This window comes from Lonchura striata, chromosome 7 (genome assembly GCF_050655825.1).
Source record: "Lonchura striata isolate lonStrDom1 chromosome 7, ASM5065582v1, whole genome shotgun sequence".
In the NCBI taxonomy this organism is placed as follows: Eukaryota; Metazoa; Chordata; class Aves; order Passeriformes; family Estrildidae; genus Lonchura; species Lonchura striata.
In genome coordinates, this window is record NC_140709.1 from 32,165,699 (window position 1) to 32,309,877 (window position 144,179).

Consider the following 144,179-nt stretch of genomic DNA (forward strand, 5'->3'; position numbering starts at 1 on the left):
TCACATACTTTTGGATCAAAACCATATTCATATTGGTAGGCTGATTCTAAAATGTTTATTTTTCTGTTCTGTCCTTGTAAGCAAAGAGTATGTGGATGAGAAACACAGAGGTATCAGTGTGGGTGCCCAACTGTCTGCATTTTACCTCATTACTTGGTGATCCCATGTAGCTGCACTGAATGATGACTCTAAATGTTCACAATTAGCATCACAGGTGGAAGGAAATCTGCCATAAATAATCTCCTAACAATATCAGAGCCTGTAATTTTCCAGCTATAAACAGAATTGCTCCCATTTGGTGTGTGCTGTGATGAAGAGGAGCAGGAGACAAGCATTTAGTAGTTCAGATGTTCCCTCCCACTCAGAGAGCACAGTGGGAATGATGGATCACCTCTAGTGCCATTAGCTCTGCCTGGAGTAGCAAGCTAATGCAAGGTAAATTAGAGGGCCTGGGTTTGATCCAGAAATGGACCAAAAGGCATAAGGCAGCACTTAGGAATCTCTGCTGAAGGCTGCACTCCACAGAATGTAGGGATGGAGCACCACATCCCCCAGCATACCCATCAGATGTTCAGGTCTCTTTTCTTAATAACCCACAAACATCCTTATGTAATTAACAAAGCACTCAAATGGAGGTGTGGTTTCCCAGAGAAGTGAAATCTTTATTTCTTCTTTGCTTCATCGTTGCTTCCCAGTGCTCCTGGCATTTCAGAAGCCATGTGGTCAGTAATCAGTGTGTATTATATCTAAATGGGATCTTTAAGGCCATCAGCTATTAAGTCTGTAATGCTTTCTTATTTTCTCAGCCTTTTGTATGATCTTGGCACCACAGACCCCAGATTTTTCAAAGGCATCCTGTAAAATGCCTGTCTGCAATTGCTCCACTGATGCTGGGGGCACTGATTATTGAGTAAGGGTGAATTCTTTTCCAGTGCTCAGAAGCCTGTAAGACTAAATGTGTGACATGTAATAAAACTGTGGATTTGGGCCTTCCTTCAGATTCACTTCTGGTGGAAGTTCAAGTATCCAGTTCAGTAGCCTGCCCTAGTCTAGATGCTTTTAAAACAAAAACTTGATTCCTCATGAGATAGATTTTTACATTATGTCACTTTTTGACATCTGTGTCAAAACCACACGTTTTGAAATGTCTGTGTTTTATTTTGGACTGTTTTCATGTTGTTCCTTGTTTTCTTTTAGCTACTTTCATTGTGTTTTGTTTCCATTACATTTAAGCTGGAATATTTATACTGTACAACTTTCCCATGTCATTTTTGACCGTATTATTGTTACATTTATTCTTTCTTTCATTCTTTTTTCTTGACTGTGATTTTTCCCTCAGCTTTTTTTCTTGTTCTTTGACACTGATCTTTTTATTTTGCCCTCTCCTCCTCCTTTCCCCCACATTGATTTCTGTGTTCCTTCTTCTATTGCCCTTTGTGCAATATATCAGATACACATATGCATCTGCTCCTGTTGCTTATTCCATTTTATCTGCTAGATCATCACAGAGTAATTAATAAGATGCCAAAGAGTCTGGCAATTCAAAGAACAAAAGCACAAGCAGACTATTAAGCACAACCTCTTGCAATAATTTGCAAGATAAATGTCTTAGTTTGAGTCTAAAGTTTCAAAAAATATTTTTCCAAGAGTATTTGTGGTAGTAAAATGTTTCTTAAATGAAACTTACTTCTCCCCCATAACTTCTGCTATAGATATCTTCCAAGGAAAACCAGCAATTCCTTTGATTAAGTGCTCCTATCTAATTAATTTTGCTATTTTCCTGTGCTCAGTTTTGTCCTCTTCAGAGTGGCACTTCATCCTTCATAATGCTGCCCTAAGCATTTCTGAGAGATGGAGAAGAGTTATAAATAACAATCCATAAACCTTTCACCAGGGAGTCTAAGCATACATCATAAACAGCGCGGTAATTCGGCTTTCAGGAAAGATACTAAATTGTGTAATCACTATTAAAGACTGTGCACTCAATAAGTAAATGGCTTCAAGTTTATGGGAGGAAATATCTCATGAAGATGTGGATAGAGCTCTCCTCTCAGTAGGGAACTCAAGCATATGCACAAAGCACATGCTTGCATTTTTTATTTCTATATCTTTCATAACAAAATGTCAAATCACAGAGGTACTGCTTACTTTTAAGATTAGGACTAAAATAGGCCACAGTGTGTACTTTTATGCCATTATAACAAGCAGATTCAAAATCAGTTGTAAAGTTAATTTTAATGCTGTAGTATTCAAACACAGCTGGTGTTCCTGTACTCAGCCATTTCCATAAATGGATTTCACTCTTCTTCAGTAATAAGCCTTTTGATGTGCTGCGATTTTAGAGTTGGGAAGCATATAGAAAGAAAAATCAATTGATATTAGCATTCCAGGCTTTTCTGAAGTCTCTTTTGGCCCACCAAACAGCTTCTACTGATCCTGTATGAGCAGCCATCCTGTGGAATGTGATTTCCTGAGTGTCCCTCAAGGTCTACAGGTCCCCAAGGTGGCTGGTGAGGAGGTGACTGCATAGCTTTACACACAGTCAGGGGCCACTGCTCTGCATTGCTCCTACCATTTGTGTACCAGCAGTTGCCTCCTTTCTCTCCCTTTGTTTCCCAGCTCTTGGGCATGGTTCTTTTGGTTTTCATGCTGCTGCTTTCTGTTCTTTGTGGTGGTCCACAAGGTGGGTGTGGGCAACCTTGCAAAGCCCATCTGAGCTGCTGTCAAGTTTGCTGACGTGCCACCAGAGTTTATAGCACCACATACAGCAACTTCTTTTCATGCTGCCTCATTCAGACTAGCAAACTGCCTTTGTGGAGTGAGAGGAAGGGAAAAATAAAGCCCTGTGGAAAAGCAAAACAGAATTAATGAGCAAATTAATAAGAAAAATTAATTAACAGGAATTAGCGATCAAACGTGACTATGATATTTCTCCGATAGTAAGAGGAAAGTGACAAACATTAAACATATGATCCAAAATTTTACATCAATATATTTAGATTGTGTCTTCTGTCATAGTGCTTTTGTTCATCAGTCATTCTAGGTGTTTTGTCGGGGTTTTCTTTTTGTGTTTTTTTTTTTTTTTGTTGTTGGCTATTAGTATGATGTATGTAAAATGATTACTTCCTGCAAAAAGGAGCACACAGAGAAGGTAAAAACTGTGACTTATTAGCTGGATATGAGCAAACAGGTCTCAGAGACCAGGATGCTTTGGGCCTTTTTCACAACTTTCCTGCTCGTAGGAAAGTGGGAGCAGTGGTTTGCACTATACAGCTTTTTTCTCCTTCCCCACCACTTCACTGAAATCAGCCTTCCTCTTCCAGCCCTGTGCTCCTCCTTGCTGACACAACCAGCTGTCTCTAATTCCTATGCCAATAACATATGCTGGGGTGTTTTTTTTTTGTGGTTAAATGTGCCCTAGAATTAAGGTGAGAAAGTCCAACTCACTTTCTTGGTAGTGATGGGCAGGTGCATTCTTGAACATGCTTGAGCACCTCAGTAAAGAGCACCACAGCACATTTCTGGACACTGTTAAATTTTAGTGCTGCCAAACTGAAACAACTGCCATAGATAAGTGAAATGAGCAGGAGTGGTTTGGGTGGGTAAGGATGGAGATACCTTGAAAACAGTTGGGATGAAGTAAAAAATACTAACAGCAAAAGGCACAACTAAATGACAGACTATAATGGAATAGAATAGAATGGAAATGAGCATCAAAACTAGAACTGGAAATGTGGCTGTAGTCAAGCATAAAGCAATCTTCTCTTGAAGACTGTGGTTGTGTTTATAATAAAATATACATGAAGACTTGATTTCTTTTCTAATAAGATAACATAAAATTATTTCAGTGTGTTCAATATACTAAAAATGTCTCAGACAATTTACTGTCTTCTTTCTGAGAGTATAAGAGAATAATTTACAGTAAACAGTATTAACTTTTGCTCATTCAGGTAGCTGGATTACATGATCAATCTGCCACCTTGTTCAATGTTTCAGCAGACAGGTGTGTTTGTCAAGTGTTGCTGCCAAAGAGTATCTGTGCTTTAGATCATAACCATTCTCAGGCTTGCTGTGGGTACCTTTGTGTTAAGTGGTGCAGATGTAGTGCCAGTCATTTAACAGCTCTGGTGTGTTGTCAGTGACAGAACAGGTCCAGGGCTGTCTGTCCTGGTGATTTAACAGCTCACCTGTGCTTGGTGCAGCACTTCTGGCCCGTTGATCTGGTGTGTGTATCTCCATTTCCATGATAGTATTGGCCTTACTTGACAGAAAGGAGAGGGAATGCTGATTCTTGTTGTCTCTCCAGTTTGTCTTTTCACACTGCAGTGCAGTATTTAAGTGATTGATCTGTGCAGAACATTGCTGATATGCTCCAGCCAGTTCACTTGATGTTTCCTCTTGGGTTTGATTGGCAAGGCAGAGAAATCCTGGCTGCCCAGGGGCCCATAGATGGAGGAAGCAACTCTATATGCAAATGAATACATTCAAATGTCCCTTTTCCTATGCTTTGTTACATTTTTCTCTTGCCTCCCCACCTTCAGAATTTCACTCTGTGCATTAAAAAAGCAAACAAAATAAAACTGAGTCTCTGAAAGGCATTAGGTTTCTGTGTGTGTCAGTGATACAGCATATGCATGGATGTTTTCTCTAATAATGACTTCAGGAAGTTGCATGTGCCCTGGGCTGTGTTTATCTTTCCCACCACCTGTTTACTGGCGGAGCTGGGTGAGTGTGGGTGCCCCCAGATCTCTGTGGGAATGGGGCACACGAGCTCTGCACAAGCCCTGTTGCCACAGGGGTCGTGGAACCTTACTAAGGGGAATACAACCCAAAATTTAGTAAAACAAGTCTGTATCCCCTGCTGGCAGTCAGGAGACAAGTAACCAGTAGGACTCAAGGTAGACCCCTGTAGGAATAAGGAACTCTATTCCTTCAGGGCAGAATTATGATCCTATATATTTTGGGAAATTCAATCCATGAGCCTGATTTTGCAGTATTTTATCATAAACAGTTTTGGGAAAACTAATTAATCTCTGCAAGGATGATTGGGGGGCTCCTGAGATATATATATATTCTTTCCACATGCTGTTGCCTGGAGATAATATTCAGGGACTGTCTTGCTGAACAGATATGGATGGGTATTTTGGGGTATCAGCTTATTTCTGGCTTTGATTTTTTGGGAATTATTTATCTTGGTAAATAGAATACTGGTGCAAGAGATTTAGGTCTGACTTTTCTGGCTCTACTTCTTTTTCAAAACAACGAAAGAAATAACTTGAGGGAAATATAGTAAATATGTCCTTTTCTAAAATTTTACATTGAAAGATAATTTTATGTTTTCTGAAGCTGCATTCAGTATAAAGATTGATAAGATTGATAAAGGTGCAATTAAATCAACACTTAGCCATCTATGAATTAATGAACTAAATGAATAAAACTATATGGACTGTTTTGATTATTTACCTTTTCTATTTATTTCTGTGGTATTTATTAAAATCTACAATATAATGGCCTGTTATGAAATAAGCAGTATTGCTGTAAAGATTTTAATCTCTCTTTTGACCACTGAAGGTCTGAGCCTTTTCATTGCTGTGTGATAGGATGTGTGTTCACATTAAAGATTGCAAATAATCACGATATCTATAATTATCCTTTTTGTTTTTTTTCTGAATTTTTGTGGTTTGGGGGGTTTTGCATCAATTTAAGGGGAAATTATTTCCACTGTGTTGGATATATAGATTTACAGCTGAGTATTGATGAGTAAAATGAAAAAAATAATCCAGAAGAATTTACTGGTTTTTTTCCATATTTTTTATGTTTTGGTAACAGCAAGTCTCGGGTTCAAAACATCACACAGGACACAGAGAAGGAAAAGGCAGTGAGGGTGCTTGATCCAAAAGCTGTAGAAGCAACAAACATTGAGTCAAGCACAGCATGACAACCTTGGCATGTTTCTCTCCTCTAAGGTACTAATCCTTGCTTGTCTGGATCTTGTTTAACAAGTGTTTGTCTGGGAAGGACAAAACCTGAAGTAGTCCTGGGTGGATGGGAGGGAAGCTCCCAGAGACTGAACATCAGGACATTCATGCTGGAGACAGAGGGAAGGGTTTATAGCTTAAAAAAAAAAAAAAAGGGAATTAACTGTAGTCAGTATGAGAGTTGCTGCTTGCATTTTGGACTTGAAAGAACGGTGCTGCACCCAACAATCTGTTGTTTTTAACTACTCTGTCGAGCCTAATAGATTTTAATGCTCCTTTTAAACCTTGCATCCTTAAACCTCCCAAGTTAAGCAATGGTAATGCTTTTCTTTTAAAGGCAGTTTTACATAAATATTTTGTACTTCTTTTAACACAGAATTAAGAAAGGCCTTACAACCAAAAGGATATGAAAAGATGTAGGAAAGTATTTTGAAATGTAATAAATGTGTGTAATTTCTTGCACTTAGATTTTTAAAAAGATGGGGGAGAAATAGAAGTGAGAGGTCATGAGTTTTCCAGCATGTAAAGCTGGTGACCATGACCTGGGGGAAAATATGCATAATAATAATAATTAGCTGGTTAACTAATATGCTATCTTTGAATTGTTCAAGATGGTTCGATGATTCATATACTCATTAAAAGACATTCAAAATGTAGGTGAAAGGGCAAATGATTTCTGTAAATAGGAATTAATACGCACAAAAAAATAACTGATGTAGAGAATTTAACTGCTCTGGTTCCTTGGAAATTTATTCTATAACTAGTGATAGTTTTCTTAAATCACTGAACTTTTAAAATAGTAGTAAAATGATATTTCAATATCTTTTTGCTTATTTAATTATGTATTGATATATCACCATTGGTCTTTGGGTATTAAAACCTTGAGTAACTTTCAGATAATATCAGGTGGGGGCTGGTAAGGAGCCATAAATATCTTTATATGCCTTTTCTCTAAAGGTTAACATTTTTATTAGTAAGAACATAACCTGCAATTCCATAGGCATTAATAGCTGTGGCATTGGAAGACATATGCCAGTCCAGTACTGTCCTGCCTAGCAGGATTTTCTCTGCTGTGAATCTGCATAATTAGATGCATGACATCTACTCAGTAAGGTTAAGCGAAATGAGTTTTCAGTCTTGTTAGCACCTATCAGGGTTATTGTTGAAGGTTATCTTTAGTGTTTTGTGGGATTAATAGATGTGGTCTTAGTTCCTGGAAAAGTTATTAAGACTTAAAAAAAAAAAAATCATCCAAGATCAGCAACTGTACTGTTACTCTTTCTCCAGGTACTCCACTTAATGAACTTTAAACTGAGTTTTCAACACATGTAGTTTGGCTCTGAGTCTCTGAAATTAGGTCTTTGCATTATTTTTTTTGTGTATTGCAAATCTGGCATGATCCACACACCCTTCTTCACAGATCTCTCCAGATATTGCTTTTCAGTGCCTTGGAGAAATCATTGAACAACTCTGTCCTCTCTTTTTGTTCAGATTGTCTTGTCTTAGTTCACAGGGGTGCTCTAGAAGCTTGTTTATGTGTCATGGAACAGCAGGATCACAAGGCCCGTGGTAAATGAAGGCAGTGGCCATGTGGGAAAGCATTTTCTGCATATCAGTTATCTCTGTGTAACCAAGTAATGTGGAAGCTGACAATCCACCATGGGTGGGCTCCTGTTCTTGTGTCTGGTCCAGGGCTGCATCTGGTGAAGAGCAAGCGCAGCCAGAGCTCCTGAGGGGCTGCAGGAGAGGCCGGAGAACACAGCCCAGCCCTGTTCTCACCAGGCAGGGAGAGCCTCGCGATGCCCCAGGGATGGAGCACGGCTGCCATGTGGTCCAAACCCAGCCCAGCTTCTGTCCTATCCATGGGCATGTCCATGCTGTGGCCAGCAGCTCATGTCCAAAGACCACCGGGTGCTGCCTTCTGGGCAAGGGAGTGGACAGGCACGAGCAGAGAATTTCCCTGGTGAAGCTGGGAGGAACCTGGGGAAGTGCAGAAGATTGGGATAACGCTGGCATGAGAGAAGCCATTCTGTGTCTCTGATGACGGTGCCAGCAGTGTGAAGGAAGAGCCAAGAGAAGCGCTGAAAGCAGACACATCCTGCCGCTTTCTGCTGTTCCATGGACACGGAACACACTTGTTCCTAAAGCTCCAGAAGACTTGATGCAGGAACAAAAACTGTTCCTATTTCTGAAAATATAACCAGCTAATGTATTCTCATTAGATCAAAATCTGGACGAGGGAAGGTAAAGATGGATTAATTAGATTTATTCTAGTGGAATTTGTCTCTGCCTATAGCCAGGCAATTGGAACTACAGGATCTTTCAAATGCTTCCCAACACAAACTTCTGGAGGAATTCTGTGATTCCCAGAGCTGAGAGCAAAACTACAATTCTACTCAAGTTCTCAACAGCTGAGCAAACATCACAGCATCAAAGGTGTTTTAGGACTCCAGCTTAGCCTTATATAGTCACCATACCAACTTACCAATCTCAAAGTCAGCATCTTTATTGTCAGTGCAGACTCTGGAATTGGTGCAAGTTCCTTATCCCAACATTAGGTAGCCCAAAGGTAGCAGAACAGGTAGGCTTTGGCCAGAAAGAGCCAGAGGAGCTCGCTCTTTCTGGAGAAGACCACCTATTTAAACTGCAAAAGGGTAGATTTGGGTTAGATGCTCTTGGAAGCACCTCCCAGGACTCTCCACTGTTCATGGAGCACTTTTCATGCCTGCTCTGAACAGTCTTTGGAAAATAGAGCACGACCTGGCTCTGGCTCTGGTACCAGCAAACCCCAAACAGGAGGAGAAAGAAGCAGCAGCTCTTTTGCAGCCATGCCCAAGAGAGGCTGGAAGGGTATCCTTGCTCTGGTCTCCCTCAGTTGGGTTTCTGGCTGTGTATGAGGCAGGAGCTGCGATTCCTCAGCTGTGGGGACCAGAAGTGCAGCCAGGATGCCAGCACTGCCTGACAGTGCTCCATACAGTGGGACAGTTGTGTGTCAGCCCCCTGAACTGCTGCTTCATTGGCTTCATTTTTAGAACACCCAAAGCTCACTGTAAATCAGGGTGCTCTCTGGTTCTGCCTCTTCCTCTCCCTACGTAGGGAAGGACCACTGCTATGCTTTCTTGAATAACTTCCAGTATTCCGAGCTCCTTTGCCCTCAGTGGATGCTTGCCACGGAATCCCTCACAGCCGGATTCAGAAAATACTGGAATTGACTCTTCTAAAATCCAGGGTCTTCGACTGCTGACCTTCAGTGTGCTCAGCAAGACCCTTAGGTCCACAATGTTGTGAAACCAGACCTTCAGGGCAGGGACCTTTCCAGCATGATCTGCCTCGTGCACAAAATGCAGCACCAAAAAGAATGGCAGAAAAGCCCTGGCCTGTGTGCTCCAGGGCTCAGGTTTTGCTCCACTTCAGCTCCACAAAGATACAAATAAGGTGAAGTTGCAATGTTTATTAATGGCAATCAAAGCAGAGGGATAAGCTTGGGAGAAGGAGAAGGGAACAAGCAGGGTCTGAGGGCTGCAGGGAGGGACCAGTAAAGAGGGAAGAAGGCAAGCTCAGGTGTGCCCAGCATCAGCTGTGCCTGGAGCTCCACCTGTTCTCTTCTAATCTCTAGGGGATGTGTCCTCTTTCATGGAATCTGCTGCTGTCCTGGTTGTCTCAATCCAGAAGATGAACCTAGTGATGCAGCTCTTTCATCTAACATGACTTGGACTATCTGGTTTGTGTTGGAGGGGCTGTCATCCGTGCGAAGGGCTTGAAGGGCTGAAACAAGCAGACCCACGGTCAGAGTGAGGAATGGCCCTGACAGGACCAGCCCACCCAGCTCTTGCCATGGCCTGGAGGAAGCAGGACACGACGAGGATCAGCTGGAAGGTGCTGGCCACAAATCTCCGGCAGACCTCCGAAAGGGCTCTGTGCTCTCCCCGTGGTGCCCCTCATCCACACAAGGAGCACAGCCATCCGCAGCTGGGGCAGGGATGGCGGCTTCCCCTGGCAGCTCCTACTGCCAGCCCGCTGGCCGGACTCACCCTCGCAGATGAGCTGCAGCTCTTCTGGCTGCCCCCTGATGAGCAGCGTGGCGATCCCTGGGAACACAGAGCCTGTCACGGCCCCTGGCCCTGGTGCTGCTGCAATGGGGAAGGGAGGGACCGAGCCCCCTTTGTCACCCACCGATAGCCCTGACGGCCGCCTCTCGCAGGGGCTCCTGCGGGCTCTCCAGGTAGGGCAGGGCCTGGCGCAGGTGCTCGGCCGCTCGGCTCCTGTCCTCTGCCAGCTGAGAGAGCGGCAGGGCACGGAGGGAAGGGTTGCTGTGGGCCCTGCCCCTCGGCCGGGCGCTCCCGGGGGCAGGCGGCTCCTCCAGCCTGGGGCTGGGGCTGCCGGGCTGTCCTTACCAAGTGCTCGCCAAAGCTCCACAGCTCATCCGTCTGCAGCAGCCGCTGGAGACCCTTCCTCTTCAGGAAGGTCACTGCAGACAGCAGCGCTTCCCGAGAGGCCTGCGGAGCGGCAGAGCCCGGAGGTGGCACCGCAGCCCCGGGCACAGGACCCGCGTCCCGGTGCCAAGGCCAGGAGCGGCTGGAGCCACGAGGAGGAGCCAGGGTGTGCGAGCCAGCTGAGCCCCCTGCCATGGGGACACCGGCGCCCAGGAGCCCTCACCTGTGCCACACGCTGGTTCTCATCATGGCAATGGAAAAAGAGCGGGAGCAGGCTCTGTCTCACAAGCATCTTCAGGGGCTGCTTTCCCTTTTCCTCTACCGATTCCATCACATCTTGATAGAGGCGAATGGAGAGCTGCTGCACATGGCTGTTGTCCTGTTGGAAAGGAAAAAACCTCAGCACTGGATTCTCTGGGCCCTTCTGTGCACAGGCCCGAAAATCCACAGGGCACTGCACTTCTGGGCAGCCCCCAGTGGCCAAGGCTGGGGGCACAGAGCCTTACATGGTCAAAGAGGGGCCGGAGCGCCTCAGCCAATTTTGGGGCTGTAGAGCTGGATGTTTGGATATCTTTGTTCAGGAGTAGATTTGTGAACACTGAGAGACTCCTCTTGACCACCTCTGTGTCTTCATTCCTCAGTAGCTCCACGAGGCGTTTGGACAGGCTGCATATTTTTTTGGCCTATGTGGAACACAAGGTTGTGCTGTGAATCCATGGAAAGCTGCACCACCAACACCGCTCCAGCGGTGCAACCCCACCTGCCTGCCATGGAGCCCAGAGGCCAAAGGCCTGTCCCGAAGCACTCGGGCAGCTGAACAGCGACCCTGGAGAGCTGGGAGCAGCTGCCACAGCTCCCCAAGCCCAAGGGGCTGCTTTCCCCAGCCCCACGCTGCCAGCACAGCTCCAGCTGCTGCCTCCTTCTCACCATCGAGGGGTCCTGGCTGAGCACCACGAGGCCTTTGAGTGCCAGGAGACACCTCTCCATGGACTCGCTCTGCAGGTGCTTTGTCATGATCTCCAGTATTAAGTTACCCCATTCACTCAAGTCCAGGCAGTCCAGGACCTGGAAGGCACAGAGCAGTGACAGGAGTGCCCAGCTGGCAGGAGCTCAGAACCGCACAGGCTGAGCCAAGGCAGCAGCACAGGGCACGGGCACCGTCCCAGGCAGCTGCGGCTGCGAGAGGGCAGAGGGGTGGGAGGCAGCTGAGCCAGGCAGCGCTGGCCATCGGGCTCACCTCCACCAGGAATGCCAGGGCAGCAAGATCCCAGCATGGCTCCTCCCTGCTGAGCCACCCGAGCAGGCGCAAGGCAGTGCCGGAACAGAAGGGTCGGCTGACACGGCGCATCTCCCTGGGGGAGAGATAAAGGCACCATTGCTCCTGAGCTGAGTGGCCAAAGCCCTCCCAGGGATGACTCACAGAGGTCTGGTCTTCTCCCGAGCACCCCACGGGTGCTTTGGGAGGTAGCTGCTCCAGGGCATCCTCCTCTCCCAGCCTTTTCCAGTCTGCTCATCCCTCTCTTGGGACAAGGCCCTGCTGCCCAGGACCACGGGGAGCGCGTGGGGTGCTCTGGGCACAAAGGAGAGGGGTGGTGGGGAGAATGAGGTCTCACCTGGCCAGCAGACCCACTGCATAGTGGTGGGTGTCGGCACAGAGCAGCGTGTCCCAGGCACACCTGCGTTCCACTGCCATCAGTAAATCCAGACAACGCAGGTGGTGCAGCAGTGCCTTCACAGTGTTCACTACAAATCTGTATGCAGAGCAAAGGCCCAGGTCATGCTGGGACCCCAGGCTGCAGCCCAGGGGATGTGGGAGTGACCGGAGGACTGGGAAGTGGCACCTGTTGATATTGGTGGGAAGGCGATTTTCCTCCTGACATCTTTTCCATAAAGCATTTATGTCCTCTGATACCTGCTCTGTACTGAGGTAAACTTGGAAGAGCAGAGCCACAAAGAGATTGGGGAAATATTCCACAAATGGCTCTGGGCACCAGGGCAGGCGGAGAATCTCCCAAAGCACCCTGGTTGCCTGCAAAGGATAAACCATTTAGAGACAGCACTCAGTGCCAAGTGGCAAGGCCTGAGCATACGAGGGAGAGGCCAGGGGAGACACAGGGGGAGCATCTGGCTAGTGCCCCTGAACCTGCCCCTAAGCCAGGCATCAGCCCAGGGCCTGAGGCAGGGAGAGGCATTGCAGTGGGGGAGAGGATGGAGAGGCACTGGAGAAGCAACCTGTGTGCAAGCAAAGGCCAGTTACAGAAACTCACAGCCAGGGAAAACACGTCCTCAGTGTCCCCATCAGAGGTGTACATTTTCTGCAGTGGCCAGCCCTCCATCACACAAAGCAGTGTTGGCAGCACCTTTTTCAGTGTTGTTCCTGATGAGGCTATGTTCTTCCACATGATTGCAGCACCTCTGCAGGAGCAGAGCTGTGTGTCAGGAGGGTCTCAGCCAGAGCACTGTGGCCTGGGCAGCCACAAGGGCCCAGATGACAGAGCCACAGTGCCCTGAGGGGTAGGGAGGGAGCATGTCAGGAGGCTTATGGGCTGACAAGCCAGGGCTGGCACATGGAGTGTCCAGTGGCTTCTGGAACTCTCTGCCTGTCCAGCAGACCCCATTGGACTGGCGGTACAGGGTGATGGGGCCTGGTTAGACCTGAGCCCTCGAGGCAGGTGGGCCCTGTACCTGTCACACGATGGGGCACAGCGCAGGAGGGTCACTGCAACATCAGTGGGGTGTGCCTCAGTCAGCCTCAGGATGTCCATGAGCAGCCACTCGTCTGGAGGCCCATTGGACGCAAGCCTCTGGTGCATGTTCCTAACAAAGCCTGGCACCTGCAGAAGGCGTGGGGAGACTCGAAGAGCTGCCACAGCAGCAGCTTCCCCTGAGCAGTGCTTCCCTTCCCACCACATTGGGCTGGGCCTCAAAGGCTGAGAAGGCCCAGTGGAACTGGCTTGAGCACCACCCAATTCCTGGGGACACCCAGCCCTAGCCACAAGCTGCTTACTTGACTTGGACTGGAGACGACTCTGTCCCCAAAAAGATCCAGGCTGGGAGCAGGAGATATGCTCTGAGTGGCTGTGGGGCCCGGCTCTGCTGCAGCCTTGGGAAACACGCTGATCCTCTCTCGGCACCACGTGCCTCTGAGGTCCATAAACATCTGCAAAAGAAGGAACAATAGGGAAGAGAGGGATGAACCATTGGGTGCTCCAACGGTGATGCTCAGCTGGCAAGGTGGGGATGGCTCTCAGTACCTGGCATACAGAGTGCCACCAGCTATGGGTAGAGTCCGTGCCTTGTGTCTGGTCCCTCCCTGCATCTGGCAAAGAGAAAGGAATGCCAGAGCTGAAGAGGTGCAGGAGAGGCCAGAGAACTCAGCCCAGCCCTGCGGTCTCCGGGCAGGGACAGCCCTGGGATGCCCCAGGCTACCAGGGAGTCCTGCCCCAGCCCCTCTTCTGTCCTTTCCATGGGCATGTGGGATGGGATGGGATGGGATGGGATGGGATGGGATGGGATGGGATGGGATGGGATGGGATGGGATGGGATGGGATGGGATGGGATGGGATGGGATGGGATGGGATGGGATGGGATGGAGCAGGGCAAACCTGGCTGCAGGCACCAGCCGTGTGGCCCAGCTCTGGCACTCACCCTTCTCCAGCAGCTGGAACTGTGGCAAGTCATTATGCTGCTGTGGTAGGGCAGCACTAGGGCATTTTTCCACCTTCTTGGGTAGGCTATGAGGTGCCTCTGCCATGTCAGTGTCTGGATTTATGGCTAGTTGCAGGAAAGGCACCTTGAAAAGGCTGCAGGCCCGCAGCTGCTGCAGCCGTGCCTTGAAGGCACCTACAACAGAGAAGGCTGGGGAAGGCTACAGAACAGTGAGTCCTGCAGTCTCTCCTCAAGGCCTCCTACCACAGTGACAGGGGACATTTTTTAAAGGCTCTGGGTCAGCACGTCCCACAGACTGTCCTTGAGGGCATCTGCAAAAGAGAAACCTTGGAAATACTCTGGATTGCCAAGTCCCACAGTCTGGCCTCAAGGTCACCTGCACAGAAAACTTCTTGAAAAAGCTCCAGGTCAGCAAGAAAGGAGTCGGCTGTGTGGGGGCTCCTCACAGCACTGCCCTGTCCCGTCCTGTCCCGTTGTGCGCTCCGAGCACTGTGGCGTGGCCGTGTCACCGCCAGCACCTATGTCAGGACGTGTCACAAAGGGTCCTAGGACACACCTCCACGTGTCATGGGGACACGCCCACCCCACCCAACCTGCCCCAGCTTGCAAGGAACACCTTCCCCCAAGTGGTGAAGACCCCACCCAAGTGTTGAAGTTCTGACACTTTAGGAAAGGCCCAAACAACAAGCAGCTGCTCCTCTGCTCTGCCTGCTCAGGGCCACAGGAGCCCCCACAGCTGCCAACAGAGCCAAAGCAGGAAAGGCACCTGGAGCTTGTCCAGAAGCTGCCACGGCCTCTTTGGGACCAGTTCCAGTGCTGGGTGGCCCTCATACATGCCAGGGGTGTGACGCAGACACGGGACGTGTGGCCCAGAGCACAAATGCTGCTCTGACTCCTGGCAAGCGCTGACATGAGCAGGTGTGGCAGAGTCCCTGCTAAAGGAGACCAGCCACCCCCCAAGCCCTGCCAATGCTGGTGCCTGTCTCCTGCCACGGAGACCTGGCCCTGGGGGACTTCTGTGCCAGAGGACATCCAAAGCCAACATGCCTTGGTGTCTGTGTGATCCTTTCTGAAGGAGGCTGCAGGCAGGAGCACCTGGAGCAGCACTTGGTAGCCACACTTGGTGTCTGTCAGAAGCTGTTGCTCTTACCTAGAATTATTTTTGCTTGGAAGTGATAATCTGCAGCACAAAACCACCATCCACTGTTGACTTCCAGAGGACAAGTACAGAAATACTGTCAAGTTTCCTTGTGTCCTTCTGTTTTTCTTGCTTTCTGGGAAAAAACATCAGCCCAGCACCTGATGCCCAGTGCTCCGTTTGCTGCCTGTCAGGCTGTGGCCAGCAGCTCATGACCAAAGACCACCGGGTGCTGCCTTCTGGGCAAGGGAGTGGACAGGCACAAGCAGAGAATTTCCCTGGTGAAGCTGGGAGGAACCTGGGGAAGTGCAGAAGATTGGGATAATGCTGGCATGAGAGAAGCCATTTTGTGTCTCTGATGGGATTGGCTGGGATGCGAAATCTGTTGGGAAATATAGGATGGGCTAAGGGGAACAGAGCCTGAAGAGGGGAAAATATAAAAAAATCTTCTATGGGAAGGTTTGAAACATAAAACTGCTCAAACTGAGTCCCCCAGTTAATACATAGAATGGAATTCTGTGAGTTGGCAGAGAAGTGTTTCTGAGAAAAGGTACATAGCAAAATGTATTCTCAACTTACGACAGGAGGAATGGAAGGAAAACATGAGTGTACCACTTGATAGAAAACAAGGCTTGTGGGCAGAATTCAAAGAAGGTCACTGAAAGGGAAACAGTATATGTTCTCTCAAAAAAGATATAAATGCCCATAGAGGGTAGAAATAACAGCCAGTTTTACTCCCTGTGGGATAATGGCTTTATTGGAGAATATCAGTATTATTAGAGAAGATTACATGGACAATGTTAATTAGATGATTCAGAAGTGAGTAGCCAAATGAACCATTGTCCCAAAGCTAGAGGACAGAAACCAGGTTTCTCTGCAGAATATAGCACAATGTGATTTTGAAAAGGTAAGGGACAGAGTTTTGTTTCTGTGTTGCTGGAAAATAATAGAGAAAGATACAGTTATTTATACTGATGGAGCTTCCAAGATGCAAACAAAAATATCACCATAAATAATATCTGCTGAGTGTTAAAACTGTAGCGATTTCTAGAACTGCTAGTATGGAAAACCCACATCAGGTCAGGTGAAATGGACATGTGACTTTACACCCCAAACCAAACCAACCCAAAAAGTCTTCTGCTGCACCCACAGATGTATCACAATCTACTGTGGTGCACCCACAGATGTATCACAATTTACTGTGGTGCATTGAGAGAAATATAAAGATATATTACATTCTGTAGCACTCATTTCATAAAAAGCATCTCTTGCTGTATCCAGTAAAGAAGAAACATGGCAATTGTGCAATCTCCTGAGAAATTGCTGTCTTGCTTGTAAGGGAAGCCTTCTATTATAGAGGCACTTCTAAAATAAGAAGGCACTGTGAAGAAAAAGAGTTCAAAATATATGAGGGTAAATTTGTTCTTGTCAAAAATATGGCATGTAAGTAGAAACATGACAAGCAAAAGTCCTGATGCTTCTGACTGTCCAGGAACATCCCCTTAGGCACAGACACAGCACTGGGTCATATCTGGAGGGAATCCCTTTCGGATTCCTGGTGGGAGTGATGGATGCTAGAGGAGCTGGCAATTTGTTTGCCTTCACCCTGTGTGTTCTGTGTTAAGGCCATGTCCCAGGAGAAGGATGAAGGGCACAACTGCTCACATGCCATGGTCTGGCTGTGCCATGTCTGGGCTTCACTGAGCCTTGGGCTGCGAGAGGGGCAAGAGGCTAACTTGGAGAGAGCTGGGCACAGTGGGAAAAAGATCAAGATGGGAAGGCAGGAGACTTCAGAGATGGTCAGGGGATAATATTATGCTAGCCAGCCTCAGAAGTGAAGACATCATGTCTTGTACATCCACAGAAATAATTTCTTGGGCTGCTAAGCTCAGACAGTCTGAAAGTAATTGAAGTACAAAGGAAAGTCTGAGGAAAAACTCCTACCCTTTATAGGCACAGTAGCTGTAAGATTTTTGTTTTTGAGCTGTATTCTGTTTCCCCCTGAGAGAAATAAGCTTTCTCTACGTGCAGTTACATGCTGTAGTTGGCTATTTTTGTGTTCAATAAAAATCTTACTGCAGCACTTGCAAGCAGGGGTTGCCTCAAAGAAGCAGCAGGCAGGGAATGACACCCTTCCACAGCAAATGCATGGCTGAGGGTCAGCCCTTCCCTCTGCTGCTGGACTTGGAGTTTGCAAATGCTAGCTTGGAAACCAACAGGGTTTGTTACTTTGGTTATTGTTGCAGAGTTCAAGTGTCACTTTATGTCTTTGTTTTGGGAAGCCAAAACTTTACGAAATGGTGGCATGAAGGTTATGTGTGTGTGGTTTCAGAAAATGGAATAGTTTAATGTACATATAATTTCCAGCTAGGATCTCAGCAAAAAGTCAAAACCTGGCAAGAGAAATGAAGACCTTGAATTCACTGATAACCTTTCTAATATTTGATCTCTAATTTATTTTGTGAATCAAGATCATTAGACTCCTCAAAGTTGTCCAAGATGCGCTTCTTGTCAGACAAATGATCCTGTTGCTCCTAATTGTTAGCAGGCAGATGGCAGGTGATCAAGATTTCATTATCAAAACACCAGTTTTCTTTTGAGGTGAATAGATGACCATCTGTTCCTAACATTGTACCTAAGGGAACCTACAACTCTGGCTTGGATGATTCCAAAATATAATAAGAACCTTCTCTTTATTAATATACATATGACAGGGGTAGGATACAAACCATGAAAAGGCTGCTGAATTTTTAATTTATAAGAGTGCTATATATTTCAGTTGTGAATTTTGAAACCTTTCATTACTTTGGAGGAAACTTCAATTTCCTTGTCACAAAGTTCTGTCTGATAATGAAATGAGCGCATTTAATTTAAGTACCTGAAGTACAAATTTCTGCAGCTTACAGGTGTGTGGTAGAGTTTGGTCTTTGGAAGTTTGGGAAATGAAATGCATTTCGTATTTTATTTATTTTTTAAATAGCTGAAGAATATGCAATTAAATCCACCTGTGATAATTATGCCTTTTAAAACAAACTGTCAGTAAGTCTAACTAGAGAGGAAAAAAAGTCTGTGGTATTGCTTCCCATGAGTTTTGTGACCTTCAGCAGAGGTGCAGAGGAAACGAGCATTCCCTCTGCTGACCAGACAAGCAACTCTCAGCCATTATAAATTCTGTTAAGCAGCAGCTACTTAGATAATCAATATGCATATGCAAATGGATCATAATTTTGGCATCTCTTGAATGGTAGAAGTGACACTGGGAGCATGGCAGGGAGTTGCAGTTAAGGAATTAAGACAGAAAACCTCTGTAGAAACTCCATTACCTTCTATTCTCTCATACTAATGAAGTTACAAGGAAATAATGCTGAACAGAAGAAAATGGAGAGAAATTTCAATAGCGTTTGTATTTTTAAATTGAAAATATTATTGGAGTAATTAAAAGTTGTGTTTGGTTTCCCTTATCTAATAATTCAATTTGTGTAAAATCTTTTAAGTGTCATGTGGTTTTGTGCTTCTCAATGTTTTTCTTACTTCCAGTTAAAGTTTTTACCTCTTTTAGTATATGCAAATTAGTTTAAAAAAACCTCCAAATACTAAACCAAATAACCAAATCCCCCATATATTTCTGAAATAGTGACAAAATGTCTATGCAAAAAAGCAGTGCAATTTGTGCTACCTATCTATGAGCTGGACTAGTGAAAATATAATAATAATAATAGCTTACATAGTTTAGAATAAAATGCATCTGCAGCTGGCTCTACAAATCATAGTAAGATGGAAACCTTAAGGCAAGAATTATTTAGAAACCTGAAATAAAATCATGTATCTGTAGTCAGCCACTTAACTGACTTTATAATGACTTCCACATATGCAGGTGGTTAGGAATTGACAGCAAGTAATAGTTATATGGTTGTCTTGGTGATAGAACCAGGGTTTGTGTACCAAAATTCTTTACAGCTATGGTATTTTAAAAAACTGGAGGGTATTGAAAAGCTATTTCCTATAGAATATTTGAAATTCCCATGTCTGTCTTCTAAAAAAAAAATTACTTTATGGGTCAAATAAATATTAGTGGCAAGATAACAAGCTCTTTATTTTGATTAATGTTCCTTGATGTGAATCCTAAATCACTAGGTCAGAGTAAAATGAGAAAGTAATGTAACTCAGGTTTGCTAAGTCCACTTGCTTAGTTAGTCTGTGTGATGTTGATAAAGTGGATGTGACTGTTAATGTTTCGTTTGTGATTTTCTCATTTTCAGTGTTCTCACTGAGCTTTGTTGGTGATTGTTGCCTCAGGCAGTGCCTGGGAAAATGGTACTTCAGTGGGATGCAGAAAACATATGCCAGACTGGTTTTGCCTTTCTTCTGCAGAGTTATTCTCTTGACACGTGACACAGGCAGAACAACTGGGTTCATTTTATGTTGTGCACAGCAATTAGAATCTAAACACAGAGTGCATTCAGTCAGGAAAGAATAATATTTATTAATCTTATGCTGAGGCTGGGTGCAGCTTGCAAACAGAGAGCCATGAATGGCTTCTAATCTACTGTGTTTGTAGCTGTTTAGCAGCGTTTAGCAGTGAACCCTTGCTCGCCAAAATCTGCCAACACTGCCATCCCTTGTGTTGCCATCAACAGAAGCTGTGTGTGTGAGTCCTCAAGGACTGACTGGCACCTGAGATAGGGGATGTATGTGCTGGTTTGAAGCACTGCTTGCAGCCATGTGTCATTTCATCCCAAAATCCATCCCCAGCTGCTGAAGGTGCTCCTGGCTCGCTGGGCTCTTTGGTTCCATGTTCTGTGTGCTGCAAAAGGAGCAGAACTCGCTGAGCTCAGCAGAGAAGGAGAAACAAGAAACAATTTTCAAATGATTCATTAGTAAATGTTTCCTTGTGTAAGCATCTCAGAGTGTCTTGACAGTAGAACTGACAAGCAGTTTATCTGCAAAAGAGCGATTGTCATCAGCTTTGCCAGGTGGAGTGAGCTAAAAATGACAGTTCCCTCAGCTGCCAGTGCCAGATATTGTTATTCAGTAGGAAATTAGTTTAAAAATGCAGATGAAATTCTGCCTTTGCCAGCTTTAAAACAAATCATATACAATATTAACTCACAAGAGACAGAAATAATTCATTTGAAATCTATTTTGCATTTCTGTATTGAACTTCATACATCTTCTTATCAAAGGTTGCCTCGCTGTCTAATAAGTCAGCTAATTTTGAAAGAAAGGCTGAGCTTCAGGTGAATTACAATGATCAAGGGCTTTAGAGTGCTTTAAGGCTTTCCTGAGCAATAAGATTGTAACCGAAAGCTTGAATAATACTCTAAAACTCAGGAAGTTCACAATTTCAGTGACACATTAGATGCTGTTAGCACATTATATGAAGTACGTGATGTGTGTTAGGAACTGCCCTCCTACATGAGGCCATGGCAATGTCTAGATTTCTGGCAATGAAAATCTTATTATATTTCTATCTGATAAGCATAGCCATTTTTTTTTGTTGATAATACTAGTTGGCTCATTGTTCTAGATTAAATCTAAATTTTTTTAGATCAGTTTTACCCAAGTTGTGATAAAGCTCTAAATATTTTTCTTAGATCCTAGTTTTATAAAATGTTCAAATTTTCTGGTTTTTGTAAATATGTGGAATAGAAGCAATTGTATTGAGACAACCTGGTTTAGAGATTTGTAATAATTACTCAAAAGACTGATGAACTAGAAAAGCCAAATTCTCCCTGTGAGTGGAGTCATCACTAGGTGTCACTGGGAATTTGACACAGAACAATGGAAGAGCCAGAGAGAATGGAAATAGTCATTTTTCTTTTTACTGGACAATAGTCCAACTATTTGGAAATAATGCAGGAAAACCTCTAGTTTAGGTTTCCCTGAAATTTTTGGAGCAAGAGATATGTATCAAGCTAAGTAATTTGCTTTAAGTTCCTGAAACCCCACACAAAAGGAAATCTCACAAATCATAGACACCTGGTTCACATCTGTTTGTCAAGATCCCTTTGCATCCTTTTAGTCATGCATTTGGCATTCAGATTTCTCAGTATTTCTTCACTTACTAGGCTAAAAACGGTTTGCTTCTTTTCAAAAAACCCTGAATTTCAGGCAGACTTCTGTACTTTCAAGTACAAATTTTTCAATTCCTTTAAATCTGATACTATTGATAAACAGCACTGGCAAGTACTTCTTTGCTTCTGGTATCTCAGTTTGGCCAGTGACTTCACCTGAGAATCTGTTTATTCTAGGAGTTTTTTTAATGTAATTTGTCATTTCCTGTATAAATACAGAAAATATTTAGATTAAAACCCATCCTTTCTTTTTTTACCATGACACTGCTGTATAATTTGATTTTTAGATTGCCATATTCTGTATATGAGGAATACTTCTAAATATGACTTTATAATTAAAAAATAGATTGCAGCTGGGATAAAGTTACCTATTAAGCTATTAGAGTTGTGAGTAGTATATACTGGAAGAGTTTGTAACTTTATTTCATTAAAAAAGAGCCCATCACATCTGCATGGGCTAGAATTAAGAGATATTGCTCCCTACAGGAATTACTCAAATGGGAAACTAGCACAATTTAGAATTATCCTAGAAATGAATAACTTAGGGACTAATACCCTAGATGTAATTAGTATGATCATAAATTAAAATATTCTAGCTCCTCAGATGTAAAAAGGCAAAAGTATTAGTGGAAATGCATATTCAAGGTATGCAATAATCCCTATCCTTGTGTACAGCTTGGATGTAACAAGACCAGAAGCAATGGATGGATATCACCCCTTAAGGTTTCTTTGTGATTTGTAATTTTATGGTCTATGGACTTGGGAAGAAATGGAAAAAGGCATTTAGTGGACTATTGGAGAAATTTTTAAATTATATTTTACTTTTTCAAGTTTCTTTTGGCAAAGATATTGTCAAGTACTCTGTTAAACATTTGAAACAAGTAAATAATTTAGATGATCAGCAACTCAGAAGAAACTTTTTTAAGTTGCCTTGCAGAATTTAGTTTTGGTTTTCTTGCAGAGAACCTTTAATTCTTGGAAACTGAACTGGTTAAGAGGGGCTCAAGTGTTTTGGCCATTTCAATATCCTTGACAGCTTTTAAATATGCCTTTTTTCTTTTTAATAATACTGATTTTTTTTTATTCTTGCTGCAAAATCAATAACATAAATCTGAAATGCATTAACAGTATCAATTTAACGATGAACTTAATAAAGCATTCTAAATTGAAATGCAAATATGTAAATATTTGAAGGAAATACAGATTTTTGTGGTCTCTGTTAAAAAGAAAAGGCATTTTTGGGTTGGAAGGGCTGCTTGGCTGCATCCATGGATTGTAAAGTCTAAAATTGCTGAAAAATGACCAAATAGCTTTGAGTTCTTTATAAATATTGAACTTCTTATTTTAGCTGGATTTTCTGCTCACTGAAGTGTATATTTTATTTTTGCTTTCCATGGTTTTCATTTGGTACATTTTATGAAAATTATCTTGAAATAACTGGCTACCTTCCATGTGGATAAGGTAAAACTGCTTATAGGTAAGAGTGTTTTTTTTTTGTTGCTGGTGTCCATTAACACCTCCAGAAATATCATGTAATGGATTCTGCAACAGCGCAGAATCAACAAGGAAAATAAAACCCAGTGAAATGTTTATAATCTTATTTTTGAAAAGCAACCATAAAATTTCAATCTATGTATTGCAGTTTTCCCTGAGTTATAGCTAATTTGCTGAAATCTGCTTTCTAGTGTTTCCCAGATGATAATTATTATTCACACACACACCCCTTTCATTCCTTTAATTCAAAAGAGACACTGATCGGATACCAAAATATTGGAAATAAGATATTTTATGTAATACCTCAATATGAAGGATTTAAATGTACCTTAGCAAAAATATCTAACAACCTCTTAGGTCTTTTTTGCAGCCATTTTTTAGTCTGTTAAATGGTGTTACATAGCTCTGATTTTATTTTTTATGAATTAATTTTAATTTTCAAGAAACCTTTCCACTGTAAAAGGAAATGACAGCTGCTTCTGCCCATGTCCTGCAGAAATTGGGATGTACTTAATGAGATGTACTCCGAGTGCTAAATGCAAAACATTAGTGTCTCAAGATGCAGGGCACTCTAGTGCTGTGGCTCAGGGGCTGCAAAGGGGGAGCTCTCCATGGCCATGGGGATACCTGGGATGTGGGAATGTTTTCACCTGAGTGTGGCTCCTGTTCCCACTCTGCAGTGCCTGGTGCCCAGGACAGGACTGGAGCCCTCTCCAGGGGCAGCTGCTCCTGTTCTCCTCCTGCTCTGCTGCAGCTTCAAGGCAGAAGGGATGTGAACGCAAACCCCAGTAAGGAAAGAGACAGCAGAGCTGCTGTGGTGCATTTCTTTCCTTCTGTATCTTGCTCTGCTCATTCTCTTTTGCTGTATTTGGCACATGGAGCACATTATCAGGCCAGGCATGATTGCACCAGGTACTGGTTGGGGAATAGCAGTTGCTGTTGCAAACGTCCAACATCTGTTCCTGGCCCTTCCAGGGATGGAGGATCCCAGGTGTGTAGCACCATTATTTGCTCTGCAGTGTCATTTCTTACTGCCTGAACACCAGGGAAGGGCTCTGTTTTCCTTTTACAATTTCAAAGCCAGTCAATATTTTAAAACATTATTGAGAGTTATTTTGATCTTTTTGCAAATGGAAATATTTTTTTCCATTAGCATTTCTGAAAATTATAACAAAATCCAGCACTTCTCCCTCAGGCTGAAGGACCCTTAGTGCAAGTGATTTAAAATCTACCTTCCATTGGTAACTTTTGGATGAACTGAAGCAATATAATCAATAGTTTCTTCTCACTGTGAACCACTGAGGGTAAATTTTCCAAGCCGAATGTGAGATTTGGGTGCATGTGTATAATTCCAGGTACAGGTGGTGCTGTGGCAGAAATTGTGCTAAAGAGTGCTTTGTCTGCTGCTTCCTGTAAAAATTGCATCACTTAAAACTGATACTCTTTTCTTTCTAGCCATGCTCTCACACCCAAGGTCATGACCTCAAAAAATTACTAAATGAAGCCTTTAGGTGCTACACATACCCACTGAAGTCAGCCAAGCTGCCCAAATGTGGAATTTGATCCTAAACATGAAAGAGGACACATCTTCCCCCTTGTGTTTTGTGTCTCCTTGCCCACAGAGCGTTGCTGTTGAGTACTCACAGCGACAGTAACAGCACCAGGCAGCAACATCTACACTGGATTTGGAAGAACAGGTTTTAAAAATTACTTTTGTGAATTGCCCTGAACCAATGTTTCAGGGCAATTCAAGAGGGAATTGGCCTGGGTGATGGAGACCCTGTGCATGCAGTGTCCAGCCTGAGTTTTGAAGTCTCTTGGTGATTTCTTTTAGAGATCCCATGTGTCTCTGATAGTGCCACTGGAATTTGCTGGGGAATTGGGTGCTCTTCACCTGCTTTCAAGGTGATCTTCTAAAGTGCTCTTCCAGGGCAAGCACTGTAGTCCAAATCCAGTGTTCCATGTTAATATGGGTAGAATAAATCTATTCTTCTTTAAGTGAATGAGGAAAAGAACCTGTTTTATGATTCTAAGCTCTTTTTCCATCTCACTCTTATGGGATCCACATGTCTGCCTGAAACAAACCTTAGTATTGGGTTTATTTAATTATGAGAGGCCATCTTCTCCTGTTCTGTTTGGACCATCAAAGCCCATCTATAAAGATAAAGAAAAATGTCCTGATGAGCATGAAGTAAAAACCGAGTATCTAGGGAAAGATTTTTAGATTAATTTATTTGTTATTACTCCATAAAAAATATGTATTTAGTGTTCATTCTTTTCTGTTTTTTTTTTTTTGTTTTTGTAAGGTGTTTTGAAAGTGTTATCCATGATAAATAAAATATTAACATTCTCTTTTTCCTCTTTGTTGAAATATTTATAGGTAATCTTACTCTTAGTGAATTTCAATTAAAATTTAATTATCTTTGTGCAACCAAGGCAACCATATTGATTAACATAGCAGGCTGGCATCTTAGTATTTTACTCTAATAAAATCAGTGTCTTTACAGCAATCCACTTAGCATTGTCTGTATTTTGTTATCTATTAAATTGTAAATGTGAGTCTTGTTGAAGTGACAGTGCAGAGCAGTTAAAGTGAGCAGCCAACTGAGGGTAACACTGCTGATTTCTGTCAGTTCCAGAAGAAATCTGAAGCAGTTTAGCTATTGTAATTCCTTTGGCTTCAGAGCCTTGGACCCTGGGGTTCTGTGTGGTACATCTGTAGGTTGTGGAGTATGAGACATTACAATAATTGCAGTGGTTGTTAAAACCAGTTCTAAATTGGATCTGAGAAATGTTCAATAAGCCTGTAAAGCAATGCTGGGTCAGCTTTTGGCTCTGTAGCTCGTAGCTGTGGCCACCAGTCCCTGGGAACTGGAGGACTCCTGGAGACTAAGGATTCCTGCAACTGATCCAGATCTTGTGTGCAGAAATGGTTTCCTTAACTCACTGCATTTATTGACTAGATATGCTTTCCCTTCTTCATGAGAGATGCACACACACAAATATTGTAACCTTTCCTCAGATGTACCCTGCCATAGCGTGACTTTGGACAAAGCACTTTAGTACATGCCTAGCTAACCACAGCAGTTATTCCCATTTGTGGGAATCCAGAGCTTCCCTCTGGCTGCCCTGGGACCCTGGCAGGGGTCAGGAACCCCCCTGGACAGAGCCCCCAGAGACACTGGCTGTGATCTCTGCCCATGGAAAAGAGTTTGCAATCTTACAGCATGAATTACCAGCTCTGAGTGTTTGATATGAGTAATAATTAAGTGTGACACGGGTGCAAAAGTAAAATTTTAGGATTCTAGATTAGGGGTCCAAAGGGACAAGATGGAGGAAATTGGGTGTGCCTTGTCCTTTTTCTCCTTCTTCATGCCTTCCATGTTTCACTGTGGTGTTGGCATTGTTCTGTTGGTTCAGGCTGGGGACACACTGTCCAACGTAGGTGACAGATATTGGCACGTTATTGTAAATCCAGCCCAGGGAGTTTCTGGTATTTAATGTTTGTAACATCCCACTGGGGGCAGAGCCCCACACGCTGCCCTGCAGGACAGAGCTGGGCAGGGCAGCAGAACATGTTAGAGATAAACAGAATAAACAACCCTGAAACCAGCACAGACCAATTATGGCTTCTGCTTTGGCAGCGGGGCAGAAAGACAGAGACTTTCTACAATCTCAGGATCATCAATGCCTCAGATTCTGACACCCATTAGCATCAGTGGCTCTGCTAATAAAAATAAAGTTAGACAACAGCTTATGTACCTCTCAAGGCTGAGTATAAGATTTTTTTAGTGTAACCTGCTCTATGTCCTACAGTGTGCTGCAACTTCATTCATAGGAGATAATGTGCTGAAAGAATTGCAATAGCTGCTGTTTGCTATGGGTGCCAGGGGCATTCCTAGAGCACAGGAAGAGGTTGCATTGTTCCATGCCAACAGTAAGTAATTCTGTCTGTTTTTAAATGGAGAAATGTCCCTACCCCGTGACTACTTGCATATGCATAATTGCTTCTAATTTCTAGTTGGTAAAATGGCATTTAATGAATACTTTAGCTACAGAAATCAAAGATAATCCATTTTAATTTGGAAGTATTACTGGAATGCTAATTTATCATCTACTCTATGTGAGCAAATAATCATTTCTTATCTTATGAAACCTTTATGAGAAAATACTGGAGGATTTAAACAAGAGCAGAAAAATTTCTTGTGCCTCACGGAGAGGAAACTTCAGTATTTTTTCTTGAGCTCTTAAATCTTCAGTCGAATAGCTTTGAGAGCAAGTAAACAGCATTTTATTTCACGTTGCCTGGAAAATGTGGAGTTGAATTATTTTCCATTACTTGGAAAGTTTTAACCAGAACTCAACGCAGAAAAAAGCTGAGCAGCTTTCATCCATCCTTTCTCATAAAAAAAAACTCTGACTAACAACAAAAACATACAAACAAAAGCAAAAAAAACCCCAAAAAAGTCCCCACACCCCAAAAAAACAACAAAACAAATGCATCTCAAAAAAATTTAACTTTTTAATAGAATTGGATATATTTGCAACTATTTTCCTCAGGAAAAAAGCCAAATAAATTTGCATTTTAATTTTTTTAATCATGCATCATCAAAACCCCTATTTCATCTTTTAAATAGACTTGGGTTACTATTTAATTTCATTGATGCCCATGAGAACGCATACAACTGAAGGATGTTCTCACATGTGGCTTACTTGAAGGCTTGTCCTAGAAACAAAATTTTAGATAGGTTTGTGTAGATTATAGGCCAAATACAGTAACATTGAAAACGGTAGTATCATCAATTAACTTGGATAGGAACCTTTGGAGCACGGAAAAAAAATAGGAGTTAAAATAAAACCTCTCACCAAAATATGCCTGTGGTTCATCAGATTTGGAGTGGCTGGAATCCAGTGTAATAGGGAAAAGGACTCTCTGGAGGAAATAAACAATAATTTGATTGCAGTAACTGCTATAATGTTAAGTGAAATGAGAATTAAACCCAGTAAATTGCATATATATCTTGAACTTGATTTCCTTGCTGTTTTATTCATATATATTTAATAATTTAAAATTAATCTTAATTTAATATCACTTCAGCTCAAACATTAGTTGAGAATTTTAAGTTCCTCCCTGTACAGGACAATGACCATGGTAAAGATATTTTAGGTGTCTGTTCAAAAGTTGCTTTTCTCAGCAGGGTGAGACTTGGATGATTTTAGACTTGTCAGATGTGCTTTGGAAAATGTCATGTTTTATTTTAAGATATCAGCATTAATAATTCTTGAGTTCCACTCAGAAATGAATGTAGGAGAGGGAAGCTAAAATTTGCTATTTGTCCAGAAACAGATCTCTGTCAGGTTTGGATGGAAATCTGGAGTTCCTGCAGCAGACCCTGCTGGGCCTTACCAATTCCAGAGGTATGTCAGCTTACGTCTTTTCAGGGAAATTTTTCTCTAGCAACATGAGAGGGGCAAAAGGACCATTATTTCTTGAAAAAATGCTCTTCAATTCACATAGTCATTTTTTCTCTTCTCAATATTATCTCTTAATGCCTTAATTCTCCTGTCTCCATTGGGCCACCATCTTAAAGCATTTCCAAGAGAGCCAGCTGAGTGAGTAACTGTATGTTTAATTTCCCAGATCAAATGTTTGATTTGCAATTAGTGTTTAGTTTCTCAGCTCAAATGCAGCATGCAATCAAGCAGGAGTTCTGTAACTGTAAAACTGCTTGCTCAGAGAAGGGGGACCCACAAATTCTGCATAACCATGGAATTCTGAATATGCTTTCTGTAAGAGTCCCACTGTGCTGAGCTGAAATAGATGCCTCTGTGGAAGAGAAAAGGCTAAGGAAACCCTTCAGCCACACTAATGGGAAGTCACTGCTTAGCAGGCAAGCTTTTGATTCTTCTACAGCTGCCACTCTTACCAGCAGAGAGGGCAGAGGGGACAATGTTCCCAGCAGAACCTCAGTGCTTGTTCTGTGTCACTGAGTTAAGTGGTTTGGCCTTTGTGCCTGCCACGGCTTCTCTGGCAAAATGTAATGGTTATAGGATTGGGCTCAGTATTAATAATATTGCAATGATGTGCTTATGGAAAGCATTGTGCTTAAAGACTGGAAAACTGAGGAAATATTTCGAATCTTTGGCTTGTGGCTACAGAGGATGGATCTAGCAGTTCCTCCTTTGTTGGAGCCCTGGATGCTGAGAATTTTAGACTTTCTGTGCTGAAAGGCACAGACCCACAACAGAACACTGCATTTGACCTGAGGCTGTGGAGAAGACCTAAATAATTGATTGACAGTACTGGGATTACTGGGTATGTAGTTGGTCAGAAGTGTGCAATATCACAGGGTGGAAAATTTAGAGTTTGGGGGTTTAGAATATAAAAATAAATATGAAGCAAAATGGAGGTTTTAGGGCAGAGGCAGGTTGTTCTTTTTCACCTTCTTCTTCCTTCTTCTTCCTTCTTCTTCATGGGTTTGGGTGATGTTTTGTAATTGGACAGAAAAGTCCACATTGCGGGTCTCGAGGGATCAGTTATTGGGTTAAAGGGAAAATAATCTGGATGTCATTTCTTAATTGGATAGTTATGTTTTAAAAGACCTTATAACAAGAGATAGTCGGTCATTTTATACCTTGCTAATGAAAAACTGCAGAACTCATGGCTGTGAGGCTGTTTCACTGCTAAGAAACAATAAACACCGGGGTCTGAACATGAAACACCATCTCAAGTGCCTTCAATCCCAACCTCAAGGAACCAATACTCCTTGAAAGAAACATATGCAAAATCATTTCATTGTGCCTTGTAGTGGATGACAGGTCTGCACAGAATGAGCTGTCAAGGGCAGTAACTTCATAGAGTGCTCTGAACTGCTTGCAATTACCTGACCGTATTCTACCATTAATTACATTCTCAGGTCACTGCAGTGCAGAAAGAAATGAAAATAAGAAAAACCAGAATGAAATATTAAGCTTTCTTAATGTAACTTTTTTTTGTATGAAATCTATACTTCTGCAGAAATAATATTGGAAATAAACAAGTGGTTACTGGGACCTCCACATATTTCCTACAAATAAAAACACAACTAGTGTTGCAGCTCTACACGGGTTCAAGTTGTAAAATGTAAAACATGGAGACTTAGCAAAAGACACAAAAAATTTTTTATGTACCTTGTCCTGGCCTTTTGCAAGATAATTGCCATGGTATGCAGAGCATGTGGCGCAAGTTCTGTGGCCATAGCAGTGGGGTTTCTCAGAGCTGTTTCATTTCAGCAGTGCTTCACTTGCTTTTCCACTGGCTCTCTAAGACAAACAATGAAACACTAAAAGTTGCAGTGTTTACCACAGCTGAACAAACCTTTGTGGAGTTGCTGAAGATAGAAATGAAAGCAGGCTGTTTACTGGAAAGGAAAAATTCAGACATGTACTCTAGGTGCTGCTTTCCCTTTCCTTAAACAGAACCTGAAATCACACAGTCCCTTCCATCTTGATGGACCACTTGAGCTTATTTTCACTGACTTCTCTTTTGCTCTGTCCTCTGAAATCATAAGATTGAAGGAGCACTAAGCAGTGGATTTTTGAACCACCTATTTATTTACTTCAGAATTAAAATGATCCCGAGACCCTTTTTGAAGTCTTGGAAAGTTAGCTGAATGTATCACAAAGAATTATGTTCCCCTTCTGTTTATCTTTTTTTTTTTGAAATCTATCAAAAAGGACAAGTGGATTATACCTGAATGGGCTTGTAGCAGAAACGTGAAAATGCTGTGGCCTCTTTGACTTCACTCCAGATGTTTGGGTCTCCAGATATTTTAAAGAGGATCAAAGGAAATTCAGTGAATGAGGAGATCATCCCCTGCTGATTTTAATTAACAATCCTTTTGCTCTTTATTCTTGAAAGCCTCTTGAAATTTTCATAACTTTTGCTTTGTATACAACAGATGGTGGAATAAATAATTTGGTGTTTTGATTTGGTTTTTTTTAATTGTGTAGAAGTCTAGTTCAACATTTCTATGTATTTCCTTAGCAACTGCTGTAACAAATACATGCAATATTGGAGGGTTTGCTACCATTCTCTTGTTGGTTTAGAGAACTTCTCCACTGCCTAATACATGAAATCATATTTCTGCCCACATATATCTAAAAACAGATTTAATAAAACACATCAAATTTACTGATCTGACCTCCTCATTTGCACATTTGTTTTTATTTTTCTGAGGGTGTTAATTCTTCAGTGCCATCTTTCCTGATATATGTACAATACCTCTGAAGTTTAGACCTTCACAGTGGTTGATTAATTTTAAAATTCTGCCTTTCTCTTGACAACTACAAAAATAAATCCCCCTTTTTTTTTAGTTCCTTTTGCCATCAATAACATTTCTTTTTCTATCCCTTTTTTCCCCCTAGAAAATCTACAATATATAGTCTTGTTTGCTCTTGGATGCCAAATGCACAGCTTTGTTTTAGGTTTCTATCTTTTCATATGGCATTGTTAGGTTTTTCTTTTCCCCACCTTAACATTAAAGGAATCTTCAACTTGTTTTTAAATATTGTTTGTGATGTTTTTAATTGTTTCTAAGTTTTTTCATTGTTGTATTACTTCATTCTATTCACCAACTAGTGCTTTATTTCAGTAACTTGGCTTTTTGGCACCCTGGTCCTTGCATTTCTCCTTGCAATTCTGCAGGGGAGCATGGATATAATTCCAGTAGTATCTAGTTTCTCCTTAATTTACTGTTGAAGACACCACTTCTAATGAACAAATCAGTTTTTTTCAGTTTTTGCTTTTCACCTCAAATGTGTACATTCTGTGATGTAATCTTTTCCTCACTTCCACCCCCCCAATTATTCAAGATATCCCACATTTAAACATCATCTACATAGCCTTTTTTTTTTTTTAGATGTCCTGCTGTTTTCTTCCATTTCTTAAATAGACACTTTCTTTAATTGTACAAATTCAACTCTAATATGATTGTCTTACCAAAAAAAACTATTAGTAGGTCTGTGGTTCTCTGTGCAAATTATTTTTTGTTATTTTATCCTGGAGATTGAGGTTGTTCCCTACTTGATCGTTTATAGGCATATTTCTGATATGAACATGTAATAGAAAAATAAATAGGAAATAACTGCTTCATCCACCAAGGTTGACTACTGCTTATTATTCCTTTGAGAGCCTTTAAATTGCCTTGTTCAATTTCCTTTGAAAATAAATCCCCATAATAAAATTACTGTATATAAAAAAGATGTGAGAGTACATGTTGCTTCCAGGTAAACACAATGTTTGAGCTTTGTAGACCATGTGAAGGTGATTTAGGTTTTCAAGTGATGGAAGGTTTAAGAAAACAACTTATTTTTAAGAAAACAATTTATTTTCTTTAGGTGATGTCTTGATATCAAAGTTGCACTTCTCAGTGCAAAAGAATATTGATGTGCTTCTTTTTAGGCCAAATGGCAAGAAAGGTATTTTAATCTTCTGAGCATTCTGAGTTAAATGACACTATTTTTCATATAAAAAATTGATAAATAGTTCCTTGAATAATATTTTCTAATTTCTAACAGGAGTTTGGGACTATGCTCTGCACTGTGCATTAAGTCAAGCTAATTTAGTTATTATTAAAGAAATATTTATATTTACTTTGTGACTAATTTTATATAAAGGCAGTTACCCAAAAAAAGCCCCAAAACATGATCAAATAAGTGAAAGGGAACTGTGGTGGAAGGACTTGCCTTAGTTCAGGTGGATTTTTATATTCTCCAAATAATTGCAGTCTGCTAAGGAGCTGTCAATCTGAACACAGGATGAACATAGAATTAGGAATATGTTCTTGTTTCCTCCCTGCTGAAGGTGCACATTTTCTTGATTTCTGTGCTCAGACTGAAGAATAATTATTCAGTTTGGAAGAAGAAAGCTTCACAGCACAAAGATAAGTGTGAAGCTGTGGAAGCCATGACTCATTAGGAGAATCACCTCGGTTGGACTCTGCTTGCAAGCCAACCTGGTGATGGATTTGGGGATAAAGAGAAGTCAGGCCAATGTCTGGTGGAAAAAGGGGACTTTCAATCTAAAGATGTGTTAAAGTAAAATTTTAATTAACAATAAAGGATTCTAGTGAAGGTGTTTAAATGAAATTCCCAGCCCTTCTTAGAATGTTGATTTTGCAGCCAAAAAGCCAGGAGGAAGGCATTTATTAGGCACCTACTTAAATAGGAATAGGCCAAGACAGAATGGTTCATGGGGAAAGGTGAGTTATTCAGATTTTTTTTTCTTTTTTTTTTTTTTTAGAAATCCTTATTGGCTTTGGTATTCAGTGTTATTTCTTCTGAAAATGGTTTTCCTTTCCTCTCCTGTCAGGGGAGATCCCAGAGCCAGCCACTAAGATCAATAGGCAAACAAATCTAAATGGCTCTAAAGAAGCCAGGTAATAAGCTGCCAGTTTACTTTGGAGAAGTGAGCCTGCAATCTTTAGTTAAATCCACTAGACTGCATCAGTGGACATTTGTCCAAACCCCAATGTTTGTGCAGACCTCTCAAAAGGTGCATAAACAAGCTCTGGCACACTTTGTGTCTTCATTTAGTCCATCACAGCTTCAAGCACCTAATATCTAATTAGCATATGCAGTTTCTACAGCTGTAGTGGCCTTAATACCTCCTGTCAGCTGGGCAAGTTTTAAATTAACTAATTGAGGGACATTTCAGTGACTTGAAGAAAAATCAGATTATTAAGTACTGGCCAAAAGAGTGAAAAAAATGTGGTTTCTTTTCCCACTGAAAGCAGAATCACTGCATGTGTGGAAACTGCCAGCTCATAAGTAAGCTGGAGCTCTCTGTTGCCTTTTCTGGTCATATCCAGCAAAGAAGCACATGGAACTCTTTCTCTTTTTTTAAAAAAAAATATTACTCTGTATCACTGTTAATCAAATTGCATTCTGAATTTGAGAGCATATAAAAGGACTTGAGAAAAATAAAAAAAAAATACCCCAACAGTGTGTTTGAGGATTTTTTCCCTGTAATATCCCAGGTAATGCAAGATCTCAAGTTTTCCCTGTCTTTCTTCTTTTGAAAAATGCAGTTTTGGAATGCAGCTTTCTATCCAGTAAAAGCTTTATTGTATTTAAATCCTTCAGTGCCATCAGCAGTTTCCCATCATGCCATCTGTCTATTACCTGGAATTAGGGGGACAAGTACAGCGTTGCTTTTTGTAATAGCTTTTCTCTGCTATATTTGGTCACTGAAGAGTGTTGAACGATGATCAATAACCTATTTCATGTTTAGAAAATTTATGTGGAAACATCAAGTCTTTTAATAGAAATGTACTCAATCTTATAAATAATTTAAAAATAATAGCAGTATAGGGAAAATAGCATTTAAACCTGAACTGAGCCACCTCCAATTGATAAAAATGGTGATTAATTATTTGAGAAAGGTAGCTATTTCTAATGCACTTTTCAGCAGTAAGAGCCAATAAATGTATATACTGCATAAAGAAAATATATTGAAGTATTTCATTAGGTATTCCAAGACCATTCAGGTCTCAAAAAAGACTTCAGAAATCAAGAAAATATATGATTGCTTCAGTTGTAGCAATGGCCCCCAGTTCTGCTAAGCTATAAATTTGCTTTTATTTTTTTCTGGTTTTGACAACAGATAATTTATTCAAGCTTGTGAATATTTTAAATGTTAGAGGGAGACTGTGTAAGATGGCAAATGGATAATACACCATATGTCTCAGGTTGGGAGGACCTCTGTGCATGTTCAGCAATCCCTCAGACATTCCAGCTGGTTACTGTCACATGCTCTAATGGAGGCAGCTCCAGACATTGTCCTTCCCAAGGGAAGTTGAGATTAAATGCCAGTGTGAAGAAAAGACATCGATTACAGTGCTTCAAAGCACCTCGGCCACAGGGGAGTGCTGAGAGCCACCACAACTGCTGGGCAGCACTTGATTTCAGACGTGGAGTCACTTACATGAGCTCACATTTATTATTCATATTCCCACTGAACATCTGTGCCAGCAGAAGTTCCAGGGTGCTGTTTCACTTTGATGTCATAAGAATATTCCTAATTGAAAACAAAAAAATTACAGACCCTTTACACTGTGCTGGGCATAGCCATGTTGGCCCTTCTTATGATGACCAGCTAAAAATGATTTTTTGCTAGAAAGTAGTGAAATGCATTTTTGGAAATCAATTAAATCTGCACCTTGTGCTTTGTTTTAGTCCTGTGATAGCCATAAAATTCATACAGTGGAAAAGCAAATTTAAGTTTGTTGTTGCTTCTGTCTGCACTTCATATTTGCAAGTTTTGTCCAAATATTCTGTTTATTTGCAAGTTTTGTCCAAATATTTGGTTTTGCCTAGCAACCTTCAGTGAGGTGGAAGTGTTGCCTGAGTGACAGGAGACAAGGAATGAGATGTTCTTGCTCACCACTGTAATGGGATTCATGTGTTTTGATGGATTTTTAGTCAAGCATTTTTAATATTTCCCCATGAAATTGAAGTAGATCAACGCACAGACACCCTGCCCTTTCAGTGGACATTTGAGAAGGGGTTTGAGGATTTCCATCTTGCCAAAGATAACCTGGATACCCCCACACCTGTTACTCTGGAAAATGAGACTGGCTGAGCAGTTGTCAGAAGTTGCAGGTGTTGCTGGGACACACAGAGAGGTGACATTTGTTACTATCAAGTTAATATCTCTGGGATGTTCTCTGCCCAGTTTTTATATCACTTTTTTTGACACTCTCGAGGGGTAAAAAATTTGTTGTCAGTTCAGGATGGAGAATGACTTTAGAAGTGCAGGCTTGAATCCTGAATCACTGTAGTGCTGTTTAATTATGGTGATCAGGATTGAGTGAGGGAAGGCATTCCTGGTGTAGTCAGATGTGTCCATTTCCCTTAGATGTGTACATCTATTTTTAATGCAACTTTGTGCATTAAATTGGGATAGAAATATATAACATTTTCTATACTTTTGTGTTCTGGCTCAGTGACAGGGATTATTGGGTGGAAAGCCTCTTTTAAAAAAGAGGGCAATACATATCTTTTAGGAAGTGCAGTGCATCTAATCAGAAATTCTCATAATCCCTTTCAGGCTCGGAGATCTTCATGCTCCATTGTCTCTCCCATATGGCTCAGTGGGAGATGGATGTGCCACGGCTGAGGGAGAGCACAGTGAGTGCTGCTCACAGCCCTGCCAGCGAGAGCTAACAATGAGCTGCAGAGGATGCTCACCCGACTTTCAAATCAGAGATTCTCTCCTCCTTGCTGATGATGCTTGGAAAAACGTTTGCCTCAAGGTTTTTTTCAAGCCCAGAGGCCTGATCTTCAATTGTTCCTCATGTCAATTTTTGGCCCTTATTACAAGCAGGAGATGCAGTGGCTCCATTAGTCATACCAAGTGGGGTAGTGAAATTTTTTGCATGAGTTTTATGGTTCAAGTTACAGCAGTACTAAAAAGATCCTTGCTGTTGGTTCTTTGAGCTTTAGTGGCAATTTTGAGGCAAAGATGAACTAGGAATTGAGTAGCAGGCTGCAAGCAGAGAGTTATATCAGAGCTCCCTTCTGCTGAGTTTGCCTCGCTTCACGTCTCTAGGAGCTGCTTGTTTCAAACTTGCTGATCCTGTTGCCTCATAAAAGCACCATGTGAAATCCAGTGGTTCCTTGTTTGGCCTTGCAGGAGGATTATGTGCCATATGGGACTAGAGCAGCAATTTATAACCTGACACCAGTTCACATTCTTCCTGCAATCCCAGCAGTGCACCGTGTCCAGGATCCTGGTTCCAGCTTGAAAAATTGCTGCCAGGGAAAATAAGTAGGAGTGATGGATAGCTCTTATATTTATAGCCAAGATTATTTATTCTTGTATAAGTCCAGGGTATCATATTCCTCCTTATCCTTGCTTGTGAGGGAATGCAAATATATTGATTACATGTCACCTTTAGATAAGGTTTGGATTCCAGATTTGTCACTGTAATTTCCATTAATCAGTGAAGATGACAAGCCATGCCTGTTCTCAGGAACAGCCAGCACATGGTCTGTGTAGACATGGGGCAGATTGAGGGCAAAGAAATTTGGCAATGACTCCTTCTATTAATATGTGATCAATTCTTTTGTGTTATATGATGTACTTTTCTATTTAGTATTATTTCTCATGTTATGATTTGAATTGATGTGCTTTATTAATGTACTAAAAATGTACTCAAGCTAGGGCAATCTTTGTCATTCATATTCAGTACCTTTCTTTATAACCATTTGCACTTTTTTCACTGTGCAATACTTCTCCAGTTCAGAATACTTCACTGTTCAAAAATTCTCATTTTCTGTCCTGTAAGTCAGCATCTTCCTGCAACACATTAGTTCCTGTTTTTCTAGGTATTTCAGGTTTATAAAGGGTGCCTTGCATTATATTGATACATTAAATTAGTCATTCTTTCCCTATTCTGACAGGAACTATTGCCTTGTTTGCCTTTTGTTTTGTTACTCTACACTAAAGTGATCATTTCAGTATTTTCACATTTACCTCCAAATCAACTTCCTGATAATTATATTTAATTTGAAATGACTATCAGATGCTTGCTTCATCGCAAAGAGTTTTTCTTCCTCCATTTAACTTTTACTCCATCTTTGGAGCTCTATTTATCTGTATCTATTTATCTCTGCTGTGATTTAGCCAGGCAATTTAAAAGCATTTACACTGATGCAAATGGGACTTAGAGATGTTTCCTGTTATTGAATTGAGGTAGCGTGGATCTAGGAATAATTTAGCAGGTGAGCAGTAGTGGTGCAAGGGTGGAGATTTAGCCCAGGGATCCTGACTGGGAACTGAGTTCTACTGATTGTATAACTGATTTACAAGGCAGACAATGCTGGCTGGAAGAGATGGGAGCCTTGATTAGAAACTTACAGATTTGTGTCCGATGAGAAGGTGCTGCCAAACACTGACCTTGCATGAGGACAGCCCAAGAGAAACATGAGAGATGCTTGTTGGGTATCCAGAGAGGAAGGCAGGTGACACACACCTTAGAGTAGCACAGTATTAACCCCCTACACCAAGAACTGAGAGTTTTTCCTTGCCAGACCTCTGAAACTCCGACCACATCAGAGTCACTTTGGGCTGCATCGAGGTCAACACAGCAGAGATTTCATCTTTCACTCTGGTTGCAATTTTCTTCTTTCATTTTGCCAGCTCTCTCATCCAGTTTCTCTTGCTTTCATCTAAGAAGACATATTCATACAGCCCTCTTTGTGGCAGAAGAGTTATAGCTATGTGCTTTTTGTGTTGGGATAAACATTTTTCTGCAAATTGTTAAGAAACAGGATTGTTTCTTGACAAGTCAAACTGCAGTTCCTTCACAGTTCTTCAAATCAAAGGAGGCAGCCTTTAAAAGAAATTGCTAAGTATGTCTTTAAAGGCATCTGAAAGGCATTAACCTGGTAAAAAAATAAAAAATGGATACAGGTAAAATGTGCTGTATGATAGCTGATATTACAAAAGGAATAGTAATAACATTTGAAGCAGAACAGGTAAATCAATCACTACTTTAGTGAAGCAGCTCTTCTTGAAGTTTCCTTTTTTATAAGTGTATACATATATATTTAGAAACTAGTGCTTTGAGAGGAAAAAAGGATTTATCCTTCTGGATACCTTCAATAAATGTGTGAATGAGTATTTAGGGGAAAAAAGGTGTACAGTTGGAGTTATGCAATGTGGTGCATATGCAGATTCCTCCATCTGGCCCAACAGACACACTGCTTTGTCCTTCAGAAGAAAAGGAAATTTTCTCCAGCATTGTTACAATTTTATTGATAGTAGGAAGGGATGTCTCTGTCCTGCTTTAGGCAAGGAGTTTGGTTTGTGAAATTAAACTCCCATTATCTCACATTTATACTGGTTCTGCTGTTTCTTCACAGAAACAAAAGAGAAATAAGGGCTTGCCCCTTTGTTACATAATCCAGTTCATCTCCCCTGACACGTTGGCATATTTCCTCCTTACAGCTCATCTATTTCTTTAGCATTTTAGTTGTGTTCAACAGCTTATTGAATGTGTCAAAATGTTTTGATGTATGCCTTCTCAAGTAGCAAAGCCACATCCTCCCATGTTATTTATGCTGCATAGCAGGGATGGAAAGCTTGACATACATTTAAATGTCCACATTTCTATTTCTGCAGCATTTATCACTTTGTTCAAACATTTGTTCTTGTTTTGTGCTCTCTCGTCATTGAATTTCATTTTTTGTCAATTTGAAGCATGGTGTAAAACACTAAAGTGGAAGACGTAAAAGGGCATGGGATAAGCAAACAAGAGTTTCCCTTCCCTTGTAATTTGCAAATATCTCATTCTTCAAAGAAAGATGAGATAAAAATAAGATTTTATTTTTTTGGTAGTGGTGGGGGGGTCACAGAGGTGAATTTTGTGAGAAGGTGCTGGAAGCTTCCACCGTGTCTGACAGAGCCAATCCCTGATTGCTCCAAAGATGGACCTGCTGCTGGCCAAGGCTTGGCCAGTGAGAGAGATGGGAAAGCCTCTGGGATAACATATTTGAGAAGAAAATCAAAACAAAGTGGGGCACAGTTGTTCTCCTAGCCAGAGAAGAGGAGGAGGTGAGAACATGTGAGGAAAACAGCCTGGAGACACCAAGGTCAGTGGAGAGGAGGGGCAGGAGCTGCTCCAGGGGCCAGAGCTGAGATTCCTCTGCAGGTTGTGGTGAGAGCATGGTGAGGCAGCTGTGCCCCTGCAGCCCCCGGGGATCCACAGGGATGCAGAGATCCATGAACAGCCCCTGGGGATCCACAGGGATGCAGAGATCCATGAACAGCCCCTGGGGATCCACAGGGATGCAGAGATCCATGAACAGCCCCTGGGCATCCACAGGGATGCAGAGATCCATGAACAGCCCCTGGGCATCCACAGGGATGCAGAGAACCATGAACAGCCCCTGGGATCCACAGGGATGCAGAGATCCATGAGCAGCCCCTGGGCATCCACAGGGATGCAGAGATCCATGAAAAGCCCCTGGGATCCACAGGGATGCAGAGATCCATGAACAGCCCCTGGGGAGGTGCCCAGGCTGGAGCAGGAGGGTGCTTGGAGGAGCCTGTGCTCCAGGGGCAGATCCCTGGAGGATGCTCTGCTCCAGGGGCAGATCCCTGGGGGAAGCTCTGCTCCAGGGGCAGATCCCTGTGCTCCAGGGGCAGATCCCTGGGGGAGGCTCTGCTCCAGGGGCAGATCCCTGGAGGATGCTCTGCTCCAGGGCAGATTCCCAGTGCAGAGAGGGGCCTAGCTCCCAGGCTGGAGCAGCCTGGCCCTGCAGGTCTGCAGCCCTGGCAGGGGGACCCAGGCCCAGCAGTCTGGGCAGCGCTGTCTGCCCTGGGGGCACTCACACTGCAGCAGCTCTGGCAGCTCTGCTGCTCAGCAGGGAGATTCCATCCACGCTGGGGAACTCACGGGGAGCTGTGTCCCGTGGGAGGGACCCCAGGGTCTCACAGGGGAAGGGCTCCTCTCCCAGAGCAGCAGGAGAAAGCCTCAGGTGACAAACTGACCAAACCCCCACACCTGCCTCCCTGAGTTGTAGGGGGGAAGGACAGAGGGGCTGAGACTTTAGGTTCAGCTCCACAAGGTCTGTGGTGGGAACCATAAACATTTTCTCAATGCACTTTATAAGGGCAGGAGCTCTCTGTACTTACCAGATCAGATCCTGAGCTGCTTTCATCTCTCCTTGCTCTGCTGCCTTCAAATGAAACATGACAGTTTAACAAGTTAGAATTCAGCAAGTGCTCTGCATTAATTTGATGCTCATGGTGTTGTTTCCTGTCACAAGTGAGGTTGCTGTACCCCACTTGCATTTACAAAGGATTTTGTTTTTGTATGAAATGAATTTTGCAAATGTTAGCTCTCAGCTCCAAATAAATACCTCAGGCTAATTTATTATGTATGTACTAGCATTATATTTATAAATCAAAGCTTAATTTTCTTGAGGTCTAAATAATGGGTTGAGAGACTGGTAGGAAAAAGCCACAAAGCTTGTATAACCAAGTATGTTACCTACTTAATTTACATGTTTTTTTTCCCCTAAGTACATTTTTTACTTGAATACATATTAATAAAATTTAAAACATACTATAATGGTGAACATGGACAATATCAATAACATATTTTTATTATATAGAAATCACATTAAATAACTGTATACTTCCCTAAAGATTTTTCATGTAACTTACTAGGAGGAAAAGACAAATGCTATGAAAGATAAGTCTGAAGGTGGTAAAATGCCATGTAACTCACAGGATTGACTGTAAAACCAAGACTAGCATTACAAAATTTATTTAAAACATAGAGAAAATTAATACAAACCAATAAAAAGCTAACAAGGAACCCTAATACATTTAGCCTATCTGTCCTCCACGTAGAAACACTGATTCAGCATTTTATTTTATCATGAAAATGATGGAACTGTGAATCTGGCTGAAGTGTAGCTACATATGGGAGCAGCAGCACATCCTTAAAAAGCGAGTTGTTTGGTACAAGGGCTCTTGAGTAGGAGCATCTGTGTGCAGTGCAGAGCAGAACCCCTGGGTTCCCTCCTGGGTGGCAGGAGTGCTAAACCACTGCAGCTCTCAGCCAGGGAACCTGGGGCAACGTTCCACACATGGCCATTTAATTTGGCATCAACTCAGAAAATTCAATCCTAGGAAGTTTATCAAACCCAGTCTGTGTGTGTCCTCACTTCCTGCTTTTCCCCTATTTTTATTTATTCAGACTGAGAGCTGTGTGTGCTCAAACACAGCACCTACATTTTCACTATTATCTGTGATGGTTTCTGAAAAAAATAGAAAGTAGACATCTTATTACTCTGCCAGTTCTCACTGCTTTCTTCCCTTGAGAATAGTTTTTGTACTTAGCTAAATTGTGTATATTTGCTAAAGATATACATGTATATAACACAGTGACAAAGGTCAGAAAGCCTCCAATTCCTGTATGCATACACTTTATGCATGCACATGTGGATAATTTAAAAGTTTTTTAATAGTATGTGTGAATTCTTTTTGAGATATTTATATGTAGGTTAATAAATTCAATACCTGCATACCTCTCAAATTGGACATCCCATAAACAGTTGGGTTTTTTTTCACTTTCATCCACTAGTATTCATTTCTTCTTGGTGGAAAGGGATTATTGGAACTTTTTTTAAAGGAAACACTCATTCCAGAGTGTTCTTCTCCAAAACTTGTCTCTAAACTGGGACAAGCTCTGCTTTCTCTACATCCCTATATTTTTATCAAGGAAATAAGAACTTGTACATAATTTTAAAATATTTTCCTCAAGGAAGTAAGAATTTGTGCATATTTCTAAAATAATTCAGTCTGCATTGCTTGTTTTATATTACACTACTTGAGTGTACTTCTATCAATTTAGGAATTGCAAATGTTCATTAAGTAATTTCTCCAGTCAGAGGGACTGGTTTTGAAATTTATAGCAAGCTATGCTCCACAGAATCAAAAATCAACCATCCTGGTATGATTCTCACTTCTTCTGGCTCTTGCCATATACTAAAAACTTAAATCTTCCCCATTTTGTAGAAAGAGAACTTCCTTTCTGTTCTCAGTAAAATTCCCTAAATAATCTATATTTTCATTAATTTATGACTTTGGGTTTTTTAATTAGTACTATTTAGGAAGAGTAGACTGAAAACCTGAAAGACTATATTATTCTTGCATTATCATACCAGCATAAACATTATAAACAATAATTTAAGCCATGAGAAAAAAAAATAATTTAAATGTATAACAAATTGATGTAGTATTTAAATATATTGTCATACATATAGCAATGCATTTATGAAACCTATAAAATTTTGACTATTAAAAATTCTTCAAAAATTATAAAACAATAAAAGGCAATTTTGAAACAACCTCAAAAGTAACTGTATTTTGAACACAACACAAAAACCAAGATTTGCTTCTCATCTAAAATACATTTCTAAGGTAACTCATTCTGCTGAGTTGAACCCTATTTGCACCATTAAACGACAGATTTTCGTCTTTTTTTTGGTATGTTAGCCATGCTTTAGAATGTGTGAAAAATATGTGAAAAATCATTCTTTATACCTAGCACCTAGAGGTTAACCACTTTGAGCATTCTGACCTGGATTTTAAAGAGGAAAAGAAAGGGAAGTCACCTTTAATGCTAACAACATCATTGCCTCATTAAAAATTAATACATTACTGGATTCTAATAGAAGAATTTATCATGGGAAAGTGTCTGCTTCTGGTGAAATTTATAAATTGTGCTATTAAGATGAATAGTACTTATTCAAATTACTCTTAAATATTTAAAATATAGTATCATGAAATTCTTGTCTAAGTTCCTCTGGCTTGTTTTTGTTCAGGGCTCAGGTCTGGTGTTGTAGTAGGTGAGGGGAGAATTTGGGAGTTCAAGTGTGAATAAAATGATGGAAAGTCACATTCTGAGTGAGTCCAAACTTCACAAAGTCCTTACAGTTGTATATAATGTCAGATTAACAGATAATTCGGTTTGTTTTTCATAATATAAATAATAATTGATGGAGCTTACCACGTAGAAGTGTATTAAAAATGCATTGGGAGTGGCAGAAATAATTATAGGCTCATTTTCTCATTGTTATCATTGAAGATTTATTAGCATTTTAATTTTTATTCCTGTGTTTTGTGATGTTTACAGCTCAGGTGTAAAATGTTACCTGATTATGGCAACTTTTGCAGCAGGAGGTTTCTCACATATGTCCTTGTGTTGTCTCTCTGTAGAGAGCTGTGTGTCACCTACACAGTGACTCACCCAGCTGATCCTGGAATTTTGGGTTACATTAGAATATTTGTATTGTTCTTCCAGAAAAAAAAAAACCAAAACTGAATGGAGAAGGAGGAGATGTAAAAGGTAATTTTCTTATTTTCAAGACTTAAGTTCCATTTTTCTGCTACACTTTGTTAAGTAACAATAAACAGCATGTGTTTCAGGGCTCTTTGAGTCTTATTTAGATGGCCTCTCCAGGGTTAATTTCATATCTCTTGTATAATAAATGATGTGCATAATGGAAATAAAATAATTCTGATAGCAGTAAGTGACCTTTGGAGGACTTTGGGGAAGTAAAAACTGATAAAAGTATAGATTGAGTAAATAAAAGCTCTTCCAAGTGCAGGAGAGTTGTCTCTTGTAAGAGCTGAAATCTGGAGCCACAGTAAATTGTTTGAAATTTGTTGAAATGCTTACGGTCTTCAAAGTCCAGGATCTTACCCCAAGACTTCAGCAGAAGTGCTGATGCCTCAGGTTTGAGCTTTCATATTTTTCAGATTCTGAGCTGCTTTAGTGTGCACTTCTGAGCTTCACATTAGGGGATGGTGAGCTCTCTTCAGAGAAGAGAACAATTCCTGCTCTAGCTGGGGACCAAGGACAAATGATCCAAATCTCAGACCCAAGAGCACAAACCATGTGGGCTGAAGAGAGAAAAACAAGAGGGATGGGAGTTCATAATAACCTAAAGCTGTAATTGCACAATTAACTCCAATATGCAAATGGAGCAGAACTTATAAAAGTGAGAGACCCTGTGACCAGTTGTCTATTTTGTGACCATTTTGGTTCAGCTTGGGTGTAGCCCTGGCTGGGCTCTTGTGCTGCCCAAGGTGGATCCATTGAGGCCTTTTAAGAAATCCTTACTTTATTCTTTAACTCCATCCAGCCTCTGTTCTAGGTCAGCATCCACAAGGCATCACAGGAACAGGAGGAATTAGTGCATCATTGACTGCCAAGATGCACTATTGATCCTTCTGTGGCTTCCAGTCAGCTGCCAGCATTCAAGAAGGCAGATGGCACCACTGCCATCATCTCCCAAGTGCCTAAAGCTGCTCTGCACTCAAGGGAACACTTCCCAAGAATTGACTCAGATCCTCACCCTCCAAACAGTCCAGGACACAGAAGGATTGTCAGAGGCTGTTCAAGTCCTGCACTGTGCAAAACCCCCCACCCTGCTTCCATCCCTCCCTAAACTGATCAGTTCCTTGCCATCATTCTGCTGTCACATATTTCAGAACTTCTGTGTTTGACCTGGAGCCTCTCACCTAATCACCTTGTTCCCACTTGTGTTTCAGCTTTTAAACTGTAGGAAACAAGCCACATTCCAAAAATTGTCTAAATGGGGAAATGTCCTTACAACTCACAGAAGTGATGATAAATCCATCAGTCATGGGATCACCTGCATGCTTAATCTCCTTCTACACACTTTGAAGAAAAGTACAAAGGGAGTACAGGTAATGTGATTTCACAGACTGAAAGGTCAATAGCTTTCATACAAGGCCTGTAGCAAAATACTGTATTGTATTTGCCCCTAAAGATTCTCTTTTCCTTGTATTATATTCAACATTCACAAAGGCCCTAAAGTAATTTTTTCAAAAATAGGTATTTCTATTTCAAAAGTAATATTTTACTAAAAACGTAGGCAAGTCCCAAAATATTAAGTTTCCTATTATTCTCCCCCAATTTTTCTTTTGTTTAGCACTTAGGCCTTAACTTGGGTCTAAAAGGCTGCAGGCTCCAATTAAATAGGAAGCCTGTAACAACAGGAGCTTCCCATCAGCAGATGACAATAAAGACTGCAGAAGAAAGATTTTATTGCTGCCTGATCACTGCAATGACAACACAGAAATAGGGCAATTGCCACTTGCTGTTTTTCCTTTTTTTCTAAGGAAGTTTCTTATATAAAGAGTAACTATACAGTTCATCCTTTATGACTTATTCTTTAGGCAAAGAGAAAAGACTGCCAAGTGAAAATCATAAAATAAACTCCCCCTCAGCAGAGCAGCTTTTTTCTTTTATTTCTTTTTCTTCCCTCAAATTTTAATCCCTTGGAATGCTGGGCTAGTCATCACCTCCCAAGGGAATGTGTCTTTACTGGTTATTTCTCAAAACATTCAATTCTGCCCCTTCTTCACCCCAAAATTAAAGTCTTCTGCAAATGTAATACTTTCCAGAAGGAAGCAACTTCTGGGACTACTGTAAAGAATTCCAGAGCTGTCAATGGAGTGACCAGAGAACACAGAGGCAAATGAAAATATATTGGAATAAATCATAACACAAGGAAATAAGAATAACTGTATTATTACATAGAAAATGCCGACCTGCATTTTCAGAGCTGCACCACAGGGTTATAATAAATGCAGCAATGGGCTGCTTCCTTCATAGGAATCTCAGCATTTCAAGGTATGATAAAGGAATAGAACTATTGCCAGGAGCTAAGCTGAGAAAATAGAACCTCAGTCCTTGAGAAGAACAGAAAGGTCCCCTGAAAGTATTCTGGAGCATGCTGTATATAAAATGGATGGATATCTTTCAATACATACATTTATTGCCTAGAGTCTTCACTGGGAGCACCCCAAAGATGTAGCCATCTATTAAAAGAGCCAAAACAAATACTGCACCTTGTAACCTCCCTTACTGCCTTCTCAAGTAAAAAGAATTTGCTAAAACACGCTTGGTGCACTTTAACTAATTTCTTTAACTAAGAAATCCTCTTCTCCAAACAAAACTGAAAGAACATTAAATTGTGCCAGAGAGACGATATCAAAGAACCTCACAAACACAAAATACACCATATGCCTCACTGTAAAGGGAGAGTGTCTGTGAACAAGCTCATCAGTTTTGTGAGGCACGTGCCAAAACCCTGAAAGAAATTGCTGCAGTTCCCTGTTGGAAGCTGAGAGTTATTGACCAAACCAGACTTGGAGACCTTCCATCTTGTTAAAGGTGCTAATGATTCATGTATGCAATTTTTGAAGAAAGAAATGGTCTTCAGCAGTGAGTTTGATTTTTCTGTCAAGAAGTCAAACTGCACTTGAAGTTGTGCAGTGCTGTTATCTTAGTGAGCGTGCTGAGACACTTCAGAGAAAAATTATAATTTGATATAGTCCCTAAACAATTTGCCTTCAAAACAGACAGATACATATGAAGTTTCTGCCTCCTGTACACCCCACTTTTTAGACCAAGTACTTTCATTAATGCGCTCACCATCACTGTGCCACAACACTACAAGAACCTATAAAAAAGCACTTGCAAAGTTTAACATCATCAAAGTTTAACAATACCAAAAGCCTTCCCAAACAGGTAGGCAAGGGATCACTTGTGTCAGGTGATCCTGTTTTTATGCATTTTTTATGCAAAGCCATGGAAAAATTGTGCTGCAGTATGTTTGCCTGTCATATTTCCTGTCATGTTGGAAAAATAAGTAGCTTGGAAATGTGTTTTCTGTTTGTTTACAGACGTTTCCATTAGACCCAGGGAAAGCAGAGAGGGAGATGGTTGTGTCTCATGTAGGAAAACGCAGTTGTTAAGCAGACACAGGAGGATAAGAACCTTTTACCTCTGCATGTATTATGACCCTACACTTTAAAAATATTTTCCTCATTTTCATTCATTTTCTGGAGTTTCTAATTAAGGGTCACCAATCAATAAATCTTTCAAAAAGACATACTCAAAGTGGAGAAGAGGAAAAAGGAGAATTGAGTATATTACTGGGTGGAGGAAGGGGAAGAGTGAGAAGCTAAAACCTCACCTCTCTGGGCTAGGATCCAGAATATGTGGATAATCTCAGATAGGTCTCTGGTTTCCAACACTACAGCTGAAAATTCTGCTAGTATCCTGTCCAGAATCACAATCCTGACAGCACACAGTAAAACCTAACGTGAGCAGTAATCATTCTCAGGGACAATGGAGCAGTCAGATCACTTTAGTCAAGACAAAGTAGTCTCAAAGTGTAACATTTTGTTCTAAAGAAGAACTACTTTTCAATAAATAGTTACACATAGTATGCCTTGTGAATTGCAGAAACATGAAAAAAAAATCAAGAAAGATAAATCAGGTTTGCTGTGAAAATTCCTCTTGCAAATCTGGTGGGTAGTTGGTCTAGGCAAACTCTATTTAGAAAACAAAATGCATGGAAGGACATGCTTTGATCTCAGATCCCCCAACTGGGCATAAATAAAATATGTAAATCATTGCCACAAAGAGAATACGCAGCAAGTTAATCCTGCTCAAAGATCATAAATGTGTAGTAAAAGGAAAATATATTCCTCAAAGAAAGATTTTCTAAATTAACTTTGACAGTAAGCCAAAGTTTAAATCAGGAAGTATTTAATCATGTATTGGACATGCTGCATTTTTCCTGGGCTTTTTCTTTCTCTTTTTTAAACCATACTTCATCATGTAGCTGTGTCCCAGACAGAATAACAGGCTTTTTCATGGTAAAGACACAGAAAATTGCAGAATTATGTTTGATGCAAGTCCTACACTGCAACGTTCCAAAAACCTCTTTACTCCACTTAGCCAACCCACCAGATTTATTAGTTCAACATCTGTCCCATAAAACTTCCTTCAAACCTGAAATGACATTATCACATTGTAAATTCACCAATACAGACTAAGAACAAAACATTGGAATTATATGAAACCCTGGTGCTGTGAAAAAATTGCTACAGCAAGAGGCAATGATGCTTCAACCTGACCTTCCCAAAATGGTTTGCTACTGTTACAAACCCCCAGCATTCAAACTCCTGGCAGAATTTTTAATTAATCCAGGTACATAGTAGTTTTCCAAAGGAAATGCTGGAGGCACAGCCAGAACACCATCAAACCTAAACTGGGTACTCTCAGTGTACACACACACTCTGAGCAAAAACAGTTGCAGAACAATTGCAAATAGCAGAAGTTTTCCTAATTAAAACAAACAAACAAAAATTAAAAGCATTTGAGTGGGGAAAAATTTCTAAATTATTCTGACTTCTTGGTACCTTTCATGATAAATGGCACATGTGGGCTTATTTTTTAGCCATAGCTCTGCTAAGCAAATAGGGAGAAGTTTGTTTTAAATTCATACATTTAAGTGAAAAATACAGCACTGCTTTGGACTTCTTCATAGGCAAGAATCATAGCAAGATTTCCTTTAAGTCCAAGACAGCCTTCTGTAGGTTTTTGGAAGGGAATTTCCAGCCAGATGAATGAGAGATCCACAAAAGAAATCACACAATCTAATTAATTCCCTGCTGGCAGAGGCTCCAACATCTCCATGGCTCAAGCCACTTACCCAGGGAAGCCCCAGCACTCACAGAGTCACTGAGCTGGGAAAAGAGCTCCAAGAGCATGGAGCCCAGCCAGTCCCCCAGCACTGCCGTGTTCACTGCTAAAAAATATCCCCACAGCAACATCCACACGGTTTTGAGCACTTCCAGGGATGGTGATGCCTTATTTCAAACATTGCTGCACCCAGCTCTACACCAGCAATTTGTTAAATGCCAGCAGCACAGAGTAGGGGTTAATCCCAGCTGCTAATTACTGCCCAAATGAGCTCTGTCACACCCAGTCACTTGTGGAGACCAAACTTCCACCTGGTGCAGCACAAACCTCTCAGATCTGGGGCTGCTCCCTCTGATTTCTTCCAAAGATGAGTAGGACTTGTACACCCTGATGCTTAAGAATGCATAAACCACAGGCATTGAATTAAAGTCAGAAAGAAAGAGAGGAAGAGAAAATAGGAGAGGAAAAGAGGAAGAGAAAATAAGAGAGGGGAGAAGAGAAGAGAAGAGAAGAGAAGAGAAGAGAAGAGAAGAGAAGAGAAGAGAAGAGAAGAGAAGAGAAGAGAAGAGAAGAGAAGAGAGAGAAGAGGAAAAACTGGAGGATGCTGTGGACATCCCAACACTCTCCATCTCCTGCTCCTTGGGGCTCTCCTCCCTTGTTTGGGAAAGACAGGAGAGACTGCAGAGGCTGCAGCAGGTGGAACAACCAGATCAAAGCTGGGAAAAGCTGAAGTCCCTCTTTCTTTGGCAGTGCCTGTTCCTCTCACTGCTCCAGCTTCCCCTGGAGCCCAGGAGCAAACACCCTGCTCTCCTCAGGACACTTGCTGAGCTCCCTCCTGTCTGCCTTTGCAGGCCTTTCCATCCATCCTGCTTCACATAAACACCCAGGGAAGGAGACAAGAAGACAAAAGGATAAGAAAAGTCATGAGCTTCTTTTCAGTAGGAAAGGAGTGAACTGAGTCACACTGCTATCCTTCACAGAAATACAATCCTTCTGGGGAAACTCCTCTGTTAAGAGGCTTCATCCAGGGAAACAAAATACTTCCAATAAGCCTTGAAGTGATGTTTGTTAATTCTAGTCAGGTGGAAGCAGAGAATCCATGGAACTGTCCTGTGTGAGGCTTTGGGGCTTGAGGGATTCCTGAACACCACACATTATCTGCAATGAAACTTAGAAAAGCCCCTCAAAGTAGAACTCAAAATCCTCAGAAAACAAGGAAAGCACCTCATGGAGGTCATCTGGAATAAGGGGATTCCCTATGCCAAATAAGACACCTGTAAAGGACCTAAATTCCGAAACTAATAACCTGCTGTTCTAAAAGATTCCACTTAATCAGGCAAAGCATCTCATCTGTGAGGAATATCTTTGGATGAGTACAGGAGCTCCTGAAGTCTGCTGAGTTCAGGAGAAAGAGAACACAGCATCCAGGTTTGCTTTTAGCATTTTTCAAGAAGGAAAAGTCACGCAGCAGAACCAGACAAATACGTGCAGCGCCTAAGAATGAACACAGATGAAAATTCTGTTCTCAAGAAATAATGTAACTAGGAAAAATTTTAATACAACAATGCATCCACTTAGAGCACAAGTTTGAAGAGATAATTGATGTTTTTGTTTCAATAGACAAGGAAGAAGCAACTAAGACCCTTCACAATAGTGAAGGATTTAGGCAAATATTTATCAAATCTACTTTACTAAAGTTGCCATAATTCTAAATGTTACAAGTCAAGATTAAGCCATATTTCAAAAAGAATAATTTATACTAAAGATACATTTCTAAAGCATATTCACACAGGAAACATGCTTGGAAGCGTGGCATATTAAAATGGGAAAGCCTCACTTTAACACACCTGAGTCCATCTAGGCAGCTGCAGTAATAGGGGAACAAACAATAGGGAAGTGCTTTTTTCTTTTTTTTACACCAGGACTCACAAAGTTGGAGCACAGAACTTTTCTGTGTTTTGATGGTAGGACAAAAAAGTGAGCTCAATATTTGAGTAGCAGAGATGGCTCTGCCATTCCTACCAGGAGATACAAAGCACCATGTTGCTTTATAAAAGGCCAATGCTACGGGCCACAAATTGCCCCGAGAGTGGGAGTGGGTTTATACAGACATTGTTCTTTTGGTGAATACCCTTCAGCTCCTCTCAGAGAGATGAAAAGATCTTTTCATCTGCCAGGAGCTGGTTTTGAACAAAAGGGGCTTTCCTATGCACTGAAATACAGGCAAAAATAGTTAACAATTTAAATGTGGGACTGCTGGGCAAGGCAAAGAAACAAGAAACAAGGATCCATAAGCAACTTTGCCTATCCAGTATTCTTCTCATTTCCACAGAATTAAACCAAATTCTGCCTAGTCCTTTTCCACCCCTGGGAGACTCATTCCATCATCCCCTAATTTCCTCTTGCAAACCATCCAGAGTGATCTTTCCCTGACTGTGCTCAGTGAATCCCCAAGGAAAGGACAAATACCCTCCACTGCTCCTCCCCATGAGTTTTCTCTGCTCCAGCCACCTCTTAGCAGAACTCAGGGTACAACAGGGACACGTGAGTGAAATCATCCTTTAGTTAGCTGAAACTTAAATAAAAAACCTGACACAGAAACTCAGTGGGGGCTGATGGTAATAGAGACACAGACCTAAAATAGGCATAATTCTAGTTTGCTAGAAGAGGATATGATTTGTAAACTGAATATATATCTGGGAGAGATTTGGAGCTGGCAGGCACACCCTCTAGACCATTACATTAAAATAGATGAAATTAGGTCCAGACTGATTTAAAGACAACATAACTGCCCAGTCTCACATGAAATATAGATGTATAGATTATGATTTCCAGGAATACTTCCAAGGAAATTAATTTTAGCTCTTAAAACAGAGCACCCAGGACAGCACATTTCCAGCCTGTTTAAACAATTAGAAGTGACTGAGGAAAGGAGAAGTTCATTGCATAAATAGAAAAATATACAAGCTAAATAGAAATCCTGCTGCTGGCACGAGAAAAATTAACCCCCTAAGCAGAGGAAGTAAAGATTTGTTTCTGTATGTTTGGAACAAAAAAACAAAGGCAGCTCTGCACATCTTAATTCTCCATCTCACTTTCCTGAGATTCTTTTCCAGGGGAGACTTGACCAAGCATACAATTGTATAGATTTGTTTTCACTAGGCATACCTTATCTGGAATTAATATCTCTGGAAATAGACTAGAACTTAATGGAAATGGATTTAAGGAATGTTTAATTTCATATGAGAAACATCACTGCAAGCCCTCATTAATGTATGTTCCCAGATGACAGCCATATAGAAATTAATATAGAACTTAAACTGCAGAATTAATTCAGGACAAGCTCATAATTTTTTCACCAGAAAACAAGAAATAAGACTACTTGGATGAATAAGACTACCTGAATGAACTGATGTCAGAGTTGTTGCTTATTTGCAAGTAGATAAAGTAAAACTAACCAGCTTCTTAAAAGTGCTGCTGAGCACATCACAAAGGGGAAAGCACAGCTCTGCAGGGTTTTCTGGCATGTTGAGCCCTGCATGGCTGTGGGGTCTGAAGCCAGGACAAAGGCTAGATTTCACAGAAATATATTGTTTTATCTCCTGGCCACTTACAAAGTTGAATTAATGGGACATAGAGGCAGGGGGTTTATCTGAGGATGCAGAGCCTTCTGTGCAAGTCCTCACTAGGGAGCACAGCACAAGCCATCTCTGTGCACTCTTGTCCATATGTGGGGCTGAAGATTTCAATTTACTGTGCACACACTCAAAATAACTTTGCTGAAAGTAACTCAAAATCAGATTTTAAATAAATAAATGAGCAAGTCACTTTTGGCCAAAGATGACTTTCTGTGGATAGAAAGTAATAATTGTTGGCATTTTCTATCAAAACTTTGTAAAGACTCATCAAAGAGATCCCTTTGTTCTAGCACTAAGCAGAAGGATGAGAGAAGAAAGACTGGATTTCAGTATATTGTGACAAAACTCAGCAGGAACCTCTACAGGAAGAGCTACAAAGTGTATTTCATTTGAAGCAGTGAATTTTAATAGGAATTTCATTTGACACATGCCTGTACACTGTGTGATAATCTCCAGTCTGTTTATTCATCAGCTGGAACTCCGGATGTGAATGTGAAGGTGACAGGAACTCTGAGTTTGATGCTTCCAAATTTTAAATTGCCCTTTTTATGGTTCTTCATTCAAACCCGACTTTCCCAGGGAAAAGTAAACCAATCTGTTTTATTTTCTCTATGATATTAAGCATGAAAAGAAATCCTAGTTCCTAGCTGGAGCAGTAGTGAATAGGAAAGATTTTATGCTATTTACATCAGTTCAGGAGTTTGTCTAAGTGACACACAGAGAGAAGGATCATCAATGTAGCAAAACAACCCCACATACAATGATTGAACATTTAGCCCAAAGGCCTTCCTGTTGGTCCTGATCCAGACAAACATCTTCCAAAAGCATCTTTTTTTTTAAACTATCTGGGATAGCCTAATTCCAGTCATAAGTAAATGTACTGTGAATTGTTTTAATGTGATTTACTGAGGGGTTGGACAGGCTCGGAGAACTGATAATGGATGTTATGGAGAAAAACTGTGTGAATTTCTTTGAAATGAAAGGCAAACCAAGGATTTGTCAGTTCTAATTCCAGTTTTCTGGGATGTGAACCACAGATAGTTTAAAAACAGAAAATCATTGTGCATAATCTCCATGAGATAAAATTTTTTCAGTACTTAATTTTTAAACCAAAACTCTAAATAGAAAACAGGTAAATAGGCCTTGAAAATTATTTCTAAGGGCTACATAATATCCAAATAGCAGTTTTCTACTACCCAGAGAAACATCATTGCAGGCATAGCAAGATATGTTTTCTTGTGTTCCACAGGCATTTAACAGGAATAATAAATTTCTTTCTGTGTGTTATTTATCCAGAGAAAGAATTAAATAGATTATCCATCCAGGGCTTTCCCTGCAGCTTGAATTTTCACTGGACTAGTAACAAAAATAAAGACTCATATCCTTGTACTGCTTGGACTCAGTGATCTTAAGGATTTTTTCCAAACCATGTGATTCTCTTATTCTATCTCCTTGGTGGTTAGGTCTCAGCATTTTCTTCCAGACTGTGGATATTTATTCCATTCTTCCCTGTGGGATTAATGGAAGCACAGGCCCCTCACCCAGCTCTTGCACAACACCTGTAAAGGAAAATCAAATAACAACATGATTTCCCTACAGAGCACAAAGACCTTGTCTCCTTTACTCTTTTAGATATTAATTAACATTTATTCTCTTAAAAACTGCTCTGTAGATCTTGGGAGTAACCAATGATGTCGCGTTATGTATCAGTTGCTATGGTAACTAATCCTTTCTAAAGGGAAGAAACAGAACAAATTTGTAGGACTCCATATTTTACTATGAACAAGGGTTGTCACTAAATAGTCTTTATTTTTTTACTCTTGTTTATAAATTATCACAACTGGCTTAGATTTAGAATGTGCATTTTTTTTTTACAGTCTGAATATTCTGAGCTTCTTGTTTTCATGAAGTGGCAGAAAAAAGAAGTTAATTCTAGATCTTGGATTGATTTTTTAAAAAAATTATTTGTGTGAAGGTATAATATCATTGAGCAGTCCTTAAGAGACATATTTTGGGATGAAAATGGCTGCATTTCACAGAAAAAAATTACATGTAGTGAAGAACTTCAGGCAAATTTTAATATATTTTAACATATTCTCTATTTCTGTTTCTTTGTCCTGAACCAGAGAGGTTCAACAGGACTGGCAAGGTCCTTCATGTCTCAGCCACTCTGATCCCACTGTAGCCTCCATCTTGCAGTGGGATATCAACCTACTCCTTTCACAATTAATTTCTGAGATATCTTTTACTGAGGCCTCAGGATTTCTGAAAATTTTTCTTCAAAGAAAAGCATGAGCATCAATTTCCTGAAGGAGACATTTCCTTCTACCTGATCTCTGTCAGCCTACAGGACTTCTGCCCAGAGAAGTGGTAGTAATAGTCTTCATAAAAATATTAAAAAAAAATAAAAGATGCTACTTTGTGGGTGTGTCTTTATCCCAGTGTAAGACAAACAGAGCATTTTGGGAGTGCTGCTCTTGAGCCTCTGAGAGCAGAGCTACTGCAAGGGCATCCCCTGAGCCCAAAGATAATACAAATATTCTAACAGAGACACGGCCATTCCCATTTTGAAATATGAGAAAATGTGATGGTGGTGGGTAGGAATGAACAGAATACCTTACTAAAAAAATCTCCCTATATAATCTCAAAAGATTTCTTATTTGCTTTTCTCAGCACTCTCCTCATCACTTCCGGACTTCACAACAGGACAAGAATCGTGAAGGAAACAACCTGATTCAAAGAGTTGTGTAACAAAAATATGCTTCATGTTGTTCAGACATACAGGAGAAAAGGTAAACAATTCAGCAAATTTATTAATAGGCTTTCTTATCAGTGTGCTGGCAAAGAAAGCTTGACCATTGCTAGGCTTAAAAATACAGAATAAGGTAATTTCTTCACTCTGCAGCCATTTAAAAAGTGGCTCCACTTGGTTTAGCTTTGAGCAATGGATTTACTTTCTCAGATTCACCAAATTACTCACCTGCTTCCAGCAGCCAGACAGGAGGGAAATGTAGCTCAGCTGTAGCAATACTTTCTTTCAAACGGTAGCAAGTCAGAATTAATCAGGGGCAGGAGATTCCTTAACCCTTCCAGCTGCTGACCCTGAGAACTGGAAACAAGCACAGAAAAATGAGGACTTGAGGTATTCTGTGGACTGCATCATTAAACTTCCAGATTTAGAACAAATTATAGAACAAATGTGTTTATTTCAGAAAATAATTCTATGATCATGACTTCTTTTCCAATACCTATAGCAAGAGCTGGATGAAATAATTTATTCCCTATGCTAAAATTCTCCATATCCCAAGAGATGCTTCAATGGAGACCAGATTTCTCTAGAGAAGCTCTAAATTTTCCTTATGGAAGATAAAATAACTATCATAAGAATTTTTTTTTTTTTTAATGTTTGAAAGCTGCAGTGTCAGCAGAGCAGCTGCAAGGGCAAAAGAAAACCAGGTAGAAAGTAGCCTTGAAGTGTGTTTGATAGGAATTCACCTAAAAGCTGTAGATTACTGAAAAAAAAGTGGCACATACAGACCTTAAGGGAAAGGGGAGAACTGCAAAAACTTCTGTGTTGGAACTCAAAATGTCTCTCAGACATTTTTAGAGGTTCCAGGCCTTGGTCAGAAGCATTTTAGACCCTGGCAGGCAGCTGGAAACAGCTGTGATTTTGAGTTTGAGCCATGGAATGAATTACTAACTTTGGAGGTGGAACAAGCAGTCACAAAAGGTTAGATAATATAGTAAAAGTAGTTACAAAACAGAGGGGAAATTTTTGTAGTATTGTACAGGGGGGTTTTAACACCTGTACAGGGGGTTTTTACTTTGTACATGGGAGTCAGAAGTTCTAAGATGGAGGAAAGTGGGCTGATCCTGTTCTTCCTCCTTCTTCTTCCTTGCTTCCATGTTCTTGGTGATGTTGGCACTCACAGATTGGTTTAGAGTAGAAAAGCACCATTTAATATAGGTAATAGGCATTGGGGAAAAAGTGTAACCATGTAACACGTAATGTACCATATAAAAGATAGAAAATCACCATTTAATATAGGTAATAGGCATTGGGGAAAACTGGAACCATGTAACACGTAATGTACCATATAAAAGAGAGCAGCAGCCCTGGGTGGGAGAGAAGAAGCAGTCGGGGTCAGAGAGGATGTCAGGGTGTGTGTGTGCCTCTGCCTGGGCTGTGAGCAAACCACAGCAGCTCAAGGAGAAAATCTTTTAGATAACTCACAATAAACTGCCTTGAGACTGAACATCAAAAGGCTGCTGAGCCTTTCTTTGGATGCATGGGTTGGAGGAGAGACTTTTCCACCACACGAGACCCCAAACCAAGCCCGGGGTTCTCACACTTGTGGAAGTTGGGAGGGTGGTTTGAGAGCAGCTCATCCCAGAGCTGAGGAGCTGAGCTCAGGCAGGGCAGGGTGCAGGAGCAGAGCAGCCTGAGGTAGTCACAGGGCTGCCAGGGCTCACCTTTTCCTGCCTGAGGAGCTTTTATAGCTCCCATCTGCACACTACCTAAGGGCTTGACACTGCTTTAACGTGGGTATCCTCAAAAGGAACCTGTGAGGCAGCAAAGCTCTAATTCTGCCATTTTACTGATAGCCTACTAAAACTGGAGACTCTGGGGAAGATCCTTAGTTGGCATAATTTTTCAAGGCTCTGTAAAAACCACTGACTGTCCAGTAAGGGGAGTGGAACTTGGATTATTTCAAGCACCTGAGGTTTTTCCCCCTATATGATTTGCTCAAGATCACACAGGCTGATGACAGTATTAGGAAATGAAACCAGTATTCTGAGGACTACCCACAACTGGCCCATCATTTTGTTTTTCATGTCTGATACAGGTATATGTGACTGAAGAAGAAACCTGAGCCTCAGGAGAGTAAAATGCATGATTTAAACAGATTTAGTTTACTTGGGCCGTGGCACCTTTTCCTGGTCCTCTGTAATTGTTTAACAATTGTTGGATCTGTTGGTTTGTTATGTTTTTTTTTGTTTGTTTGTTTGTTTGTTTGTTTTTTTTGTGAGTTTTTTGGGGGGACAGACTGCTATTCTACCAGCAGCAGAACTCCATGGAAGATGTTTGTTTCTCATGGAAATTAAGTTGGGAGACAAGTATAGAGAATTGAGGCTCTTTTTCCAAAATTAATAGTTCTTTTAAATGTACTTTCAGTAGCTTTATAGCAGTTTGAATTTCACAGTTGCTAAACATATGAAATATTGTGTGTCTTTTTTTATACTTTAGCAGCAAGAGGATAAAACTAAAAAACTTCCATTCCTGTGAATAGCAACTGCTATTCTATGACCCATCTTATCTGTTGATGGTAGCATCAACATCTGGCAGCCTTGAACAACATCCATTACATTTGAATTTTTCAGAGAGAGAACTTGAAACAATGAGCAGGGATGACAGATGTCAGTCACTGCCTCTGACAGGTCAAATGCAAATTTCTGCTTGAGCGGTTCAGCTTTTGCAGGAATTTAAAGCAAAGCAAGAATTATTACTACAGTATAAAATGACTTAAGGTGCACACAGTAAATGCCAAAGGCAGATATATATCCCAATAATATAAAATTACAGCCAGTCAAACTAAATACCAGCTAGGGGCAGCACAGGGAGTGTACAACTGTCTGTCAAGGCAGAAGAAGATTTGTGCTCTTCCTTGAAAATACTTTTACAGCAGTCAAAGACAAATCTTGATCTTGACAAAGAAGGTCTGATCTGACTTTTATCCTATCAATCAAGAGTCCAGTAGGTCCTAACTCAAATAAGCTATATCTTAGTTTCACCTTTGGACAAATACCATGTCATTTTCCTTCTACCATTCTGAAGAATGATTGATTTATGCCTTTTTTAGGGCTATAAGAAATAATATTTGGAAAGTAACTGATAGTATTGACAATTTCCTCCCCAGAAAAACATCAAGGTGACAAATACATTTGAAAATTTCTATTTCTAATGTTGGATGGTGTAGCAGAAAACTAATTAAAGATGTCACTTATGTTTTCTTTGTGCTAGGAAGACACTGCCAGCACCTCACCTATATAACAGAATAGGCCAGGTAGATTCTGCTCTCACACTGCACAGAACCCACAGTTGATAGTAAAAGGGTTTTAAAATCATGTGGATTAAGGGTTAAAAGGAAAAATAAGCTTAGTAGGCCCTGGAAAAATAAACACCCTAAGCACATGAAGAACTTGTACTTGCTAGAACTGCACCTGTACATGATAAATGATATAATTGTTAGATGTGATGATTATTTAGTAATTAAATATAATTACTGTTTAATCATAAGAATAATCATAAGAAACTGTGGTCAGGGACCTAAGAAAGATCACAAGAAACTCATGTCAATGTATACAATAGAACAATATAAGTTTAATAATTAATATATAAGTTATATAATGATAGAATATAAAATACGTTCAGCTCGAAAGCCGTGTCGGAGTCAGATTTGGGTCTGTACCCCTGATTCCCAGAGCTCTCAATAAAAGCACCTGCATAGAACCATATCCTGTGATTATGTGTGTTCCTGGACACTAACACAGTGAGCTCACCTGGAGGAAAGCTACAGCAGGAGAAAGGCAAAGCTGTGCAATTCCTTGGTAAGCTCACTGCCCACAAGGACTGTCCTTTCTGGCAAACAGGTTTGAGTCTAAATCTCCATCTCCTCTTCTTTTCTACTCAAGCCAGGATTTAGAAAGCAGGAAACACAGGATGAAAATACATCAGAAATACACAAGGCCAGCTGGGAGGAATGAAAGGTGAGAAAAATGTAAGAAGTTTTTCTACAACATTCATTCCAGTTTCTCTGTCATCAACTTCATTTCAGTCCATCTTTATTCTTGTATCATACCTTAATTCTGTTGGTTATCACATTTATCTGAATAGAAACATTTATAAAGTGTCAGACTCTACACCTCAGTTGTAAATCCCAGGAGTAAAAATCTGTAGACAGGTTTGTAGTGTATAGTACATCTATGTATAAAGCGTACATGCCATACCTCCTACTTCTTGATAAATAGACCCAAGAAAATTACTGCTCTGGAGTTCTTTTGTTTAAGAAATACAAAAGTCAGTATTATTTTAACAAGAGAGAATAAAAAGAATGCACAAATCAGTTTCTTAGTATAAAGGACAAAAGCAAGTAGGAATCCTAAGACCAGTTCAGAAGCTTCCTTCAAGAATTAGAAAAACAACCATATTGATTACTGATAGTTTAAGGCTTTCCCCCCCCTTGAATTTCTTGCAAAGTTTAATAACAAGGCAATTCCTTGTAATAGGAGCAACCAATTGACTTGGAAAAACAGATAAGCTTCCTGTCACAAACTTTTTTCATGTCTTTTCTGTTGCTTAAACCCACAGAAATCCTCTTGGTTACATTTATCAGGCATTTTGATTGCAGCCCCTTACCTCACAATCTCTGTTGCACACCAGTGTGAATCCTGAATCCTGCAAACAGCACAAATCCTATGGAGCCTGATGGTCCCTCCCTGATGTGAAGAATCTCCTCATCACCACCAGAGAGATTTCTGCACATTATTTACCAGCAGCAGAAGAGGAGATGCTAGTAAGTTACATGGTACCCTTGAGTTGAAACAAAACCCATATGGTTTTGCTACCCCAGCCAGGTTTCCAGGATTATTTTGATACGTATGCCGGACAAGCTGGCATTTCACTTTTGGGCTCTTTATTTTTCTTCCCCTTTTTCCTTTTTTTTATATCCTCACCATCTGTTTTATGAGTCCTTGAATTGATAATATAAAGGTCATTGTTTCAGCATGCAGGGAATGGGATTTTGTTAATAAGGCAGAAGCTGGCAAGAATTAAATGAATATACACATTTTAATAAATGGATACATGCATGCATTGCCATAAGTGCTTTGGACCACAGAACTTTAAAAGTATTTGACAAAAGGCTGGGAGGGTTCTCAGAGGAAAGTTTTGAATGACTGGCCCTAAAGAAGAGCTCCTACTCAGATTCTGGGGTCCTAGTATGGATTATTCCCATTTAAAACAGACACATTCATGATTTTTTGTGTGTGTGTATACTTCTCCTCTGTGACCCCAGGAAGGAACTCACAAAATATTACTCCTGGCAGTATTAAACAGAGAGTACTAATATCCCGTTTCTTTTTGGTTCATTCCAGCAGCATCCCTGTCCTTTCTGGAAGTGAGACAAGGGAATCAAAGCACTGACTCTCTCTTAGCAGGACCTCTGCTTGGGAGGAAAGGAGACTCTGAACTGTTGGTGTTATTTAAACAATTCTAAGACCAGGCAAGAGGAATATGAGCATTTGTGACTGGGACCCCATAAATATAAATTATACTTTACAAGGCTGTGGGTTCCCTGCTTGATGAGTCCCTTGGATTTAGAATGGCAAGGGGGGCACAGATATTCTGGATAATTCCCTTGAGTGCCTTGTGCTAGGATAATGCCTTCCTCCTCCACTCAAAAAATAGTCTGAAAGCAAGTCAAACAAAAGGAAAGTTACATGGCAAATGGCATTCAGTAATTGATTTTAACCGTTTTTGAAATGGGATTATTTTAGAACTGAAAAAACAACCTTTTTCCTATTGTATTGTGGTCACTACCTCTGGGCATAATTTATCATTGCCTTAACTAGATAATTGAAAAGTTAACTTTTAAGCAGCACTTGTGATGTGAAAGTCAAAGCTCTAGACAGATATTTCAATAAAGATTGATGGTTTTGGTTTTTTTACCAGCTTTACAGAATGCATATATCTTGCTGCGTGAAAATAAGGTCACATTTTATGATCCCCTACTCTGACACCTGAAAATAGCTAAAAATCAGTCAGAAGCTCAAGTGTTTCCAGTCACTGACTTTCCTACCACTGATAAAAGGCCGGGCTGGGTTTTAGAAATATTTTCTTTCCATAATATATGGCCTATTCCATCTAAATTAAGCATGGGACTTACAGGAGAAAAATAAGGTTAAAAAAATCCCAAAGATCTCAACTAATAACATAAAATCCTAGGCGTGCTTAATGAATATTCAGACATTTTCTAAGCAACACAGCAGCCATTTGTTGAGCTGTGGTTCCCCTGCTCAGCCCCATTCTCTGTTTGCAGGTCAGACAAGTTAATGCATCCCCACATCAGCTCTGTGCAGCCCCCAGCGAGGGAAGGGCCCCGTGGCACCAGGGCTGTCTGTCACACTGCACTGATTAGACAAAATCTTGCTTCCCCTGGCAGTGACGAGGCTCTGCCAGCCCGGTGCAGCTCCCCACTGAGTGTTCCAGCTGAAATTGGGAAGGCAGGGAGCTCTGTCATCCCTGACAGCATCCGTCAGGAGCTGCCTGCCAGCTCTGACCCCAGCTCTGAGCCAGCCTCTCCAGCCTCCCCTGCAGATCAGGATAACAGGAGGATCAAAGGATTGGCCTCTAAAAACTGATTTATTTTTTTTTCCTCTCTGCCTTTGCTGTTTGGTATTCCTGAAATAATTTTCAAAAGCACCGACATCAATCTGTTCCAACACAATAGAGTGCCCAAATTCAGTTATGAGGACGTGTAGTCATTAAAATAAAGTGCCCCAGACAGTAACCCCAGTTCCAGCTGGGGAGCTCTGAGGTGATGAATTCTCATCTGTCAGCAGTAAACAGGCAGTCAGATATTCACACATGAGAACAACTCTCACTGCTATCACTGTGAAGCACATTGTGGGCAAAGGCCAACTCTTAACTTGCTTTTGGTCACTTTTCAGAGTCAGTATCATGCCTCTGAACTCTTGGACATGTCATCAAACAGAACCTTCAGCTTAAGCAGGATCCTCAGGAGACACTGAAGTTTTAGAATGGGAAAGAGAAATGCAATCTGACGTAACCTTTGAGGTACTTTGAAACTGTAAGTACCAAAAGAGTATTTCTTTCCTCGTTTTATCATTCCCCATCACAACTACTGCAGTTGCCATGAAAAAGCCTTTTTTTTCCATTTTTTACCCTTTTGGTAGCAGAACACTCTTTATGAGTCAGCAGTGATTTATTGCTTTTATGACTCAAGAATTTTTCGGACAGACCCTCAAATTAGGTTGGGTCTTCATTTATGTCAGCTGGGGAGAATTCATTAATTTCACTGTCTGCAGACTAGTGAAGAACAAGCTTTCATTCCCCACTATTTTTTTTCCCCAACAACATTTTGGTAAAGCACATTTGAAAAGTTTCACTAAACTTCCAAAGATGTGGCAGGCAGTCCCATTAACATCACTGATTTTATTTGACCTTCTGCATCTTTGTCCATGTCTTTGAGAGCTGACAGAGAACTTAATGCTGTAAAAGAGTGTTTGCTCTCTTGTCATAAATGTGATAATCTCTCCCACCCAATAGGTAGAATTTTAAAGCTGAGATAAACAGATCTCACATTCCACAGGAGTCATGATCTTAAAGTATGTAACAGTAACAAATATTAATAGGAGTAGAGGAAAACCAAAAAGCTTCAGTAGAGATGTGTCCTGCTGATGTCCACTACACCTGAAATGTGTGAGTTGCAACTCAATAGACAGCAAAACAGTTTTACCCACAAGGTTCAATGTACTGGTGAGTGGGACCTCCAGAAATGGGTACAATTTAAACACACAGGGACAACACAAACCAGTGTAAGATCTTTCCCACTCATAGTCCAATAAAACCATCCAAAACAGTCAGTTTGTCTCTGCAAAGACAGAGCAGAGACAAGAGGTACAGCTGTACACAAGATACTCTTTGCTTTCCTAACATAATTTAATACAAAAATAGTGTGAAATATATATTAAAAAAAAACAACAACAACAACAAAAAAACCCCACAGTGTGGGCTTTCTGTATTCCTTCTAGTTAAATTGACATAAAAAAACCCCACTGTAAATAAACAGCATGTTTTGGGTTTGAGCAGTGCAAAAGGGAAGAGTGGGTGATAAGAACACTCACTGGAGAAGGCAACTGAATGGTTAATGATGAAACTTCAAACAGCAAATAGATAAGGGACTTGCCCTGTGTCATTCAGGATGCTATAAACCTCTATAATAACCATGTGCACTCATTTAATTTCTAAGCTATAGAGTCTTTGTTATTTCACTTCCTCTGCATACAGAAGGCATTCTTTACTACTAATTATTATTCTCTGTGTTCTTCTAGGTCATTATATCCTTTTCTAGAGTGAGGTGAGCAGACTTGTAGAATATATTGAAATGTCAGATCCCCAAAACCATATGGAGCTGCATAGTGATGCTTCATCTCTTCTTTTTCAGTATTTTCTAACACATTCACTTTCCTGCCCACCAACTAAGACCAAGCTAACATTTACAGGAAACTACAGTTAAGTTTATAATTCTATTTCAATAATGGCATATTTAGAATTACCATGATATAGATGAAGTTTTTTTGTTTGCTTGCTTGCTTTTCTTGGTATGTGTGGCTTTTTATCGGTGAATATTGAATTTCAGCTTGGCACTGTGAGATGGCAGAACAATGGCCTGTGCCATCCTCAGTTTTGATACTCTCCATCCTCCGAAAGCTTTCCATTTGTCTCTTTTCCATCATGCAGAAATATGTTAAAGAGCAGTCATTCTAGCCTCTCATTTCATTGCAAAAATAGATAACTTTTTCTGACTGTTTTCTAACTTTAAATTAACTCTAATTTTTGGAGAATGCGGTTTCTTTTGTCCTGTGATAGGTTAGTTTCTTGTACAACCATTGGCAAGATCCTTGTCACATCCTTCAGTGTGTTTCAGGGGCAGAAAATGCAGCTGGTGCACAGCAAAGCTATGGAATTAATGAAGAGATACAAATGCTTGTAACACTATAGTGGGGGTCAAAATACCCTAAGATCATGTTAAAAGATGAGTTTATTAAAATTAAGTATACCTTCTTATTGAAAAAAATCTTGTAAAAGTGATTACTTAATCTGAAGGAAGCTGTGCTGAAAATTGAAACATGATTTAGGCTAGAAATAGAGTGCAATATTTTTAAATGTTGAAGGAAATCAATCATTTAAACAAATAACCAGCAGCAGCGGATTCTGTAAAAGTATCTTTCCATAAAAATTATGTCTTGCAAGTTCTGTGTTTTCTATTATGAAGAAAATTAGATTAGTCTGTTCTAATGGTCTTTTATGAGTTGAAGCTAGAGTCTACTTAATGATGTGCTGCTTTATTAATTCCTCTTTTGGTCCAGTTGGAAAATGTACTGGAAAATGTACTAACAACTCACTATTGTACCAGTGCAGCCTGGAAATCTTAAACAGATACTAGTTAATTAAAAATAGCAGTTAATAGTTTCTCTCTCTAATCTCAGCTGAACAAATGTGCTCTATTAACAAGCATTCCCACTGTGGTATTTACAAACACTGTGCCACTCTGTTACAGACTGTTCTTCTATGAAGACTTGGGCTTAAAATATTTACCTTTTACCAAATCTCCTCCTGCATCCTTTGTCCAGACAACCTGTACAGCTGACATCCAGAGGCAAAGCTAGCAGCTGGCCACTTTCTGATGGAAATTTCAAACTTAGTGCCATATCCATCCAGAGATCCTCTGATGGATATGGAATACAAGAGCTGCTTAAAGGAGCAATAGATGTCTGCTCTCATCTCCCTGAGTGATGCTGATATAATGCTTTTCTTCTCAAATTGCCACGAGGGTCTCCCAGGTGGCCAAGGCAGCCAGCACAGGCAGAGAGGGTTTCCTGCTTTCAGCCTGACCATTATACAATTATCTCTGCCTGATATACTGTTCCACAATCATCTGAGCTGACAGACATAAGTCTGTTCAATGCTCTATCAATTTGGGTAATATTTCTTCCCGTAATCAAATGTCATATTTCTGATCTAGTCAATTTGGGCTTATACTGAGACCACTGGCTCCAGCTTTTTCCATGAGCACTGTGATCTCAGTGCATGGAGAGAGATTATCCTTGCTCTGAGCTCCACAAAAAAGAGCAAATGTATTTATTTGGAAGGCGTTGCCTACAATTTTTTCCTTAAATAAGTGCCCTAGCACATCTCAAGCGATGCCTGTAATCTGTGGTTTGCTGCCTACACTGCTGAGAGCTTAGAGATCAAATAAGGACGTGTGAGAGGTGTGCAGATCGCTGCAGACCTGCTTATCTCCCATTCCCAGGGATGTGCAGCAGACTCAGAGGCATCCAGCACCACTCAAGAGCTCATTAATCAGCAGCCTGCTGCTCCCTGTCTCTGCTGTTCCACACTGACAGGAGCTGTGTTTCCAGGAGAGCTCTCAGTGAAGCTGTTCCTAGCAATGATACAAATACCTGTCTGGCTCCTTTCCTGACTGTGGAATGTGCTCGCTGACAAGAGCCCACACAGAGCTCTCTGGATAAATTGATGCCATTTCCCTCAAAACTAAAAGGAAAAAAATAGTTGTACATGGAAAAGAACATAAACAGATCTCTCTCACCAGTTCACTTAGAGTTCAGCGTGATCACTCCAAAAGAAGGCAACAAAACACAGAGGAGCATTTCCAATGTTTTCTAAGCTATATGCTTTCCCCCCTCTTTTTCCCAAACAAGAAGTAATTAATACTTATATTTAGAAAAAAAAGTAAGCAGTCCAATACCTAGTTAAACAGAGAGACCAGAAAATTTGCTTCTAAATTAGGCAATAATGAAAGTGTACTTATAACCCAGCTCTGAAAAACAGGTGAGTGACCTGCTGGCTGTTTAGGGAGCACTGTCTGGGACTTGCTTCTGCAGGCTGCAACTTGGGAAGAAGAAAATAAGGATGTGGAGGCTTTGCCAGGAATTATGGGGGCAATAGAAATGGGGCTACAAAGCAAACACTCATACAAAAAGAGGGGAGGCCAGGTAAGTGAGATTTCCTTGGTACAGACTTAGTATGATCCAAGGGTTTAGCGTACTGTGTTTATGGAAAACATTGTTCTCCATGAGGACATTTTGTTAGTGAAGTACAGACACAATGCTGAACTGAATTACGAACTGAAGAAACACCAGGAATTAGCTCTAACTGAATGCAAGGAACAATATCAAACAGACCATCCATGAGCACAGAGTAGGGGTCTCTTATTAAAATTTCTCTGCTAAATTTCCTTTGGACATCTTATTTATTGACATTTCCCACTATGATTTGCAATTCTTTAAAAATTATTTAAGAAAAACACCACAACAACTGTTTCCATAGAAAACATCCAGAACAGTTCTTGTCCATACCTTTGAGAATGCTCATACTGTGGGGTTCTATATCAGGGTACTACTGACCCAAGAACTCTGGAAAAACCCTACACTGTGGTGAGAATAAAAAATCATAGAATGAAAAGTTTGTCAGCCACAATGCAGGACCTTCCAGAGAACCTAGGTTTGTTCCCAAACACAGCACAGGGGCCAGCCTCATTACTTTCAGGAAAACAGCTCTTCCACATGGAACACCTGAGCTGCTTTAACTCTTCATTCTGATAAATACTCAAGGAAAAAGCTTCCCATTATACCCAGTTCATTTGTGTACATTAGATATTGTGCCATTGTCTGATTTGCAGAAATTATTGTCACTGTGGAAAGCCTCTGGTGTATCATCTGCTTCAAGAGAGAGAAGATGTAGGATGTGGTGGGATGATGGAACAGTTGAGAAGATGTAGGAATTTCACTGTGAAAACTATTACTGACCAAGCAATGTGACAGGCAGCCATACCCAACCTGTTGGGTTTTTTTCCAAACAGCACCCATCTATTTTGCACACTTGATTATATTTTTCAGTTAGGGAAAAAAAAAGTATCTTCTATTTTAGAGTTGGAAGAAAAGTGATTATTATTTTGCTCTGCAAAATCTATCAGTGGATATATGAAAATATTCCAGCAGGTGACAGTAATTTGTTAAACCTGGATGGTATCCAAAGGAAATCAATTACTTCACTCTGATAATTTTCTTATGTATTATTTTTAGGATATCTGTGTTCAGAAATCTTAAATTAAGTATAAGTTTGCTATTTCAGATACGGCAAAGTAGTACAAATAACAACCAAAAAAAAAAAAAAAAGAAAGGCAGCAAAGCTTTTAGGATTCCTTATGTTATATAAACTTTCAGACTAGTGATGGAAAACACTGGATTAAATCTCAGAGTAAATGGACAGAACTGTTAGGTTTTATTCAAATTTGGCTAATGGATTATGTTTTTTTTCTTTCACAATTACTATATGATTGTTTTTCTAAGACATTTTAATCTCTTTCTTTCACTTCTTAGTTTAGGTCATTGGCAGCTTTATCATCCTGTGCCTGCAGATGGTAATAAGAATTAACACTATCTTTGGAGGCTCGATGTTAAATTAACAACATTTCCAATGTACTCCTGCAAGAAACACCAACAAAGTATCACAATCTGATTACCCAGCTAACTGTTCCCTTATCATTTGTCCTTTTGACTAGTGACCAAAGCACTTTTTGGACTGTTTATCTTGTATTTCCTATAAATGAATGAGTAGCCTCAGTATTTTCTTTCCTCTTTGGTCAATAACAATGAGACACACAAAGCCCACCAGATAATCCTGTGCATTTGCCTACACCACAAAGTCTGTTCCAAAGATCCTGAGAGCCATTTCCACGCCTGTGCCTTGCAACTCTGTCCTTGCAGGAAAATTTCTCCTGGATTCTAAATTCTTACAATCTTTTCACAGTTATGTATGGACACAGAGAACAGACAAAAAAGAGCACATGCTTTTTCTAGAATTGAATCTATAGCACCTCTGAGATTTTCAGTGATAACTAGGTGCTCTTTTCAGTCCAAAGTCCAGCCACCACAAATCTCAGTTATGGGGGAAGTGAGAGAAGGAGTTTAAGCAGCTCCTCACTCTGGTTATTATTGTCTGGAGAGTGCAAATGCCATGTTAACAAAAGGAGCCACAAGGAAGGAACGAGCAGTGATGCAGCTGAGGGCAGGAGAAATTCATCTACTCGCCAGCTCTGGAGGGAATATCACCTTTATCCTGTCTCATCTGCTCTGCCAGACTGGCTAATTTAGATTTCCACTGCCCTGCTTTGGAGATGGGAGATGGAGATGGGAGATGGAAGAGGCCACTCAAATTCATCATGGGTTGCCGAAACAGAACATCTTCTTTTTGTCAAGTTGCTCAAAAGATTGCAATTCCAAGACAAAATTTTAAACCAAGAATTACAGAATCACAGAATCACAAGGTTGGAAGAGACCTTCAAGATCATCAAGTTTCCAACCTGTTTCCTCAAATTTCTTGGAAATTTATTGTCCAAAATGTGAACTAATGGCTATATTTGGAACATACCTCCACAAAAGACATAAATTTGTCTGATGAGAGGGAAACAAGAGCCTTGATTTCCCTTGGTAGCATCCCAAAATGCGAATGTCCTGGAAGGTCCCTATCTCTGTAATCAACACTTCTGCAACACCTCTAAGGTGATTATCATTGGTAAATATTGGTCAGGTAGTATCTGGCAAGGCAGTTGTCAGATTTTAATATGGTACACAAAACTCAGCCTAGACATGTACCACTTATTTTCTTGAGACAGTGTTAAGCAAAGAAAAGAATACTAAATAGAAATAATTTTGTTTTGAAGAGTTTAAACTCGTTGAGTAATGCGATGCAGCCATGTCATGGCACATGTCCTTTCAACAAAAAACCTCAAATCCCTCAAAAAGGCAGAGGACTGCAGAGCATCCCAAATTATCATCCCATGACTCTTAGTGCAATGTGTTAGGAAAAAATATGAAGTTTAGGCAGCAGAATGCTATTTTCAGCAGGCTTGATCAAAAGTCATGAAGCTTCATTTCAACACAAAACATCATCTGTCAGTTCAAAAAAGAGAATGAATGATAATCTTTGTTTAAAAACTGCCAAGGAATGATTCAACATTCATCAACTCCCTCTATTCTCATTAGCAAAATCTAAATATCCAATTTAGCAACCTTTCACTTTTCCTTTTACGATGATGGTGTGTTACCAAATTCATTTCATAGAGAATAATTGGTAATAATACTCCCCTTCTTTCTGCAAAATCCTGAGATGTTTCATGAAATAATTTCCATTTCATCTGGAACATTTTCCCTTCTACAGTACCTGTGAATCAACCCAATTGTCTGCCCTTTTGAGAAATCATTACTCTCTAGTGCAAACCATCTCTTAGATGCTTTCATTACTTCTGAAAGCCTTACCTCCTGATGGATGGAGTGTAATTGAGCACAGATGCTATTTGCCATGAATAGGCAATCCAAACTTCCAAACAATTGCACAGCGCTGAGCTCCTCTGAGTGCACAAATAAGCCTCTCATTGGTTTTAATTTTTATCCACTGGACTTGAAAATCGCAGCCATTTGAAAACATTACCTGATTTAGAAAAGCAGAGAAAGCCCTGAATGTCCTGAAACTGCAAAGATGTGTTGATCTTACCTGCTTTGAAAAGCCTCCTACAGAATTCCTTGGGGTTTGGAATGTTTCTGTGAGGTACAGAAACAAGGTCCACTTTGTGTACACTTGAGTTGTCCAAACAGAAACTAATTAAAATTTTGACATTTTAGAGTAGTAGTTGGTATTTAAACAGAAATATTTCCAGAGATCATTGCACTTGATATTGAGCAATGCAATTACTGACATCAGAAATATGTCATTTCCATTGTGTGGATTAGTGTGCTCAGAGCGATGCACGAGGCGTATCAGCAGTACTAAAGAGCAAAGGAAAAACCAAACCACACACAAAAATTGTCTAAATATCAAATACATTCAAAAGCATGACCTTTTATGGACATCCAATAACTTAGATACTTATTCTAAGTTTATCTGAAACAACAAGAAATCAAATTTGGAAGGAAGCAACCCTGAGGGCAGGATTCTTCTTGGCATTTCAGGATTCAGTGTTTTCTTCTCCTAGATAACAGAGAGTGCTCTCTGACTAATTGGCATCCCACCAGAAATTTCCTGCATTTTTCACTTGAGGAAGGAGCCTCAAAGAACTTACTGTTTATGCTTCCAACGCTGTTCTGAGCATTCTTGTAAGGAATTACTTGTGGCAACTATATCTCTCATTGAAGTCAGTGGATTTGTGCAGATATTATACAAAAGTCTCACAGGTGAAGCATCCCTTGCATGTGCCTCCCCTGGGAAAAATCACAGAGGAAAAAAAATAAATTACCTAGCACGAGTAAACAATGCCTGTCTATTCAGAATAAGAGTTCTTACATTTTTTTTTTTTTTTTGCCTTTGCTATTTCTCTTTTGGAAAGGGAAAGAAGAAAAATGTAACTGGCAAGGCTGTCTATAAATCACTTTGAAGAAGTATGGCAACATTTGGAATACATATGCCTTGCAGTTTTAATGTATTCTGCCTATTTTACATACAGGCAAATAACTTTTTTAAACATAATATTGGATTCAAAATTAGACTACTTTAAACTTCTGAAACTACTATTTTTGTCACATTTTTAAAGAAGCCACATGATGAGTGAAAAAAAATTAATACACCATGAAACAATAGTACTTTATCAGGTAAGAAATATAACTGTGCTAATAACTCTGCTTCTGTCTCTCCACAGCCTCAACACCTGCTCTTAGATTCTACTTTAGATAATTTTTGCAACCCTTCCCCTTATCCATTTTCATGTGGCAAACATTTGACAGTATGTGACTGTCCTCTAGCTATCAGACAAAAGTCTCCTTCCTCAGGAGACTGACAGCACATCACAGCACTGCAAGGCAATCTGTCTGGTCAGTCAAGTATTTTCTCAGGGATTTTTTCAGGCAATCCTATCAGAACTGTGCATGCAAAACTGTCTGTTAATTCAGGCAGTTATTCATGTTTAGGGGAAAAAAAGGAGAAAATCTCAATTACTGAATGCTGCTGTATTGTGCAATAACCTTCTAACAAGGCACATTTATCATGCAACAGTTTAATATTTAGATATGGTGGTGAGCACATTTCTGAATGGAGATTTATTTCTTTCCAAGTTCATCTCCAAACATCGTACTTGGATTTTCACACTTTGATAAATCTGTTAGGTCTGACTTTATCCCACCTGAGTCTTGGATTTCCATACTTTGATAAATCTGTTAGGTCTTTATTCCAACTGAGTTTAAGCATGAGTGATATGTCACAATTCAGGAGCAATGGTTCCTCCCAAAGGCAACAGAGATGCTGAGAGGGCTCAGTCATCTCTGGAAGTTCCTATTGTTCTTTAAAACACCTTGGAGTTAACCAGAGTGCTTGTGGCCTCTTAGCAATCACATACTAAAGCATTAAAGGTCATTTCCAAATGTTTCTCTGTGAAGTGACAATCTTTATTGCCACAAAATGTACATACTGTAACATTTTTTGGAAGTGTAGGGATGCTGCTTTGTGGGTCACAAGCTCTTAGGGTCAGATTTTTAAAGGCAGGGATGCATGTTTGAGTTTTAACTCCCTTATTTTCCTGTACCACTTTCTTTCAGCAACAGATGGTAAGAACTCAGGCACCTCTTTGCATCTGTAAACAGAATTAGAAGTGCTCCAGAGGCCTTAAAGCAGAATGATTAACAGCAACACTGTAAGCACTGAATGACTTAAGGTTTGCACCCCCATAATAAGAACAGCTCAAAGGAATGAAAATGCAGAAGCATAATGGAACAGGCCCTGGTTCCTAATGTGTGCTTCTGTCACAGGAGAGTTAACATCTAATCAGTTATTTAAATTAAAATGTCTCAGCATCAAATATAACTAAATGCCTCAAGCAAGGGTATTTAGACAGAAAATGCTAAAACACACATCAAAGAATTTTTCAAGCTAAAGGGTATGAACTCAAGGCCCTAAAGGTGGAAAAAAGCTCTGAGTATTTTTGGTTTCAAAGCTGAAACACACAGAGGAGTTGATACATGCCAGATGCTGAAGGGGTGTAAGGCTGGCTCTTGCCTGTAGCAGAGGGATGATGGATACAGGTACAGAAATTTCAGCTGCTGTGTGATTAGGCTACATGTGGAAAGCACTAGGTGGATGAATTGAACAGAATTTGTAAATTCGGGACTGACTCACTGATTAAGTCATCTCTTCCCTCTCGCAAACACCCCAAAAGCAAAAAACAACAACAACAACAACAACAATATCAAAAATCTTTAGCAAAAATACAAACCCACTAGGAATTTTTGATCTCAGCTCTTTACAAAGCACATTCAAGAACTCCTCTGTGTGTATTCATCTCTTCTAAAGGAAGGCTGAGAGCATAACACAAATGTCAGGGGTCATATGGAGAATGAGATCTAGCTAAAACACCTGAAATCAGAATTGTTTATTACCAGAGGAAACTGATTGAGATAAACATTCCAGAAAAAGACAACTTTGTTCTATCTGTGTAAATTTACTGCTCACCAGTAGTAATTGCTAGGTTAGAGAAGAAGTGAAGGAAAGGGAATGCTGTAAGGGAAGGGCTGTGTTATCTCCAGGCTCTCATTAACCTCTGGGATTTTTTTACACAGCCATGGAAATCTTCCCTCTCCAGGCTGTTGCAGTGAGGACTCACAATAGTCTCAACCAGAATTGATGCTGAATATCTGCCATCATAAGGTGGCACTGGGAAAACAGAAGGCAGGTAGGGCTCAGTGTCAGAAAACAGTGGCTGCTCCTTCAGAACTAAAGCACAGAGTTAGGCTAGAGGACCAAGGAAAAGATGCAGTGTGCTTCCATGAAAGACAAGGTTATGGCATCTGGATGCATCTTAATCACGTGGAACATGGTTTGGCATATATAAATCTGGGAAAAACATGAATCTTATCTCGTTCATCCTGTGTAGCTTGAAAAGTTCTGTAGTATAACATGAAAAATAGCAAAAAAAACCCCAAAACAGATATGTTTTCACCTCTCTATCTTTTTTTTCTGGCTCAAATGCAGCAGCCTGTGCTGTGAGCTCCTGGGGCGAGGGCAGGAGCACCAGAGCAGAGCTGTGACACCAACAGGGGCTGTGGGGCACCACAGCCATCTCTGACTCTGCAGACAAGATGAGTTATCTGCACTTCAGCCTTTGTGTGTGTGAGAGCCACAGCTGATAATTACACAGAGCTGGAGAAAGCAGCATGTGCAGTGTTAGATATGGCAGCTTTTAATCCTGGTGACCCTTTGTTCTCACAAAAGCCTGAATTTTGCCATGAGATAGACTCTGCATGTCTCTATTAGTGGCAGCAGAATGTTCCAGGGGCTTAGGAGGACACAGAAAGGATTTGACAACCAACCAATCTCCAACGTAGATTGGAGATGGGTTTGGAATCTCTGACAAACAGAGATCTCAGACAAACCTTTCTTAAATATGCCCTTCTGGAGGGTCAGTCACAGGCAGTATCCAGACTCTAAAGCTCCCCTGAAACATAAATGGAGCAATCCCTGTTCCATCCAGATTCTACATTTTTTAAAAGTGAGGTGAATAAATGGTTAAAAACAGTCTGGACAGGTCAATTCCTTTTTTAAATGATGTCTAACTCCATGAGCTCTGACAAGAGCAGACCTTCACCAGTTTTGAGTGGAAAGGATGACAAGAACTCATTCAGATTTAATCTTAAGCCAAGATGGTGAGAGAACTGTGAAATAAGCTTTTCACAATCAGTCTGTGTATATCACTTCAAAGCAAGAGTTAAGCCAAAAGCAGCTGACCTGCATCAGCTGCTCCATGAGCTTTCTGCTCCCTCCAGCAGACCGTGCATCATTCTGGGGGGATCTGGACCCTTGTTGTTCAAAGAGCATTGCACTAATGTTTGAACTCCAAGGAAACGTCAGCACAGCCTTTGCTTATGAAGTGACAGGGACTTCAAGAGTCCCTTGCTTTTACTAATGATGTTCTCAAGGAAGTCAGGAGGATTTCAGCCTTCTTGAAGCACCAAGAAAAGCTACAGAACTGAGAGACCTGGAGAGTAAAAGGTAATATAGAAAAAAGCAACTCTTGCCATCTAAAATTAAAAAAAAAAAAAACAAAAAAAAAACCAATTTAAATAAATATATTTTTCTTCACAAACTAGGAATAAGACAGGGGTCAACAGGGAGTCAGCCAGTTGCCCAAAGAGATAAGGGATAGAGCTGCTTTCTTCCCTGACTCTTGTTTCCTGTCTGCTCTCTGGAACTTTCCCTTCATCCTCTTTGTGGTTTGATTAATATAAAGCTGCATGTTTCTTGCAGTAACTAAGTAGATTAGTTTCTTGTGAACAGAACAGCTGCTTTAAAAAGGCCCTGTATCACTCCTGAAAACAGGAGTTAGGCACCTAAGTAACTTCCTAATCTCTGCTGAAAATTTCACCCTTAGCACACCACACGCTTCTCTTCCCCAGCTGCAGACTGGAGATAAGAGCTTTTGAATGTGGCTGCTGCTGTCATCTCGGGAAGGAGAGAGGTAAAGGGAAAAAGCCACCCTGAGCAGCAGCAGTGAGCCCTCCAGCTGCTCTAATGGCAGGGCTGCACTGATAGCATCCTCCCTCGTACACTGTGCAGAAATGTTGCTGCTCATCTTATCAGCTCAAGGACACTGGTTCTCAGCAGCGCTGTGTGACCTCCCGTGGCTCCTTTGAACCTTATGAAAACCTATACATCAAATCATACAAATTAACTGGAGCACATTCCTGCTCCTATCAGGCTTCCTGTATGCCAATGAAAATGAGAATTCACTTCAATGGGAAAACAGGCAACCCTGTATTCTATAGGATCTGTTATAAGACATTCTAAGAAAGAGCTGAGGTCCAAGTTCAGTTCCCTGCTAAGCAGAGCTGATGTTGAGTGCTGTGTTTACCTCTCAAACTGCCTCTATCCATGCAAAGGAAAAACAAAAGCAGCAGGCTAAAGTGTTATGCTGAACTTGAAAGTAAGAGTTTCTTTCATGTGCTGAATGAAACCCTGAGTCCACTCTAATTTGGGATAAAGATCTAATAACACTTAGAACTTAAGAGCATTCTCTAATCAGTTGTGGTTATCTCAAACTGTGCTGAAATATTTATTTTGTCTGCTGCTAGTAAAAACTGAACCTCAGAGGCTTGGAGTTCTCAATACCTGAATTGCAAGGCGAGCCTTGTGGTCTTGTGTTGATGCACAAGCAAAACATTTCATTGTGAAATCTGAAAATACACTTGGCTTTATAAATTTCAAATTGTATTCTTTAATGCTTTATTTTTAAAACTAAAATAATTTAAAGTGCCATTTTCTTTTAAATTAAACTTTTAATGGGTTTTGTGCAGCAAAAAAAAATGAGTGCCACGGTTTTTCATGTCTAACTGATGTGATGAGAAACCCCTCTGGAATGGGAGAATTTGGCACCTGTTCCTTGCTCTCAATTTCACACCACCTCAGGTAAAAGTTGTGTCCTTAAGTCCTCTAGCTGTAAAAAAGACTTTCTGCATCTGTGCTGTGCCAATGAGGAAACCCCTGCTTATGAGGGAAAGCAAATTTTTTTTTATTTATGTTTATCTGAAATATAAGTGACCAGCAGATGGATGACTCCATCAACCATGCCATCCCCTCAGATTTTGCCCCTTTATCCTACTTTGGAGAAGGCAACTCCATTCCCTAGACAGCACTTTCCTTGTGAGTTTTTGCAGCTCCCATGAGAGTGATGCCTTAGGTTTGTGAAAAATGCATATTTATGATTGGCTTTTTGCAAATGTTACAATGAATATTATATGTGTAATGTTAGAAAGTTATGCTGTATTAATTCTCTTACGTATTGTGTTAAGTGTAGTTTTAGGTTACAACATAATGTTAAAATAGAGACTGTGTATGTTGGGGGAGTTTTCTTTTTAGGAATGAGATACTCGCTTCAAAGAACACCTAAATCTTCCAAAGGAGAGGAATTGATGGCTTCTTATCAGAAGAAGCTAATTTCTTCAGGCCTTGCTCAGACTCGAAGACACCAGGGGATTAAAGGAAACAGTTGACATACAACAGAGTTTTTTGTTTAGAATAGAATGTATGCATAACCATGAAGGATGTATGAATATGCAACAAGTGTATTGGTTTAAGGGTGATTCCTTTGTTCACAAGTCATGCTTTTGGTGACTTAGTGTTCGAGAGCATCCAGACGTCAGTAATTCTTTGCTTTTTATTGTTTTGTAATTGTCCTAACTCTAATCTTTATTACTCTAATGGTATGATTATTTTTATAACCATTTTATTATTATTAAACTTTTTAAATTTTAAAAACCAAGTGATTGGCATTTTTCACAGGTTTTAGCTTTTATATTTTTCAGATTCTGTACTGTTTTAGTGCGTAGGTCAGCCTTCTCAAGGCACCAAGGGCACCAGTTTCAGCAAGCATCAAGCTGAGGATACTTCCTGAAGTGTTTGCATACCGGTCAGCCACACCACAGTGACAACACCAAGGGCTGTGATGGTGACACGAAGCTCAAGCCCTGCAGGAAAGCAGTGCTGCCCCATCCTCATCAATCAAATCCAGAGGCCCAGGGCAGCAAGGCTCACAGCAGCTGGAGGGCACTCCAGCCTGAAAGACAGCAGAGGTGATTTATTAAAAAAATATGGATATTGATCTAGTACCGATATCCAATGTGATGGACAAAAACTCTCTAACAGTTTAAAGTTAGAAAGTGTGTATTTTATGTTTATTTGACACCAGGCAGTGTGCAGGATTACTCCCAAATACACACCACATTTTCCAGGTGATTACAGAGTCTTTTTATCCATACAAGTATTGAATACAAAAAATACAGATACATATTCATAATTTTGGTACATCCCATTCCCTGCTTCGTATGCTAATCACTCCAAAAGCCATTAAGCATGCATAGCTTGTCCCTTGAAATGGGTCGTTGTCCCTTTCATGGGTCAGGGTCCCAAAATGAGGAAGTAAATGAAGTCTTCCTCATTCTGACCTTTTTACCTTTTCAATGCAAATATGACAAATGAACTCTTGGTAGAACTCCCATTCCTTGTCTTCAATTGGTTTCAGAACAGAGGAGGCCACAATTGTCTTATGTTCCTAAAAGCTATTTGTCAGTTTGTGTATTCTTCATTATAAACCCAGCTAACCAAACATTGTGCTGACAAGCAAACAATTATTAGTTAACTACTAACTCCTAACTTCATCAAGGCCTACTCATTTATTTTAATTAATTCTAGTAAGGCTTATTTATAACTAACATATTAGTTCCTCTAAAAGCTCTAAATTCCTTAAAATTTATGTTGCAGAAGCAAAGGGAAATGTTGGCTGATGAGCAGTTCTCAAGGAGCAGAGCAAGCAGAAACTCAGCTTGAAGGGGCAGGAGCAGAGCAGCAGCCACGCAAAAGGGAGTTTGGTCGTTCCCTGTTCCTAAACAAAGACACAGAGACAATAGCTTACATCTGATCTTTTAAGCTGCAACTTTCAAGCTGAGCAAACCAAAAGTATCCAGATTTAGACCTGAGGAGTTCTGGAATTTTAAAAGTCAGGTGTATGAACACCAGCAATACAAATCACACACCCATGGAAGGTGAGTGTACACTTTGCTACCTTCATTTGCCCGTGGCTTAGCATTCCCACTCTCTGAAATTCAGGAATGATTCAGAATTTATGTCCCAGTGCCATTCCCTGGAGACACTCAGTCCAAGCCCACACACGCTGGGTTTGGCTGAGACAAAGTTCATTTTGTTCACAGTAGTCAGTACAGGGCTGTGCCTTGGCTTTGTGCTGGAAATGATGAACAAAATCAAACCCAGCCCAAACCAGCCCACTGTAGGTTAGTTAAATGGCACAAACATGGATACAGGACACATGCAGATATATGGAATAATACCTACCTGGGAATGAGAGGAAGCACCATGGTTCAGACAGGGCATTCCCATCTTCTGCTGCAGGAGAGCACAAATGGTTATTTAATCAGTGCAAGGCCATATTCCATCTGTGAAGCCTCCCTGTATCCTTGTGGCAGTGAGGTTTGCACAGCTGGCAAATTAAAAAAAAAGAAAAAGCCATTACAAGAGGCATTCTGAAAGTTTGGGAAACTCTGAACAGTATTAAAGACTAAATATTAATTATAACAAGTATCATTCAAACAACTTATAGGACTCTGAGGTACTAATGAATTCTGTTAAGAGCAATAATCAGGTTACAAATTAAACTGCTGGATTATATATTAGGGAAGCTTGAGTTTGTTGAAGCTTTCTGTGTAATGAGGTTATTTTTGCCTCTTGATAAAATAAATCTAATTTTACATGTTTATTGTGACATCTTATTAAACTGCTTTATAGGAAGAACATTAGAGACACATTTCGGAACTCCTCAATGTCCTAGCTAGTTTTAAAAAGAACATGAAGTGCTCTTTTAGAACATTATTATTTTTAAACCATTTGTTAGCAAAAAATACATTAAAAAATTAAAAGGGGAAAAAAGAGAAGTGGTAGTTTATGTTTCATCTGCAGTAAATTTATTCATATTCATATTAAGCCTTAAAGTCTGAATTATTTATTAACATACATATATATATATATATATATCCTGAAGTCCTTAAGTATTTAATATTTGCAAGTCACAAAAAAACTACAGATTTTCCTTTTGCTTGTGTGTCTGGCAGTGCTAGAGAGAGGCTGTTAAATTATTTTGGGACACTTTGATTTAGACTGAAATGAAAACTGTAAGTGAAAATAAGGACTGTGAACAGTGGGATGAGATGGTTTAGAAGAAGGAAGGAGAAAGAAAAAGAAGCTTTCTATGTAAACACCAGGTAGGGGCAATCCACATGCTGCTGGTTGAATAAAACAAATGAAGGCTGAAAAGAATAAAGATGTAGAGTTTTAGGCCAGTAGTAAACACACAGAATGTGACATCTTAAACTTGCATTACTTGAAGTAAAAACAAAGCAAAAATGGGGAAAAAATACCAACTAACAAAACCCCACCCCCCAAAAAACCAAACCCAAACACTTCCCCCCCACCAAAACCCCAAGTTCTGTCCTCCAATCGAAAATTGTAAAAACCTAATCTCAGTGTAGAATTAACACAGAAATAATGTTCCATTCTAAATGTGGTATTCTCCATTTCCATTGATAGATTTAGTGTCCAGTATGAAATACATCTTTTTTTTTGAGATAAAACAACTCTATTTGCTTTCTATCAGATAACTGACAGAAATCTTGCCCTCACTACCCACTTATGATTCTTTATGATTTGTGTTGCAATTGACCCAAACCTCTATATCTGCATGAGGAACCATGAAAAGTTCCTTGTTAAGTAAACACTATGAAATGGTCAATCTGTTTGACTGACTCGAAATAAGTGATATGTTTTTGCATATTGTAGGCATTGATTAGTCACTTGCAGTGTTAGGAGTTTTTATAGTGTTAATCCCTTAGGTGAAAAAAAAAAAAAAAATCTCCATTTGCAATTTTCCATTTTTCCACAAAGAATCTTGCTGTTTGCATAAAGCAGTTTCCAGCAATTGTCATGTCTGGAACAGCAGCTTTCCATTTTTACCTTTCATTAACTGAAGCTTTAGAGAAAGTAAAGCATTAATTTTTTTTTTTTCAGTTTAAAATTTATGGATATGAAATGCTGGGTTTACTGCTCAGAAAATGAACACATTAAAATACAGATAGTGGCATGTGCATAAAACCACATAATTCTGCACAAGCCCTCATATTCTTTTGTCAAATGAGCTTCAGAACCTACCTAAAACCAAAAAGACTAAAGGAAATATGACCAAAAGATTAAATTGTGAAAAATTATACATATTCTACTATAAATAAAATTGTATATGCAACTTTACGTTATTTGAGCATCCAAACCAGAAAAAACACTGAATATGTTTTCTAATGGCAGAACATCTGTATTGACATGCAAAACTCCAGCCTTGGGTTGATTTCTTCTGTTGCCACTAGCTGTAAGAGCAGGAAAGTTTTCTTGTAGCCCCTATAGAATGTCACCTTGTATATAAAATCAAATGCTACTCAAAACAAAGTTTGTAGTGACAAGACTTAATAGTCTTGTCTTAATAGTCTTATCATTAATGATAATTGTGACCATGCAAATACCAAAAGATTGGGTGCAGTTTTTTATTACTGATTTTCCCATGTACTTGTAAATATATTTTAACAACTGCTAGGCCATCTCAGAAAAGCAGGTTGTAGATCAGTGTGGGAATCCAGAGCTTCCCTCTGGCTGCCCTGGGAGCCTGGCAGGGGTCAGGAACCCCCTGGACAGAGCCCCCAGAGACACTGGCTGTGATCTCTGCCCATGGAAAAGAGTTTGCAATCTTACAGGATGAATTACCAGCTCTAAGTGTTTGATATGAGTAATAATTAAGTGTGGCACGGGTGCAAAAGTAAAATTTTAGGATTCTAGATTAGGGGTCCAAAGGGGACAAGATGGAGGAAATTGGGTGTGCCTTGTCCTTTTTCTCCTTCTTCATGCCCTCCATGTTTCACTGTGGTGTTGGCATTGTTCTGTTGGTTCAGGCTGGGGACACACTGTCCAACGTAGGTGACAGATATTGGCACGTTATTGTAAATCCAGCCCAGGGAGTTTCTGGTATTTAATGTTTGTAACATCCCACTGAGGGCAGAGCCCCACACGCTGCCCTGCAGGACAGAGCTGGGCAGGGCAGCAGAACATGTGAGAGATAAACAGAATAAACAACCTTGGAACCAGCACAGACCAATTATGGCTTCTTCTTTGGCAGCGGGGCAGAAAGACAGAGACTTTCTACAATCTGGGAATCATCATTACCTCAGATTCTGACAGATCAGAAGGCTCCCCCAGCTGCTGCTGCTGCTGCCAGTGGAGCAGGCAGGCACAGCTCCCTTTCCCTGGAGGAGAGGCAGGAGATGTGCAAGCACAGCCAAACCTGCCCTGTTCAGAGCTGGAATGCATCGAGATGTACTTGGAGCTAATTGTTCCATAACTCTGGGGCATTTCCTTCTCATTTCCCCCTCCCTTCAAGTGCAGTTGAGCAGCTCTGCTGCACACCGTGCCCATATGGAAGCATCACTCTACCCCCCGCTTTTCCCAGCCTTTCCAATAGAGTGAAGAAATTGTTTGACATTTGTATTTCAGCTCAGATTCATTAAAACAGAGAGAGTGACTGTGGACAGCTGCTGGAAACAAAGGTTGATCCTTCCTCACTGACATTTGTCCTGGCAAACTCTCTGCACCAAAGATAAGCCACAGATCATTAATTCCCTCCCCTACCTGAGGAGGAGTCACAAGCACACACAAACTTCCCAAGGTGGATTCTTTATCCTGGAAGTCTCTTGTGAGCGGGTTTTTCTTGCACTTAAAAAGCATTTTACAAGGTGAAAAGTAATCACCTATAAAGTAGGTGAAACCTCAGGAAAACCAACCTCCATTGCTTCTCCAATATACCCCTCCAAATGAACTTTGGACATTTCCAAGCATCTCTTAGAATCCCTAACCTGCCCTGGCAATACAATGGCAAGAGGAAATTTATCTAAAACATTCTACTAAGGAGAAGAGAAAAAAAAGTTTCGAGTGACAGTCAACAGAGCTGCAGAGCTCCCTGTTCTTTGTCATTTCTACAGTCAAATCCTTGAGGGTTTTTCTTTTTTTTCTGTACAATTTGATTTATTCATTCTATTTCTGTGTGACATGTTTCTACAAGCCTCATTACACGGCTATGGAGAAAATACTGCAGATGAATTTTTGTTATCTGAAAAATGAGAATGCTTCCCATGCTAAATGGTTCAAGGTTTGTTAGGTAGGGAAGTCATTATGTAAAAAGAACTCTCTTGCAAGAAACTCCAGCTTTTTGACACCAGGCTCTTGAACTTCTACAGCTAATGAAGGATTCTACATAATGATACTGGGCTTACACATTCTTTTGGTAAAATATAAATAAGCAAGAAAAGGACATGTAAGGAAACTTTCCTTGAAACAGAAATGCATAAAAGTAATTGAATTATTTCATCTTTGAGTTTCTTATATATTTTTTTCTTCCTCAAAGGATTGCCTTAAAATTAAATCTTTAATGCTGACTGAAGGATGATTACAGTTTTATAATCCAGAGTGCTCTTGTACATCTGTTTTGCAGTGCTTCTGAAGGCCAGACCCCAGGTGAAGCTTACCCTATAGGACTTGGATGTCCACATGTTATTTCAGAGGTGCATTCTCAGATCCTTGCAGTCAGTCTGTGTTTGTGCCTGAGGAAATGAATAAAATTAATTTATACTAATGATTAATTCTGAATGGCAAGCTGAGCATACAAGATATGCTATTTAAGTACATATATTATAAATATATATCTTATATATAACATATATATGTTATATATATAATATTTTTATATGCAATATATATATATATATATATATATATATATGTATGTATATATATATATATATACACAAATATATATATATGCATCATACATATTTAAAATTCTCAGCATCTAGGACTCCAAAACACTCACACAGGCACAGAGATCTGCTTCTATCCCTGCCATTCCAGTGCATATGCACACACACATGAATAACTGCCTCAGGCCTGTTAACTATTGGCCAATTTAGGCAAATTCCTACCTTGGCTCTATATGTAACAGAAAAAGATTAAGATTTTCTTTCCAGGAGCAAAACTAGAGAAACCTCTCAAACTTACAAATGTGCTCACTGCTGACCCTTGAGCCAGAGCTGTCAGTACTGAGGGGGAAGGTGAACTGAGTCCTGCTCTTGCTTTTTCCATGTTACACCTGCTGGTTGTTTGGAGAAGTCCTGGGTATTCTTGGGTCTACTTAGCTTTATTGTATTGCTTCCTGTATGAACAGAGACAAGTGTTTTAGTGAAATAAGTGTGCATGTGGAAGAAGTTTATCTGAGGACTCCGTACATTATTCTGTTACATATGCACAGACCGGTTTCATTAGAACTTACATTCATACTGCAACAATTGGCTGGTTTTATTCTGCCTTTGCTTAGTGAGTAGATGTTCTATTAAAATGTTCTTTTTCCCCATTCTGCAGATGTGACCTTGGTTGTGTTTAACGACTGAGATCTTGCAGGTTAAGTAAAGCCTTTCATTTCAAAGCACCATGTGAAATCTCCTTACCCACAAGGAGAAATGTTCTGTATTCCTGTATGATATAAATAACTTCACATCCACTCTTTGCGAAGCATTAGCGGAGCTGAAGTTAGTCAAAATCCTTTATTCAGTGTTCCCCTCAGCCTTTCTGAGTCAGAAAGAATGAAAGAGAGATATACCCAGAAATCCAAACCAGTACATCAGAAATCTGTGCTAGAAATCTGTCACCAGGGCTGCAGGCTGTGCTGCAAACAGCACAGCAGCCAGCAGCACGGGCAGCCAAAAGTGCAAGCAAGGGCACTCAGGGAGCCAACACCACAGAGCAGAAAGCTGCTAGAAAAAGACAGGAATTGTGCAAGCACGTTGAAATAACACCGAGGTCACAGTGCACACTGCTACAAAGCCCCAGGAGTGCCACTCCAGCAGGGCTTAGTTTAGTCACCAGCAAAGGAGTTCAAGAGATTGGTGCATTTGCTTCTATGAAGAGGGAAAAGAAGCTGCTCGTTCATCTGAATGCTAAAAAGTTGAGTTTTATTTTACATTGCTACATGGTAGCCAGCAGGCCATGATCTTAGCCACCACAGTGGAAAACAAACAAACAAACAAACAAACAAACAAAAATTCATTTATTTCTCGTGTCATCTTTATCTTGTTCATAAAAGAAATGCCACCTCAGAGAGTGACATTTGGACTTGGGAGAAAATGAACAAGTGGATCCCCCACAGAGAAGCAGCAGAATGGGAGATGCAGTGACAAAGTTCTTTGTTTTCAGGGGTTTCATGAGGGGTTTTTCTTCCTTTTCTTCTCTTGGTGGTACCAACAGAACTGGGAACTCTTGGACTCTTTCGTGTCTGGAACCAGTCACAAGAGAAGAATGAAAGCAATTCAACAGCTGTGCTTGCTGAAGAAGCACGTCTGTGTATTTCCCTGCTTTGCTTAGGGAATTTGAGCTTAAAAGCCACGTGGAACTCCACCAGCAAAGCCCTGATGCTGCTCAGAGAACACCAGTGCCTCACTGCCTTATGAGATGTTTGAGACTGGAGCTGTAATTAATTCGTTAAAAATGTGGGTTTATTGGATAAAAGAGCTGATTTGAAAGCTCTGTATGATTGATTCTACCCAGGCAGTAATTGTCTTCATTATTTCCTTTTCGTGTAGAATCTTGAATTCTCTTCCTTACTTGGAAATTACTTTTCCTGGAGTTCATTCAGATGCCAGGTCCTCACCTTCCTATGAGGACAGAGTAACTGAACAGAGCAGTGGTCGTGAGACCACTTAACTAAAGAAGACATTTCTAAGATCTCAGTTGGTAAATGAGAGCTGTCTGATTTGAGATGAACACTATTTTTTTTTCCTTAACAGATGGTAATGCCAAAAATCTTTATAATTTTATTTTTTCTTAAATGTTCAATTAACTGGTGACATCACTGGAGAGAGAAGATCAGAAAAATGTACAAAAGCTGCAAGAAAAAGTAATTTTAAAACTGAGGCTCATGACCATCACACTTTCAATCAGTCTTTTCATGACCACTAATAATCAAGTACTAATTGTCTAGATTTTTGTTAATGAAACAGGTGTGCAATGGTATAATCATATATTACCTGAAACATTTGTTTCTTTTCTTTCTCAATCACTGATAGACACACTGAGCTGACAGCTGGTGATAAACCTGTCAATTGGAATTAATCAAATTTTCACACAGAAGTCTTCCACACCACAAGGCTTATCAAAAGAATTTTCAAAACAGAAAATGAGATTATTTTAATTTTTATAATTCCAGTGAATAATTGGAGTTTTGCAACATTTTAAAAATTTTGATATTTGTATTTTGATAATATTGTCATATTTTCTCTATTTACTGAGCATGATCCTATTTAATATACTGATATTATATTACCTGTGTATACTTCAATTAATTTACAGAATTTTATTTTGCTGTTTAGTGACATTAGTTCAGTGTTAGAGGTACATTTCAGAAAGACTTGGTTGAAAATATAACATAACTGTTTTAGTCTAGAAACACACACACAAAAAAAAAAAAAAAAAAAAAAAAAAAAAAAGCCAGGAAGAGATTGGGGTTTTTTCCCAATTTTTTCATTTTTCCCCTAAACTCAGAACCTGAAAAAAATTAGAATACCTTTCATTCATAGCTTTAAAAAAAAAAAAAAAAATCTTCTATTTATGTCACCTGTAAGAGATAATTTTTGCTTTGCAGTTTATGTCTACTTCAAAGTGCTTTCTATCTGACAAGTATTTCAGGCAAGTTTAGCTTCTGATTTCTCATCTTGCAATTTGAAATACTTAATTCAAATACTCACAAAACTCTGTCTGCAAAGAAGAAACAATCACTGGAACTGCGAGACCAGAGATGAAAATTTTATACAGCTTGGATACATGGGCAGATACTGGCCTGCCAAGTGGTATTGGCAGAACAAATGCTCCATCAGCTCCAAGATGCAATTTCTTTCCAACAGACCTAGAAGATGAAGCTATTTTTATAAACTGCAGCAGTTGAGCTGATATGGGGGATCCTTCCTGAGTGGCACTATTAAAAATTATTAGTTCAGGACACAACTGGAAGACCACTGTGCCTTATTTTTTACCTGAAATTATCTCACTGTAGAGCTCACTAGTTGAGAAGGAACTCAGAAACTTCTGCCTCTGAAAAAGTGATCTTCCTTACTACCTCCTTACACCTCCCATTCCTTTAAGCTAATGACTGAAAAGCCAAATAACCTACTAGAAACAAGTAATTTTGGCCTTTAGTATTTAGTGAAATTCTTTTTTCTTGAGATGCATTATAAAATCCTACAAGAGATTTTATTGCACCCATTCCATTGCATCCTGGATGAATTTTGAAGCCTAATTTTGACCCGAAAACAGAACAGCATGCATGCCAAGTGGCAGAAACAACACATTTAATTTCATGGAAAAGCTCTGTTCAGATATTACTTTTCTGTATGAGCAGATGTGATCTAGAAGATGCTGGTAGGGTCACACATTTCATTGCTTGCTAGAAGTACAACTAAACATAATAACAAGCTTGCAGCAGGATATGATGCTTGTCCTGGCCTCCTGGAAATATTCATGTGTGACAGGATTTGTGCCACCAGGATTTGTCTGTAGCTACCCAAAATCCGTCTCTGCTGCTTCAAGGAGCCCAAAAACACAATCTGAAAGAAATAACAACAAAAGTGCTCCATAAAATGATCTTAAATGATCTTTGTGTGATTTTTTTTTGCTATCCAATTGGTGTGCAGGGAGTATCAGATGCCCATTTAAGGTTGATTGCCATCACCTGTCTTAATGCTAATTTTAAAATAATAGTTTGAGCACAATGAGTGTTGTCCTCAGGAGAAAGGAGGCTGGGGAGCACAGAGGGGTCAAAACCAGTGATAAAAAATGATAAAATATTACAGGGAGCTGTGACAAGGCTGCCTGAGAGTCTCTGCTTGGTCTCAGAAGAAAGCGATGTTAATCCAGAATGTGTCAGAAAATGAGCAGAGAATATAAAAACAACATTCTGGTGTTAACTGGTGTTGAATCCAGGGAAACTCATGATGGAGAGCTGGGCTCTTCTCTTGACAGAAGCTCTCATACAGGTTTTGCTCCACACTATAAGAAAGGGCAAAGATAAAGGTAATTTTCTTCATTCAGCGCAATAACTTGCCCATTTCCTCATTTCATTTCAGCAACAGGTTCTCTTTCTCCCCACCAGAGCCATTATCTCCCTTCAGCAGAGACAAAAACATGTAGCAAGCAAGTGTACACAAAATAGCAGGACACCAGTCAGGGTCTGAAGTGGAACAAATAAAAAAGATGCTTTTAGAGTTTTGCTGATTTAAGAGACACATGGTATGATGAACAGACTTCAAAAGACAAGAAAAACATCTCACATCTCTGTGCTAGAGAACCAGGTCTGGACAATTTCAGCCTCTTAAAATCCAAAAACTATAACTTGTCACAAGACAGTTGAGGTTTGTTGGGGTTTTTTTTGGTTTTGTTTTTGTGTTTGTTTTCTTTTTGTTTTTCCTTCTTAACACAGCATCAATTACAATTCAAACAGACCTACTCAATATTTTCTGTTGTCAGTTTGCCAGGTCGGCTTAGAGATTCAGCTTAGTTTTCAAATTAACTACTTCTGTAGAAGAAGAGAATGAACAAGAAGGCAATAATATCTTTATGCAGTTATAAGATGAAAAAAAGTTTGCAGCTTAGCTTTGACCCTTTTAATTCTTGCATCTGTAGCTATAGCTGGGATACAAAACAGTGAGGAGGGGTTAAACTATTGCAAAAATAATTAGCTGAAGCAGTTAGGAATCTGATTCCATAATTTTTCTTCTTAATTTTTGCATAATTCACAGAATTATATATATATATATATATATATATATATATATATATATATAAAAAAGCTTAAGTAATAACTAAATTTTTAATATTCACCTGAAAGGCACCAGTTAACCTTCTGTAACTTAGCACATTGATGTCCTGATCCAAAAGATCACTAACTGGGAAAGCTTTTTGGCTACCATATTTTTTTTCCATACATATCTCCACATTACTTGTTCAAAACCTGTGGTTCAGCAGCAAGTTATTGTGCTGAGAAGCAACAGGGAAAACAACCTCACCTGAGCTTGCTCTGCCCCAGGAGCAGCCAGCCCTGTGCCCAGCAGGATTCTCACAGCTCAGACTCTCCCTTCTGCCAGCACAGATTTGAAGCAAGAACATGAGGTTGTGGCTTGTGTGGAGATGTAGTTTCAAATTTCAGGAGTAAAAGGTCCAAGTTGTTTACAACTTGTTGCTGCAAACAAAAATAGCAACCTTGGATTGTAGCACATACGTTAGAGGCGTTATTTTATCTTAAATTTTTTAAATGTCCTATTTCAAACGAGACCACCTCCAAATGTAAATAAGTTCATACAGCATTTTTTTATACTCTCCTACTTGACCAACACAAATAGAATAAACTAATTTTCTGTTCCACCTTCAATCTACAATCATTCCAGTATAAGCAAAACCTATCACAAGAATATTTTTGAGCACAGGTACACTATTAATCTTGAATCAAATTAGAATGTTGTCAGAATACTTAATTTTATATTTTATTCCTTCTAGGCCATATTCAGAAACAAGAATTGTCATTCAAACAAATGGCAGAATCTGTATTGTGCATAGGGAGATGTATATGCAGACACTTTTCAATGTTTTGAAGTTAGAAATGTGCTTTAACTCTTATATATTTTCTTTTCAGGCTGTACATGTTTTAAAAGCCCTGTAAAAGAAGATTACATAAAATGAAAGTAACTTTTCAGAAGTCAACATTAAACTGTCCTTAGATTTTTTTTTTAAATGAGTATTACTACCTTCAGTAAAACATACCATAAATATACCCAATAAGATAAATCAGCCATGTAAGTCACAAAATTTAGCCCCTAAGGCTGGGTACCATTCCTGCAACTTTAGTGCTGAGCTACAAAGACACTTAAGGCCAAAATGAAACACAATAATGAAGTATAACACGTATGAACAAAAATTGCTGTTTCAAAACTCATTTTAGCAGCTAAAGGGTAAATAACTCACAGGTTGGCACTGCTGAGAACAACTATAGAATTATTTTCAGCCATTTCTGTAGTATTATCAAAAACATCTGGGCCAGCTGAAGGCTACTTCTCGTGCCTGCACCCAGTTGTAATGGCAGCACATCTGCAGGCAGATGCAGAAAACCAAACCCAGCCCCTGGATTTTAAGACAAGATCACTGTGTAATTTTCATTGCACCAACACTTTGTCCATTCTGTATGGAAAATATGTCCAACTGGGCCCTGAGGGGTCAAAAGGTTTAGCCCCAGTTCTCAAAGGAATCTGAATATGTGAAGGAGTTCCTCACAGCTTTGTCTTTGCCTTTAGAGGATGCTTCACCACACAGATGTGTTTACAGTTGCCTAGTTTTACCAACTTGCTTATTCTAGTGGAACATCAGGGAAAACAGCAGTTTAATTTAACATCTCTGTTTATCACAGACTTAGCTGTGTTACAAGACCTTTCCAATTTCAAACTGAGTGAAACAAATAAAACATAGGTGCCAGGTTCATTAGCATTTAATGAATAACAAATTAACTTGCCTCTGCTAGTAATCTGAACTTGTCTTACTCCTGAGTTTTTCAATTATGTTATCTTCTTTCATGCAAATTAAAGGACTACACAAGCACAATTAGATGTGGCAGCTACAAACAACTGGAAAAGAGCTCAACAAAATAAATTACAAAACTCTTCTTTATTCCAGCTGAGCGTGTATCAATTCAGATAACTGGCAGCTCTCCTCAGCTTTTATCTATTGCAACCCAGACAGGAAATAGGCATTAGGTTTGTCATTCTGTGTGAAAATAAGCTAGGACTTGCTCCTCCCCTCTTGCATTCCCTCTCCTTTCCCACTGCTTATGAATTCAGTTCCTTGCTATTGAACTGATGCACAGCCTTGTTCCTCTGTTTGACCCAGATCTGCTCACTAGCATCCATAAATATACATGATTTTGCTGATCTTAACAAATTCTCTTTTTATGGCATTATTTGTCCAAAGATATTCAACATTTTTCCTGAATTTCTGTTATGTGTGCCTTTAGCATCTCAAGCTCCTGCTCTTTTCCTTCAGAAGCCAGCTACAGGGCAGCAGAAAGCTACACCATAGGGAAGCTTTAAACTCAGATTTTTTTTTCCATCCCCCAAAAAATTTAACTGCATTTTTCTCTAAAACCTTGTCCTATCTGCTCAGAGGCATGCTGTTTCATAATTTTGGCTGTCATTTTTGAAGGATGTTTTAATTATAAATGTCATGTTCAAAAATGTTGCCTTGCTCTTAAGAAGCCAGTGAGTACTTTTTACATTTAACTCCCTCTGATACAAGAAGAAAACAGAATATCTTGAATTAACAATAAGCATTGCTTCAAAATGACAGCTTTTAAGCATTTTAATAATAAAATGCTCATTTAGATTTAATAGCAAATTTTTCAAAACAATTCAAGTAATTTAGTCAAAATCCACTGCTGATTTCCCTTTGCAGGTGAGGGAAAGCATTTGAGCCTCCTTTGTTAAATTGTGCTGCTCACAGATGATGTTTGGCACCTCTGAAAAGTAGAGTATCCAATAAGCTGAACCATTAATCACAGCAAGGAACTGATCTGAGGCTCATTTTGCTCTTTGCATTTCTTTCTCAGGCAATTCTGCCCACAGAGATCCTGAAAATTTTGTGGGGCAAGTTTTAATTGACAATATTTAACAGGTGACACCTACAAATTTTATGGACAGCCAGAGGAGAACACCCCAAAGTGGAAGCTCTAAAAATACTCTGTAATAACTGGGGACCTGCTTCCCACCCAGAGTTTTACTCCCCAAAGCTCAGCTGTTGCATCCCATGAATAATGAAGGCACAGCTGATAAAACACTCCTTGGAGCAGAAAATGGGAATATGTGAATAAAATATGTTAATAAGAACTAGGTAGAATAATTCACGGACTACACTTGTGGGTGAAACAATTAGGAAACAAAACAATGGCTGTGAAGTTTCTGGCATACAGGAGGATCAAAAAGTTGTTCTTGGGCAGTTCCTTGTGGTAACACAAGGAATGCACCTCTGCTTTGGGGTTAAAAATTAGATTAATCAGCAACAGGTGCTGATCCAAGAAACTGCCCTCCATGTGCCACCTATTTCAGTCTGAAGTAAACTTTGTCTTTAAGAGGTTTCAAAAATACTTTTGACAGTGCAAAAATTACCCCTGAAAATCAGTTGGTATTCTTTCTAGGAAACTGGTGATTATTTCTATGCTCTTGTGATAGTGAGATCTGCAGAGACACCAACCATATGTCCAGCAGGTCTTTGTCATTTTAGGGAATTAATTAGACTTCCACAGCCATGTAACTTGAACACAGAAGTCAAGATATTTGGTGCCTAGAGTTTAACTGTTTGATATCAAGGCAGTGCTGACTCTCTCTCCAGGCCTTAAAATAGGCCAGAGATTAAATTAATGCCTCAGAGAACACTGCTGGCCCCTTCCTGCACCCTAGAAATCAAGCAAAATTAATACATTTTTAAAATAAATTCCTGGAGTATGTTCTAGGTAGGTCAATGACAGACACAGAACAAGCAAAGCAGGCTGGTCCAAGATGGAATTAATCTTTAAAAGAAGGGGATATGGAAGCCTTGTCCTTTTCTTGTCAGCAGTAGTCACTGGTACAAGCAGGGGTAAACAGGCTATAAAGAAGCTGTGACTTCTTTGGGGAAGCATTTTTTCAGACAATCTTCCCAGCAGTTTATGTCTGCCTTGTACTTAAATACACATTTAGGGCAGTGCTACATCCATTATAATTTCTAAGCCAGTATGGAAAGTGATTTCACAGCAGGAAGAAAACTGTGGAATCTGCAACCCAGTGCAGAAGCACACTGAGCTGTTGGTTTGTTTTCTGTTTTTTTTTTTGTTTTTTTTTTTTTTTTTTCGCTGTAATATCTCATTTCCTTTCATGCTCTAAGGTTCAGCAAGAGCAGATGTGAGATGTTGTGATCACTGCTTTTTCTGCAAGGAGAAAAGTTTAATGGTTCTGTATCGCAGGCAACAGCTTCCCACGCTTGTTTCTCTGATCTTATCAAGGTTGCAAACTATCTAAGCAAAAAAAAAAAAAAAAAAAAAAAAAAAAGTATTTTGATGTTTGCAGCCTTCTTCACAGTTTTTTGTTTTGTGCTGATTAGCAAAAGCAGCGAGTTTTAATCTTGATTTTTAAGCATAAATTGAAGCATTGGTAGCATAGGAAACCATGGGTAGAGAAGCAAGATTTGGGAATTTTTAATATTAATAAAGAAGCTTGCAAAAATTTAGGGACACCACACAGAATGTAAAAGATTGAAAGTAATTTTCAAATGAGGACAATAACAAAACCACTTCAGAATGAAGAGACTAAATTAAAACAAAGCCTGGAGAGCTGGGGGAGGAAGGAGGGGTCTTTTAACCTGTGGCTGTAAGGAATCTCTGAAGAGGGAACACAGAGACATGACACAGAACCAACCAGCACTTTGCTGGCATTATTCACATCAGTTGTGCTGTTTATCTGCTTTCAGAGAGTGAGAGCCAGCTCTCAGGACATTCAGCCATGTGTTTGGTTGGAGTTACAGTGTCCCAGCCCACCCTCAGAGGCTGGAGGATGCTCATGGTTCAGTGCATTAACATCTCTGGCCCTGTACAGACAGTGCCACCCCCTTACCAGTGTGCTCACAGCAATATCAGCTTGAACGTGGAGCCCTCTCATTGTGTCTTGTTTCACCTGGAAAAGCACAAAATCTCAAATCTACCCTTGCACGTTCCATGCCAACTTAGGTTCAAATGAACTTTGGGTACACGGGTGCAAACAGGAGCTGTGCACCCACTGCAGGTAAATTTTGGGGTCCACCGAGGGCAGAAACAAAGATTTCATCTGTAGTAATTCCCTGCAGAAAACATCAAATCTGGGAGTGCAGTGTTACTGCTCAGTGCCTCATTTCAGAGCTGAATTGGGTCAATGGCCATCTGTCAAATACAAAGCACAAGAGCAGAATACCCTTGGATTTTTTGCCCTTAGTGATGGTTTGTATCACATGTACCTGATAATGGCTCTGCTCATTCCCAAGCTGTTATCCTGTTATTTGCATACAGGAATAATCACATCTACGTGACTGTCTGCTTTATTTTTAAATGTATTTGTCACTCTCAATAATCAGAACAAAATTATGAATTATGAAATGCTTCTAACAGCATATTTCAGTTTCAATTTAGTTGATCATACTGATTTAGTTTTAATTCAGTGCAGTTGAAGTTATATTTCAGATTTTCTCTCAGTGACTGAAGTCACACTCTTTTTGCTCTGATTTCCCATCCCTATTCTCTATCACGGCTCTATGCTTTTAGTACATTCTTTTTCTTGTGTCACATTGATTTACAGCTTACTTTGGGAAATGCTCACACTTCAACATTGTGATTAAATTATGGGGTTGGTTCAGATATATTCCTCACCTAGAAATTCTCTTGGCTTCAGTAGGAATTTGCATGTGCAAGGAATGCAAAAGTACACCACGTTCCTAACCAACACAAAAGAAAAAAATCACAGCTCTTTTACTGGGAATTTCCTGTTTTTCATCCCATTCCAATAGAATAAATTGATGGAAATGATTTTTTACCATTTCATTTAAATTCCATTAAGTGCAATCTTGCATATTTGAATAGCTTCATTAACTATTTTGAGAAATATCATACAAATATGTCTGTTTCTTTGGAAGGGTAATCTTGGGGGTGATCTTTCCTGTTTTACTGTTCTGCACAACTGATCAGAATTATGATGCCTTACATTTGACTTTTCAATTCATGTCATCTCTTGTTTCTTGCTGTGTTCTTTTGAGAAGCGTTTTTTCACTTCTGTACTTTTGACTTTTGTATATATCAAATTTGGTTTATATGTACATTCCTGGTGGACCTTTGGCCTTCATCACTCAGCCTTGAATTTGATGGAATTTCCTTGAAGACACATAACACACAATAGTTCAGCCAACAATCAGTAAGAGAATTAAAGGCAAAAATAACTAAATACTTGTATGAAAATAAATGGAATAATGGATCTCTCATAGGTACACTTTCATTTTGCTTTCTTTGACATTTCTCTGGTTTGAAATCTCTCCTTGTCACCTGCAGTCCCTAGAGATTCTGGATTTGTGTAAGCAGATATTTGTGCATGCAAGTCTGAAAAGTGGGAGTTCAGTGATCTCCACCCACATTATCCAGCCAGCATGGCCAACAACTACAATACAACATTTTATGGAAGTTTTGGCTGTTACTGTGAAGTTTGTACATAAATGGAACAGAGAGGGAATGGTGAGGCTTGAGCTTCATAAAATTCTTCCCAAATACAACTCAGTTTCCTTCAATGATGTAAATTCCTCTGGAAGGGCAGGCTTGCCATATCATTTTCTCCACCAAGGGATTACATCAGTTTGTGGGATAACAGCATATACAAGAGAACTTTTATTTATTCTTCTAAAGGTAGTTAACAGGAAAGGACTTAAAATAGGTTGGTTTAAGAGCTCATTTAAAAAAATAACTTTAGTACAATATTAAATATCAAATACTACTCTTAAAAGTCATGTGTTTTCTGGATTTTCTGCACTTTTGTGCCTGCTAAAAGCACTTTATCCAAAGAGACACTGCAGTTTGTCTCCATTCCTTATACTAAGAAAGATTTAAAAATTCACTTGGCTATAAGCACCATCATTTTGGAGAGCTGGATTCAGCTCTGAGGTAGAAATTCACAAATATTTATGCAAGTTATCTGTTTTCTTCTTTTGTTTCATCTTTCTATGAAGAATTATTTCTATTTTCTATTTTTCTACACAGTTCCACTGACAATACTCTGTAATATACCAGCAAGCGCCTCAGAAACAGACACAGAGATTTTAATCACCAATCCTTAAGAATTTTTCCTAAAAAAAGAACCCATTTCAAAACAGACTGGTATTTTTTAATGTAAAAACTGCAAAACAGTAAAGACTATTGCATTCCTCTCCCTTCTTTCATCTTTGTACTAGCTGGAGTAATTTACTCAGGGAATTAAGGAAGTGCAAAGTTCACATGGGGAACGACAAGACTCAGCTTTTAAATATGAGTTACAAATTTGTGGTTTGGTGAACAAAGTGGCACCACATATCACAGTCCAACCCTTCAAGTTGTTCAGTGCTCATTTTGAAGACTTTTTTTCCGTTTCTTCCAATTGTTTCAAAATTTATTTTCAAAATTCATTTCATGCTGATGAAAGGCTCTGCAAAGCAACAGCAGTAAAATTAAACACTCACAGGGTTTTATATATAAACAGCTGGAAAATGAGCTAAATGGAGAATTGCATATGCACTCTGCAGAGACTGAAATTTTAAAGTGAAAACTGGTGCAGTTCAGGGAAAACAGGCAAGTAGCCATGAATAATGGAATTAGGTGAGATACAGTCAAACCTCTCATTCAATTTTTATCTTTAAATCACTAAAATTATTTCTAGCAGTAAAGTATAGGAAGTCATATGCTGTTTCAGCAATCCATTCTTATTTAATTAAACTTATAAAGTATAAGTCCCAAGTTATCATTTTTGCCTTTTTGATTCATGCTATGGTTCATTTATTTTAATGCCTTTGGGAGTTTTGCCAGTTAATAATGGAAGAGGCCATTTTATTATGAATTGCTTCTTGCTTTTCCATCCTATGTATGTATTTATTTAGTTCACAGTGAAGGGAATTTTCAAATTTCAGAGGGGCTACCAATGGGCAGAGCCACTGCCAGCTCTGGGCTGCAGCAGCCAGTGAGGCTCAGAACTCATCATGTCAAACACAGGGAGACAATTCTCAGATGGGTGGATTTGGGTGTCTGTGTGCTGATCTTTGGTTTGTTTGCTAAAATGTGCTTCTGCAACTGATGTGCCACAGCCTATCAACATCTGCAGGGAAGTTCTCGCTGGCAAGGCACCATCCCTGCAGGATCTGCAGTCAGCAAGTGAAGCTCACTCATCCTCTCTGCTCATAAAATATTTTTCCCCCTCGGGGGTTTCTAAAACAATGTATTTCTAAACCAATACCCTTAATAGCAAGATGTAGCTATTGCTAAAAGTAATGCTTTCCTTGTGTTTTTGTTTTTTTTTTTTCCAGACAAACTAAATCAATGTTCATCAAAACAAATATCGTGCTACTAAAAAAAAAGAAAAAAAAAAAAAAAACCCTCTGAGACATTTTTTCAAGGACAAGACAGAAAAGGAAGAGGAGGAAACAAACAGCCTCTATTTTAATTGACTACATAATGCCTTCTGATATTAGGAGAGAAATCCTATAAATATATTCAACACCTAGAAGATAATAGGGGCCACTTGGTTTCCTACAAACAAGAACAAGGGAACACAGTGATAACTTTAGCAGCCAAATCAGAGCTTCCTGCTGCGCTTCCTGTTACTATAAAATAGGATTTATATGGCCTAGTAATGTGTCTGGTAGATACATTTTCTCAGCAATATCAATAAAACCTCAGCTTTAGTTGTGTTCCAGAGAGGCCTCTGATTGTGCTTAGTGGCCATTTCTCATTTCCATCTTTGGACATCCGTGCTTCAACATCTGATTTTAACATACCAGTAAAGAATATTGAAAAACTCATCATAACACATCTCACTTGGCAATAGATGTGAATAAATTGATACAAAGTAGAAACCCTTATATTCAGAAGATCTGAGGATAAATTGTCTTTCCCTGGATTCTACTCTGTGTTATTCAGGATTTCTGATGCCTGACGATTGTTTTCCTAAGGCTTCCAGTTAAAACTTATATTTTGCCTTATTGGCATTTAAATAATAAAAAAGCAAAATTGTTCATAACCATGAAACCTATGGTTTCATTTCACCAAAACATTAATGAACACTAAATATTAGAAAAGAATGCAGCAGCTAAGTGCACATATGGAACTATCACCTGTAGGTGCCTACCTACACTTCATTTTCCCTTTAATGACATGTCCATACAACTATTCATTAATTTTTTTTTTTTTTTGGCTGCTTTATATCAAGCATAATAGCTTTTAACTGTCTTTCCATCTCCAAGAGATACACAGAGATCTGCCAGACCTGAACCTTTGATTTGGACAAAACATTTACACCTCCAGCAGTGGCATCTGAGCCACGGCCACCATCAGTCAGGTCCTATGGCACCAACATGAGGAACAGCAAAAGGCTTGGGGAAACTGGCAAGACAGAATTGCCTCCAGAAAATAGTTATACAGACTGCTGAGGAGGGATTTCTGACAGGAAGAGATCAGATATTCTCCATGCCCTGTGATGGGTGGCACACAGTTACCTGCATATCCAGTCTTGGAGCCTGGAATAGGAACGACATCACCAGAGAGTTCCGATGGCTGAGGAGATCCAGGAGATCCTAAAGCTTTGGATTTGCAAATAAATCCAAAGTGCAGCCCTACAAAGACTTGAAGCACCTCCTAATCCCTTTGAGATACCAGGCTCCTGTCTTTGAGCAATCCCAGCACCCAGGTAAATGCCTTGGGCAGAATCCATGGGCACACACAGACACCCCAGCGTGGCTTTGAGTGCTACAGAGCAACTCAGGTCTGTAACTCCAGCAGGTCTCACTCCAGCTTTGCAACCCACAGCCTTTGATTCTAAATCCTAAAGGTGAACTTTAGGATTTATCCAACACACTTTCAGAGCAGCCACAGCCAATCTAACTTCCTTGGAATACATTAATCTATGCTATAAAGGCTCCAAATTAAATTCCCTACAGGGATTTTTAACTGACACACTAAAATGTACAAAGGATTCTTTCCCCCTAGTAACAGTGATTACAATAGTGACTGTTGAATTTGGTTTTGATAATGACAGATGTTACAAAGACAAAATAGGAATGCTTAATGAGATTTTGGGTGCCATATCCCAATTTCATATACATAGCATATTTTGAAATTCGTTAGCAAACAGACTGTTTCCTGCAACATAAGATACAGCTTTTCTTATTATATTAAATAAATTTGCTGTCTATAAGTTGCTCCAATTCAGTGTCTTTTTTTGCAGCATTGCAAAGAAAATCTTTAACTTCTTGTGGTGATATATAATCCTAATACATGGAGAAGCAGATGAATGTAAGATCAGAAGAAGGGAATTTATACAAATCCCTGGCTAGGTACAATTTGTTCTCTCTCTGTTGCTATTTTATTTTTTGTGTGCTTATAGAAATGTGGTTGAATAAGATGACAAAGCATTCTATTTTGATACAATGATGGATAAAAACACTACTTTTTTTTTTACTTAAAAGTGCAATTTCCTTTTTGAAAATGTGCAACACCTACATGGTGTAGGAAGAAAGATTACAAGGTTCCAAAAAGAAGAATACTGAACAGACTGAATAAAATAATCAAATAAATATTTGAGTAATTTTTGATTCTGATTATATTTAGAAATATAACAATGGAGATATGGGTACCAAAGGTATTTGTCTTTTTAATAGTTGAATTATTTTAAAAACCTGTTCCTTGCCTTCTACCCCTCCTTGCCAATTTCCATCTTTTTTACTAGAATTAAAATACTCTGATTTATAAGGAGTTCAAGAAACTCTGTTCATGTAATAGATTTTAGAAGTTACCAAAATAGGCAGCATGTCTGAATGCTCCCAAAAGTATTCACAAATTCGTAGAGCAAATGCTGAAGGTTCCATGTGGTTTTAATTACAATATATGATTAGATTTCTACATAACTCAATTTGTCACATCCAACCTGAACTGTGCTATGTCTTCAGTACACAGCCCAATTCTCACTCCTGCTTGCCAAGGAGGGGCAACCTCAGGGGCACAGATGTCAGCCCTCAAAGGCACTGAGTTGCACCCAAAAATAGAAAAACACACGTGCATAGAGCTGATACGCAGGAATGAGCAGTTAGCAACTCTAGAGTCCCTTATGTTTCTTTTGAACACTGGATTCACTCCACTCTTTTTGAATCTCTAAGTTTCTGGCTGGAGCAGGTTCTGTTGTGTTTCCCTCCTGAAACGCCAGCAGTGAAATATTTTCAAAAGGAATAATTTTAAAGAACAATTGTGGAGTTCTAGCCGTGCCCTCAAGTGATATTTTCACCACCCAGCAGCCACGGTATAGAACACAGAGAGTAAGATGAGATGGCAAACTAATGGCAGCCATTTGAGAGTCCTCTGAATAATTAATAAATTAGATCTATGGAAACCATTTAGAATGTCTCATTAAGCCGATTAACTCCCTATTTCATGAACAAACACTGGGTGCTCTAAAAGAAAGGAAGGTAGGAACTAATAGATAAATAACCATTATTAGAAGAGCTGAGATTTTTTTCTTTTGGCAGGATTGCCAAGCTAGAGAGAAAGTATTACTTGAAAATCTCAGGGAGGACTTTCAAAAACTGGTGTGACAGAAAATTAGCATGAACTATTACAGAAAAAAAAATTATAATCTGATTATATAAAAAGTGTTTGTGACAATGGGGCTAATAAGAACACTATCTAATTTGCACAGGCCATAAAATACAGCAGCTGTAAATTAAAGCTACAGGTATATCTCTAGTTCTGCTGAGGATTTAGTGGCTGGGCACAGGCAGAGCAGATTAAAGTGTAGCTCCTCAGGAATAAGCCTGGTGATCCAAACTGGGAAGAGCACTGACAAGAGGGGATGCTTCAGGTGGCATTTTATCATCTGCGTCTGCCTGTGTAATTTCAGCATTCCTACCGTAGAGTTTATTGCATTTTAAGTGATTAAAGAAATAAACTTCACACATAAAAAATAAACTGTATCTTTGAGGGCTTAATGAGATTTTCTAAACTACTGTTATCTCCTTTGCCAATTTAAATGTGGACTGGCTGCAGAGGAATTAGACATTTTATGGTGCACTGGAATTAAATTAATGATGATTATTTGGTGATGTAAAATTAATGCATTTTAATCAGTTATTATTAATGAACCCATTTGCATGCTATTCTTTTCCTTAAGTACTAAAAGCAGAATAAGGATGTAGCAGATTAAAATTTTGCAAATAATTGACAGTCCTAATATGTTTTCATCTACACCTGGAAAATTTCAAGAGTACAGCGGTTTATTTTTTTTTAATGCACAAAAGATGATTACAGAAGAACCTAGAAAGAACATTGATGTGTGAATGCAGTCATGTTCTGTGGCCTTATTCTTTTAGCAGCTTTTCCCAGGATAACTGAAATTCATATTATATGTTCTTGACATGGTCCAAAAAAGCCCCTTAAAATCCTCCCAAAACCTACATCATCATGCTGGGGACATTCTAAAATGCCTTGCAGACACCTAAAACCTTGGAAACAACACAAAACCAGTCTCATATCAAGGATGCTGATATGTAGACTATAAATCATGCTCTTTCCTAGCAGTAAGAACTATTCCTAAGAATTTGGAAGCCTTAGCGATATTTTCAATAATTACATATTCAATTATTATAAAATTAGGCAATGATTTTAGCTGAGCTCTCTTAGCTGCTCAGTAGTAAAAGATTTTGAAATACAGGATAGGGTTTTTTGCTCCTTTGAATAAGTCTCCAGATTCATGCTATTTGTATAAATAAAAAGCTGTACCTGTTTTCAGCAGGCATTAGCACGAGGAAAGTTTGTCTCTTGCAGAAGACCAAACTCTGCAATCATAACGGGTCCCCTCCAGTCGTATTTATAAATGGATCTCCAAATTATTACTTTTATTGTCCCTGATGAGTGCTACTTTGCATTCCAGCTTCTGTTATTTATAGCACAAAGCCTCAGGGAGCGAGTACAAACAACATATGGAAGATCTACCAACTCATGCATAATACTTCAGCTTGACCTGTGCTTCCACAGGGATTTGGGTACTAATACTGAATTATTTCCTTATTGGTCTGGAACCCTCTGGAGGCAGTCCCCATTTTTCAAACCATGTGATCTTTATTCGATAAAGGAGGAAGGAAAAGAATGGAGCACAAGCTCAAGTTATCTCATTTAGTTGGTTAAGAAGCTACACAGCACTAATGTTTTCCTGATATAATTAGGAAGGTTCTCGTGTTAGCCCAACCAACACACAGTGTGAATTTGACGTAGTTTTGGGAGCAGGCTGCAGTCCCTGTTCAGCTGATTTGCACTGGTCTGATAGCATAAAGCAAACAAAAAAGCCATTTTTTCAGGGCTAGAGAAACACTCAGAACAACAGCAACAAGAGTGGGTATTTTTTTCTCCTTTAGAAAAATCACTTGGAGTAAAGGTCATGGTGAGAATGCTCCTGCCCTTTTGTAATTTCTCCCAGGTTACTCAACTCACGTAAATGCAGAGTAACACACAACACTGGTGTCTCAAAGGTGCAGGGAATGTTTTGCACTTGCATCTTCCACCTGAGGGCTGCCTCATTTAGGAAAGTGTGGGAATCCAGAGCTTCCCTCTGGCTGCCCTGGGACCCTGGCAGGGCTCAGGAACCCCCCTGGACAGAGCCCCCAGAGACACTGGCTGTGATCTCTGTCCATGGAAAAGAGTTTTCAATCTTACAGCATTAATTACAAGCTCTGAGTGTTTGATATCAGTAATAATTAAGTGTGGCACGGGCGCAAAAGTAAAATTTTAGGATTCTAGACAAGGGGTTCAAAGAGGACAAGATGGAGGAAATTGGGTGTGCTTTGTCCTTTTTCTCCTTCTTCATGCCCTCCATGTCTCACTGTGGTGTTGGCATTGTTCTGTTGGTTCAGGCTGGGGACACACTGTCCAACGTAGGTGACAGATATTGGCACGTTCTTGTAAATCCAGCCCAGGGAGTTTCTGGTATTGAATGTTTGTAACATCCCACTGAGGGCAGAGCCCCACACGCTGCCCTGCAGGACAGAGCTGGGCAGGGCAGCAGAACATGTGAGAGATAAACAGAATAAACAACCTTGAAACCAGCACAGACCAATTATGGCTTCTGCTTTGGCAGCAGGGCAGAAAGACAGAGACTTTCTACAATCTCAGAATCATCAGTGCCACAGATTCCGACAGGAAGGAAAGAGAAGGGCTGAGCAGGAGAGCAGGAGGAGGCATCTGGATGGGCAGGCCAGCTGAACCCAGGGGGAGCTGACCCTGCACCCTCCAGGGGCTCAGCACCAAGGGCTGGTCCTGCCTGGGAAGCCCTGAGCCAGCACAGGGTTAGGGGCTCTGCTTTGCTGGGGATGCTGAGCCAGGACATCTAAATGGATTATTGCTGGTGGCTCTTGAGAAGAAACACTGGCAAGACTATATACTGTAAGCCAAAAACCTCTTTCATTCTCAGTAAAAGAGAATTAAGACTCTCAGTCGAAGACATAAAATATATCCTGTCAAAGAGAATATACTTCATTGTATGTTCCTTTAACAGTTAATAGGGTTCACCAAGACACTTCAAACATCAAATCTGTTTGAATTAAAACACGGTCCTTTCTGAAATGACATTTCAGAATACAATAATCTTCCTTGCTACAGTTCTAACATAAATGTCTATGACTATTCTGCATTTGTAAATAAGCCTCAAATCCCACATTTGACTCCTATTATTTTCCAAAGTGGAAATGGAAGCAACTTTGTAAACTTCTCCCCCATCCCCTTTTGAAAGAGACTAACAACCATATTCTGTAATAGTGTGGTATTTCCCCCCCTCTGTCTTCCCATAAGTATCATATGGCCAAAACCTGATGCTACCTCACAGTTGAAGGCTAATCTTTCCTCTAGGGTACTATAACACTGCTGTGGCTTATTTATAAAAAGGAATCTGCACTCGGAAACTGTACAAATGAAATGTACTTAACCTCTTGCTCTTTCCCTCTTTCGCTTTCTCCCTCACCTCAAAACTTGATCATGGACAGCAGTTCAATGTATTTTTGAGCTACCAACATTTTCACTGAGGTTTCTGGAGCTTTTGTTCCTTCTTAGCAATCAGATTTCACAATTTGTCAATCATTTTACTCACTTCAAGATGGGAGCTTTTATTTGTTCACTTAAGAACAAACCCTGGCATCTAAATACAGAGGTTAATGTTCTGCTCTTAAGTGCAGCTTTGCTAACAAAAGGGTTTTTTCAAGCTTAAACAATGCCCTGGTCCTGATGAAATGAATATTTGCATGTTTGTCCTTATGCTTCACCATATGTCATTGCCTGCAATGATGTTGAGTAATACAGCTGTCAGATTAGCTGATATGGCAGCTACTTTAATAGATTGAACAAATAGAACCTGATCACTTTAAATTAAATGTGGGCATTTCTGCCATATGGTATTTTTCAGGGCTATAACACCAATTGCAAATATAGCCACTGTCATAAAATAAACAAAAAATCCTAGAGATACTATTTACATAGACATCACAATATTGTCTCTGACAAATGAAGTGGAATTTCAGGTAAGGCAACTTTGGAATCAGATTTCAGTGTCTGGGGAGAACTCATTTTGCAATTTGTTGTATGGCTGTAAAAACAACAAATAATGCATTTTATTACTTGAAAACTCCATTTCTTGAAATTACAGCTTCATTTTTATGATGAATATCTCTGAATATGAAATGTATATCAAAATATATGGGGTATGAAAATACAAGCTTTGTTTCCGAAATACAAAAGTCTTTCTTTCGTTATATAAACAATTGAGTAGTTACATTGCAATTATTGTTTTTATTTTGTGTATTAATTTGTGGAATTCGTTGCCCCCAGTTGCTTTGGATACCAGGAAATAAATCCCTCAGGGGTAGGCTGTTCATATACACAAACTGGTGCAAGGTGCCCCAGATGAGAGGACATACCAGCTAAAATATCACTCCCATCCTTTCTCCAACACTATTTTCCTTCCCCAAGCATCAGCTGTGATCTAATGTCAAATAAGATGCAACTTATAATTGTTTCCATCATCTTCAGTATCTTCATCTTTCTGTTCCTCATAATAACTGGCTGGAAACAGGATATGGGAGCTAAAGGACACAGCTTCTGCCTCTCCAACACAAAGGCAGCAAAAGGAAAATGCCCACATTTCCACTTTGGGACAACAAGACTTTGATAAAAGCTATCACTCAGGTGTACTTTTGAGTATAAAATCACCCTATACTTCAAGTTAAAGATTAATTTTCCATGAAGATTATTCAAATTAAGAGGGTCTGTATGTCAATGTTACCTGTTGAACTAATATGAATGAATTTTTTTTTACATGCAGTACCTGAATTTGTTGCTATGAAACATGAAACTTAGTAATAATATAGCATGCTTTGACAAGAGCAGTTATAAACACATCTTAAATGTCCACGTTTCTTTGCAAATTTCTTTTTTCTACAATGATGCTCAGATTTAAATCTCTATAATGTCTTCTATTATTTGAAGTTTCCAAAAGTATTTGCTGACAATCCTATTTATGTTACTACATAAAGTTTTCTGTTATATAAACACACTGCAAATAAGAATGTCATTTTAAAAATCAAAACTATAAGGGAAGAGCATTGAGAATAGTGAAATTTAAGCACAATGCTCAAATCTGATAAATGATAACAATGATTGTTGGAGTCCAGGACATCCCTCTGGCTGCCCTGGCTGTCTCGAGACCCTGGCAGGGGGCTCAGAGACCCTGGCACAAAGTCAAAAACACCTGTGGCTTTGATTTTAACCCATGGAGAAAACTGACAACTCTGTATGAGGAACTACAAGCCACAAGGGTTTGAGTAATGTGATAGCTGGGTTAACACAGGGTGAAAAAGTAGAATTTTGGGGTTTTTAGAATGGGGTTCAGGGGGACAAGATGGATTTGGGCGTGTCCAGACCTTCTTCTCCTTCTTCTTGTCCTCCATCTCTTGGTGTGATGGTGACGCTTTTCTGTTGGTTTAAGGTAGAAACACACTGCCCAACATAAATGATAGATATTGGTATATAATTGTAAACATAGCACATGTAGTTCTTAGTATAAAATGTAAATACTGCCCTGAGGGCAGGCAGAATGCCACGGCTGACCTGCTGGACAGAGCTCAGCAGGTCAGAGAGAGAATGCTGTAGATAAGGGAAAATAAACAAGCTTGAGAACTCAGTCCTACACATTTCAGACTCCTTCTTTGGCTGCACAGGCTGAGAACAAGGACTTTTACAATCCTGGGGTCATCCTGACACCCGGACCCCGAGAGATGGTTAATTGTGTTCTTCCTTTTACTGAGCAGACTGAGGTGCACAGCCCTCAGCCCAGTCTTTGAAATGCAATGAGCAGTGGCAAAATTTGGCGTGGTCCCACCTTGAGGCGGTGATTCAATTTTCCAAAGAGGACAAACTGCTCTCCTGTGAAACCCTTATGCCAATATTCCTCAGTGGGCAGGGGTTTAAAGGCCAGAAGGGACACAGTGCATCATGCCAGGCCATTAATAGCATTTCACCAGAGAGAACTGCTTTGGCTAGCACTAAGGAAAGTTTTCTGCTGGTATTGATCCTAACATTGGCTCTTTCTCATTGGTCAGGACACATCAAAATCAGGATCCATTTGAGAGGAAAGTAAAGTCAAAAATGGGGAAAGAGAAAAAGGCTATGTGGCTTGACTGCAATATAAGCATGCTGCTCATTAATTTAAGATTAATTGATTCAGAAAGCTGTCCTGATCAGGATAGGAAGCTGGAAATTATATCCTTAAGCAACTATTTTCTAGAAAATTATCAGTTCAGGAACTGGCAGGACATTTATCAGATGGCAAGACTTCATTGATGACATTTTCTGTAGAGGTTTTAGTTAGCACTCAGAATCCAGACAAATACAGGTGTTTATTGATTTAAGGTGTGGAGGAAGATTTCTTTTTACAACACATTCATCCTCTCTCTTTCTAATCCTTCCCACTCTCAAAGAAAAGACAAAAGGCAGCAATAGGCTCCTATCTTCAAAAGCCATCTTAGAGAGAAATGAATATGATCTCTGCAGCTGCATTAAATTAATACATTGTTTAGCCATTTACAGTTCTTAGATTTAGAAAAAAATATTTTTACTTTTTGTTTCATCACAACAAAAATACAAAAAATTTCTTTCTCTCTTTCTGCCAGAAATATTTTGCTTTTTTGTCCACCCACTTTGCAACATAATGTTCACTGTCAGCTCATGGGTACACTGCTCAAAGATGTGCAAAGCTTTATTGACATTTTTAGTGCTATAAAATCTTCTAACTACAAATCTGATCATAGTTTATAGGAAATCTGAAAAGAACTGGACAGAGACTCAAGATAAGGAAGTGTGATTATGAAAGAAGAGCCTGAAGAACTGTATCTTGGCTTTTTTCTGGCATTCTCAAGGCTGAGAGCAATCACAGCCTCATAGGTCATTATGGAGCTGTTTGATTTTGGGGAGGTAAAAACTGTGTCCTCTTCACTACAAAATATTAGTAATGATATCAGAGTATCCTAAATCCCCCCTTTTATTTTATTTTATAAGAGAACTTAATTTGGAAAATCAACCAGGCTTTTGAAAATTTTAAGCTCACAGTACTGAACCCACTACCCTTCAGTCCAAATAATAATCAAATTCTGTTCACAGCTTCTCCCCATAACTCTGTGACAAAAGTGGAAGCAGTTAAGTTTTTCATAGCTCAGCCTGCCAGTGTCAGGCCATTGCTCTTGTTTCAAAAGGGAGATGGGTATAAATGAAATGACCTGAGCTGTTTGAAAGAGAAAATGTAAATGCAAGCACTTCTTGAAAGCTGCACCATGAAACAGTAGTTTACTAGAGGAGTTATTTCACCTTTTTCTAGTTAAACAGAGGAACAACACAGAACTGAGGTCTAAATTTAAGATCTATCAGGATAGTGTAAGATTCTGGTTTGAAGAACAAATGTTCAAGACACCCTTTTGAGGTCCCTTCCAACCTTACATAGGTGATACTGTAAATTTTGAGTCAATAATCTCTCTGGAGCATGTGAAGACTAAAGGAAGGCCAGGACTCTACTTTATTAAGGGGTGTCCAGGTTTGGAGGTGTCAGAAAGGCAAAGTAATTAACTTACACAGTTCAGTGTCCAAGTAACGTGCCAGATGAAAGCAGCCCTCAAACCTCTCCCTCCTCACCCACTTTGATTCCTTTGTACTCCAGCAGAGACTTACAAGGAGAACTGGATACCTATTGACAGCTGAGAGGAATTATTAAGGTGAACTGAGATGAAATGCCCTTGTTTCCTGCACCAGTGAACATCCCAAACGTGGCATCACTTTTATTAGAGATGAAACTACTCTGTTATTCTCTCCATTCCACTGTTCTCTGAATGTTTGAGATAGCAATTTCAATGGCAGCCAAGGACACTGAATTCATTGTGTTTCAGAGACAAAAGGCCCATTGTGATTGTTCACTGGTATTTCTGCCCTGGAAAATTAGAATGGCACAGCCCATACAGTAGAAGCATATATTAGTATAATAATAATAATAATTTTTAAAATCTCATCTGCAGTAGTGGAATATAAGAAGACATAAGATAAAACAAAAAAAAAAGTCTCAGCACACTCACTAACCAAGCCACTAAAATTAATTTAAAAATTAGTAAACTAGCAGTGAAGGGATATGATTTTAATCTATTGCCTCCCTCAGAAAAAAAAAATTAAATCAGTAATAAGATTTTTTTTTTTCACCAAACATTTCCTTTGCTAAGAAAACTCCACAAAATTTGCCATTATGTCTGTAGCTTGAGTGTATTATGAGTGTCTTGGTTTGAATTTATTTTCTTGCATGAACAGAACTTTCAATTGTTTTTTTCCCTAATAACTGGGGATGTGTGTATGTGTATCTATATTGTCATGCAAAAAAAACCCCCACACCTACCCAAAACCTTTGTGTATTCACTGTGTGCCACCAGATGTATTAGAAGAGATCAACAACCCCATTTTCTAGGGATTATCTAACACAGTAAAAAGCCATGAAGATTATGCAATTGGAAAAAAAAACCTATTTGGAAACTGTATAAGGCAATGATGGACAGCAAATTTACATTCTACTGTAGAGTTCAGCACAGTGTACTACAGTAATTATGAGTGCATTACCAGTCTGTTTAGTAATTTTTTCTACTGCATTCTAGTCTGTAAAAATGACTGATTTTTTCCACTTCCAACTGACTGAAACTATTTTCTGACCTCTTGAAAGTGCCTCTTCCATATTCTGATGATATTTGTGGAACACTTATTGTCAACAATTAGTGATTTTAGGGGAGAAAAAGAGCAAGAAGCCAGCCAAGAATTCCAAATGCATTGCTTTACTGCTTCACAGCATCCAAATGCATTTTAAATGATAATTCCAAACACAGCACTCTATATGCTCAATATCAATGCAATTTATACGGTGACCAGTTTATGCTCTGTCATGTAGAAACGTGCTTCTTTTAAAGCCTATGGACAAGCAATAAATTGCACAGATTTCTCTAAAAGAAACTAATAATTCACATTTTTCTCCAACAGCTGATAACACAGGGGCCCCAGAAGTCATTGTAACATGCCAGATGCAACTTCAAACAGTGCCCATTTTCTAAAATCAACAAGTCAGAGATAAATTATAAATTTTGCATTTTCCTTCCACAGTAGTTGAACATTTGTTGTTCTCTTCCTAAATGGAAGAAAAAAAAAAGGAATTCAAGAAACTGAAGAAAACCTAAAGATGCTGAGTTAGGAGAAAGGATTCCATCTTGCATCACTAACAGATATGCCATAAATAAACAATTAACTTAAAATGCCTTTGCTTGGGAACACAGAGAACTTGACAACACCTGAAAAAGATGCTGGATATTCCTTAGTGGTCTGGAACTCACTTTTAGGCTTTTAAATTTTCTTCTGTAGGGACTTTTAAAATCGTACACTTATGAAAATAAAAGCACATATTAAACATTCATCAAAGTATGATGTAGTCACAGTTTAAAAAAATTCATTGCTCTTTTTTTAACCTAGCATCTCTTAACAAGGAGCAGATGTATATGAAACATGGTCAAGGGCAGAAACAATAGCTAGAATGTATTTTCAACAAGTTAGCAAGAATCAATTTTCAACAAGTTAGCCATTTCATTCTTCATATTCCAGCTCACCATCAGTTAGGTGAAACCTTTTAAACAAACCAAATCCCGTGATCAAAGAAAAGAGCTTTTTACATTTTTGTCACTCCTGTCTTTCATGAGAAGCACCTTGATCCTCCCGGAGTCCCAGAGGGGCTCCTGACTGACCCAGCAGCAAAGAGCAATCAGGCACCGACTGCTCCTTAAAAGGAGGCTTTAGGGTGATCAAAAGCAGGGCAGGCTCCCACTTTTCCTGGCAATCCCCAAAGCACAACATTCCATTTTGCACACCTCCCCCAGCCCCAGCTCACACTCAAACGTGAGCCTTGGCTGTGCAGCCTGGGTGAGAATGGCAAGCAGCCACTCACTGCAGTGGGATGGACCAAAGGGAGCAGGGTAAGAGCTGATTACACCACTGCTCTTCCCAAGCTGTCTGGTACTTATCAGCTCGGTGGGTGTGATACCTCAAAAACCTCTCTCAAATTATTTTTTGAGAATTCATCCCCATTTAGGCTCCATCTTGTAAGCATTTGCTGCTGGAAACAAGACCCACCGTGGCTAGAAAGTCCCAGTTGTATTACACATAAGGGATTTAGCCAAAATGTGATTTTTATTAGAAATTGATTTATGCACAATGACTTGAAAGCATAACTATTCTGTAAATATATTTGCTAATTGGATTTTTTCTACTATAAATAGTAAGTACCCTAAATTGGTCCAAGCAGAGATGAAGACAAATTATTTGTTAGACCTTACAGATTTGAGGTACCCCAGGTTTTGCCTGCAATTACTCAGATATAAAGAGGTTATATTTTCCATGCAGCCAGCAGCTCAAATGTCACACAAACAGTCACTTTTTCCCAGAAGTTCAGCTTCCCTAATATTCTTTGAAAAATGTAGTCTGCATATTTCTTTTTGAATGCTATTTTCCACATTTTATTTAACATGGAGAGTTTTTTTCCTTGGAAACCTTGGGCTTTGTTGTCAGAGGTGGCTTTGACTGACTGTTAATTGGAGATTCCACCAGAACCACCATAAGAAGCAACAAAAGGATGAATTTAGGCACTTCTCCACAAGAAAGAAAAGACCCAAGAACACAGTCCAATTATAATTATGAAGAAAGAAAAGGGATTGTAAAGAAGGCCTTTGAAAGCCTTAGACTCCTTTTGTATTTTCTAGGTCCTTGACATCACCCTCCTGTTTTGACACTCGTTCAACATGGTTTCCAAACCTTCCCTGACTGATTTTTCTATTTAGCACAGCAGCACCTAAGGCCAAGATTTGAGTGGGGAGTTACCTTTTCAAAACACTTGTTTTGCACCTACCTCTCAGAAACTATTCTTAAAACTCCCTCTTTTTTTTTTTTTTTTTTTTTTTTTTTAAAGAAGTGTTTAATTTAAAACATTTCTCTCTGCAAATTCTTGCAGAATATTATGTGAAAACAGACCTATTACCTTTTATCATTACATTAAATGAGAATTCTAGTTGTAATAGAAACATTTTATATCCTCTGACTTCCTCATAAAACTGTATTTATAGAGCTTACTCCCATAGTACCATTGCTTTTTCCATTCACATTCCTGTACCATCTACATTATTATAGTTTCTAAATCCTTAACATGCTAACATACAACAAAATTTTGCTGCACTTAGAAAAGAGAAAGGGTTCATTTATTCACCACAAAATTCAATTAATGTCTGTCTTTTTATCTGCTTCTAGAAATTCTTTATTCCAGCAGAGACATTGCACAAGAAGTTCTATTCCAATAGACATGAAAATAGTAATTGTAATATTCAAAAATTGTTTTCCTGCATCTTTTTGGACAATACCATGCAGGACTAATAAACTCATCCCCTTATAACACAATATAACAATTTAAGGAAAACTGACTGGAAAGAGAAGATTCACCAGAGCCTGAAGAAATTTTCTCTTCCATTCTGACTCTTTCTCTCTTCACTATTAACTACTGGTGCCCATTTACAGACTCTCCCTGTGTAATGAAACCCAAACCAGTTTGAAGAGAGGGGGGAAATCAGTAATATTGTGTGAACACCACCAAGCAGCACCAATCCCACTGCCAAGCTCAGTGTGCAGTAATTGTCTCCATGTTTAATTCCCTGGTGTGTGGACAGAGAATTTCTTTGGATCCTCGAGAACCACCGAGCTGCGTAATTGCCGTAGTGGCTGACAGCTCTCACACCCTTGGGGCTGGCATTACTTTGAGCAGAGTATGGGAATTCCCTGGGAAACCCACAGTGCTCACCCTGCAGTCCTCACCCTGAGTCCTGAAAACTCTGGCCACATTTGGTATTTCAGCATTTACTCATTGCTGCCAGTCTCTATATCATGAAAGCCATAACTTTTCAAACTAGTCTGGCCAGCTTATTGTCCTCAAGCCACCACAGCTCCAACAACATCCCTACATAAAATATATGTGACATGTGGCTTTGTTTTCTGCTGGGTGAAGGCTGTTAGATAGGTGCATTCAAATAAATTTGTTTTAATGGAGACACCTTTTTAGCATTTGAGGTCTGAAGAGAAAACAAGTGCAGCATTATCTTTCCTGTGTAAAGACAATTCACTGGCAAATACAGAGCCCCATAAAATGAGTAGAAAATGTAAGACCAATTTGACTTTCTTTTTCACCTAAAGCTCATAATAGCACAAAAAGCATTCTGTTCTGTCTCTCCTCATTGAAACATTACTGAGACAAGCCCATTTAATTGGAGCATAAAAAGTTTTTTTCCCCTGAAAAACCTTCAGCCTTGGTGCACATGTTAATCTGCCTTCATTCCAATTTTCTGACAGCAAGAGTCATTGGATTTATTTCACTGAATTGCAGTAGTTCACTAGTGAATTATACTATCATTTTAAACTGATTGCATTTTCTAGGCAGATAATAGCACAATCATTAGATAAATCCAACTCCTCATTTATCAACATCTTATTCAGGTAACTCTGAAAAGAGGAAGGTACCTTAAGACACGAGGAAAAATTAAAATACTTACAATTTACAGAGAAAATAAATTCCTGTCACATCCTTGACATGAATATCATAATACTTTCATTTCAGACATCTATCTAAGAACAATTACAAGACACTGGGAAATTCTGAAACCTTCAAAGCTCAGCTGGCTTCAGGCTCTTAGGACAGGAGAAGAATGCTTACATTTAAATTCCTCTGTTCCACCTTGTAGCAGAGAAAACAACCAGGAGAATTTTGCTACAGGGGGGAAGGATGTTTCAACACCTGCACAGACCATGCTTTGGTTCCAGGGGCTGCTGCTCCCTGCCACCAGGCAATAGAAATCTCACAAAATTACCACAGAATTCATGGTGGGCTGGGGGGCAGGAAGCAGGAAAGAACACTTAATTACTCCCCACAGTAATAAAATAGCAAAGCAATAAAATAGTTCTTGTAATTTTTCACTCTGCCTTTTCCATCATTTCTGCTACAATTGCTATCATATTTTTACTGCTGCTTCAAACAAATGCAGAGTTGCACTTCAGTTCACATCATCTTCCCTCCCTGCCACAGGAAGATATATTTTTTCAAGCATCACCTTAAATTTCAGCACCCTGATGATTAAAGAACACATGAGGCAAAATGCACAGATATTGAAAATACACCAGGCACCAAATGAACCCACATGAAATATTTATAATGCACTCACAAGGGCCAGGCTGAGGATGGGAACACATTCTTTTTATTTAACTTCTCCAGGGTCAGGTTGTCACTGCTGTCACTAAGATCTCACCTCCTTTATTCCCTCATTCATTCCTTCTCCAGCAAAAGCTACAGTGACAGTGGACACTGTGATACACAGAAGGAGGCTCTGATTATTATCTAAATGTTGTGGTCTAAGCAGCAGGAAAATCAAATGTCACAAGTGCTCCAGTTAGATTTTGAGTTCAGGGAAAGTTTGTCTCAGTTTCAGGAGTTTCTAGCAAAACTTGCATTTACAGTAACAGAGTTTTAGTAAACCCAGGAATAAAAATGTTCTGCTAATTAAATGGCAGAGTCCAGAACTCCCACTAACTTGGACATTTCCTGCTCTCCTGAATTCAGCACACTTGGCAAGACTGCTCATTTCTCTGAGTCAAGAAAGGCAGATGTAACAATCTGTAAAATCCATGTTAAGCCAGCTCACATTTTTTATAAAACAATAATGAAAATGTGTGATGGGCAGCAAGAGAGTGAAGGAAGAAGCATGGTTTAGCACAAAGTAGAAATAAAAGTATTCTTACTTAAAACACAGAACTTTGTAGTAGGTTTGCATACCTAACTACATAAAAGTATTAATTCATAAAAAAATAATTTAATCACGTATAGCTCTATACCAGCTGTAAATATTCCAAGTTAACAACAACAAAATTATTTTTAAAGTAATTCCAAGTTTTTAGAGGTCTATAAATGCAACCTATATAAATAGAACATTTTAATATTAAAGTGGAAAGTGGCCATTCACACTTCAATAGCCCTGCAGCCACATCTGTCAGAAATGCACCTTTCATCCCAATTAATCAGGAGGGTGAATACTCCATTGGAGCATTTCCACTTTGGATGCAGACTGAAGTTAACCAGAGGCAAAGGTGAGATTCCAGAGCAGGGAGGTGCAGACAGATGGCAGAACATGGAACAAGTTCACCTGAGAAATCACAGAATAGGTAAACCTCTGCCAGAAATAGTGGTTTTGGTTTTTTCCCCACAAAAAAGGAACTTAGGGTTCCCTGTATAAACTTTATTTTTCTATTGCATGGAGATCAGCTAATTGTATAGGAAGACTTTATAGCTGGTTTAGAGAAGTGGGAGTCAGCACAGCTGACTAAAGGTAAGAGCAAGAAAATCTATTTGTTTCTGTGTATCATCCTATACAGAGGTAGACCAAACACATTTCAAAATGAGCATGCTTTTTATCCTTACTGCTGCTGAGTTTGGAAAACACTGTAATAGGAGTAGGGGGTGCCTTTTAACATAGCAAGCTATAAAATCTTAAGTCCCAAGTCCTTCTCTCTGAAAGCATTCTGAAAAGATGCTTCAAAGTATGCATTTTGGATTTAGTTCTAGATCATGGTGGAAGCAGTCCATGCTCATCTTGTTCCAGTTAAATCTCAAATTGTTCTTGTGTTAAATGAACTCAGAAATAAGTTTCAGTCACTAGAGAAAGACTGCTTTTTAATACCAGTTGTGCTTAGTTTGCTGACTAGATGCTAAAGATTAAGAAACCCAATGTTTTGTTTTTAAAACAGCAATTCAAACTGATGGCATTTCTTCAGTGAGACGTGTCCCCATAGACATGAGGAATCAGGAATTTGATTTTGTTACATTTACTCTTCTAATGCTGTACAAAAATAAAAGTTGAAAAAGTAAAGGCAAATTCATCAAATGCTTACAAATCCATCTGAGGAAAAGCAATTTTCTTTGTCACTTATTATCCATCAGTCAATCTGAGCATCTTTTTTTTTTTTTTCATTTTTAAGCTGTCAACTCAAACTCCACTTGACTAAAATGAACCTTTAGAGTCAAATGCTGATATACAGTATATTTCCTGGTAGATATACATTATTTGGCTCTTTGACTACAGCTCATTTGAATGAGATTTCGTGCCTTTCTGACATGTGCCTCGCAGCCATCTCTCCTGACCATTGATATTAATGCAGCAGAATGCTGATAAACATGATTCCAAACATGAGAGGAGAGGGGCTCACAAGGCTGCACAAGTCTTCCATCTGCTTGTTTTTACTTCACTGCATCATCTCACTGGGTCACAGTTATCCAGTGACACAAACCTCAAAACAAGAGCACCAGACACCAGATTTTTGCTGTCCTCTGTCCTCATCTCAGGCACAGCTCAGCACTCGGGGGGCATTTGGCACAAACACAAAGTGTACCCATAAAATCAGCAAGAGTTAAACAAAAACGATGGGGCAAAGCTGCTTGGGCCACTGAGTCCAGCAGAGACCTGTGCTCATCTCTCTCCTGTCCAAAACACAGCACAATGCACAAGTGCTGAACTTGTAAGGAGTGGCAGCACTTCCCATCTCCTGTAGAATCTCAGACTCTGTGTCTGGAAAAAACAGATTCATTCAGACAGAGGTTTAGGAATGTGTAAGCAGCCTGAGCAGAAAAAAAGCAAAAAACAAACAAACAAACAAACAAAACAAAACAAAAAAAAACCAAAACAAAACCAAAAAACCAAACAAGCAACCAAAACAAAACCAAAAACAAAACAAAAACAAAAAACCAAAAACAAAATAGGCAAAAACATCCTTCCTTCCTTCCTTCCAGCACCTGAAGTAGAACAGTGATCCTGGTAAATTGTCCATCTTGGTACATAGCCCATCTGCCCCACTGCTCTGTTTTCAGCACAGTTCAAATGTACTTAGGGCAAAATAAAACCAGGAAAACCATATTTGACTGCTTTCCTTTTGTATATGCCTTATATAAAAGTACTTTCAGCCCAGAGGATCTCCTTTTAATTATTAATTAGCATTTTAGTTCTTAATTTAATGACTAATTGTAAATTAATCGCTTTAATAGTTAATTCTTCAGCAAGTACTACTTAGCCTGTTAATTCTTGTTTGTAATTCATATTTCATAAATAATCCTTACTCCCATTTGTCAGCAATATTTAGTAGCAGATGCTTTATAAGACCAAATACCTGACATTTCAACTATAAAACATCCAGTTCTATTGATTAGTGCAGTGTCTTCCATAAAATTAAGAACTAAGTTTAAATTTCATTTGGAATTCATGTTGAAGGCACCATATGTAACTATCACCATTAAAAAATAAAAGCAAACCAAGATGAAGAGCTTTGGTTTAAGCCAGCCAGAAGTGGCCCCACTCTCCATTTTTCTGTCCTCTACCTTAACTTGGTAAAACATTTTGGTAATTCAGGCTTAGCAACACTGCCATGAACATTAACAATGAAATGGCTTATTAAGGTGAAGAAAACTGATTTGAAGAGAATGAGATTTTTTTCAAGCTTTGGAACTATTTGGAGTTCAGTGCTGTTCACTGTTAGGAATCAATGTCAGGGAGGCTGACTGTACCAACCCATAAATAAACCACGTGAGGGTTAGACCCAGCTGGCAGCATTCTATTAATTGTGCAGGATTTTTAATGCTTTTGGCTGGGACAAATCAGTCAAAGCCTTCATTTTCACATGCTTTCTCCTTCTGTTCTCTATGGCTGCTACTCAACTTCTACTCAAATTATTTCTGTACTACAGCTCAACGCTGTCCCATAGCTTCATTTTATTCCAGTGGTCAATTTCTGCCACAACAGTCATTTATAATGTAAATTTTCTAATAAATAATAATGGATAAAAAACCCCACAACCAAATATGGTTGTAAAGTGTTTGTATTTAGAGCAGAAAATTATGTTCTTTATTATGCAAAAAAATCTTAGACCCTAATTTCTCCTGGAATTAGAATATTTCACTCTCAATTCCAGTAGTACATTTAGTTTATCTCTACAGTTTAGCTATGCAATTTAATCTGAGCCTTAAGCCAATTATCTAATTCTAGTGTAAACATGCAAGATATTCAACTTTATTTGGTCTGCCAGGCAGAACAGAAACCCTGGATATCTACTAGGAAGGAAAGAAAAATTAACAAAGATTATGCACCTCCTAAAAAAAATACATATTTCTGAAACAAAGGTATTTCTCTTTTTACTTTCATTCTGAAGTTTATTCTCACCACAAACCATATTTCCTGACTCAATCATGTAATGTTTTTTATCATTGTATAGATAGCATCTACCAAAGGACTGCTAAAGACAAATAATAAACATAAATATCATTCTTAATGATAACAAAATGTCACAGTAAGTACACAAAGATTAAACAAACAAAACCCTAAACCCAAAACCCACTTGGAGCCATTCTCTTTGATCAAAAGTCTTCCCAGGGCTGTCACACCACAGAAAAACCATAAGAATCAAAACCATAAGAAAACCCCAAAACTGCTCAGGCCATCCTAATTTTACTTATGTTAGATCTTTCTTCAAGTACTAAAATACATAGAACATAGGTGAGGGGTTTATTTTTTTTTTTAATTTTGCGTTAGGGATTTTTTTAATATTAAAATCACATTTTCCAAACAAAGCTGTAGTTGGGTTAATAATCCCTTCTTGCCTCCCTAAACACAGATTTCTGTCAAGGGCACATAGATGAGTTTTGTAAATTTACAGGACTGATGTTCAGATTAACAGTTGCTGTCTGTCTGTCACCTGGACTGGAGACATTCAGTAAATGCTTGCAGCATGACTATAATTGTGTCTTTTTGTTTTTAGTTTATTTTACAAATATTTTATTGGCAACTCCTTGTAAATGAAGTTGCTTAACAGTGATTCAAGGTAAATGGAAACCATTCAGCTCTCATGGGAAAACAAGTGTTCTCAGGGGAAGAAAAAACCTCTTGATTTGTAGTTGAGCCTACAGATGAATCAGTTTCCTTTCCTTGAGCAGATTTTTGACTCCAGATGCTTTGCTCCTGGCATTTAACCATTCCTGTTAGGAGAACCTTTGAGAAGCAAAGGCCACCACTGCTGACCCAAGCCTTGCAGGGGGATGTTCATGCTGATAGCTCAAGTCTGGATTGTGATCTGCTTATCATGCTGTGTTAGCATTCAGGAACACACATAATCATGGGATATGATTATCTGCAGGTGCTTTTATTGAGAGCTCTGGGAATCAGGGGTACAGACCCAAATCTGACTCCGACATGGCTTTCGAGCTGGACATATTTTATATTCTATCCTTATATAATATACATATTAATTATTAAACTTATATTGTTCTATTGTATACATTGACATGAGTTTCTCGTGATCTTTCTTAGGTCCCTGACCACAGTTTCTCATGATTATTCTTATGATTAAACAGTAATTATATTTAATTACTAAACAATCATCACATCTAACAATTATATCATTTATCATGTACTAGCCACACAGGTGCAGTTCTAGCAAGTACAAGTTCTCCATGTGCTTAGGGTGTTTATTTTTCCAGGGCCTACAAAGCTTAATTTTCCTTTTAACCCTAAATCCCCATGATTTTAAAACTCTTTTGCTATCATCTGGGGTTAGATTCAGACAGAAGCCTTGCTCTGGATTGTGATCTGTTTATGATGCTGCCTGGTCCTGCACTGGACAGTGTCAGATTCAGACAGAAGCCTCCAGAGCACCGTGACCCTTCAGATCCCACTCAGCTGCACCAGCCGTGAGCTGCTGACCGAGAAGGAAAACGCTTTGAGCCCATGTCCAATTGCATGAGCTTCCACCCTTCCAGACTGTTAGCACTCACCTTTAGAGACAGCAGATTAGGCTCACTTTCAGTGCCTTGCCATCTGGCTCTGCATCACTTAATGGGTGAGCTTCCCATTCTACTTGGATCAGAATAAAACAGGAAATAAAATTCATCGCAAACATCGTGCTGTGCACACACCATCCAAAAACAACTGATTCATAAATCACTTGGTGCATACACTGAATAAACAGTTTGGTGTCTGAAGAAATTATGTTCCACACATCTTGCCAGTAAAAGTCACTGAAAGGTATGGAAGTAATCTGTGGGAATCCAGGGCTTCCCTCTGGCTGCCCTGGGACCCTGGCAGGGGTCAGGACCCTCCCTGGACAGAGCCCCCAGAGACACTGGCTGTGATCTCTGCCCATGGAAAAGAGTTTGCAATCTTACAGCATGAATTACCAGCTCTGAGTGTTTGATATGAGTAATAATTAAGTGTGGCACGGGTGCAAAAGTAAAATTTTAGGATTCTAGATTAGGGGTCCAAAGGGGACATGATGAAGGAAATTGGGTGTGCCTTGTCCTTTTTCTCCTTCTCCATGCCCTCCATGTTTCACTGTGGTGTTGGCATTGTTCTGTTGGTTCAGGCTGGGGACACACTGTCCAACGTAGGTGACAGATATTGGCACGTTCTTGTAAATCCAGCCCAGGGAGTTTCTGGTATTTAATGTTTGTAACATCCCACTGAGGGCAGAGCCCCACACGCTGCCCTGCAGGACAGAGCTGGGCAGGGGAGCAGAACATGTTAGAGATAAACAGAATAAACAACCTGGAAACCAGCACAGACCAATTATGGCTTCTGCTTTGGCAGCGGGGCAGAAAGACAGAGACTTTATACAAACTGGGAATCATCAATGCCACAGATTCCGACCATAATCAAAATCTAAGAAGCTGCATTTACTACAGAAAGCAATTACTTCAGAAATTGATAATTCCTTTCCTCAGTAGACTATGAAATCCTATTTATCCATAGTTAGCCTATAGTAAACTCAGCATATGTTCTAATGACTTCAGAAAGCAGTATTATAATACAGTAAAAATAATTTAAATAAATACCTACTAAATTTAAAAATACAGGTTTTTGACAGTACCTCCCCAGGGGGTTTGAAAGCTGCTTTTTCTATTTACCACCTCCTTTTCAACTTTTTGTGTTGATAACTATCTGTAGCCATTGGATCAGCTGTACTGTTGATCAAAGCATCTAGAATATACCAGAATAATATTCTAGAATTACAGGGTTAAATGAAACTGGGTCACAATTGTGATACCGGACCAGACATGGTTTTATTTCTCCTTGCATTCAGAATAACTTTTTAAAAATTGCTATAACTACTACCTTTGCAGAGTGGTAGTGACACCTCTTAGCAAAAAATGCTGATTTGCTTTTTTAAACTTATTTTAAGTGTATGTTCAGAAGGAAAATATCATTTTCCTCTAGACAATAAATTTCAGAGAGGCAGAGACAGATAAAGAGTTGGCTGATAGTAAGGACTTTGCTATTTGCCCAAGTATGGAAAAAAAAAAAAGAAAAAGTTTTAAAGAAGTTCAGCATGTACAGTTTTATGGGAGATGGTTTTTTTTCTCTCAGTTTTCAAGAAAAAAATCAGTGATTTACAGTAAGAGCTTGATGCTGCCAAGAGATAGATGTTGTTTTGTTTATCCAAACTCACTTTTTTCATGCAATATTCAAACTGTATGCAGGCAAAACATAGGAAACAATAAAATGATGAAATATTCCATTACTCACTGCATAGAAGTAAGACTTTTCTAGACATAGATTGTGTCTGACAAGGACCAGAACAAAATCTGCTTTGCTGTCCTCTATAAGCAGTTTTTCACTACCAGATGAAAGGCAGACCTCAGCTTTAATGCACCACAGGAGACAGAAACCTCATTTTGTAGAAGCCCAGCAGGGTCAAGCTCACAAAGATCATGTAGATTCATAGGACAGAGCAGAAGACCAGAGATGAGAACATCAGGACCCAGATAAATGTCACTGCAGCTGTGTTCTGATAGCAAGCTGGGCAAGGGACGTTGGGTGGGAGCAGAACACAACAGCCTCATCAATGCTTGTCTGAAATTGCTAATTTGTGAAAAATCTGCAAACTGGCACATCTTCAGTGGGATTTATTTACTGGACGAAGCCCAAACATATGAATCGCGACTAAGCAAATGTCAAACTGCCAAGCTCCTCTACTTCTTGGGATATGTTCAATGTGTTGCAAAGAACATAAATCACAGAATCTCCTCAGCTGGAAGGGACTCACAAGGATCACCCAGCCCAGCTCCTGGTCCTGCACAGACACCCCAGCAATCCCACCCTGTGCCTGAGAGCCTGCACCCCTTGACTGTGACAGCCTTAGGGCTGTGACCATGCCCTGGGGAGCCTTTGTAGTGCCCCAGCACTCTCTGTGGGGGAGAACCTTCTCCTGATATCCAGCCTGAACCTCCCCAGCACAGCTCCAGCCGTTCCCTCTGTTGCTGCTCACCAGAGAGAAGAGATCAGTGCCTGCCCCTCGGCTTCCTGCCGTGGGGATGCTGCAACCAGCAACCAAATCTCCCCTCAGCCTCCTCCTCTCTAGGCTGGAAAAGCCAAGTGCCCTCAAAAGGCTTCTCCTCCAGACCCTTCAGAGCCTTCTTTGGAAAATCTCAGTGTGTCTCTCTTATTATGGTGCCCAAAACTGCAGACAGTACTCCAGGCAGCACCAAACAAAAGGGTTGCTGTCAGTCAGCCCCCCAAGACTCACTGAAGACTAAGGAATTGCAGTTTCTCAGAGCAAAGAGCATCATACTGAGTTGGAGCTGAGCTCCTTGTGGGATGAGCTGACTTCCAGGCTGTGCCCATTTACCAAACACCAGGCATTTAGAGACAGTAAAATGTCCTGCTCAATGCACCCCATCAACTCCTGCTCTTTAATGTACTTGCTGCAAGGAAGAAGATTTTTTTTATAGTATTCTTCTTTTACATCTTTAAACATGAAGAACTGTCCCTCTTTAAAACCAAAAGGAAACAAGAGAGTTTGTAATGATGCAGTTCCTTGATACAATTCCTTCCTGTGAGCATTCTCTCATCCATTACTCTGCATCAGTTTTCACTCTCTCTAATCTTTTTAAGTCTTGCTAAAACCCACTTGTCATAATATAGTTGAAAAATAAACTTGCATTCAAATCTATTTAAAATTTAAACAACACACTCAGATTGCAAATAGTCAGTATTAAGATTGTGATAGTATATAATTACCATTTTTTACAAAATTATGTTTTGTATGTTGCACAGAGTACTACACAAGGGCTAAACATTGCATAGCTGGTGTAAAGGGGGGAAAAAGGTCATAGGCACTTTGCAGACTACTTTAGTGTTCCTTAATCTTCTGCATCTGTAATAGTTCACAGGTTTTTTGTTAATCTCAAAGTGGATTCATATCTGATTTTTGAAAAGAAACCCATCTTATATGTGACATGAAAATATACTGCTTTTTGAACAGCTGGCCCCTCTCTCCCTTACAATCAGTGATTTGGCTACAATTTGGTGCATTTCATAGCACACCTGTGCTATTGCCAGCAACTTCCAGGAACATCAGATGTGCATAGAAACTGTCCAATGCAATAACTAAGAGCATCTCTATACAGTTATTTATTTCCACATCAGGCTGTACTTGGGAACAAATTCCCAATATTCCAAACCAGAGAAGACATCTTCTAACATGGTTTGTTTTAATCACAGTGCTGACAGTAGTTCTTGGAAATGAACCATTTTGTGTTACCTCCGAGTAACCTCTTCATCACTTTTGCATGGGATAATTGTTCCTGTTGCAAGTTAATTGGCAATTATGCCTAATGACACAGCGCCTCAAGAATAAAAGAGTGATTCTTGCTTTCATTGCCTGATATTTGTTAGTAATTTGAATTTCTGGCATTCATTTATACATTTTATAAATGCTGATTATTAATAATTAGAGAATAATTATTGTGGCTCATAGGAATAGAAAGGAAGAAGGGGAAATGCTTGTCAGCTTCTACCTGGCAGATATTCTAGTCAGTCCAGACACTGCTCAGTGGTCTCTTATGAGAAAGACCTCCCACTTCTCTGATCACTTTGGCTGGTATGCATGTCATGAAAACATTTTTCCTAATTCTCGATAAACCTTTCTTTATTCCACAGCCAGGGGAAAGACACAGCACCTTGCTACTTTACAACTGCCTGTTACACACTTGAAAGTGCTACATTCTCAATGTTTTAAGTTAAACACAGCAAGTTATTCCTTGTAATAAATGTGTGGGAATCAGTAATTCCCATTTCTTTTCTATGGAGTGGTTACTGACTGCCATGTCCTGGCTGAAAGCTAGGCCATAGTAGAGAGACTGCTTCACTGTGATATTTGCTAGGCTAGGGATTTTTTTGTTTTTTATATAGTATTATTCACTATAACACACATAGCTATATAATACCAATATAAACTATTTTACTTGGCAAGGTAAACCTGCTTTAAAGTCAGCCAGGGCCACAGTTTATGGCAGGTCAGACTAGAGAAAACACAAGCACTGGGCTGAGAAAGCACCCCTGTGCTGGGGTATGGGATTTGGCTGTAATTTCATTTTTATCTGTCCTTGGAGCCAGATAAGCAGCTCTCTCTCCAAGGTTCAGTGGGCTCACACTGACTGGAGAGGAGCATCAGCCTAATTGGGTCGCTGTGTGCAGTGCTTGCAACCTCACCAGAACCTGCCTGGACAACTGGTGTCCTGCTCAGGCAGGGACAAAAGTTGCAGTAACCCCATCTTTACAGCTTTATATGGCATGGTTTTGTAAAAATCAGCAGTATTTTGTCATGGAATTCAACTTTTTCATTATTATTATTATTATTATTATTATTATTATGAACAAAAAAATCTTATTATTTTCTCACTCCTCGCACTATGGCAGATGCCACAATAAAATGATGATAAGAAACTGGGATCCATTCTCAATGACAATGACACCAGAGCTGACCCACAGCTTTTTACTACTTTTGATGGAAACAAAGACCTGTTCAGAAAGACAGGCTTCCCTAACTCAGAGCAGAAGTAAGAAGAGCTTAGAAGTCTTGAAATACAGCATAACTCAGTGAGCAGCACTAGCACAAAAACCCAGCCCAAGATGAAGATGTCACTCATCACCTGTTGTCACTAAAACCAAAATAAAAAGTTGGTAACACAATGACTTAGCAACATGCTCCCTGAATTGTTAGGACCTGCACATTAAGCATTAAATGTCCATCATTTTTCCGGTGTATCATCTGCAAGATGATGTAACAAGGAGAAAGGATCTATCAAAAAATTAGAGATACCACTGTGCCCTTTGTGTGAATACTAAGTCTTGCAAGTTAATGTTGTTCTGCTGGAAATGCATTTGGTTTTGGACAAATCTGCCAAGGTTTTATACTCCAGTTGAACAGCTGAGCTCTATTTTAAAGGATTTATCAAACTTTCTAGTGGATTTAAGTCAACATTTTTATAAGAGGCATCTGATCCCTGAAAAGCAAATTTATTTGGATGTACTCAACAGAGCCTCAAGTGAACCATTAAATTTTGTTCATTAGACTCACTGACATAATTTAAAACACTTCATCCAGATAAATGTTATGTCAAGCACAGTTTGATTTGTCCCCATGTGAAAAGTCCAGTCAGCAGAAGTTCAAATGGGATTTAACAGAATGAGTAAAGTACTTTAATGATAGCTAGCAAGAAAACCAATAAAACCTTCAGCAAGTGTATTTCTTAACCAAATAAAGACATCCCTATGCATCAGTAGGAAAACAGATACCCCTCTTTTCAGCTTGCACTGACATAGTAACCACACAAACCTTTAGTGAGCTTTTAGGGAGGATCCTGTTCCCATTAAAACAAAGTTTAAAGCCACCTTAGAGACCTTGTTTCATCTGAGGAGGGGAATCTTTACAGTCTTAAGCTCAGGGTTTCTCAGCAATGTAAGCAAAATTTAATTATTTAATTTGGTTTTGGGGGATATTGTCCATGCTTTTAAGATGACAAAAATGCAGTTTTGCAGAAATTGCAGAACCGATCCTACAGAATGACAGAATACCAGGATCAGCAGGCTGCCAGTGGACAGTGAGGGTTGAGAAGGGCTAAGGGAATTCCAAAATGTGTTTGGTGGGAGAATTTCCTCCCTCTTGCACTCCGCTCAGACCAACAGGAGCATTTTTGCTGTGCTTTCTCTGCTCTCTGTGCTGCTCCCACACAGTCAGTGGGCGACTCCCCAGTGCCACAGATTTTACCACCCTGCTATGGTGCCTTTCCACGCTGCCTCACCCATGGGGGGCTTTATGCAGCTTTTGGGAACTGAGCAATCATCTGTATTTTGGATGTACTATTCATCCTTAATCCTGTCTTGTCATTCCCAGGTTCTGCTGGAAATCTAACATGACCTACCAGCAGAGGTAAATGTTTACATGAACAGGTTTACATGTTCAAAAGTAAATATCTTGGTCACTGGAGGGAATATACTACTTCTCTTTTTTTTCAGGAAAATATTAAATAACACTGCCCAAATTATTTGGGAAGGATTTGCAGTCTGCTGCTCCTGGGCTCACACATTGCACAAAAACAAGGAATGTGACATTTTTTCATTGCCTGTTCTCAGTGATAAACAGTGAAAAGTGGGGACAGAAGGCATAGGCAGAGTGGAATATTTACTTTCCCAGGCACAGACAGAACTCCCAAGTGAGACATAGAGTGCTCTAAAATTATTTTAGAAAGCTCTCTTATCTCTTGTCCTAGGTCATTGTATTGAAAGCACTGGCAGCTTTAGTAATTTTGGACAAACCTTATCTTTTCCTGCATGCTCCTTTTCCCATGTGCTCTCTGAAGAGCAGACAAGGCAAGTTCTGGGGAACTTTTATTATTAAAACTTCATTAAATCCTACAGGTGTCTGTGATGACCACTTCTCTAAGCAGCCTGGGGTGTGTGCACAGATGCTCAGGCTGGAGGACTCTGCCTGAGGCTGGTTCAGTAGCAGTTTAACACAATTTTAGCTTCCAGAGAGGTCTGTCAGTGCTGTAAGGAGTGGGGCTCTAGGATGCATTTTTGGGAAGAGGCCATTTAACCTGCCTTAACTGCTGAGGTTGACCATGCTGTTTCACTTCTTCCCTCCAGAAATCCATGCCAGACCTCAGAACTGCCTCCTAAAACTAACATATTTCTGTGAAGAGCTTCCCTTTAGGGAAGTACAGGCTTCTGTGCAAGAACAATATTGATAGCAACGGGGAACAAAGATGCATGGAGTTCTTTGCTTGCTGAGTTCTACACTTAACCCAAACTAGCACTCATTTGGCTGCCTGCCACTGCAGTGTCACTGTTCATGCATCCCAGCCAGCATTTTCTCATCATATTGGTCCAGAATACTTCCATATGTTATATATATTTTAATGGTAAAACTAAAAAAAAAAAAAAAAAAAAAAAAAAAAAAAAAAAAGTTAACACCTGTGAATATTTCCAACTAAAAACTACTTCAAAAACCAAGAGCAATTTTCAGGAGATGTTAAGGCTACCTGAAGATGCTCCTAGTGGCAATGTTGAGCTTGTTAATCCTCAAGATCAGTTTGAAATAAAGAAGCTTGATCAAAAGACAGACTTTACCCTGATTTTGAAGCCTGAAAATTCTGTGGGTTTCATGCAAGACACAACTTAGTCAGCTCCCAGTTGGGACATAGAAAAAGTTTTCATGTTTCGAGTCATGATCATACATACAATTCTGTCTGCATGTGCACTTTGAAAATCAATTTCTGTGCTCTCATTTAGATTCATATTTCAAGTCTGGCAAGAAAATGAACTTTTCACTCTTCATTTTACTCCTCCAGGGTCTAGCTAGTCTGGAATTCTTTGACAGTCAGGTATCCAGAGATTAATTAGGGAGAGAAAACACTCTTCCATATTGAATCCAAAACAGAAACACAAACAGAAAACCTTCCTTCTAAAAATATGAATTTGAGGCACAGTAATGTTTGCTATACAATCAGCCTTGGAATCAGTGGAATTATTTCCTTTCCATTTCCTCTGAGTCTCCACATTCCCAAGCAGGCAGACAACAATCTTGGCTGTCTCAGAAATAAGCACTGTGCATTTGTGCCTCAGTATTCCCCTTCTTTCAACCTGCTGTCAAATTCCACACCACAAGTTAAATATAAATCTCTCAGTACAGCAACTCTTTTGAGAAGAATAGGCAGTACAAAATATTTACGTATTCCATACCAAAAGAAAAATATTGGTACTGTCTCACTTTTCTGCTCCCCACCACAGGTAGAAACATAAAACAAAGTCTAAGAAGTCTATACCACTGGGAGGTCCAAGAGAAATCTGTGTTTGCAGGCAATATGAAACAAAAGACACTACTGATAAATGTGGCACTTTAAATACACAACTGATTCAGATCCTTGAATATCTTCAATTAAATAAACATTTAGAAAACAATGTCCTCACTATTAGTATTAAAATAGCAATTACAATACTCTTTATAGAGAAAATGATTGTGTTTACAGTAAAATAAAATTGAGTTTACAAAACTAAAATTTTTGTCGGTAAAGAGAGCTAGAAATGTAAGTGTATGATTTCTTGTTTTTCTCTCTTTGACTCAGAATGGAAACAGGGATTAAAAGGGAAAAAAACTTCAAAAAGGGATATGAAAAAGGAAAAGGTTAATCTGTTTTAATGTGTAGATTTTTACAGTAAACCAAATTATTCCACTGTACCCAGAAGTCACCTCCATGTTCTTTACTTTTCTTACGAAAGTACAAAAAAGAATAAAAATGCAAATATAAACAAGCAAACAAAACAATTACAATTCTTAGTATTCTATACAATCCCTGAAGTTTAATAGACAGCGAGAAGGTCAAGCATACAATAGCTTTAAAAATTACCCTGCATTTACACATACATACAGCATTGTGTGTTTGAAGTATCTGAAGAAACTCTAGGTTAAATATAAAATATAAGGAGATTAAATTTTCATGTTCATGAGTGTAAGGCTTGTACTAATTGCTTTGGTTAGGAAGAAAGTAGACCCAGGAGGCAGAAATTGGATTCAATTCGTTACAGAGTTTTATGGACCTTTCTCTCTGAATTGTCTGTAAGAGTGTACAAACAGAGTCTGCTGCAATGTAAAGCTTATATTCCTAAAAAAAATGAGTTTTGAATTAGCTTGATATTTGACTTGTTCCTATCAATTACTCATCCATGTTCAAATGAAAGAAAATTGCTCTGCATTACATTTTAATAGAAAATTATATCTGTGGGCATACAAACATCACAGAACCACCACAAGTTATGGAACATCTGCTATCTGGCACAAGCCATCATAAGCACACCTGAAAAGAATAATAATAATAATAATACATAAACCCTGGAACAAAATGAAGAGCCAAAAATCTTTGGGACAATTAAGGCTGCTCAAATAAAGACTCTGACATTTTTAAAAAATATTTCTGTTTAATTAGACCAGTATGGAATTTTTTTGTCAGTAAATAACTCACCCAAAGTGTTTCTTTAGTGAAGTGAAACAAACAAACAAAAAATGCACACTGATCTAAAAACCACATTAAAATACAGCTTCTGTGTCATGAAGACATGAATAAAGCATATTTAAATAACAATGTACAGTAATAGGAAGTATAGATTACAAGGAAGGAAGAAATATTTTTCTAATTTTCAGGTCGTCACTTTTCTCCAGTTCCCCTCAAGGAGCTGCTTGTGTACAGTTGGTTTTTTTCCACACAAATCCCTGAAAAGTCATTTTTTCCAGTCATCTTCATAACAGCTCTTCACAGCATTGCTATAACACAGCTGGTACTGATGCTTTGTCAAGGCTGACCTAGAACAGAGGCTGGATGGAGTTAAAGAATACAGCAGGGATTTATTAAAAGGCCTCAATGGATCCACCTTGGGCAGCACAAGAGCCCAGCCAGGGCTGCACCCAAGATGAACCAAAATGGTCACAAAATGGACAACTGGTCATGGGGTCTCTGACTTTTATAAGTTCTGCTCCATTAGATTGGAGTTAATTGTCTAATTCCAGCTTTAGGTTATGCAGTCCCATCCTTCTTGTTTTTCTCTCTTCAGTCCACGCTGTTTGTGCTTTTGGGCCTGAGATTTGGATCATTTGTCCTTGATGCCCAGCTAGAGAAGTTTTGTCTCCCTATTCTTTTAAGAGAGCTCACCATCCCCTCATAGGAAGCTCAGAAGTGCACACTAAAGCAGCACAGAATGTGAAAAATATAAAAGATAAAACCTGAGGCATCACCTGAGCGCCCTTTCCCAGTGACTGCTGGTGCCAGAGGTCACTGTTATGTGAAATGGTTCCTCTAGGTTATGCACAGGAATGGCCAAAAACTGATTAAAAACTCAGATGAGACTGGTGAAGACAGGTCTAGTGTGTCTTTATTAGCATAAAAATTCATAGTAAATGAGACTGTCTCCTCCTTCTGATTTGAAAAATCTGCACTTACTGGGCTATCAGCCAGGGGCTCTTGGATCTCAGAATAATTTTGCAACTTGATGTACAATAGAGCTTGTGTTAACACGTGCTGCTAGAGTGTTTCTGTGATGAAAAGAAAGTACCTTTCCCTACCTGTTACCTCAGCTCTGCCAAGGGAAAACTGGCAAGAGCAGCATTATGCAACCCCAGCCCAGAAGAGATTTCAGCTGTTAAAAAAACTCCTAGAAATACAGAATTCAGGATTGGGATTTTTTTTTCTTTTTACGTGTCTTGTTTTTCTTTTAAATAAGCCTTCACTTAATGCAGGTTCTTATTTTCATTTACACGAAGGAAGTTCATCTAATATAAGAAATTATTCCTCATAAAGAATGAAGTAAACTTTGAATATGGAATAATTATTTTGAATCAGTAAATTGCCTCCCTTAGGTTTTACTAAATTAAGGAATGTGGGTTTTCCCCCCATTGTATGGTGTTTTCTCCTCCACACCCAGTCATAAATGTCTTTAGTTGCAGTTTAGACCAGTGTCTCTATATGAAACTGATTAGAGTAATTTGTAATGAATGAATTCAGATGTTCTCGATATTAAGACTATAACTGAGCAACAGGATTTTAAAGAATTTTTAATCAAACTGGCTTTAAATGCAATCAAATTAATTCTGGGATGAATTTTCTTAGGAGTCAGCTTGTCATGGACAAGGGATTAGCTTCATAAACTTGAATTAAAGCCTAGTTCAATTTTGACATAGGTAGGTGTAGTAAAGAGGAGGTGACAGTGCCTCAGATCCCACTGGTTAAAATGCAACTCTGAAACCTTTGGGGTTTTGGGTTTTCCACTTTTTATATGAGGAAATACTTAAAGTTTGACCTAATTATGATTCAATGGTCTCTACCTGTTGTGTGGTTTCGGTACCTGGCTTTCATTACTCTCTTTAAAATACCCTAAAGGATATTTTCATTGTAAAATAACATTATGATTAAAACATCTTGCCTTATGAAAAGAAATACGTATATTTGTGTGAACAGCTTCTGAAAAATCATGCTGTGAACAAAAATAATTATGAAACCAGAGAGCAATTTGCATTCAGATTTGCTAAACAAAGAGATATCTGGTTTAACAAGCATTAAAGTACCCAATCTCTTGATTTCCAATGCTCCACCATCTTGTGGGAATGTTGCAAGAGGATTTGAGGTTATACTTTGACAGGTAACTTAATACTGTTGTACATTTCCTTTTGTCCTGGTAGAATGGTTGAAGTTGTGCTAAGGATCTTTGAGGTTTTAAAATGCTTTTCTGTAGTGCCCAATAATCTCTTTTTCTGCTGAAACAGATATGTATTCCCTCAATTTGATTTCCTATAGTTTTCTGTTTTTTTAAAATATTTCAATACTTTAATGGAAAGTATCTCTTTGGTTTTCTTTTGACTGTAAAAACATTAAAAAAAATTAAAAATCTGAAAAAGACTTTTAAAAAAAACCCCAAAAAATGTTACCAAACACTCCCCTGTATTCAAAACCAATCAAACTTTTAAAATTTTATACACTTATCACACTTGAAAAGTGGAGCTAGGAAGAGCAGAGACACTTAACCAAATCGGGCATTAAACCTGTGAATTAAACTTGCTGGTTAAGTTCAAGGTAAGATAACAGGGCATTCCAAATGTGTTCCAAGATGAGGTCTCTGAGCAAAAACTCTTTGAAAGTTAGGTGAGTGAGAGTTTACGTGGCTTGAGGAAGTGATAACACTCCTCATGTGATCCTGCAGAGCCAACTTGAAACTTGCACAGGTAAGCTGGCCAGACCTCTTGGTCTGTTTGATCCAGGGGAAGCAGCCTCCCAGGGAATGTGTTATCTGGACACACGATTACAAAAACAGGTTTTCCATCAGTTGGAGATGCAAGACAAATAATTGCTTGGCGTGGTTGGCTGGATCTGTTGGCTCTGAGTGGGTTGGAAAGTGTCCTGAAGGGGACTGGTGAGATGGGCAGGGCTGGTGTCTGCAGCATCACGTTTGCTCTAAATTATTTATACAAATTTAGAGGGGGCTTAGGTATTAAACTGCTCATCTGTGAATACCACTTGCTTTCTCTGTTATTTACAGTATTTTAACTAAGTGGAAATTTTTCACTTCAAGGTTTGGGAGAGCTGGGTGCCTGCTTTGCCTCTGTGTGTTTGTGCAGCACGCTCTTTGGCCTCGTTAGATCATCTTGAGAAACAAAACTACTTGTGCACAAAAAATGTTACATTCCATGAAACTGAGTAGAATTGGGTGAGCATTGAGTTTCTAATTTAGAAAACATTAAGTAAATTGTCATGCTGAGCAAAAAGAAGAATTATTTCTGATCCACTAAATACTTCACTCTTTTTTTTGTCTTACTGCTCATACAGCTACTAAATGAGGTATTTTATATGAAAATATTTCTTTGGGTAATGTTCCTTAGTAAAGAACATTTTTAAGAAAACAGGCATATTGCTTGGCTAAATAATTATGCATAGGTAAGGTTGTCTTGTAGGATAGAAAACATTTGTATTGCTCCTAAATTGGTATTTAGCAAGCCCTCTGAACACAGTATGTGAGCTACTTTTTTTATTGGTCATTTTAACATTATTCTGGCGAAGAGAGAAAATAGATCCTTGAAGTGAGAGTTTTCAAATTACTATGGCTTCTTCTGCCTGAAGGGAAGTCTAAAATCTCTGTTCTAAATGATCACTTAATGTTTCATGGGGATGCTGGGAGAAGATCTGGCTGATAGAGTAGTGCTCAAACAAATTAATGTTATTATGATGTGTGGCTCCAATAATTAGAATCAATTTCTCAGGAATAAAATTTATTTGATAACTTTCAATAGAGAAAAAGTGTAAAATAAAACTCATCCTGTTTAGAATTTGATCCTGCCTGGGATTTAGAAAAATGATGTTAGAATATGCAATTGTAGTTCTCAGCAAAAATATCACTTTTTAAGGCTCCAGTTGGTCCTGACTGTGTTTGTAATCTTTTCCCAAGCATTATACTGTACCTGGATGGCAGCTTTTCTCCTATCCCATCCTTTTCCATCCAGATTTTCCCTGCTGCACCACTGAATGCACAAGCTCAGAGGCTTGGGAGATGTTAGTGTACTTTTCCAGACTTTTTGGAAAAATTTCATGGGTCACTGCATCTCTGCTAGCTTTCAATAAGATAATTAGGTTAAGCACCTTGAACCCAGATAACTTAGATTATGAGGCTCAGTCAGAGGGTTAGACCTCACTGGAATCAGCAGCAAGCAGGATAATCTGAATTTGTGACAGTGTTGTGTCAAGGAAGCACTTGGACACATCTTTATAAAACATACACTTACCTTGAGCTTCCCTTACATTCTTCCAAAAATTATTTGGTATCTTACTTCCCTTCTAAAAAATACACAGCACAACTATCAAAATTAATATAAATAAAAATGCATCTAAAAGAAAAATATTAAAAATCCCCACGAGCCCAAATGTGTGGTATATTTTAAAATGCAGCAGCTGTGCACTGTCATGAAAAATTGTATCTGTTAATTGAGAGCACATCACATTTTTCTTATTTCAGTGTTCAGAGATCACTTGTTCAGCTCTCTGTTGCACAAGAAGCTTTGTGCTTATCTGCAGCAGCTCCAGAGTCCTTGTGCCTGTCACTAAAGTCAAGGCTAAGAGAAATCTGTCCACCTCCTCAGCCTAAGGTTTTTAATTCAGGTAATACTGGTAAGCTTAGGGTAAAAACCATTGGAGAAATGATAAAATTCATCTCCACGTGGTTTTGTTGCAACTTTATAATAATATTGTGTGTGACAACATCTCTGCTCCTTGGTGCACTCTCTTCACATTCTCTGCAAACTCTCTGTAATTTGAAAATACCCAAATTTAGGATGACAAACTTGGGGTGATTCTTTCTAGTTTGGGGCACTGGGCAGTTTTGCTGGGTGTCTTTGGTCCTGTACCAATGCCTGAGTTATGCTTTTCAGCTGAACAATTAGTGCTTGAATGTGTGCAGGTAATAGCAGTGAAAAGTTCATGCTGCCCAGTGATCTTTCCTCCTCCTTGAATTATCAATGCACAATGAGTCAGAATTGCTAACTGTGAAAATGGGCCTGCAAAGAATGAGCATCACCATAATTCCACTGAACAAACCAATATATATATATATATATTTTTAAAATCCGTACAGCTGAAGCAAAGATTATTAGTTTATAAGGAAAAACAAAGCAAGGGAAATAGAGAGGTTTTCAAGAATGGGAACCCCCACAGTGGTGGGCAGTGTAAATTTGGGAGAATGGCTGTCTCCCAGCTGACCTTTACCTGTTATAACAAAAATACTTACACTTTCCTTTTTAACAAAACAGAACCCAGCCCTGTGTCTTGCAAGCTGTGAGCCCAGAGACAGATTTGATTTTATCTGATTTTCTCTATATTTTCTCTCTTTCACATATCTGAAGCTCCATGCTTTAAGCAAAAAACCAAATTTACATTCATCAGCAATATTATATTGTGAGCAGGTCCCTGTGCTCATAATGGTAAATTGGTCTGGCCTTGTAGATAATATTTATCCTGTGCATTCATTTTCTTATACTAGAACTTTTCATTTGTCAGTTGGTTCCTAAATGTATACATTAATGAAAACATAAAAATGGAATACATATAAATAATGGAAGCTACTCTGCATGTTACAAACTGTATTTTACTCAGTTAAGCTTAATGAATGTTCCTTAAAACTATTACTGGCTTGGCTCTCCATGTGTCTCATTTGTCTTGGGCTAGATAAATCAATTATGCACGTCTTAAGCTTTGACATAATCTATGAAGATAGCATTTCTCCAGGTAGAGCATATTTATCTTCATTTTTTAAAGATACTATCTAGATATTCTGTCACCTTGGGTTCTCAAAATTTGCATGGTTAACTGTTTTTCTTCATCTATGTTTTCCTCTGACTTGAGTTTAAATGGAATGTAAGTCTATACTCTTTTTAATTGCAGACTGAGGGTCACAATGCATTTATATTTCTGATATGCCTTTTCACCTGTTTACACATATAATATATAATCCTTGTTTTAGAAAGCAAAGTGAAGCTGGTGCATTAGACCTGTTTGCCCTTTGTTAAAAATGAAATGGGAGATACTTTGCAAGTCTTCATCCTTCAGCTGCTGAAACACTATTTAAAATATAACTTTGGCACTACATCTCTGAGATCTCTAACAACTGAAGCTCAGAGGGCTCTGGAAAAGATTACTGAAGCCCTTCAACATCCATGTATACCATCACTACCCTTTTTTCTCCCAGTGTTAGGAGAAAAAGTACAGCTGTACAGTCTCATGTTCCAATAGGAAACTTCTAAAAGGATCTTTTGCTCATAATAGAATGGATCTTTTTGCCTTACAGGTCCCCAGAAACAATACTCACAGCCATGGAAATGATGGCTCGGATTATAATCGGAGCCAGAGAAAGATTGTTATCCATAGCTGGCCAAGATTTTGCTGTGATTTATATGCCTTTAAAGAAAGAGTATTTTGATTGGGCTTTGCAATCTACAAGTTGCACTGTTAAACTATTTCAGGTGCTTGTTCTCTTCATTTTCCAAGCCATAAGCTACTCTGGTGCTGCAGCTAGTTCATTTACATTACTCTAAAAATTAATAAATCTAAAAATACTTGCAGTAATCAAATTTAAGCTCTTATTTATGCCAAATCTATGTCTTATAAAATTACAACCATTACAACCAATAGTTGTGCAACAACTTACTCCTTTACTGTTGGAAAACTGATTTCTTGACCCTTGCTGCTTTCCCCTGCCATTGCCAGTCCTGCCATCAGCAGCAAGCTCAGGCACCTGTGCAGGAATATTGGAGTAAAAATAGTACCAGAGTGGCTTTCCACAAATAAGGACAAGTGTATTTGCTAGCATTAGTAAGACTATTGAGTAGCTGATGATGAGAAATGTCATACTATCCTCATCAAATCTAGCTCAAGAATCTGGATTCCAGCAATGGAATGAAAACAGAGTCTGGTGGAAAAGATGGAATTCATCACCTGAATTCTGAGCCTCCAACTGTACTAACTGGGGGATTTGATGGGAAATTTGGTGGGAGATAGATCCCTGTTCTGTGGGACTCGTAAATATTGGTGCTTCAAGAGTGAAGTTGGCAGGGAGGGCAAGCTTGGTGCTGCTGGGTGAGAGTGGAGAGGATCAAGGCATGGAGATCTCCCCCTGGATCACACAGTGGTGGGGCATGGGCAGCTGCTGAGCTGTAAATCCTGAGCTGTGGGAACCCAGGACATCCCTCTGGCTGCCCTGGCTGTCTCCAGACTCTGGCAGGGGGCTCAGAGACATTGGCAAGAAGTCAAAAACACCTGTGGCTCCGTGGAAAAAACTGCCAACTCTGTATGAGGAATTACAAGCCACAAGGGTTTGAGTAGTGTGGTAGTTGGATAAACACAGGGTGAAAAAGTAGAATTTTAGGGTTTTAAAATAAGGGGTTCACGGGGACAAGATGGAAGGATTTGAGTGTGTCCTGACCTTCTTCTCCTTCTTGCACTCCATGTCTTGCTGTTATGGTGACACTTTGCTGTTGGTTTAAGGTAGAGACACACTGTCCAACATAAGTGATAGATATTGGCACAATATTGTAAACACAGCACATGTAGTTTGTAATATAAAATGATAACACCACCCCAAGGGGGGGGGGGTAGTCTGACACAGACTGACCTGTTAGACAGACCACAGCTCCTTGAGAAAGCATCTTATAGATAAGAGAAAATAAACAACCTTGAGAAGCCGACCCTACACATTCTGACTTCTTTGGCCGCGTGGGCTGGGAGAAAAGGACTTTTTACAATCTCAGGGTCCCTTCGACCACCAGACCACCAAGAGTGAGCCACATTCTGGTCAGGCTGGAGGGGTGAAGACCCTAATCCACAGCCCTTCTCTGGGTGTTCCCAAGAGTGCTCATCCTCTGCCAGCCCGGAGGCCTCCTGAGCTGGCACAGAGTGGCGCGGAGAGCTCAGCTCCTCTCCAAACTGCATTTTGGTACAGATGGTCATGATGGGGGCAGCCTGCTACAGCCATTCACTAAGAATGCAGTCTGAGCTGGCTGTGGGGCTGATGGAAATGTTTGTCAGTGTGTCTGCTCTGGAGTCACTGTGCTAGCCTGACTTTTTGTATGCAAAACCATTAGGCCAAAGAGCTCATTGGCATATTTGATTAATGATGAGTGAACCCTCCTTATGCTGAAGCTGAAATTACTTCAGTGAAGCCTTAATGGTCTGAAAATTTCTGATTAACCCTTCTTTTCGGGCAAGTTTAGAAGTGCTTGTCAGTATTTCTGAGAAGCTGGAAAACAGAATTTAAAAATTCTACAACTGTTTTTCTAACTTGGTGTATTTTCAACAGAGAGGTTCTTAGAAAAGTGTCTTTTCTTCATTGTGACCTTGCTTAGGACTTTGAGGCATTACAAAGAACATATCAACTTTGCTTCTTATTATAATGAGGTTTGTGCAGAATTTGCAGTAAAATATTGTCATTTAAAATGAGGAACTGGGAGAAATTAAGTTGAGTCCAGCTCAAATGACAACTTTACACTTTCTTGCTGGAGTGTCCCAGTGTATCTGATTTGGGCTACATCCTGAGAGGTGTTCAAATTATCCTGAGAGAAGTCAAATTATGACCAGCTGAGCATCTTCACAGCTGATTTGGGTGTGGCTTAGACCAGACTGGAGTAATTACCTGAAACTCCTTTAGCATGTCTTTGTCCTGTACTTCTGAGTAGTGCAGGTCTGTCCCTTTCTGTGCAAACCCTTGGAATCCATATCTGACTCTAGGTCTGCTAATTGTAAGTTATAAAACTATATTTATATTATTTTATATATATAAATATATATTATATTAAAATTATATAATACTATATATTATATAAAAATTATATAATAATAGTAGTATATATTATAATATCATATATATAATAACATCATCTATATTATACAAATTACATATTTTTATATAGATATAATTTATTTTTTTTTTAATTCTCAGGCTGAAATGCCAAGATCTCACCTGTGCACCTCAAACCCTTTACTGCCTAAACCAAACTGCCATCGAACAAAGTCCAGCTGCCCTAAACACACCAGTCTGATTTTATACAATCTCACTAAAAGCTTTGTTAGTGGTTCTGAATGTCAGAGTCCTGTAACTTTATTTGGAACTCAGACTGATGGGGCAGAGGTTACCTAATTCATCTCACTTACTGGTTTTAAATATAGCCATAGCTTTTGGAGTGTCTCCAGGGTTAGAGGAATTATTGAAAATCAGTTCTGTATCTCCTGATGACTCTCTTAATTTGTACTTTAAAGATTTTGTTTTAATAAGAGATTTCTAAGTCATGATAGGAGAGGGAAAGAATTGTAGCAGTCTTGTGTTATGATTAGTCTTTTTCATTTCTTTTCCAAATGTGAGCTGGAAACACTCATGGCTGTTAGCTCCTCCTAATAAGACTGTAGACATGTTCTTATATACTATTATTAATATGATCTCTACTGTTTGACAGAAATTTTTATCAGAATACATTGGGGTACCTGGGGTAACTTGGATCTGATACTTCTGATTCTTACATGCTATTCTGATTGACTTTTCTCCCCTCTTTTTGTAAAAATCTGTGTCTAAGTGGAAGCCAGGAAAACTGTAAAAACTAAGTGCTTCCATTCTGCAGCTTGGAAATCTCGACTCCTTTTTGTATCAGCAAGCTTTTTTAGTAAAACAAATTGTGTTCAAAATTGTGACCTTCAGATATGAAACTGCTGGAGAGCCTGGAAAGCAACAAGTTTGGTTTTCCCAGGCTTGCTTGCTATTATTATTGCTCTTATTGTTATTATTATATTATATTTTAATATGATACATAATATATAATATAAAAATTTGTATAATTCCTTAATATATTAGAATATAATAGAATAACATTATAATATAATTAATATAACATAATATGATTAATATATTATTGTGGGACTCAGATTCAGTCAAAGAAAGAAATTGAGAGCTTCTATCCAGGCAGAAGCCTGGGAAAGAGCTGGAGAAGAATGTAAATAATTCTTTATCTCTCTTGTTGTTCACATTGTTTATAGTTCAGTTCTATCACTGTGTGTCAAGCACTCTGCACCAATGCTATGGGTTGTTTTCACTTCAGAACCAATGGAGTTGGTCCTCACGAAGCTCTGTATAAAAGAGCTGTGTATTTTGAATAAATCAGAGTTTTACTCTCAGCAGCCTTCTGGTCAGTCTTCTCATTCCCGTCCTGCCTTGACAGTGACATATTATTATATTATTATGATGTATAATAATGTAATTTTTCATTCTAATAATATTACCTAATATTATACTATATTATATGGTGTATATATATATATATGTTATTATATTATTTATATTATATTATATGTAGTAATACCTATCATATCATATCATAATTATATATTATATTATATTATATTATATTATATTATATTATATTATATTATATTATATTATATCATATCATAGTATATTGTATTATATCATAGTATATTATATCATAGTATATTGTATTATATTATATTATAGTATATTATATTATATCGTAGTATATTGTATGTTGTATTATATTATATTTTATATTATATTATAGTTATTATATTATATTATAGTTTTATTATTGCAATTATTATAGTAATAATTGCTATTATTATTAATACTATTATTACAATTGAGGACAAAAAACTTAGCATTAAAAGACTGCTGTCACAGTCTGTTGGTAACTCCTGAAGCTTACAGGACAATGTATTCTCTAGGCTTTAGCTCAGGGGCTCCTTGGGTTGGAGAGAAGCCACCCCAAACCCATACACATGAAAAGGGGACTCTGTCCCCTTCACACAGCCTCATGCAGCACCTGAGTTCCCCAAATTATTGCTTGGGTAATTCCCAAGCTCACTATGTGTTCCAACAAACTCATGTGCCTGTGAAAAACAGCTCCTGGGAGAAGGGTGTTGGATGGACAGCCACTGCAGAGTCCCTTCCTCTCCCCTGCACCCCCTGCTCCTGCTGCTCCCACACCATTCCAGAATCAAGTCATGAAAATGTTATTATAAACAACAACTATTATATTATTTCTTATTTTTATATTATTTCTTATTTTTATATTATTTAATTTAGTATTATTTATTTAAATATTCTTTATCTTTATATTATTTATTTTATATCATTTATGTTTACATTATTTATTTATATATTATTTATTATTATATGACTTATTATTATAAAGTTTTCCAATTGATAGAAGCAAATGAGATGATATTGGGCTTGAATGCTAGCGCGCATTTTAAGGGAGGTAAGAAGATTGATTTTATTTAATTTTATGGAATGAGAACTTATCAGAGCGAAACACTGCTCCATATTTAAAATTTTAATATTTGCAGCCTCGCAACTGCATCAGTTTTTAATAAAATTGCATTAATCTGACAGTGTGCAGTGAGAAAATAGTGATAGTGGCACAATGGGACTAGAGTAACAAAACTGAAGTCATTGTGATGGACAGTATATGTATTAAATTATCTTTTTCCCCTCCGTGTGTTGGTTTAAATAGTCAAGAGCTCTTGCAAGTAGAGCTGGGCAACAATGAATGAACTTTTTTAGGAAACCTCAACCAACCAAAAATCCAACCCATCTCCTTTATCCCAGAAAAACATTTAAAAAAACAGCCCAAAAGCAAACAGTGAAGCACAGATTTGACCTTGTCTTGCTCTGAGGACTGACTTTTAAATGGTCTGTATGTGTTTTTCATGTAGCACTAAAATATAAATAAAACTGTTTGGTGTGTGTGATTGCTTTTTTTAAACTAAAGACATCAAAATATATACTGTAAATACTTCTATTACAAATTTAATTCTCTCAGAATGTTAGCTTTTCTTAGCAAAAAACCTGCAGTGTTTTGTTTTCTGTTTACTGACAGTTAAGTGAACATTCTCTACCTCAAAATTTGAATTTTTTTTTTTTTAGCTGCAAGCGTGGGTTTTTTTAATGAAGCATCAGAAATTCTGGGACAATGATTTAATGGTTCCAGTTTGAATCATTCCTTGAGACTCAGTGAAATGTACTAATGAAATATAGAATTTCCAGTACTTGAAGTCAAATTGTAGGTCTTGTGTCAGAGCAGTCCAGCTGAATTACACCTGAGGCTTTCCGGCAGGAATATTTGTTTTGCTGCTCCTGCACCATGGCAAAGCAGTCCTGGAGGTTTATATAGGGAAGACAAAATAGTGTCTCATTGTGGTAATTTTTTTTTTTAGCTTACAGACACTAAAAATTCTTCTCTCACTGTGAAGGAACTGATGAAATTCATCTCACCCACAAAATCATCTGCGTTGATCTGAGACTGCATTTCAGGTAGCATAACTAAAATAGAACACACACTGGTTTTAATAGTTTAGGTGTTCTTTTGTCAGGCAGCAGAGGAGTATCAGACTCCCCTTCAGTGCTTATGTGTAACATCACTAGAATTGAAGCTTCTGGGTGTATAACTTAAACTAAAACTGTTTTTTTTTGTTGTTTTAACCATTGTGAAAAGCAGGGAATTTGAATACATTGTAGATGGTTTGTGTTCTCTTTTAATACAGATTATGTATAGAAAAGGACCATATGAATGCACTGAATGTTTATGAGCAGGATATGGTGGAATGATTTTAAAAAAGCAACTTTTCATTAAACACCACAGAGCAAGAAAAACTGGAGATCAAACATTTTTCTTTCATAGAGTATTTGTTTTATGCCTATTATAGTTAATTAGAAGCAGATGATTTATTGATTTGGTTTAAACGGGAGGGGTGATGGGACTTCACAAAACCAGACTTTTTGTCTTTTTTCCATTGTCTCCAAATGTAGTTATTGCACAACTGCGACTATAATCTGATATTTAATTAAATTTATGTGATATAATTAGTGCATTTAGTAATTTAGTTACATGTGTTGTAATTAATTTTATAGATAGTTTTGAATGTTCTGATTCTTTCTACAGTTTGCAAATAAGTAAATTAAATGCCCTAATCACTAAACTGACAAGTTTTATTTTAACTCCAATTTATATTTCTTTATATTGGGATTATAGCCTGTCGTTTCTTGCAGAGTATCAGCAAATGAATATCTTTTAGGATTAATCATTTTTTTTCCTTAGGATAGACATCCTCTCAAAAGTAGTGAAGTATTGAAGGGGAAAAGGCACGTATTTGAATAAATTACTGAGCAATGGATCTTCTGTGGGGCTGCCAGTGGGATTGCCAGCCACACAGTTGTCATTAGCCCTTCCTTAAGGACCTGGGAGATAAGTAGGAATTTAATCCATGTGCATTTCTTTGTTTGAAGAACAGAGGAACACACCAGCCCTGCCTTTAGGTGACTGCCAGGGGCCAGGCTGGGCTGGTGGCTCATCTGTGGCTGCCACCTTCCCTTCTCCCTGGTGAGGACACCAACAATCCAGTTCCTGGTCATCTTCTGGCCCACTGCCAACGATTTAATAAGGTCAGGAAACACCACAGAACAGCCAGACTGGGAATAAAGCTGAAGTGGATAGGATTTGCCTTATTTTTAGTGGTTGCAAGTTGCTTAGCTCTGCCTTTTTGATAGAAGTGCTCTATTCCTCCCTTGTGCTGCCTCCTTGGGTGCTCTGTCCACCAGTCTCAAGCTGCACCAAGGGAAATAGAAGTTGGATATTATTAGGAAAAGTTTTTTACATAAAGAGTGACAAAATTCTGGAATGGCCTGCCCGGGGAAGTGGTGGAGTCACCATCCCTGAATGTGTTTAAAAAAGATTGTATGTGGCACTAGGTGCCAGGGTTTTGTTGAGGTGTTAGGGCTGGGCTGGACTCCTGATCTTAAAGGTCTCTTCCAACCTGGTCATTCTGTGAATTTGTGATTATAAAGCCAAGATGTGCTGATCCTGCAGCCCACGTGCAGTGGCCAGGCTCCAGTCTGGCTTTGACACTGACCTAGAAGAGCCTGTGGGCTCAAGTTCATGCCACTGTAATAATGAGAATATTACACAGGATATTTTAAAACAGGCTGCTATCTCACTTGTGACCTTGAATGTATAACCAGCAGTGTTTCAGTTTAATCTGGTAATTTATTTGGCATTAATCTTGGCTTGCTGATAATTCAACATAAAACCCCATGACTGAGGAAACTATTGAGAAAAAAATATGAACTGTGGTTTGTTGGTTTGCTTTGTTTTTATTTTCCTTAGCTCCTGGAGTCTTTGCTGCCCATTAACTCTTTGCTTGCACCCCAACCCTTCCTATAACAGTAATGGTTACACCACACACAATATTGGGGTTGCCTTGCTACCCCTGAGCTGAAACCTTGCCTTTGTCTAAACTCTAAATTAACCTTAGGTAAGTAGGCAAGCAGTACTATGAAACTTGTGAAATTGTGACTTCAAAGAAAAAGTAATTTTCTGGGTGTGCTGTGCTGCCTTGTATTGCTTAATCAGCTGTGATGACCAACTGATGCTTTTTTAGCAAGACAGAGTGAAATCTATTCTAATGGGTTTTGCTGCACTGATTGTGCTGACTCGGTGATTCAATCTGCAAAGTTAATTGAAGGGATTCATTAAACTGGGTGGAATTTGAAGGATTTTAGTGTTCTAAGCTTCAACCCCTCAGGCTTCACACAGAATGAAACACATAATCAGCTTTCAGTAAGCACTGGTTTTCATTAATCATAAACTGTAGGCAAAGTTGGAGTTTGCAAATTTAGGTCTTTTATTGTTGTTTCATGTTAATGACTATTATCTCCTACTCCTATTGTGTGTGACTCTCTCAGCAACTGTGTTAGCACAGATGGCTAAAATCCCTAGCAGAAATGTAATCAGCATTTGTGAACATGCTGCATTCAAAATAAATGACAGAGGAGAAAAAATGCATTGCTTCAGAAATTAGGAAGCAGATCAAACTATAATAATGCATGTAAACACATCCAGGAAAGCAGGCTGCAGCTTTGTTTTCAACAAAATTCTAACTCAAATATATGCAACCTTCTTTCAAATTTATTGATGGTACAGGAAGCAAGTTAAATTAAAATTGGAGAACAACAGGTTTTATATAAGTAATTTGGAATGCTCTTTTTTTAAGCCTATCAAAATGTGATATAATTGACATGAATTACCAGAGTAAAGTGAAAGAAAGAGCACACAATCCTACAGATCCTAATTATCCCATTTTAAATGAAATGTGTCTAAAAGGTACAGCTGTTCACAAGCACTTCCTGTGTAATGTGTGTAATGTATTAACTGGAGCTACCAGGAGCCTTAGATTTAAACTCACTTTTGACTTCTTCAACTGAAAACTGTGGCCTAAAACTTGTTCATAAATCCATGGTGGGGGTGATGAGAGTAGAGTGCTTGAGTTCACATCAGCTACCATACTCTCATGAAAAACTGAGTAACTTGTGCCTTGTTGCTCATATCATGAGACCTATATTGCAAAGATAATTCCTCCATGAGCAAATGAAGTCATTGAAACTTCTCACCTCTATTTTTGTTAGTCATGGCCTAAGTTAAATGCTGTAAAAATAGCTGAATTCACTCTGTAAGGTGTGAGTTCAATCTAAATGTCACGAAGGCCTAAAGTAAAAGAGCATTTTTCTTAAAATTCAGCAGCTCTTTTCCTGTGTCCCCTTTCACCTCCAGCCTCCTTTCTCCAACATGTGCCTATTATCTGAGTGCTCGTTGGTGTTGGGCATGGAAATTGTTGTTGTTGGCCTGGAGAAAGCAAGTTGGCAAGGAAAAGCATGAAGAAGAGTGTCAGGAAGCACAGGCACGTCCCCAGCACTGGAAATGAAACCCAGGAGTTCAGATTTGTGTTCCTCTGTTAGACTGTCAATGAAAGCTGTCAGAAGAGTCCTGTCAGCTTGTTCCTGGCATTTCCCAGCACTGCTCTGTCAGGATAACAGATGGAAGGTAGTGCACAGCTTTTGGTTAAGTATGGTTATAGGTATAGGCCACTATATTTGGGTTTTTGTTCTAATTGATGGTAAGCTATAGTTCTGCTCTTCTACTTCCAAAAAAATGCCATGGAATTTTGGTTTTAATCCAAAGCTGGCCTTCACTTGGCAGCTCATCACCAGAAAATTTATCTCAAAGTATGCAATGTGGCTTAATCCTTTCTTCTGGCTACAGACACAAAGGCTCCAGGATGGGGGACTATTTCAGCAGTGTTGTACATAAGAAGAGCAGCTCTTTTATCCTCTCTCTCTCTCTCTCTTTCTCTCTTTCCTTTTTCTCTCTCTTTCCTCTTTCTCTCTCTTTCTTTCTCTCTCTTCTTCTCCTCTCTCTCCTTCTCTTTCTCTTTCTCTTTCCTCTT

At 39.3% G+C, this 144,179-nt stretch overlaps 1 protein-coding gene and 1 long non-coding RNA gene across 3 annotated transcripts; one reads left to right on the forward strand and one right to left on the reverse strand.

Annotated features, from left to right (window-relative positions):
* Positions 1 to 9,411: 9,411 nt before the first annotated feature.
* On the reverse strand, positions 9,412 to 96,144 carry LOC110479923 (maestro heat-like repeat-containing protein family member 7). Of its 2 annotated transcripts, XM_085584635.1 has the most exons (15): positions 40,470 to 40,897; positions 14,060 to 38,215; positions 13,666 to 13,730; positions 13,419 to 13,571; positions 13,097 to 13,245; positions 12,679 to 12,826; positions 12,025 to 12,440; positions 11,649 to 11,763; positions 11,339 to 11,476; positions 10,918 to 11,094; positions 10,635 to 10,790; positions 10,373 to 10,474; positions 10,152 to 10,254; positions 10,010 to 10,066; positions 9,412 to 9,743 (listed from the first exon to the last, which is right to left on the reverse strand). In XM_085584635.1, the coding sequence occupies exons 2-15, from the start codon at positions 14,163 to 14,165 to the stop codon at positions 9,610 to 9,612; spliced, it is 2,019 nt and encodes a 672-aa protein (XP_085440761.1). In that variant the 5' UTR covers positions 14,166 to 38,215; positions 40,470 to 40,897; the 3' UTR covers positions 9,412 to 9,609. The 2 variants fall into 2 exon arrangements, 1 of the variants encoding a protein (XP_085440761.1); XR_014956605.1 differs by lacking the exons at positions 9,412 to 9,743; positions 10,010 to 10,066; positions 10,152 to 10,254; ... (7 more) ...; positions 13,097 to 13,245; positions 13,419 to 13,571 and adding exons at positions 55,495 to 55,623; positions 69,657 to 70,595; positions 76,779 to 76,927; ... (1 more) ...; positions 82,497 to 82,571; positions 88,077 to 96,144 and having other exon boundaries at positions 13,664 to 38,215; positions 40,470 to 54,073.
* On the forward strand, positions 43,562 to 96,183 carry LOC146766937 (uncharacterized). The gene is made up of 5 exons (XR_014956609.1): positions 43,562 to 43,695; positions 44,904 to 45,062; positions 59,208 to 59,282; positions 59,884 to 62,383; positions 96,142 to 96,183. It is a non-coding gene; the product is annotated as an uncharacterized LOC146766937 (long non-coding RNA).
* The last annotated feature ends 47,996 nt before the right edge of the window (positions 96,184 to 144,179 follow it).

Coding starts and splice junctions, on each gene's coding strand:
- LOC110479923 (XM_085584635.1), bottom strand. CDS start 14,165: ATGGCAGAGGCACCTCATAGCCTACCCAAGAAGGTGGAAAAATGCCCT. Junction 11,477..11,648: donor CCCTGGCATTCCTGGTGGAG/GTGAGCCCGATG, acceptor TGTGCCTTCCAG/GTCCTGGACTGCCTGGACTT. Junction 10,475..10,634: donor AGAACCAGCGTGTGGCACAG/GTGAGGGCTCCT, acceptor GCCGCTCCGCAG/GCCTCTCGGGAAGCGCTGCT.